Source organism: Eumetopias jubatus, unplaced genomic scaffold (genome assembly GCF_037043125.1).
Source record: "Eumetopias jubatus isolate StellerSeaLion01/CBP00866 unplaced genomic scaffold, mEumJub1_p1.0 scaffold_15, whole genome shotgun sequence".
NCBI lineage: Eukaryota > Metazoa > Chordata > Mammalia > Carnivora > Otariidae > Eumetopias > Eumetopias jubatus.
The window spans coordinates 59,703,476-59,847,654 of record NW_028274821.1 but is presented as its reverse complement, the minus strand read 5'-3'; the positions used below and the strand labels follow the sequence as shown (position 1 = coordinate 59,847,654).

Below are 144,179 nucleotides of genomic sequence, written 5' to 3'. Positions count from 1 at the left end.
TTCTCACCACCCACTCACCTCCCTAACAACCTACATACAAGTATTAGCAGAAAACAGAAATACACGTACAAATGTGGCCTTCATCCCCAATTCAGAGACGTTCGCCCTCCTGGGTCTTCACCAGAGACGTTGTGTGACAACACAGAACTTCATCCCATCATGGTCAGAGGCCTCCAGGCAGGGACGCTGCACAGCCGTCAGGATCATTCCCAACGCCCGGCCTTGCAAGAGAAGTCAAATGCCAACACCATGTGGAATGGCACGTGTGAAGGTGAGGAGTCTCGGCTCAGACCATTTTATTCTCCCTCAAAAGAAGGTCACCAAATGTCCTGGCATGAAGATAACACACAACAATAACAGGAAAGCTGTCTTATACTGAGAACTTGAGACTCTCAGCTCTATGCTCGCTAATCTGAGCATTTTATCATTTCATCCTATCACAACCCATGAATAGGAACTCCTCTTATCACTGAGTGTCCACACATCCTGGTTTGCTTTATGCCTGTTGCCCCAACCTAGTGTCCCAGTTTTATAGCTGAAGGTATGGAGGCTCAGAGAAGTTAGGTAACTGCCCCCAGGTCACACAGCTAGGATGTGGTGGGGCTGAGCACTGGATGCAGTCACTCTGACTCAGGAGATACGGGTTGTTAGTGAGCAATAGATTATCCCCCTTTTATAGCTGAAGGTATGGAGGCTCAGAGAAGTTAGGTAACTGCCCCCAGGTCACACAGCTAGGATGTGGTGGGGCTGAGCACTGGATGCAGTCAATCTGACTCAGGAGATACGGGTTGTTAGTGAGCAATAGAGAAGGTCAGGGTCAGTAGAAACAGGCAAGGAAAGGACCACCAGCCAGACAGGGGAGGCAAGGGTGAGATCACCCCTGTTCCGCCTTTATTTTCCCAATATTTCAAAATAAGCATGTATCCCTTTTACAAATCTTCCCATAAAAATAAAAAACCAATAAAGTTTGTGATGGGGCTGCCCTTGCAGACAAGGACAGGTCTCATTATAGGGACTCTTCCCCTCCCCTGGCCCTGCCCAAAGAGCATCTGGCCAGGTGCCCCAGAGCCCTGTGCATCTGGACGGCTCTTTCTGCACCTGCTGTTGGGGGTGAGGTGGGCAGAAATACAAAAGCAAAGGCCGTGCATGAGGGCCTGCAGCCCAGCTTCTGGTCCCCTCCGCACTCCCTCTCTGAGCTCCATCTCCATATCTGTGGAATGGGCTTGATAATCCAGGTCTTACCTGCTTCCCAGAGTTCTGCCAAGAGGACCTGCAGGAAAAGCTGGGTTTAAGGATATTTTCTAAAAGCCCAGGCCACAGGGGCCAGCCTGTTGGCATCCCTCTGCCCCGTGGACATTGCCCACCACCTGTGATGTGATCACAGAGCCTCCATGGCCAAAGCACCCATCCCCATCTCATGGTGGTGAGAGGAGCAGCAAGCAGGGCTCATTTGGCAAGTTCTCTTTCTAGTAGGAAGGTTGCCATTCTGTTCTTTATTTTTCATCCCCCTCATAGGACCTTCAAGTAAATTTAAACATAGTCCTCACCTGGGAGGAAGAGAAAACAGCACTCAGCTCAGGGTGCAATGATCATGTTTCAGGCCAGAAACCCCAGCATCCAATGTGAAAGGGGAAATGGGGCTGAAAGGGGGCCACTGACAAGGGACCCTATGGTGCAGAACAAGGGGATGACCTCACTTGCAGACCCCCTCATGGAAGCTGGCCCAGCTGAGCTGAGGCATTGCACACATGAGCAGCCAAACCTCCTCGGGGAGACAAGACCCTTTCCCAAGGGACGCCTTTCCCCCTTTTAAGAGAAGTCAGCCTGACAACTTCCCAAGGAACCCTTGCTCTAAAATGATAGAAGGACAGGAGGGTCTCTGAGCCTCTGCTAGGGAGGACCCCACGAGAATGCTTGTCCCACGATTTCTATGAACAGTGGGCAGGGCTGGGCAATGGATGGAGCACTGGTTTATTCAAAGGCTAAAGGCCCAGCTCTGGAGCATAGAAGCTGCTTGACATAACTTCTGAGGCTCAGTTTCATCATCCATGAAATGGGACTGTTAAAACATGCTCTGCCTCCATTCCAGAATGGGGAGGGCTCTCTAATCCAGGAACAGGTAGGGAAACTAAGGCCCACAGGAAGGGGTTGAGGGATTCATCTATTCACTAGCCCAGCTTTATCTCTTCTCCTTTATCTCTTGCCTTTTTCATGCTCTTAAAGAGATACTCTGTTACCCTGACCCCAAAACACTATTCCTATCATATCTAACATTTGATTCAAATTAACTCACACAGTAGGTCTTAGGAGACATTTTTGTCCTCAAAGAGGGATGCCTAATTCCTGCCCTCCCCATTTACAGATGCCATTCACAGGTCCCACACAGCCATTCGTGCACCAGTCCACCCTGGATCTCCCTTTCTTGTCCGGGGACCACCTAAGGTCAGACTTTGCAAGGATTCCAGGGCCACTGCGAGGGCATGGCTTGGAAGAAGCCCAGTGCTTGTCCCTGCCCAGCTCCTCACAGGTGCAACCTTCTCCCCTAAAAGAAGCCAAGAGAACAAGGGTACACCTCCAAGGGGACGCCATTTACAGACAACTCTTAACAGCAACAAGAGCAGGGCAATGACCTTCATAGGAATCCCTCGTAGTAACATTTCAGCCCCGGCCTGCGACAGGCTCCGCTGACTCTTGGACATAAATTACTTGTTCATTATCAGGCGGCGACATGGGGAAGGATGTCGGCAGCTTGATTGTGTCCGTGTCCTGTGGCAGGCGCTTGCATTCTGGGCTGCTACTGTCCGTGGTGCTGTTTTACTTGGGCCAGCTTCATGCCTCACAGAGGCAGCTCTAGTCTGGGCTGGGTGGCAGGGAGGAGACACACAAGTCCTCTTGACAAGGTGGCCAGAGGTAAGTGAGGATGGAAATTCAGCACCAGTGTCAAGCCACACAGAGCCTGACTTGAGTTAATTCTGAGAGCTGCCACTTACTGAGCTCTTGCTATAAGCCAGCTATTGGGCTAAGTATATTTATATGAATTGGGATCCTTTGGTGGCAAATGACAGAAAACCAGCTCCAAGCAGCTTAGTCCAAAAAGGAAATGTTATAGGCATTCATGCAAATGGTGAAACCACAGGACAGACAGGGATGATGCTGGACTGAGAGATTGTTGGGGCCAGGGATTCAAGTGCAAACAGGGCTCTCTCTCTCTCCCCCCACTTCTCTGCTTCTCTCCAGCTTGGTCTTTTCTGGTAAGTCCCTGTCTGCAAGGCCAGAACCATGTCTGCAGGCATCTTCAAGCTTACATCTTCTATCTTTACAACAGAGAGGAAAGAGGCCTTGTTTCCCCAGCTAGAGTATAAAAACCCAAGGATGGACTCTGATTAGTTCCACTTGGTCATATGCTCAGCCACAGAAGTAGAGTCCTAGGACCTGCGGCCCTGAGAACTCCAGGGAGCTCTTCTCAGGGAAGTGGGGGCGGGGGGGGGGTGTGGAGACTCGACTGGGCATAAACGCCATAAAGTTTTCTCAAACATCACATATGTTCTCTCATTATTCTTCACAACCACCCTATGAAATAGGCACTATTACATTCCCACTTTGCAGGGGAGGAAACCGAGACCCAGAAAGATCACATGATTGGCCAATGTCACCCAACTAGAAAGGGGCCAAGGCAGGGATCAGACTCAGGTCAGCTGGATCCCTAAGCCTGGGCTCTTTGAAACATGAAACATGAACCTGGCAAGTTGAAAAAGACTCAGTCTCAGAAGGACTTAAAGACGGAGACATGATGGGATGGGGTGGGCATGGGGGGAGTATGACCAGAGCTTCTCAGTCTGCATGCCTAGTCTGTGGCATCCGATTTGGGTCTGTTCTATTTGCCCTGAAGGAACAAAGATCTGCTCTGTTAGGGCAAAGATCAGGCAAGAAGAGAAGAAGGAGGTGAGAGCCCAAGTGAGCTTGTGGGCTTGATTCTGTGGGCTCCTCCGAGCTTGATGGGGACCCAGTCTGCAGTACTGTGAGTGGCCTGAGATAGAAACCAGCCCTGTCCTTGTGTGGTCATATGGGTCAAGGAAGGAAATGCTGCAAACCACTCCTCATACCACTTACAGAGTCTCAGATCATTACAGCCACCTGCAGCCAACAAGAAGGTAACAGAGCAGATCGGAGCCCCTTTGGCACGTTGGCCCCACGTCCCATCTTCCCCACCACACTTTCCTCCCCAGCTCTCCTCTTCTATCAGTTATTTCCTAGAATTGGCCCTTATCCAATCCCAGGGTGGGGGCCAGGCAGGACCGACACCCCCGTTTTACTGAGGAGCAAACTAAGGTCCAGAGAGAGTGTGACTTTCCCAAAGACACACAGCTAGTGAGTGATTTTAAAATTCTTGTCATCCTCACCCTCATCAAAATCTTCTCTTGCCCAGGCAAAATGACCATCACTTATTAAAGCACAGAAAAGTATTTATTCAGTATTTATGTGGGCGTAACCACGCTGAGCATCTTCCAAAGCAAGAGAAAAGGACTATGGCATGTATCCGGGGTGGGGGGACATGTCTGGGGTACAGAGGGAAGTCCCAAGCAAAGCTACTCCCAAGTTCGTGAAGAGGATAGAAGTTGGCTCCCCTGGGAGTAGACTCCAAGGGGAAAGTGAGGGAATGAACCTGTCTGTGCCGGGAGGGCCCTCAAACTCGGATGGCCTTCAAACTCGCAGAGGGCCTTCAATCCCTGTCACTGTGCAGACGGAGACACTGAGGCCCAGGGGAGGGGGCTTGCCCAGGAGGCGGCCGTCACTCTGCAAGGCGGGCACCTCCACCCAGCAGCCACCAAGTGGTGGTGAGGCCAAGGGACTGCCTCATTCCCTGAGCAGATTCAGATGTGAGCTGTTCATCTACAGAACCACATCTAATTCCCTGCGGTCAAGCCCAATCCCAGCACACCGGAAGTGCTCCACCCAGTTTGCTGAATGAATAAAGAAACACACCAGAGGACAAGGGGATCAGTGAAAGAGGAAAGCCAGCACTGAACACTTGTGACAAGCTGGGTGTTCTTTGTAGCTTACCGCACTGAAGCCCCAGCCACCATGCCCCAAAAGAAGTGATTGAACTGAAGCTCAAAGAGGAGCTTCATGGTCAATAACAGATGGGGCTGTCTGGTCCCAGGCCCTCCCTTCACTCAGCACAGAAAGTGCCAGCAAGCACGACTGTTGTCGCCCAGTGCCCAGCACACGGCCTGGCTCAGAGGAGATGCCCAGTTGGTTTGTGAGCTTGTGACTGTGACCATGTTGGGATCCCCTGGTCAGCAGCTGCAGGGGATTGAAGCAGGCAGGTCCCAGGCTCAGGGCCCAGGGCCATGAGGCCTCCTGAGACAGAGTCCCTCCCCACCAGCTGCTCCTGTCTCCCCAGTGTTGGCCCTCCTAGGAGGGCTGCCCACCCTGCGTCGCTGGCTGAGGGCTTCAGCAGACAGAGTCCCTGGGCCAAGCAAACCCCGAGGTCCCCAAACTTTCCACTTCTGTAAAGTGCTCTGATCTTGTCAAATTGCTACCAGAGGAGTCATAGCTGAGTGAACACTTGCCAGGTTCCCGTGGCTCTCCCGAGAGCTGTCACCGTCCTCATCCATCATAATTGAAGCAGTCCACCTGCTCCGGGCCCATCTTTCAACTGCAATGATGGCTGAGATGCGATAGATGTGTCTTGTCATCACCTTGACTTTTTGGAGAACACAAAGGTCAGAAGGGATCCTGGGATGGGGGAAGCCCTGATCTCAGGATGGAGGGCTGACCGTCTCTCCCACTGAGTGCCAGTCCTCACCATGACCATCTGCTATAGCCCTCTAGCCGCCTCTCTCTATCAGGTCTGGAGGAGAGCGGGAGACTCCCTTCACTGCAAGACCCCCAGCTTCCTGCACCTGCCTGCTATCTCTGATTCTCCAGAGAGACAAACTCCAGGGGGCCAGTGGGGTCTGGGAGACACTGACTTCCACGAGCCCCAGATTTGGGACAAACCTAAGATACTAATTTTTATATGCGCCTCCTCTCAGTCCATACCCATGGACACTGGCCTTGGACCTGTTTGGGAAGAGAAATGGTTATCATTGGTTATCTGCCCTCGAGTCCGTTAATTAATGCCGTGGGTATGAATGGGCGCAGAAACAAACATCAGGTTGCCTTGTCTCCAGCCCCAGCCCAGCCTGGGAAGTCATCTTCCTGTGTAAATCTCTGCCTGTTCACCGTCCTGCTCAGAGGCCTCCAGGGCTCCCTCTACATACAGAATAAAGACCAAACCCCTTGGCCTGGCACTCAAGGCCCTTGGCAATGTGACACCCAAGAAGCAGGCAGTTTAAGGAACAGTAGGGGCCCCTAAAGGAATCAATGCCCACTTAAAGAATTCATTTTTGTCATAGTCAGAGATGCTCAGAGAAACGTCAAGAGAAGAATGAGCTCCCTGCATCCAGAAGCATTCAAGTGCAGCAGAATATCTCCTGGAAGGCAGCTGCTGGGGTTCTAGAATGGGTTCAAGTGAAGAGGGACTCTGGACAAGGTGGCTCTTACGTGTCTCCGACCCTGAGTTCTCTGACCGTCGCTCTTCAGCCTCATCTCCCACTGTGAGCACCTCCAGGCCTCATGCAGATTCTTCTGTCTGGAGCGCCCTTCTCCTGCCCTGCTACCCGCAGTGCCCTCCTCAGCTGTTCTCCAAGCCAACGACACACTTGCTGAGCACCTACTCTGTGCACGGGATACCAAGGTGACTAAAATATTGTCCCTGCCCCTGAAGCCCCAACCAGCAGTCTCCCGGCTCCCACTGCCAGGGCTGCCGAGCGCAGCCAGCCCACACGACACAACTGCAGAGACCAGAGCGTTGCTCATTCTCCCCACTCGTCCCATTCCGAGCAACTGGCTCCTCTTCCAGCACCACTCGGGCTGTGAGCAGGCACGGAGGTCTGTCTGCCCCTCTTGCCCGAGCCCCTGGATGGGGGGGAGGGGTCCAGAGGGGCGGTAGGCAGCAGTTGAGATGGGCTCTGCACATGGAACCAAGGAGCCCCAAGAGTCCCCAGGATCACCTTGGACTCCTTCCAGGCCTCAGAATATTCAGGAGCCAGGCCCCTGGTCTCAAACGATGGTTCAGTGACTCAAGAAGAATCACAGTTTATTCTCCTCAGATCTGGGTCACAGCCCCTTACCTTATCTGGAGAAGTCAACCTCTAAGAGGCAGAGAAATTGGGACCTTGTGCTTCACAACACCCAATCTACATGATGCATGTAGCTCGAGCTTTAAAGCCATAATCATCTTGGAAACTTGCAGCGTTTCCCTCAACAATGGGATTTTTATCTGAGCAACATTATTTTCCTCTTTGGCATCACATCTTACCCACCCCTGCCTCTTGTCTCCAGAAGGGTTCTGGAGTCCCAAGGAAGTGCCCACAGGCTGGGCAGAGGGAGACCCAGAGTGGGAGGTGCTGGGACGTGTGGTCCTCTTCCCTCTTCCCAGCCCCAGTGAGAATTGTACAGTACCTGACTCATGCAAGTACTTAATATATTTTGGTTGTTATTATTATTATTATCCCCAGTTAAAACATAGGGACACTGAAGGTACATCCCTTGTTGGGGGTTCCATAGCCGGGAAGTGGCAAAGCCAGAACTTGGGCGAGATCTAACTCTGAGCCTACCTCCAAGGCTCTACGGATGGTTCTAGTCAGTAGCAGGCCCTGACCAGGTCCAAGGTGCTCTGAATCCCATTCCAGTGGTATATTCTGCCATGCCAAGATTACCAGGCATGTTTAGAAATCTGAAAAATATCAAGACATGAGAACATTGCCTGAAGACTGTGGCCTGGAAAATGCTTTTCTGGTTTTTTTTTTTTTCATTTTTTTTTTAAGGGAAGTACGGAAGATGGTCCAAACCACAGACAAGTGACTTTGACATTGACCCAGCAAGACTGGCGGGTTGTGAGTAGCCAGAAGAGGCAGACATCAGCAGGAGGTGGCAGGACTAGGGTGAAACCCCAGCATCCATATTCACCAAAGTGAAATGCTCGTTAGACAGTTACAACCAACCACAAAACTCTGTGATTCCACCAGGAAGTGGAAGTTGATGTACTTCCGGGTCGGTTACTTTTGGTCCCTACAAGTTCCCTGGGTTTTTCCCTTTCTGCCTGCTAGGTGTTCAGTGCTTGTCTTAGCTGACTTCTCTAAGCCGTGTGTGTGTGTGTGTGTGTGTGTGTGTGTGTGTGTGTGTGTGTGTGTGTCTCTCTCTCTCTCTCTCTCTCTAAAATCCTCTAAATTACCCAGTACCAGCCACCCCGTCCAAGGGCTCAGGTCCTGTTTCTTAATGATGATTGATGGCTTTGAAGATGAAGTGGATCAATAGGGTCTGAATTCCTAAACTCTTGACAAGAACTCACACACATCTCGATGCCTGCCACACGAAAGCAGATGGGAGCCCTGTCCCTCAACCTTTTGCTTCTTCCATGGTCAGATCAACCAGGATGGGGCCTCGTGGGGTCACTCAGAGAAATAGTTCCCAGTATTTGGTCTGCAGTGTGGCAGTGGTTCCTTTATTCACTCAACAAACACTTTGTCGTGTTATCTGTAAAGGATTGTACTTGGTGTTAGGGGCCGGCAGAGACGGGGGAGGGCGTGAGATGGTGAAAGCCTGGCTCCTACCCTAACGGACCTGGGAGCAGGGAAGGAGGTAATACCATCCAGCACTACCTGATGCAGGGTAAGACAGATGCTGAGCACAAAGCTCTGCTGCGCACCAGGCATCACGCCCAGCTTTCTACCATATCCTCTCACACAACCTATGTCCTCATGACAAACCCGTGAGGCACATATTGTTATTTATCATCCCTGTCTTCTTAGAGAAGGGGGGAAAGGCCAAGGTCACAGAGCTAGGAAGTGGTGGAGGCAGGACTGGGGGCTAGAGTCCTCACCCTGGCACAAAGTTTTACAGGAGGGAGAGATTACCTGGACATGGAGGGAGGAGAGATGTAATCAGGGAAGATGAGGCTTGTGAGCCAGATCTCCAAGGACAAGTTGGATCTGGAAAAAAAAGAGGGAGAGCATTCTAACTAGATCCCATAACTGGAGCAAGGGCCAGGGGAAGCAGGCAGAAGGATTCAGAGGAGGAGAGTAGATGGGTTTGCACAGACCAGAGGCCACCGGGGAGAGCCACTAGTGCCGGACGACGCTGGAAAGGAGGTTCGGGGCCAAATGAGGCAAGACCCAGGAGCAGGTATTTTCCTGAGTGGGGAAAAGGGAGCCACGGAAGATAAAGCTTCGGTGCAGGGGAGGAGCCCCACCAGGGCTGTGAATCCAGGAGTGCACCTGGAGGTGGCCTCAGCAGCAAGACCCGGTGAGAGAGCAGGGGCAAGGGAGAGATGCAGAGCCTCGCGCGGGTGTCGCCTCGGTGGGCCCAGGCCTGTGGCCCGCAGCTCCCGCTCGGGGGCGGGCAGGTAGCAGGGGCCCCCCGCGGGCGGCGGGCGACGGGCGGGGGGCGGGAGGCTCCCCCTCGACAGGTAAGTGATTGGATTAAGAGGCCTGTCTGACAGGATGTCCGTTCAGCCGCGGAGGCTAATCAACTTCCCCATCCTGTCTGCTAATAAATCCTGCTCCGGGGACCACTCTGCCTGATGATCTCTCCTCGGGGACCGCCGCAGACTTCTCCCGGAGAACACTCCCGCAGTCTATTAAGGAGCCGCCTCGCGCCTGTCAGGCCCGCAGGCCCGGGGAGTCTCGGGAGGTGCCCATCACCCAGGTGCGCCCGCTCCGAGGCGGCCCGCCGGGGGCCGCGCGTTCGCCACGGCTCGGCCATTGTTCTGCCGCCGCGGGCGCCGGGCCGCCCGGAAGGGGCCGCCCGCCGCGGGAGCCTCCGCCCGCTCCTGCCCGCTGCCCCGGACCCGCGCTCAGCCGCCTCCGCCGCGCTATCGGAGGCTCCGCGCGCATAAATTAGGAGGCGGCAGTTGTTGGATCTATAATATCTATAGCGAAGATGTATAAATAAATTAAAGCTTTGATTATTTTCTTGGATTCGCTGCAGCCCAAGAGAGCTCGCGGAAAGCTGTCGGGGAAGGCCTGACTCCAGAATCTGCTCTAGTTTGCTTAGCTGCAGTGATTTCTTTCCCCCACCCCCAAAAGGCACCAGGAGGGCTAGAGAAACAATTTGCTTTGTTGCTCACGATAAAAAGTACAGGCCTTTTGACTTGTAGACCCAGCTGCTTCCAAAATAGGATGGGTCCCCACCCCCAACACCACACACACACACACACACACACACACACACCCCTACCACCAGCGCTCTTTTCTGTGAACAGTGTCTATGGGCAGAGTTCAATCCCACATTTCATCAGATCTGGAAGAACCTCCAAGGGCGTTATTAAATATGTGAAATATGCCAGAAATATTCAAGCAATCCCCATCTGGCCCTGGGAGGGAGGAAGAAAGAACTGGGAAAGTAATAAAGTGTGTTTATTTTTTAATCTAGATGACATGTTTTACATCATTAAAAAGGACAATTATTTTTAAAATTCAGCCTGCACGCTTCAATGGTTCAGGAGGCTTGCCGCCTTGGAATCCATCAGAACCTCCTTCCACAGCCAGGCCTGGGTCCACCCTCAAGGCCAAGCTGCATTTTTAAACATTCAAAACCATGGAGGCGATTGTGAGTCCTTTAAAAAGCCGTCATCTCTAAATCACCTTTCTCCGGAAAAAGGGGGTTTTTGATCTCAAGGCTCAGAGAGTCATAAGCTCAGGGAAAGAGTTTTGAAGGTGGATGGAAGTCGGACAGTGTTCAGAATGCCCAAACCCTAGGCAAACCACCCATATCGATGACGGAACGCCAGCAGTCCCATTACAAAAACCCTGCTGATTGCTCTCCAGAGTAGGTCTCACCTCGGTGCTCTAACTGGTCCAGGGTCACTCCCTAGTGAGGGAAGCCGCTGACGCTTCTGCCCCATCATCTGAAGCCAAGCCCAAGCCCCTTTCCAGGACATCCAACAGCTGGCTCCTGAAACTCTTCCTCACCCTCATCCCTTGGTTCTCTTGGTCTGCTTTGGACACATGCCTGGAGGTCAGTGTATTAAAGTGTAGGTCTGCCTAAATGTATGCATCCTTTTTGATTCAGCAAACCCCTTTCTAGGAATGTCTAGGAATACAAGCAAGTCATTGAAACCATTATGCGAAGAGTAGTCTTAAGGATGTTCATCATAGTATTATTTACATCACATCAAACCAAATGAAATTGCCATTTCTTAGGTCAAAGACAACCAAATGTCAGAAATTTCATATTGTTCAGTTTAATAATATAAAAAAATTAGAAATACCTAAATGTCCAATAAAAGGGATGGTTGGCTACATTTCAGAGCCTACTGGAATACTATGTAGCTGTTGGAAATGATATCACAGAAGTATATTTTGTAGAATGTAAAGACTTCAAGATTATATTAAATAGGGCACCTGGGTGGTTCAGATTGTTAAGTGTCTGCCTTCGGCTCAGGTCATGATCCCAGGGTGCTGGGATCGGGCTCCCTGCTCCTTGGGAACCTGCTTCTCCCTCTGCTTCTCTCTCTCTCTCTCCCTCTGTCTCTCATGAATAAATAAGATAAAATAAAATAAAAAGATTATATTAAATAATAATGTATACAGTCTGATCGTTTTCTGTTACAATGAAAAATAAACACGCAGAGATAAGGATAGACCCCAAGGGGGCGCCTGGGTGGCTCAGTTGGTTAAGCTAAGTGTCATAACCTTCGGCTCAGGTCATGATCTCCGAGTTCTAGGATGGAGCCCAACATAGGGCTCCAAGCTCAGCAGGGAGCTTGTGCTCTCTGCTCTCTCTCTCTCTCAAATAAATAAATAAATAAATAAAATCTTAAAAAAAAATACAGACCCTAAGATGTTAGAAGGGTTTTCCCTTGATAAAGCGTTTTTAAAAACCACAATAACAAAGTATGAGGCCCAGAGCTGAATCGGAGATGCTGACTGAGCGAAGCTGAAAAGAGGAGACGTGCCTGGCGCAGCCGCACCTGCACACTTGCCTCCGCACTTTGTTGCTGGCTGGAGGCAGGCCGGGGAAGCGTGTCAGGACTCTGAGGAGCGCCAGTAGACTGGGGTGGTGCCCAATCTACCCTCTTGGGCCACATGATCTGGGCAGTTTCCAGGACTATGGGAACTGCCTGGCTGCCCCGGGTTTGGCTTTAGTTCAAAAGCAAGAGGAATAGGAAGCCCATGTACAAGGATGGTTTTCACATGAAGAAAAGCTGGATTTCTAGCATCTGAGCATGGCTCTGAGAAAGGCAGAGGGGTAAACCAAGGTCAGTCACAGATCTGTCGCCAGCTCAGTACAACCTCTCAGTACTCTGTCTCCATGCGGCCAAATAACATTCGGGCCTTTCAGTGGGGCGTTGGCTTCCATATTTCCTTATGACTTCTGCTCTTACCTCACTCACACTGCACCATGGGCAAGAAGGTGGTCAGAGAGCAATTAAAAAGGACAAGGAAAAAGTATAAGACAAAAGGATTGAGAATGATGCCTCATTTGTCAGAGTCATTTATTTCCCCCACCCCTAAGGACATTAAAAACTGCCTGGGCTGGGGGAGAGAAGAGGGTCAGAGGTCAGATGCTGGAGGGGTCCTTGAGAAGGGCCTGGAACCCAGCTAAGCCTGGGCTTAAGGGATAACAGAAATCTCAGGTGGATTTGCAGAGATCTGAAAGTGAGGGCAGCCTGAGCCTCTTCTCAGGGGACACCAGGGAAGCAGGAGCCTGGCAGAGGTCCTGCATGGGAGTGGGGGTGGAGGGACAGAGCAGACATGGCTATGTGGTGCGCCTGAGCAGAGGGGGCCTTGGGGAGCCTGGGGAGCTTCCTGCCTCATGAGAGAGCAGCTGGATTTTCCCAGGCCCCCCAGCAACTTCTAACGTAGCTGAGGTCACACCACTTCTGGAAAGATCTGCCCTGGGAGGGAGGGCTGGTGCGGCCACAGCCTGTGGGCATCAGCGCTGACACCTGTAGGACCATGTGTCTCAAAGGATGACATCTGGGATGGGTGTCTCTCAGAACACAGACAGCCACCAGCTCTCTTATGCCAAGGCACTAAGGGAGCCCCACCCCAAATTTAAACACAGTCTAATGGATGAAGAGTGGGGAGAGAAACCCCAGATCAATGAGATTGCTTGGAATTCACTGAGATTACCTTCTTTCGTGCAGCTGAATGACAGATCAAAAGAGAAAGTAAGCCCTGGAGATAAAGATAGTCACTTTTCTTACCAACCAAAGTTTGTTGCCGGAGATTGGGTGAGCGGAGGTCACTCACTGAGGTCCCACTTAGCACCCACTGAGTACAAGGTCCCACTGAGCACCATGTTTGTGTGTCTGCATCTTCTCAGGCATTCGGGAACCCAAGAAGCAGGAAAGGCCAGGCAACAGATGGACAGCACAGGCAGGCCTACAGACCTGGAGGGGCCCTTGGAAATTATTATGCCCAATATCCTGGCTGGTAAGTGGGGAAACTAAGGAAGAGAGAAACAGGGAGGTGCTTAAGGTCACAGGTAAACCCATGGCAGAGCCAGGTTTGGGACCCAGCTCTTCCTAACCTCAGGCACCACAAGTGGCCACAGTGCCAACAGGGGAGAGTGGGGTGGATGTACCGGCACTGCAGAGCCGCCCCCAGGGGGCACGGCTGGGTGGGTGAACAATCCCCCCCATCCAGTCGGCTCTCAAAGTCTAGCCCTGACTTGGGGTCTCCAGGAGCTCACATGCGTGCTGAGCCAGCTGTCTTCAGCCATGGTGTCCTGCTAATAATCGTGCTAACTGTCCCCACACCCGTCAGCACTAATCTCCCACACAGCCTTCCAGAACCTGATTTATCAGAATGGAGGGCACGCTCTTACAGGGTCACAGCCCACCGCAGATCTCCAGCTCCTTTAGCAGTAAGTGGCGGAACATATTTTCTCTGCTAACACTACTGTATGTTACAGGATAGATTATTTTAAGAATCAAGACTAAATTGAAACAAGGCATGCTTGATTTTTTCCCCCAGAACTATAGGAGAGGGTCATCTATCAGCAGACCCGGTGGGCACAGTGCTAGAGAGTGACTCAAAGCCCAGGATGGAGGTCTCAGCTTCCGGCACTTAGGTGCCCAAGTGACCTTGGGCAAGTCACTTATCCTCACTGACCCTCAGCTTCCTCACCAATAAAAGGTGTCACTAGTTCCTGTCCTGGTATATCAGATGGTCTTATAAATATATCAAAGAAACACAAACCAGACATTTTGCCAGGAAAGACACACAGATACACATATACACGTGGCCTATAAACCCAGGAAAAAAATGTTCAAAATCCCAATCATCTTAGAAATACAGATTAAACCAGCTGGGGGACATTTTTGATTATCAAATTGCAAAAATCAAAAGATGATAAAAGCCAGCATTGGTGAATGTGGGGAGAAACTCGTGCTTTCAAACACTGTTGCTGAGAATTTAAATCAGAACGACCTTTGTGGAGGGCAAATTTGGCTGTTACAATGAGGTTACCCTCTGACACAGCAACTCCAAACCCAGACATTTGTCCTGAGGAAATAATGAACTGAGTGAACAAAGAGGTAAGAATTTCAAGAATTTTATTCCAGAGTCTGCTTTTAATAGTTTTAAAAAAGGAAACAATGTATCTGATTGTTAGTAATTGGTTAAAGTATGAATTTTATATATCCAATTTAACATTTAGCTGTCCAAAACCATTACTGATACAAAATTATTCATTGTCTAGTTTGGTAAAAAGGCAGGCTACAAGACAGGAGGTAGCATGACATCTATGTAGAAAAAAAAACACTATGGGGCGCCTGAGTGGCTCAGTCATTAAGCGTCTGCCTTCAGCACAGGTCATGATCCCAGGGTCCTGGGATTGAGCCCCGCATCGGGCTCCCTGCTCTGCGGGAAGCCTGCTTCTCCCTCTCACACTCCCCCTGCCTGTGTTCCCTCTCTCGCTGTCTCTCTGTCAAATAAACAAATAAAATCTTAAAAAAGAAAAAAAACACTAGAAGAAACATACCAAATATTGACAATGGTGAGTCAGTGGGCAATGGGCTTGTAAGCCATTTTTTAGTTTCTTCTTTGTGCTTATTTGCATCTTTAACATGTTCTACAGTGGTCATTACATTCTTAATTTGAAAAGAATCAAAGTTATTTATGGTACTAATAACTATCCCTACTCTGTCTCCCCAGGTTGGGAGTGAGGTTCAAACTGCAGATGCAAGGGAAACTGGACCACATGGAGGATTTAGGAGCCCACTGTGCCCCCTGCGGCTCCTGCGCTGGGTCAGAGTTGATCCATTATTTCTCAGTGTCCCCCATTCACCTATTTGTCTATCTCCTGGTTCTGGACGCTCACTGCCTTCTCTTGCCTTATTCACATACCCATCCCTCCTCACGGCCCAGAGGTCACTGATGTATGGAACACTACGCCTTGCCATCACCGCCCAGTCAGAGCTTGTCCTAAAACCACTACCCGCAGTGAGCACCCTTTGAATTAATCTAAGTGACTATCAGGTAGAGCTAGTTCTCCTTGGATACACCTCCGTGCCTGCTGGCACCTTCCAGAGGGGTCAGTTGCCCTTATCTGATGTGTGCCAAGCCCAGAAAAGGCCCACGTGCAGCCCCTGTCCTCACCTTCATTCATCCCGAAGGCTGCCTCCAGCTTGCTGGCCCATTGAAATCTCACCTCCAGCCCCTCCTCTGTAGGCAGTGGGGGTAAAAGACATGATTTCCTTGGAACCTCATAACAACCCAGCAGCAGGGCTAAGGGTTCTCAGCTCCATTTTACAGACAAGGAAACAGAGGCTCTGAGAACTGTAATGACTTGCCCATAGAATTACTTAGAAAAGGAGCTTATGCTCCCAGACTCAAGTCCAGGGCTCTGACCTTGTGCTCAGAGCATGCTTTCTTAGATCAGGGCAGCAGAAACCCAGATCTGAATGGATATTCTAAAGCCTGTGGATAGATAATGTCTCAGAGGGTTGTGAGGGATTACATCACAGGGGGGAAGCTCCGCACACAGGATCGAGCTCATGCAATTCCCTCCAGACGCTGCTGCCCGGCTGGGCCTCCTTCTGTGTCTCTCCATGGGAATGGCCCTGCCTCCCATGTGCCTCAAGTTCAACAGGAAGCTGATGGCAGACAGCCTCTTCCTCCACCTGTCACCCAGAAAAGGGCTCCAAATTCCTTCTACCACTTCTTTACTGAGCAGAGAGGGAGGATGGGAATAATGAGAACGAGAGAGGAGGCGACTGACAGAGTGTGGCTCTGCCACTGACTCGCTGTGGACATGTCACTTCGATAGTGGGATGAGTAATGACCCCCCCAAATACCAGATCTAACCCTTGAATTAGATTGCAAATCTTACCTTGCATAGCAAAACAGACTTTGCAGATATGACTATATTAAGGATCTGGAGATGGAGAGATTGTCCTTGATTATCCAGGTGGGCCCTGAATGCATCTCGAGTGTCCTTATAAGAGAGATTTGACAGATAGGAGACAAGGCAAAGTGACTGCAGGTAGAGACGGCAGTGATGCAGCCACAAGCCAAGGAATGCTGGCAGCCACCAAGAACTGAAGTAGAAAGAACAGGTTCTCCCTTAGAGCCTCCAGAGGGACTGTGGCCCGGCCAACACCTTAACTATGGACCGGTGAAATTGATTTTGGACTTCTGGCTTCAAGAACCATGAGAGAATAAATGTTGTTTGGAGCCGCCAAGTTTGTGGAAATTTGTTACAGCAGCCACAAGAAACTAGTACACTTACCTTCTCTGAGCCCATGGGAAAGTTCTGGGATTCCAAGCTTTTAAACCCAAAGAGCTAAATGAACCTTCCTGTTAAATAATGGAGAAAGTGACTCACTTTCTGGATTGTTATCCATTTGACATCGAATGTACCCTTCTCAACACCAGAGGCCAGTACAGGAATAAGCAAAACCTCAGTGTCCTAGAGATGGGTTAGGAGTTCTCAAAAGTGCTCCACCCAGCCCCAGGACCCCATGACTGGCACAACTTACCCGCACTCTTTTATATGTGGGCTGCTACGTTTACTTTTGTTTAAGAAAAAGTTCTCATCTCAAAAAAACCCAAAACAAACAAACAAACAAACAAAAAACAGTTTTGGCATAGTCCGAGAAATGTAATCTTAGGAGATGAAACAGCAGTGGAATAAATGTAAAAGCCACTGGTCTACCCAATGCCTTCCTATACAGACCAACAAACCAACACCCAGAGATGTGAAGCAAGGGACTCACCCAGGGTCCCATGGCCAGTCAGCAGCCGCCTGGGGCTACAACTCGGACCTTCCAGCAATTCCCACTCACACACATTCATTCTTTCTCTCTCTCTCAGTCAGATTCCTAGTTCTTCTGGGCGTACCACCTGTCATCCTCAGGGAGTCACTGTAGTGTTAGTTTCCTGGGGCTGTTGTAACAAATTACCACAAACTGGGTGGTTTGAAACAACAGAAATGTATCCTCTCAGAGTTCTGGAGGCCTGGAGTCCCAAGTCAAGGGGTTGGCCAGGGCCATGCTCTCTCTGAAGGCTCCAGGGGAGAATCCTTCCTTGCTTCTCCCTGGCTTCTGGTGGCTCGTGGCAATCCTTGTCAGTCCTTGGCTTACAGATGCATCCTTCCAGTCTCTGCCTTCATTGTCACAGGGCCTTCTCCCATGTGTCCCTCTGTTTTCTGTTCTTGGAAGGACACCAGTTGCTGGATTAAGGCCCACTAACATGATGCCATCTTAACTTGAATACATCTGCAGAGTCCCTATATCCCATTCACAGGTTCTAGGAGGGACACTATTCAACCCAGAACAGCCATCCATTTGGGCTCTTTATCCAAACAAATGAATATCAGGGGCTTGAGAACGCAGCAATAGGCAAATAACTAAGCATCGGAAGCATTTCCTCCACATCTTTCTCTCTGCTCTGGATGGTAGTACCCTGTGGCCGGTTCTGCCCTTTCTAAACTGTGTGCTCTTCAAGGGCAACAGGAATTCCCAGCTCGGGCATAAAGGAGGACCTTGGGAACATTTGCTGAACAAACGAATGAAATGAGACATTTGGAAGCATAGCCCAAAGAATGTAATCTCCAATGAAACAGCAGCCACTTCGCAGCCTAACTTGCTGGGTTCTCAGTGGGCAGCTGACTTGCTGTGAGCCCTGCAAGATTCCAGGGCCTCTCCTGGCAAGTCAGGAACGGGACTGGCATCTGGTAACCGGCCAGCAGGGGGCAGTGTGGCCTAATGGATGGAGCCCCACAGGGTTGAGCTTGGCTCCACGCACACCCAGCAAGCAAAGGGTTGCAGAATCTCAGTGCTTCCGATTGCAAGGACTCTGGGGGGAAAAATCTAGTCCAACTTCTCTTTGTACAGATAAACAGGCCCAGACAGAAAGAACCTTGCCCAAGTTCACACAGTGAGAGAGGATCCAGAGCTCCAGACTCCATTCCCCAGGCTGATTCTCATGCTGTCGGTCTTCCTGTGACCCATCCTTAACACATGATAAAAGAGCTTATCAATTTAACATGTGACTTTTAAAGGGGCCCCTCCTGATTTAATTCTGTGTACACAATGTATGTCCCTTTGACCTAGTGATGCTTCCAGACATGTACCCCATATATGCATAAGGATGTTCATTGTGGTGTTGTTTATAAGAGAGAAAAATTGGAAAACAACATAAATTTCAACAGTAGGGGTCTGGTTAAGAAATGATGATAGATCTGTTGTATGGAATATTGCTAAAAATAAATACTTTCAGAAGAATATTTATAAAGAAAATGTTCATGACCAAAAATTGGGGAAATAAGACACACACTATTATATGTATATTATTATACATATATATCCTTGGACTTTATACCTGAGCAAGGGTGATCCCTGCCTTGGGTCCCACAATTGAGGGTGTTCTGCATCTCATAAACAGACACGTACACACAAATAGTTATTACAGAAGACATGGGCACTTCTGTTACTTACGATCTGGTGCCCAGCAACGCATACATAGCATAACCTGAAACATCAACTCTCCACTAACATCACTCAAGCCCCAGGAAATGTGTCTCCACCTCTTGCCCTCTGTCCTTGAAACAAAAGTGCCACAACACTGGGTGGACCGTGCTGCCACTGACATCAGAGACAGACACCACTGCAGAGTGCAGGGAACATGTGAGTGGTGGACGTGCTGAAGTAAGAGAAAAGACAAATGAATTTGTCAAACATTTTCTCTTAGATAGCATGAAATGCAAACCTTTCTTGCATAACCTAGTATCATCTCCCAGTAGTGCCAAGTGTCCATCTCCTTGCTTTTCTTCATGTTCTAATTCATGGTTCCAGACGTACTAATTATCACAAGACTTGCAACAGCTGTACATAATAGCTTAGGAATATTTTGCAATATCAAATAATTCATTTGACCCTTAAATTTGTATATATGTAGATTTAGACAAATATGGATGAAGCATAATACCAACCCTTTACATTGACAACTAGATGAATGTTGGCTATTAAAAGAGCAGAGTTTTGGGGCACCTGGGTGGCTCAGTCAGTTTAGTGTCCGACTCCTGATTTCAGTTCAGGTCATGATCTCAGGGTGGTGAGATGGAGCCCTGCACTGGGCTCCATGCTCAGTAGGGAGTCTGCTTGGGATTCTCTCCTGGTGCCTCTCCCTCTGCTCCTCCCCTGGCCCCCCTCACTCTCTAAAATATATAAATAAATCTTTAAAAAAAAAAGCACAGTTTTAATATTTTTAATATTTAACTTAATCAACTGTTTAAAAATTTAAAACCAGCTTTATTGAAATAATTTTGATCTAAATTTTTAATATTTACTAATTATAATTTGAATTTTGCCTTTTCATCCTAATAATTTTGCATATTTTTGAATTAAAATAACTTTTTAAGATTTTATTTACTTATTTGAGAGAGAGGGAGAGAGAACATGAGCAGGGGGAGTGGCAGGCAGAGGGACAAGCAGACTCCCCGCTGAGCAGGGAGCCCAACTCGGGGCTTGAGCCCCAGAACCCTGAGATCACGACCTGAGCTGAAGTCAGATGCTTAACAGACTGAGCCACCCAGGCGCCCAGGCCTGTGTTTAGAAGATCCTGACAGAAAATACACCAGAATTTTGAAGGATGGCTTTGGATTGTAGGGGTTGCCAGATTTTTATTTTATTCTTTTATTTTTCCATTGTATTTTTCCCAGATTTTCTATAGTAAAAACAAAACAAAACAAAAACAAGAAAACATCAGGGAAAAACCCCACAGTAAGTGTAGAGTTTCAAGGGTTGCCTCTTTACCAGGGCAGCTCTCCAGCCCTCCCCCCGCCCCAACCAGGAACGACTTTCCACCCTCCACCAGGATCCCAGGGTCCTGGGACGGGCTTCTGATTCTGTCCCTCCGCCCCCACAACCACCCCAGACTTCCAGCAGGAGAGACCCCAGGGTGGCTCCACTCTCAGGCCACGCTGAGCACTCTCCCTCTTTGCCGGCACCCGTGCCCGTTACTGAGACTACATAAAGCTGCCCCTGAACGCCTCGTGCTGCTCTCCTAGCAAACAGCATTCTCAGCCTGGGGCTCCCCCGACCCGCAAAGCATTTGACTCAGAGCTACAAGGTGAAACCCAGCACCCTCCCTGACCTCTTCCTCATGACAGGGCCAAACGCCCCAGCACCTGACCTTCCAGGAGCCTCTTCAGGAAGATGATCAGCACACAAGGGGGAGAGGGGTGCTGTTAGGGTTCTACGGATCAGTTCTGGAGGCCAGCTGATGCCATTTCCCCATAAAGAGACCAGACAAGGAAGGGAAACACCTGCGTTTCTCCAGAGACAACCGCAGTGGGAACAAAGAGATGGAGAAGGCAGGACATTCTCACTGGTTCCCATCCAATCCCAGAGGAGCTCTGACACCTGTCACTACCCTCCCAGTCTGGAGCTGGCAGTGAGTGCAGGCTGCACCCCCCCAGCCGGTCTCACTGGTAGAAAGCGCTTCCTGGAATTGGGAAGGAGGCTGCTGTGACCCTGTAACCCACGGGATCCCCGAAGGGCAAAGCCAGGAGGGCCTCATGAGGCTCAGAGGTCTACCCATGTTTTCTCTCCCGCACACCACACAGCCTGAAGCCTTGCCTCACACTGTGACGTTTTACACTGAACACAGGATACCGGCCATACTCTTCAGAGATGTACTTACACTTCAGGGTTGGTTTTGTGGCTGTGGTTTAGAAAACATCTCCACCTGGAAGCCACCACTGGGTAGGGCTTCTCTGGGGGACCCCAACCTGGGGCTCTCGTTACAATGCAGACTCCTGGGTCCTGGCCCAAACTTGATAAACCAGCCTCCAGGAATGGAGGCCAGACGTCTGCTTCTGAAGTCAATTCCCCTGGTGGTTCTGATACATGCTGAGTGATGAACCACAGCTGAGGACAGGGACAGAAAATCTCATGGCCCTGCTTCATGGCACCTCACGCCAAGCTCTCCTGCAGCTGGGCCCCCACTCAGGTGGGTCCAGACTCCGAGTGCCCCAGCCGGTGGGACACTTGACCCCAGCTCTTTCCTCCTGAGTCTATCAGCGCTTTCCCCACGGTTGGACAGGAGCATTAAATAGCTCCTTTCCCACTCAGGGGCCAACAGCTGTGGCCCCTGGGAAGCCTGCAGCCACAATTCAAGTACTCAGGAGAACAGCTACCTGAGCTGAGCGTTACTTTACTTGTGACAGGTAGGCCTCTTCAGTGCTCTGTCCCACCAGCTTCAATGGGACCTGGGCTCCCCGCACTGTCTGCCCCGCAGCCACACCTGCCTCTGCCTACCGTGCTCTCCCCTCTCCTCACCCGGTAAACCCCCAGGGTGCCCCGAAGCGCATCGTGGACTCTCTGTAGTCCTGGTAAATTTTACATGAATAATGAATATATTGATATATGTCACCCCACCCTGAGCCCAACTCCGTAAATACAAGGATGGGGCCTGGGGTTCGCTCCCTACTCTCTCCTCAGCTCTCAGTACAGAGTCTGCCACATTGCAGGAACCTAATAAATAACTGAATAAATGGATATATGAATAGATCCCCACATTAACCCACGAAGCAAGAACTATTATCCCCACTTTTACAGCTGAGGCACTGAGGCAGAGATTAAAGGAATGGACTCACACTGACGAGCTACTAATTGGCAGAACAGCTCTGGACCCCACTTTGCCGGCCCCAAGCTCTCAAGCCCTCAAGCTCTACCTCTGCCTCGGGGAGGCTTCGGGAACAGCCAGACCCGGGGCTGCTTTGGGAACTGGTTTGCTGCCTGTCCCGAATCCAGGCAGTGTCTTCACTTGCAAATTTTCTCTCTTGTTCTTGCTCCTAGAGTTCCATTTCTGCTTCTCTTTTTCTCCTCTCTCTCTTCTCTTCCCTCTCAGACGTCCCTTGCCCACGGTGTCTGCAGCCCGAGAGAGTTATAAAGAGCCGGTGAGCCCTTAATGGGGAACTTCTCAAAATAAAGGCAGAGTAGTGCTGGAGAGAGAAAAAGCCCACCATCACTCCCGGGTGATTTGCTAGCCCTGGTGAGTCAGGGAAATAGAGGCATAGAAATATTGAAAAGAATTAGTGCTTTTTTTGTTTAAAGTCTGTCTTTGGGATAAAAGAAAAATAAAATTTAAAAAAAAATTTAAAAGGGTGGGCACCTGGGTGGCTCAGTCGGTTAAGCGACTGCCTTTGGCTCAGGTCATGATCCTGGAGTCCCCGGATCAAGTCCCGCATCGGGCTCCCTGCTCAGCAGGGAGTCTGCTTCTCCCTCTGACCCTCCCCGTCTCATGTGCTCTCTCTCTCTCTCTCATTATCTCTCTCAAATAAATAAATAAAATCTTAAAAAAAATTTTTAAAGAGCTCCAAAAGTATATTTGGAAAACTTGGAGAAACAGATATAATAATAATTGGAAACTGGCTTCCACCCTTTATAGCAAATCCTGATGAGATGCATTCTGAAGTGTAAACAGATTTGAACAATAAACTTATTGAACCATATACAATTATTTCTGGAGAGAAATGGATGAGCGGTTGGTTAGACAAACGGAAGAGGTGTGAATGATTCTTAACACTCTGATCTGGCAAAATGGTCCTTGGAAATTAATGGAACAAAAAATTATACCGGGGAAGAGAAGCATCATCAGGAGAAAGCACTAAACATAGGAACCATGAAATGAAAATGCATTCTTATGAATAAGAGAATTAATGAAATGAATTTAAGAAAAGGTCAAGTTGGGGAGACTATCAGATGGGCTGCAGCTCCACAAAGCCCCTAAATTTACTGTGGCATTTGAAGCACAGGATTTTGGAAGTACAAAGTCCCCTGAGAAATCATCCATTCCTTGCTCTTTTTCTATAGTTGAGGAACCTCGGGTCCAGAGAGGGTGAGTGACTTGCCCAAGGCCACACAGCAAGGTGGCTACCAGTCTTTATGTTGCATTAATGCCACATGTGGATCTAATTGTGGTTCCATCTACTTTGAGCTGTGTTTAGTTATAGATGCTTTATTTTAGAGGGTGCTGGCAGGTAGGAGACAAGCCTAGTTCAAGACTCTCTGTGCAGAAAACATACTTTCTAGAGTTAGTCACTGTTTTAGGGTCAAATTCTCACCCTACCACTCACCAGCTGTGATCTTGTAAGTCATTCCATCTTTCTGAACTTCAGTCTCATCAGTGAAATGGGGCCAACATAGCCTACTTTGCAGAATGAAATGCGATATCCCAGGAAAAGTACCTAGTACTTGGTAGGAACTCAGTAAATGGCACTAATGTCATAGGCATGACCAAAATCCATTACCTTACAATTCCACAGTTACCCAAAAAGAAAAAAAAAAATTAATGGCAATAAAAGGGGAAAAAAATCATGACAGAACTAGAAGTTTGACAGAAAGAAGTTAAGAATGAAGTGTGGTCCAACACTTTATCTTTCCTCAGAGAAGTCAAATAACCCAGGATTGCAGAAAAAATACACTCAGACAGCGGGTCTTGCCTGAGGAAGTGCTAGCAACTCTTTCCCAGCTAGGTTCTTGAGATACTCCTGAGGACTAGGACCTCCACGAGGGTGCCTCTATAGAACACGGCCCCTGTAACTGGCCACTCCCACTCTGCAGGGGAGTGGAGCTCACTTGTCTGGGTGTGGTTCACAGAAAAGGGGCAGGAAGGGCCCTGGTGAGGAGGCTCCACTTCCCACCACAGGGGGCACCAGGGAGGCACTATCCTTCCAGGGCCGGCTCAGCAGCAGTGCTGGAGGGGCTGTCTGGCTAGGGCGTAGGATTTTGCGGAGGTCAAGTGAGGTAACACTCAGTGGGGCTCCTGAGGTCTGCAGAGCCCTGAAGTGACTCCACTCGGCAGAGGCCCCTAAGTAATCAGACTTGCAAGGGAAATGAGAAGAGAAGCCTAGTCAAGAACGAATTCTTGTCCTATTCCCGAGAGAAGCCAAAGTGTATTTAGCTGAAATTATTTTCACAAAATAATACCGTGAAGAGCTTCATAGTATACTGCTCGATGAGCTATTATGCTCAGCGCTCTGCACAGACATGAGCTAGGAACTCCCAGTCAGCACGTCAGACAGGCTCAGGCACTCCAGGCTAAGACCATATGGCCACATCTCTCTAGATTCTTCAGACCTTGTCGCCTGTTTTGATTGAATTAACTAGACAGCAGTGATACCCCAGCTCAAGTTCCGCCACGTTCATACAGTCTTCCCGATACCCCCATCACAATCAACTGCCTCCTCCACCTCCCGTGACCCCATGTTGACCACTGTCTTTATGGAATTTAAGACAAGACCGAGTGTCAAGTGGCAACAACTGAGGTCAGGGACCACTTTTCCCTTCGTGTCCAGTGTCTTCAGCAGCATCTAGTTGGGTACCTGGCACATGGCCAGGGTTCAGAAGTATTCTCAGCATTAAATTAAATAATTGTGGAAAATGTGGGGCTGGACCAGATGGACTCAGAGGCCAAATTTTCTAACAGTGGTTTTATTGTCTTTATATCCCTTATTCTTTGCAGGGAAATCCAAGGTAGTTCATACCAAGGAGCTTAGAGGAAAGGTAATGGGCTCTGTTCAGTCATGGGCTTGGCAAGTGGCTGGAGAGCTGGCATCCCAGCCCAGGAAGCTGCCTCCAGGAGGGGAAAGAGGCTATTCCTTTGGGATGGAAAGACCTAGAGTCAAACTCCAGCTCTCCTGCTTATTACCTTGGGCTTCATTTTCTTCGTCTGCAACAAAAAGATAACAGTATGTACCTTGCAGGATGGTAGTGAGATTTAAATGCGATAATGTGCAAAGCACCTGGCTCCTAGTAGGCTCCTCAGTACAATAGTTCCATTCTCTTCTCATGCTTTAAAGAGACACGGTGGGATAGGAAAAGGCTCAGGCTTCAGAACTTCGCTGACCTGGACTAGTCTGAAAGCTCCCTTCTCCGTGTGTATGTGTGTGACTTTGAGCAAGTTATTTCATAGATGTAAGCCTCTGTTCTCTTGTCTGTAGAATGAGAATAATAGAACTTACTTTATTAGGTTTGAGGGAAGATACAATGAGATTAGTAAAATGCAGAGAATACTGCCTGGAATTTACTCAGTTCTAAACAAGTGGGTACTATTTTTATGCTCTTCCTTAGGATGGTATGAGGCATCTACCAGGGCCACAGACAGGGTTGGGCTTTGTGGTGGGCTCAGTGGATTTGGGGATCCTGGCTGAGAGGGCCTGCCAAGACCAAGAGGCAGAGTTTCTGGTTAATGGCAGAATGCCTCCAGTCTGGCCAGCACGACAAAGAGCTCTGCAGGTACCATTGGCTGGACTGTGGAGATACCCCAGAGATTCACAGCCCCCTGAGGGGTATAAAAACTTTTCAGGGAATATCCAGCAGGGAATCAATTTCCTGGTTCCCAACTTCCATGTGAATTCTTTCCTGAAACTGATCTGCCTTTGGTGGAAACATCATGCCAGTTTTCCATTCCCATCCTCCCTTCTATAATCCTTCTTCTACTGTACAAACAGACTCATGTTATCTTTTCACCTGAATATTACTATGGTTATGTTGTCCTGTTGAGCCAAAAATTCTGGGGCATCAAATAAGGGGACAATTCAACAAATGGTGTTCTCAATGTCACCTTTAATCAAGGCACTATAACCACCACAGTCCAAATCCAGGCCCACCACATACGGTTGTGCAGGTTGTTCACTGCATAATTCCAGGGGTTGCCATCTACATCACAGTCTATGTGAACATCTCACCCTGGAGTTTTGTAGTGCACAGAAAACATGGCTATATGCCCCCACCCATCTCATTAAGAGAAGCTTTTCTGGTAATTTTTAAGTCTTTAATAATTATCAAAATTTGCAGTACATTCATGTTATTTTTATCAGGTTTGTATTACTGATAGTTGAAATGATAACTCAATCCAAAAGAATCTTTTTTTTATTCTTAGAGGCTTATGGCCATAGGAAATAAAAAAATTCAATTTATATACATCTTTTTGTTGCAGAAAAGTATGATAGGAAAATCAATAAAAGACTTTCAAGCATAAAAATACATTACATTAGAATAAAATTCTGTGGGGGAAGTGGATTGGAAATACAATTTCCTACTGTTAAATAAGAGCTCATTCATGTATTTTTTAAAAGGATGGTGGTGGGTATCAAATTGCTATGATATGTGTATTTTATTGGACACATTTAAACAGCAATGTGAGAGTTTTATCTCACAATTTATATATTTATAATATACCAGACATGATATCCTTTGTAATTATTTAAAACTCTTTATTTAAAATGGTTTATTATATTCTAGATGTCAACATTAAAATGTTCAAGTAGGGACATAGATTATTTTAGGGAACACTGAGCAAAAATGGTTAACCCCACTGATGCCAACCCCATTTTATTTTATTTTTTTTTAAAGATTTTATTTATTTATTTGAGAGAGAGAGAGAGTGCACAAGCAGCAGGAGGGACAGAGGGAGAAGGAGAAGCAGACTCCTTGCTGAGCATGGAGCCTGATGCAGGGCTTGATCCCAGGACCCCGTGATCACAACCTGAGTCAAAGTCAGACGCTTGGGCGCCTGGGTGGCTCAGTCGGTTGAGCGACTGCCTTCAGCTCAGGTCATGATCCTGGAGTCCCGGGATCGAGTCCCGCATCGGACTCCCCGCTCAGCGGGGAGTCTGCTTCTCCCTCTGACTCTCCTCCCTCTCATGCTCTCTGTCTCTCATTCTCTCTCTCAAATAAGTAAATAAAATCTTAAAAAAAAAAAAGTCAGACGCTCGATAGACTGAGCCACCCAGGCGCCCCTCAACCCCGTTTTAGACACCAGCCTGCTCCAGCAAGTGGATGCATCCTCTCCACAGCAGAACACATATCACCTTTTGGGAGGGTGAAGATGAAGGGGTTCCATCAGGCCTCTTCCCACACAGACCCTCAGGACTCAGATGGTGGTTTAGAACTCCGGTTTCTCCTCCACACCATGCCTGGCACATAGTAGGCCCAAACCCCAAGTATAGAGAGATCTGCCTTTTGCCAACAGAAAGTTCCAAAACAAAGCTTTGACCAACTTGCATGTATCAACTTTTAGGAATATAGATGGGATAGTCAAAGGTCTGCCTATTTAATAAATTTAAAACTTTAATTTCACACAAAGTAATTTATATAAAATATATTAATATACCAATGTAGTAATTATAAGTAATATATTAATTGAAACTTAACATACTAATATAAAGTCTCATATTAATTGGAAGGATATTTAGAAACATTGCTTTTTTTCAAGCTCACATTGAATCCATGAAACAATGATATTCATTCTCTTCACATGCCTCTTTGACATTGGTATCTTTGTCACCACTAGAGCCACTTCGCAAGTCACCCAACACCACTTTCCAGAGCACATCACCTTCACTTCCATCCAAATCATTTAAGTTACAGGATGTTTTGCATCCGTGGATGATGCTGTCACTGGAAATTACACTCCTAGCCCCAAGTACGCATTCTCTATTCATGAGCTCTGCAAAGGAAACACTTAGTGTATTGTTTTTTAAAGTGATCTTTAAGAGGCTTGTTTATAACACCCAACACTTGCAATTATATGGAAAAATGACTAAATCTCTGCTTAGTGTTTCTGTCTCCAGTTTTACTCCATAAGTGACCTTTATAAGCGTTGGAAGCCTAGCACTGATTGAAGTTATTGGGGATGAATATGTCATCCCCAAATAGTGCTTTTGGGTCAAAATTAAATGAGAACAAGCCCCATAACATGAGAAACTTAGGAAGGACTTGAACAGAAAGTAAATCTCCCTCTTCTGAGAGATGATAATGGGTGACTGGCTGGGTGGATGAACAGTGCGATACTGGAGTCTTTAGAATTCAAGACACCGCCCCCCCAAGGTTGGGACTCAATAGGGGCTACCCTCCAGGTCCCTAGTTTCTTTCATTGGAATCTCCTCCAACTAACCCACCAGCATGATGGGTTCCAGTTTGGGCCGAGGGAGATGGGTGGCAGGGCTGTAATTCCAACACTGCCCAAAGCCAGAGAAAGGAAATCATGTTAACCACGTCCTTCCTCTGTACACACAGAGGACTGCAGCCTTCTCCTACAATACCCTACTGTCTCCCAGCCAGGTTGTGAGGTGGGCGTTTACCAACATTTAGCCAATAGAAAATAGAAGCTCTAGGCATTTTTCAACTGCATATATAGAGACACAGAAACTTGTCTTGCCAATAGTTACTCTCCCAAGTGGTTACAAATGTCTGCCCAGTGGCTCAGAACTAGAAATCCCAGGTTGAAAACTTTGTCCTTCCACTTAGAAGATATATGACAAGTGGTGATTCATTTAATCTGGTCTTACTTTTGGACCTATAAAATGGAGGTGATAATATCTACCTCATAGTTATTATGAGGATTCAAATAATAGTACCCAGCCCAGAATCTGGGACATCATCATAAGCTCTGACTATAAGAACCTGGAGCTGCCTGACTCAAGCTCTGAGGGTAGAGAGGATAATACAAAAAGAGAACCAGTTGCTCCTGGGAAGGACACAGCTTTCCCTGGACAGCAAGCAGCCGCAATGCTTCTCTCTTGTGAAATGCCAAGAAAGACAGTACCCTGGCCCCCCAGCCAGACACAGCACCAGTGATTCTAGCATGGGTCTTGGTGTGTGACAAGCATCTTAAAATCCAAATTTGTGGCTTGGTTCTCTTATTACAAAAATGATACAGTTCATTATACAGTGGAGCAAAAAGAAAATTACAATCAACTCTAATTCCCAGAGATAACATCAGTTAGTACTTTGGTATACATCCTTCCAATTCTTTTTTTGTTTGTTGGTTGGTTGTTTTGTTTGCTTGCTCTTCCTCTTCTGATTGCAAAGGAGCATACTCTCCGTATCATTTTGTCACTTGCTTTCTCACCCTGTGGACATCTTTCTACACATTAACTATTATTTCACAACATTTTAATGATTACATAATGCTTTCTTAAGTGATTTGCCATGCCTTTGTTTCCAGTCCCCTTTCTTTGGAGGTTTTTGAGTAGTTTCTAACGTTTCCTATCGCAGATTAAAACCTGTTCAAATTTTATGGTGTACAAAGCACTTGCTCCCATCACTTTGGATCTTCTCATTAACTTGGAAAGAGGGCAATGAGATCATCACTCTTTCCATTTGACAGGTGAGAAAACTGAGGCTCATGAAGAAAAAAGTGGCTTGCCCAAGGTCGCTCAGTAACTGGTAGAGCATCTCCCAACCTGGGTCTTCTGGGCCTCCGGCCAGACCAATTTCCTGACACTCTTTTCCCCACTGCTGCCTTCATGGAGTAATGAATCCTCCAAAGGATGATTGTATCTCTTCTCCCTCTTGCCCCCCAGGAACATCTGGCCTTAGAGGGACCCCTTAACTCAAACCAGAAACCCTGGCGTCCCAATCTGAGTAGTCCTCAAATACTCTCTAACCCATCACCCTGTTTCATTTTGATTGTTGTTATCACAATTTATTATTTTCTTGTTTATTTACTTGTCTTTTATATAGTCCAGTGATTCTCAGTGGGGCAGAACCAACCCCCAGTGAGGAAAGGCATAGGTTGTCTTGCAAACTTACAACATCCGAATTATAACCAGACATCTGTGTGGGTCAAAAAACATTTATAGTACTCTAAATCTAGACTCAAACTCACAAAGGACAGCATGCTTGGTTTAATTTACACTGACTTTCCCAGGAATGCAACCATTATTGAAACACAAAGATTATTTTACTTCCTTCAATTTGGAGTTTTCTCATTTCAGAAAATGACACCACCCACGGTGGCACCGTTCATGGTATCTGAGTCTTGTATCAGTCTGCACTTAGAGCTTTCACATCCCAAGCGATTCTAAGTATATTGACCAATATCTTTTTTTTTTTAGCCCTATTTCAAATTGTCAACAAGAAAGAGAAAAAGTCATCAACATTCAGTTGGGCATTATCTCTTTTTTCTTAAATTCAAACATTCATCATAAGTATGAGCATCCGAATGTTTCATGATGTTTTCTCGTGTACTTATGACCAAACATTTGAATAATGAAATACATATTATTTTATTACAATTACTTTCATTTATTCATTAAATTACAGTGAAGATGCTATACTGATTTTTTTAATTATGCAAATAAGTGTTATGTATTATCTGTGAATTTAATTTCAGGATGATAAAGGAGCCATTCAAAAGATTTGAGCTACAAAGGGGCCTTTGGGTCTGATTGTATTGAGAATTGTATTGTATTGGTGTGGTCTGTCTCCCTCACTGACTCCCCCTCTGACAGATCAGCTCCATGAAGGCAGGGTCTGGTCCGACTGAATCTCCACTCTGGCCCCCAGCCCCCAGACCAGTTGAGTAAAGCAACGATAGAGGCATTCTGGGCATTGTAAAAAAAAAAAAAAAAAACAAAAACTGGGGTAAGGGAGAAATTTATGGGGCAGAGTTCAGCCTTCAACAAGTTGATTAGGTAACATTTCCGAAATTCCTTTTCTCCAAGTACCAACTGGGGTAGGAACACTGACCTGCCTGGATACTAAGAAGGTTCAAAGAGATCAAAGATCTGAAGACTCCTCGCACAGTGCCTGGCCCAAAGGAGGGCTAAGTAATTGATTGCTGTTATTGTTTTTGTCGTCCTTAGATTTCTCAGGCAGTAATCCATAACTCTCTGGCCCCGTTCTCTGTTCAAAATCTGGCAGTTATTAATACATTTTCCTAAGAACCTCCTATTCCCTCCCACCTTCCCCACCCCAGGCCGAGCTCCCTTCAATAATCTCAGTCTAATTGGAATTGGGACTGTCAGGATGACTTTCCCGTCCCCTCCCCAATTCTCACCTTGGTCCCGTCTCTGACAGATGCCACCATCCCCATGGCTCCAGGCAGAAGCCACAGGAGCAGGAAGGTGCCGTGCTGGCCAGACTCCCTGCAGGTGCCATGGCGGGGCAGGTCCAGTGCCCCAGACTTCAGCTGCCACTCGGGCAGTGGACCTGGCACCCCTGCCAATTCTCCATGATGAAATGCCGCTGCCCCGGGGGAGCCATCTCCAGCCTTCCACGGTGGCTCGGCGGCAGGTTTATCACACTCGCTGAGAGAAGACATAATCAATTCCCCAGCTGGCACTTTGTGCTGAATACCCACTTTTTCAGCTTGATAGCAGGACTAAATTAGTTATTTAGCAACTAGGCCCTAATTTAGAGCGAGCGAGAGCCTTGACAAGGATCATTGTTCAAGGCCATCCCCCCTTTGCCTTCAGATAGGAGGCCCACAAATCCCCAGAAGGTGATAAATAGACAATTAGAAAATAGATATATTTGGTTAGATCTACAAGGCTCCCCGGCGCTGTCAGGCTCACAATGAAGGGGGCTGGGGTAAATTGGTGGCCAATGAACGCCAGCTGCATGGCCATCCGTCCTGCAGACACTGAGCCATATGTGGCCATTTACAGGCCGTCCTAAAGAATAGATCGGACCAATAAGACCAGAGGGAACTAAAAATACTTGACAAAGTTGGCTGCTCTTCATTTAACAAGAATAAAATATCTAATGGGGTGTAATGGAGGCCATCAATCACCTACTGCCAGACCCGGCGTAATACCACACTTTTAACTATTAATGCAACTTTTTTTTCCCTCTAATAAGTGGGACAGGCACATCCGCTTTGTACACAGGGTGGATGTTTGGGGAGTGGAGATGAATGGGAGATGCTGGAGGCAGAGGATGAATTTCGGCTTAAAAATAGAAAAGGATGATGGGAATGTAAAATGGGACAGCCACTAAGGAAACAGTATGGCAGGTCCTCAAAAAGTTAAACAGAATTACCACACGATCTAGCAATTCCCCTTCTGGGCATATACCCAAAAGAACTGAAAGCTGGGACTCTTAACAGGATGTACACATGTTCACAGCAGCATTATTCACAATAGCCAAAAGATGGAAGCAACCCAACGGTCCATCAATGGCTGAACGGATAAACAAAATGTGGTGTGTACATACAATGGAATATTATTCAGCCTTAAAAAGGAAAGATATCCTGATACATGTTATAACATGGATGGACCTTGAGAACATGATGCTAAGTGAAATAAGCCAGATACAAAAAGATAAATATTGTATGATTCCTCTTATATGAGGTACCTAGAATAGGTAAATTCATAGAAAAAGAAAGTAGAATGATGGTTGCCAAGGGCTGGAGGGAGGGGAGGTTGGGGAGTTAATGTTTAATGTACAGAGTTTCTGTGTGACATGATGAAAAAGTTCTGGAATTAGAAGTGATGGTTGTACAACACTGTGAATGTACTTAATGCTACTGAATCATAAACATAAAAATGGTTAAGATGATAAATTTGTTATGTTTTTATTTTATTTTAAAGAGTTTATTTATTTGACAGGGAGAGAAAGAGAGCGAGAGAGAACACAAGCAGGCAGAATGGCAGAGGGAGAAGGAGAAGCAGGCTCCCCACTGAGCAGGGAGCCTAATGAGGGGCTCGGTCCCAGGACCCTGAGAGCATGATCTGAGCCGAAGGCAGACACTTAACCAACTGAGCCACCCAGGTGCTCCATGTTTTTATTTTATTTTTTTTAAAGATTTTTATTTATTAATTGACAGAGAGAGACACAGCAAGAGAGGGAACACAAGCAGGGACGGGTGGGAGAGGGAGAAGCAGGCTTTCCGCTGAGCAGGGAGCCTGATGTGGGGCTCCTGGGATCATGACCTGAGGCGAAGGCAGACGCTTAACCAGCTGAGCCACCCAGGCGCCCCCCATGTTTTTATTTTAAATAGGAATAGGAGAGCAGGCAAAACGTTCCAATTTGGCTTAAGAACAGAAAAATACTGTGGATTCAGTTAATCTAGGAACATTAAAAAAATAATAATAATAAGTCACCCAGAAGACTGATCTTCTCTTAGGCAAATCATGCTTTCTTGGGGTCTCGGTTTCCCTGTCAATAGATGATAGATAACAACCCTTGACCCCTCTTACCTCCCAGAGCATTTGTGAGGCCCCAGTGAAATGAATGGGAAGGACATGGGCATCCTTTGTAAACCATTAAGCACTGTTGTCTAATTTGTCAGTCCATACCTGTTTCCAGTTAATAAACATTTAAAGAAACCTACTAAAGGAACCTCATCCATATGGACTGAGCCATCAATCTGAAAGACCCCATGGATAGGAAAGTCGGGTCCCCACAGATGGAGACCAGACCCTGTCCTCAACCTACCACCCACTTGGGAAGGCTCCTCCTTGGCCACTGCTGGTTTCATGCATTATTCAGTCACCAGAGTCACCCTACAGTGGCCCTGATGGTGTCCTTCACACAGTCTGAGAGTGTCTCCAGGTAGGGCAGATAAGGAACAAGGAGCAAAATGACTTTGAACACACCTGCAGAGTGCAGATGAGCCAGGTGCTGTGGCAGCGTGGGGCTGAGCGCTCTTTGCAGGGAAGGCAGAGGTCTGGGTGTTCGAGGGGATGATGATGGCTGCAGAATGATGGCCATCAGGTTTCATGGTAATGCCTGTGGTTTGGCTTCTTTGTAGGCTTTTACCTCCCCCCATCTCCAACTGCATATTTTGGGTTTATTGAAAAGATTCCTTCTATTTCAGTTTTTAAAGCACATTTACGCCTCCTGACTCATTTGATCCTCAAAACCACCTTGTACATAAATACAAGTCCATTGGCAAGACAGATCATATATACTCATGATAACAAATTACAAGTTTTTGCAATTGAGGTATCTATACATTATAGGAGGAGGATAGGATATATTTATACAGGATACATGCCAAAATAGGTCAGGAAATATACATGTGTATCTTCTGACCTAGTTTGGATGGATGAGATGTCTTCCCTGAGGAAGTGAAGTTAAAGCCTTGATGAAGGATGAGCAGTGTGTATCTGGAAACTCTGCTGAGTACTCTGAGAAATTTAAAGATGAAGACCCTATCTTTAAGAAACTTCAATCTAACAGGGCAGTGTTTCCTGGAGAGTTCCACAGAATACTGGATGCACAAGTTCCTGGTTTATATAAAAGGTTCTATGGTCAAATACATCTTGGGAACACTGGGTTGGATAGGTAAACTGTTCTCTTTGCTGTAGAACTTGTTAGCAATTTTTCTATGCCAAGGTGCCCTGGCAATCTCCAAAGACATTCTCTTTTCCAACCAAGACAAACCTTTATAAGTGACATCTTAAAATGCAAGCAGAAGTGCTCTGTCAGAAAACCCTATCAATTTATGGAGGGCAAGAGACCTGCCCAAGGACACACAGCTCATTAATGATAGAATCTGGACTCTATTGACCTTCCCACCGGCCTTTCTTCTCCCCCATCTTTCCCGCATGACGGAGGTTGTAGATGCAAGATAACCATTCTCCCAGCCTCCTTTATAGCTATGGATGGCCATATAGCCCATTTCTGCTAATGAGATGTTAGAATTCGGCTTGAAGGCTTGTAAGAAGGATTTTGCTCCTGATATCAAGAGAGACTGAATAAGAGGAGTTCTCTCACTGCCGTCCCTTCCTACTTCCGGACTCTGTTGACAGAAGGCATGGTATCTGGGCTGCTGCAGTCATCTTGTGACCACGAGGGGAGACATCACCAACACCGTGAGTTGAGTAAAGCATCAAGCAGGTGGGAATAGCTATAGCCCTTGATTACAACATTACGCTGCTGGACCAACTCTGTGACCATCCATCTCTGGACTTCTTGCCATGAATACCCACTTTAATGAGGGAGGAGGGTATTGTGTTACTTGCAGCCAAAAAATATCCTTACTAATTCAATTCTCAAGCCTGGTTATCCACCTTGGACTTTTTGAATGCATTTTTACTTTTTATTTTTATTCTTTTAAGATTTTATTTGAGAGAGCAAGAGCAAGCAGGGAGGGCCAGAGAGAGGAGAAAGAATCTGAAGCAGACTCCGCACTGAGTGCAGAGCCAGACGCAGGGCTTGATCATGACCTGAGCCAAAACCAAGAGTCGGATACTTAAGCGACTGAGCCACCCAGGTGACCCTAAATGCATTTTTAATTTTTTAAAGATTTTATTTATTTATTTGAGAGAGGGAGAATGAGAGAGAGAGAGAGCATGAGGGGGGAGGGTCAGAGGGAGAAGCAGACTCCCCGCTGAGCAGGGAGGCCAACGCGGGATCCTGGGACTCCAGGATCATGACTTGAGCCAAAGGCAGTCGCTTAACCAACTTAGCCAACCAGGCACCCCATAAATGCATTTTTAAGTAGAATATCTCCCTGTTTAGCATTTCCCTGATAGAATGCCCCTCAGAATAGGAATGACCAAATATCATAGAATATACATATCTTTCAATATAATATTTAAGCCAATATTCACAAAGGAAAAATTTTTCATTCATTAAAAAATATATCACAAAAACTGTGACATTGTGTTTGAGAAAAGCCTCAAGTTTCTTCCAACTATAATTGGCAGACCAACAGAATCAAACAAAATTTTGAACGGCGCATCAGGAAACAATAAAAAGGGTGTGTCTCAGATGGGGCTAGTCCTAAAAGAAGCTTTGTCACTGCGCACAAATGACCGTTAAAAACCTATGTAACATTTAATGACAGGAAGGAATGTTGTAAGCCTTTCTACATCTTAATGTGGTAATTTGGTAACTTAAGTTTATAAAGGAATTTGACTGTTTCAGTAAAATTTAGTTGAGGGATTTGGGTTGCATTTAATACATTGTAATTTTTTCCTATTTAAAATAATAAAAATTGGGGGCACCTGGGTGGCTCAGTCCTTAAGCATCTGCCTTCGGCTCAGGTCATGATCCCAGGGTCCTGGGATCGAGCCTCGCATCGGGCTCCCTGCTCCGCGGGAAGCCTGCTTCTTCCTCTCCCACTCCCCCTGCTTGTGTTCCCTCTCTCACTGTCTCTCTCTCTCTCTGTCAAAAAATAAATAAAATCTTTAAAAATAAATATAAATAAAATAATAAAAATTGGCTCCCAGCTAGCATGTGTATGCAAAATGTCTGGTTTTTCAGGAATGGATTACTCAAAGTACAGATGCCTGTAATTTTATGTGGCAGGAAAACTGGATTTGAATTGTTTTGGAAATGCCTTCACTGAACTACAAATCAATACTCCTCTTATATTAAGAATCAATATGATAATTGGTTGTATAAAGAGTTTCTGTATCTTCTGCTGAACAGTGATTAGTCATTTGTTTTCTGTAAGGTTCTACACCACTAACACACAAGCCTGGCTGTGCATCAAACCCACCTGAGGAGCTTTTAAAAAAAAATATTGATGCACACGTCCCATCCTAGACAAGTTAAACAGAATCTCCAGAGGCCAGATAATTCTTAAGTGTACTCAAGTCTGAGAACTACTGCTTCAAACAACAGATTCCTCCAAGAACTTAGGAACGGGAAGACATTGATAATGACAACAAGATGTATGAAACCTACTGATTTCCTTTTTATCCTGGCTACCTGGAAGCTCAACCAAACTTAGTTATAGTAACTCTCTTGCAACTGGTTCTTACCTAAGTTAACTCTCTCCATTAACCAGATGTCCAGATACCACTTCTTTTATCTATAATTCACATGTATTACAATAAAATCCCAAATCTTCTGTGTTCTACCAACCACTCTGACCAGCCATTCTAGCATACATGACCACACACACACACACACACACACACACACACACACACCAGGATTTAGCCTACTCCGGGTAGCTACATCTCCTGCTTTTGACTTTAATCTTTTTTTCCCCTCCAGAAGTTTTTGATCGCCTTAAACATGTTCTACAGTGGTTAAAACCTTGACTAATCCAATTTTCTATGAATCAGGGCTATCAAATATTAATATCAACCTACTTCCTGTGGCTAAATTTTTTTTTACGTTGGGAACAAAATATATGGCCTCATTTATGCCTGAGTTCATCAACCAGTTAAGATTTTTTGTGTTGTTCTTTTCATCAGCTCTGACAAAGTGATATGGACTGAGACACCCTAGGAACTGTTTCTTTGCTCTAATGTGTGAGCTGCGCTTCACTAGAGGGAATAAAATAATCCACTGTCATTTCTGTTTTTATCATATTCATTTTTGGCAGAGAATTTATTCACTCTTCTCTACATAGTTATTTATGTGCTACAAGCTTGCATTTTTGCATTCCCCAGAGAACGCACCATTAAAACTCTTAATGTGACACCTCATATTTTTAGTAGACTAGAAAATAGTTACAATTTTAATTTAAATTGAAATGACTATGTAATAGCTGGACAAATCAGTTTGCGATCCCCAGAGCTCTTAATTGTAATTCTCCATTGTTTTCTATGCATAAATTTCCTTTCCAAAGTGCTCATTCTGAAATACTCACTCATTTTTTTTTCAGCTGTTCCATGCTCATTCCAAACTCACTTATTTAATAATTTTCTATGGTTAACAACTTCATGATTAAACTTTAATGTTAAATATAAATGGTTGAAATAATAAGCATATTAGAGTGTTTTAAAAAGAAAGAGGACTGGACATTTAAGGAATGATGAATTTAAGTATCATGTAAAGAGAGATTCAGTCTGGCCAAGAACAAAGCAGAGACCCGGATTTTGATAGCGTAAATGTATCTATATTAGAAATACCTATGGTAGACATGAATGTCCAAGTCTGCTCCAAGCAATGGGCAGAGGACCCTTAACATGATGGGATGCAGGGCTAGACACAGCATGAGTCTCTAGTCTAGCCTACTTATTTCACAAATAAGGAACACAAAGATCGGAAAAAGGGATCATTTTTTCAAAATCAAATGATTTCTTCGCCAAGACCAGGCTCAGAGAAGAATTGGAGGTGAACTAAAAGAAGGAGGAAAGACTCCACTGAAGGCAGGCGGCCTCTTTTTTAGAATCCCCATGTCCAGCAACGAGGTGTCAGATCGGGCAGTAAACGATATGCTAGCCTTCCATTACCCGCTTGCTGAGGCTGTGTTTCACAGCATCTGATTCTCATCTTGATTTAAAAACAATGACAAAAGACACCACCTGAGCTACTGTCAGATCAGATTTTATTTTAACCTGGTCTGGCAATGTTAAGAAGGTGAAAATATCTCCAAGAGAAAAGTGGTATAATGCCTCTCAAATAAGCCTTGATGGGTCTCCTCAGCTTCTTTGAACACTGTTGGAAGCAAGAATATCAATTATTCCCCTCCATACCACATCCCCAAACCCTCAGGACACACACACACACACACACACACACACACACACACACACACACACACACACAAAGGGTCTAATGAAGGCAGACTGTTGAGTTGTCCCTCTACTTAATGAAGAAGATTTAAAACACCTAGAAAAGAGCCTTTGATAGGTTTTGGCAGATCTGGGGTCCAGTACTGACCTGCCACTAACTGGTCATGACTTTGGTCAAGTCCATGCACCATACTGGGCCTCAATTTCCTTATCTATAAAACGAGAGGATAGGCCTAAGGGCCCACCCTTTCCAGCTCTAATATTCTATGGCTTCTAATTCCATCCCTTAACTCCATCTTCATATCCTTTACTTGACATTTATTGAGCATTTTCTATAGACCAGGTTCTGTGCTTGGCACTAGAATATCACAGTGGATAAGACTCTGTCCCTGCTGCCCAGGGGCTCAGTCCTCTGGAATAAGACAAACAATACAGAATGTGGGAGTTAAGCAAATTTATCCTAAGTGTAGGATAAATATGAAGTTTCTGGCATGGGCATTTAAGTGACTGGTCATGCTACTATCCAAAATGGATAAAGTGAGGGCGCCTGGGTGGCTCAGTCGTTAAGCGTCTGCCTTCGGCTCAGGTCATGATCCCGGGGTCCTGGGATCGAGCCCCACATCGGGCTCCCTGCTCTGCGGGAAGCCTGCTTCTCCCTCTCCCACTCCCCCTGCTTGTGTTCCCTCTCTCGCTGTGTCTCTCTGTCAAATAAATGAATAAAATCTTTTTAAAAAAATGGATAAAGTTACCTTATAATGTATCATTCAAACCAGAACATTTCTGAGAGGAAAAGGGAGATTATTAATAATTATGTTGGGACAACAGGCTTAAACTGAGACTATTTCAGCAACCAGGGATGTATGGTCACCCTAAAGATAGGAACAGTGGGGAAAAAACAGTCTGAGGGGGTATAAGTTTGGGTCTAGATATGTTGCCTTTTGGGTGCCTATGGGTCATCCAAATGGAGCTGTACAGTGAAAGTGGACTGAGTAGAAGGGACTTAGAGCTGAGGAGAGGTCTGGGCCAGAGATGCAGATTTGGGAGCCATCATGAGCCACAGGATAGATGAGAACATCTAGACAAATGTGAAGAGCAGGAAGAGAAGTGGGCTAGAGTCAGAAGCCTGGAATTAACATCTAAGGGGCAGACAGAGGAAGAAGCTGAGGCATGGTTGGAAAACCGGAAGGGAACAAAATCAAAAGCAGAGAGAGTTCCAAATGGAGGAAATGGATAACAGTGTCAGGGGCCAGGAAGCACTAACACAGTCATTGAGTTCAGCTACAAGCATGACAATGGTACCCTCAGAGACTTGACCTCTGGGCAGTTCCCTCTACAGCCACACTTCAATATCCCTTGTAAACCAAAGGATTTCTCACCTTCTCTTTAAACCTAGTCCCATCTGCCTGGAGTCTATTTGTGGATCTGAGAAACAGAGATGCGCTCTCTCTCTCTCTCCCCCTCTCCCTCTCCCCTACCCAACATCCTTTCTTCCTCCAACATCAACTATTTCTCCTCATCTTTATTCCCCTCCCCACCTGCCTTCGACCTTCATCTTCATAGGTCTTATGAAGACCTGGCTAGCCTCCATCCCATCACTCTTGCAGCTAAATCCATGAGTATGGAATCTGAACTTTTTGCCTCTACTTCTCAGCAATTCTCTTGTGTTCCTGAGGTCAAGCTTCTGCCCCAGCACACTCTTGCGTTCCTACTTAAAAGATCCAATGCCCCCTCTCATTCCTTAGCCTCCTTGACCTCTCAACAGCCTCCAGTACTGCTGTCTATGTCTCTTTCAAAGGCTTCCTCTCTTAACTTTGATGACTAATTGTTTCCTCTCCGGTCTCCAGCTCCTTCACCTATTCCTCAGATGTATAGTTGACAATGGCTGAAGTTTGCCTGGGGCTTAGAGCCACTCATATAGCCCTGGGCCCAGCTGGAGATGCTGGGCCATTGGAAAAGGCCATTTTCCCCTTCCTAAAGCCAGATCCTAGACTTGAGCTTTCTATCAAGAAACCCCTGGGACTCCCACTCTACAATGTAGAAATGGGATCAAGGATTCTCATATCAAGAACCTCATAGAATTATTGCCCCTTGAGAAGGGGCAATAGAAAGGAGCCTCAAGTGATTCATTTCAGACATCACTTAATCTTTACAATCCCTCCTCAACAGTCCCAGTTGGGGGACTCCCCTGCTGCTGCTGGAGCACTCCAGGGTTAGGGGATTGGCCACTTCCTGGGCAAGCATGTTTCCTTCTTAGACAGCTAAGAAGGCCTACCTCATATCAAACCAAATCCAGCTTATTATACCCATGAATTTGGTCTTCTTTATACCCGATAGGACTACCCAGAAAAGTTCAAGTCCCTCTTCCACGTATCTTCAGATTTGTGAACATGCCTGTCACATCTCCTCCTCAGTCTCATCTACATAAAGTCTCATCTCCTCCTGCCATTCCTCACATCACACAGCTTCAAATCTCCTCATGATCCTGACTCACTTATCCAGGTGTAACCACTTCCAATAGTGAAGGGGTGTGTGTGTGTGTGTGTGTGTGTGTATGTGTGTGTGTGTGTAAGTGAACAAAGGGAATTTCTTCTGGTTTTCCTTTAAGTAGTTCATTTTTGCAAACATCAGGGAACAATTTCTGAGAGGCAGCATGACATATGGTGACATAGGAACAAGGTTATCCAGAGCCCAGCACATCAGACAGTCTGGAAAACCCTTAAGTGAAGAATGCTTGTCTCCATGAAACCTTGATAATTTAAAAGGGACAATGACTATCTGAAGCAGTCAAGGTCTCCGTTAAATCCAGCAAAGCTAGGCGACTGGAAGGGGGGCGCTTCTCTGCAAGGGGACCCTTTGGTCTTTAGCGACATCATTATCTGTGGGTTATTATCATTACTACAAATACTAATACACTTTTATTAAGCACTGGCAATGACCCAGGGCAAGTGAGTTTAAGTTCATATTATATCCATTTTCATTATCGAGAGAAAAGAGGAGAATGAACAAAGGACTATAATGTGAAATTCTAAAGTAGGAAAAATGAAAAAAGGTTAATTAAAAAAAAAAAAAACCACAGAGTAAAGAGAAAGGCTCCAACTGTTCGTGGTCAGGAGCCATGATGGATGGTGGATCTTGTCACCCTGGACTTGTCCCCTATGATTTCTTTCTATCTCTCTCTCTAAAAAAAGATCCTCCTCTCAGCTAAGGACATGGCAGGGACAGGGTGGGGTGGAGAGAGGGGCAGTCGTCTTTTATCTCAAGGGCCCTTTTCAGCTCTGAAATTGTATAAATCAATATTTCCTCATTCTAATATCTAGCCCAAAACAGAATCAAATTTAACATTAAAAATACATTAAAATATAAAAATAAAAATATTAAATCCTGAGAGATATCCTCTTCCTCAAAGGTCTTTTTTTGCACCTCTGACGCGAAAATATCAAAGTGTATCACTCTCACCTCTGACTACACCCTGGCCTTCTGGATGGTTTAGGTCTTTTAAGACAAATGCAAGAAATTTCCCATTAACCACCAAACTTCACTGAAAATCTCCCTTGGAATTAAATCTTTCTGCTCTGTAACTCTGTGCTTGGTAATTCTAAATATTTTTCTGTGCAAGTTATTTCTCCCCATCAAGTGAATGCCTGAGGCTTCTCAGAGTGTATAAACCAGATTGGGAATCCAGAACACCAAGCAGATCAGCAGATCAGCAGAATGAACACCTAAATATAGAGGAGGAAGTGTTGTCCAGGCCAGTGTCCTTTGTAAAGAGTGTTGTATTTTGGGTATATACTTACGTCACATGGTGAGGTGTTTGTAGCTACTCTGTTGGAGCTAATTACCTTAGCCAAAACTTGAAACCATCACTCCTAACTACACATCAAACCTCGACGTCATTTGTGGTATCAGCTAGGAGAGACCCTAAAAGAGGTTTGTATATGTTTGCATGTGTGTGTCATGTTTATAGAAACAAACCCAGAGATGGCCAGTAACTTACTCAAGGTCATAAACAGAATCAGCTCGGGAGTCCAAAGGCCTGAGTCCCAGAATCCAGCACTCTTCCTACTCAAGTGCACAGTCTTTCTGATAGTGGTACAAAAAGCTACAGCTGGACTTAGAGAAGTCTTCACAGTGCATTAATGTAGGAATAAGAGGTCATACCCTAGACCCTTTTTCTCATATGCTATGAGAAACAGTTGCCTCTTGGAAAGCTGGCTTAGAGGATCATGTGGAAAAGTGACTCCCCAAACTCCACGTGTGAACTTCAATGCATCTTATTGCTGCCCAACAGATTTCTCATTGAGACCCTAAGCACCCTGATGGCAGGAAAATACATGTATTCTTTCCCATATCTCACCTAGCACCAACATGAAGTTCTAATTCAACAAATGTTGACTGAGTAACTGAACTAAATGAAGTTAAAAGTAAGTCAAGAATGAACACATATTCAACAAATAGCCTTGTGTCAACTGGCTAATCATTTGGGGGCATTAGGTTTAGTAGTGGAAGGACTGGGCATACATACCAGATTTGTGTCTTGACAAGACCACTCGACATAAGAGCCCAGTTAGAAGGATACTATGAAGCTCATCTTCTGGGCTGACTTTGGACAGACCCAGTATCATGAGTGCACACATATTCTGACAATTCTTACAACTTCCCCCTGAAGAGGGCACTGTTTTTTCTGTTTAACAGCTGAGAACCTGAAGCTTTCAAAGGCCAAGCAAGCGCCCAAACACTCTCTGCTCAGACATAACGAAGCTTTTACGGTAACTACTATTTCAAACAACTTAGATTTTAAAAAAATCTGCCAACAACTCCAAGTTCTCTCCACTTGATGACATATTCCCATCAATGTGAGTGTGCCTGTTGTTAGCACTTCCTTACTTCCTGGCACTATGCTCCAGACTCATCTTGCATATTTCCTGTCCCAGTCCTAGATAGAACCAGCTATTTCTCCAAGGAGTCCTGGTTCCTTTTACTGGAGAATGGTAATGGTATTAGAAACAAGATCTGGGCACTGGGTCCGCTTATTGCTACCAGGGTATCTTTCAGACCTTCTCAGCTGACAAAAAAAAAAAAAGAAATATATGTGCTAAGTTGTATATATATACATATCTATAAACATCTCTATATGTAACCATCTGTATCTATATTAAGGTAAATGAGTTCTGGGAAACCTGGGTGGCTCTGTCTGTTAAAGGGTCTAATTCTTGATTTCAGCTCAGGTTATAATCTCAGGGCTGTGAGACTGAGCCCGGTGTTGGGTTCCTCGCTGGGCGTGGAGTCGGCTTCAGATTATTTCTCCCTCTGCCCCTCCCCCACTCTCCCTCTCTTAAAAGAAAAAAGTAAATGAGTTCTTACTGATGTCTCCTTCCCTAATCCATCACCACATGGATATGGATCATTCTAGACTCCTTCCCCTGCTTATCTGTAAATTCCCACTCCAACAGTTAGAGATCTAGCTTCTACCATCTACCATCCATTTACTTCAATTCCAGTATACAAGCTCCAGAATTGTTAACTTGTCCTCTCAAGGGAAACAATTGTATTACCTAGAGTACAATGCTTATGTGTGGTTCCTTTTGTCTTGAGTCTTACGCACTCTCTTTATTTCCAAAGTTACTCAGGTCAGCAACTTTCCCCTCTCCCCCTTCAGTGAGGTTATTTCATACATTTTTTAATAGCTAGATTCTCTTGTCACAGTATACATTCCTCTCTGAGATATCCCAACTTCTTTTTTTTTTTTTAAAGATTTTATTTATTTATTTGAGAAAGAGAGAGAATGAGAGATAGAGAGCACAAGAGGGAAGAGGGTCAGAGGGAGAAGCAGACTCCCCGCTGAGCGGGGAACCCGATGTGGGACTCGATCCTGGGACTCCAGGATCATGACCTGAGCCAAAGGCAGTCGCTTAACCAACTGAGCCACCCAGGCGCCCTGAGATATCCCAACTTCTTAAATGATTTAATTCACGTACAATAATACTGCAGAATGAATGTTTGTGTCTGCCCCCCATCCCCAATTCATATGCTGAAACCTAATCTCCAATGTGATGGTACTTGGAGGTGGGGCTTTGGGAGGTGATCAGGTGGAGGGTTGGAGCCTTCATGAATGGGATTCATGCCCTTACAAGAGAGACCAGAGAGCTCCCTCACTTCTTCCACCATGTTAAATCACAGTGGGAAGACAGCTGCCTGAACCAGGAGGCAGGCATCTGCCAGTCCCTTGATCTTGGGGAGTTCTCAGCCTCCAGAACTGTGAGAAATAAGTGCTATTTAAGCCACCCAGTCTGTGGTACTTTGCTATCGCAGCCTGAACGGATTCAGACAACTAGAGTTTATGCTTTGTGCTATCAAGTTCTATAGGCTTTCACAAATGCATAATATTATGTACCCACCATTACTGTATCATAGAGAATAGTTTTACCACCCTAAAAATTCCCAAGGGCCATTTATTCAACACTCCTTCCCATCCCACTGGCAACCACTGATTTTTTCAATGTCTCTTTAGTTTTGCCCCTTCCAGAATGCCATATTAATTATAACTGTACAGTGAGTAGTCTCTTCAGACTGGCTTCTTTCACTTAGTAATATGCAGTTAATGTTCCTCTAGGTCTTCTCAAGGCTTGATAGCTCATTTCTTTTTATTGTTGAAAAATATTCAACTGTATGGATGTACCACAGTTTAACCATTCACATATTGAAGAATATTTTTGTTGCTTCCAATCTTTGGCAATTATGAATAAACATTCACACAAAAGTTTTTGTGTGGACCTAAGTTTTCAAATCCACTGGGCAAAGACCTAGGAACACAATTACTGAATTATATGGTGAGATTATGTTTAGCTTTGTAAGAAATTATCAAACTGTCATCCAAAGTGGATGTGCTATTTTGCATTTCTACCAGCAATGAATGAGAGTTCCTGTTGTTCCACATCCTTGTCAGCATTTGGTATTGTCAGTTTCTTGGATTTTAGCCATTCTAATAGGTATGTAGTGGTATCTTGTTTTAATTTCAAATTCTTTAATGACAAATGATGTTGAGCATCTTGTCATACATTTATTTGCCATCGGTGTATCTTCTTTGGTGAAGAATATGTTCAGATCTTTTGCCAATTTTTTAAATTGTGTTGTTTTCTTCTGGTTGAGTTTTAAGAACTCTTTTTATATTTTGGTTACAAGTCATTTATCAGATATATTTAGCAAATATCTTCTCCCATTCTGTAGGTTGTCTTTTCATTTTTTCGTGATGGTATCCTCTGAAGCACAGAAGTTTTTAACTTTGGTGAAGTCCAGTATATCTATTTTTCCACTTGTTGCTTGTGCTTTTCATGTCATGTCTAAGTAACCATTACCTAATCCAAGACTGCATTTACTCCCACACTTTTTTTAAATGAATTTTATCATTTTAGCTTTTATATTTAGGTTCTGATCCATTTTAAGTTAATTTTTTATATGGTATGAGGGAGGGGTCCAACTTCCATTTTTTGCTTGTGGATATCCAATTATCTGAACATCATTTGTTGTTTGTTTTTTTTTTTTAAGATTTTATTTTTAAGCAATCTCCACACCCAACATGGGGCTCAAACTCACAACTCTAAGATCAAGAGTCACATGCTCTACCGACTGAGCTGGCCAGGTGCCCCTGAACACCATTTGTTGAAAAGACTATTCTTTCCCACACTGAATTGTCCTGGTATCTGTCAAAAATCAGTTGACCATTGTGATAGGCAGAATGCCCCTACACCACAGACATCACATCCTAATTCCTGGAACCTATGAATACGGTATGTTACATGTCAAAGGAGAATTAAACTTACAGATGGAATTAAAGTTGCCCAACAGCTAACTCTAAGACAGGGTTAGGTTGCTGCATGACGTGAGTGGGCCCAATGTAATCATTACAGTCTTTAAAAGTGGAAGAGGGAGGGAGAAGAGTTCAGAGTCAGAGGGAAATGTGACTGTGGAAAGAGTAATATGATGTGAAAAGGACTCAACTTGCCTTTGTGTGAAGATGGGAGGAAGAGGGCCATGAGCTGAGAAATGTGGGCAGCCTCCAGAAATTAGAAAAAGCAAGGAAATGGACCCTAACCCAGAGCCTACAGAAAGGCTTTTTAATATATAATTCTATAGGCCTATATTACCTAATAATCATAGACATAAAAATAAGCTCTTTAAAATGTACAAAATCACTGTGGAACCAAGAAGCTGATAGTCTTTCAATTCCTATTTCCTTGGTAGACTATATTCTTCTTATGCAGAGGAAGACACTTTGAATTTCTTATTTTCATTAGGAATCACACAATAAATTCAACTGTAATAAGGTCTGGATTAGTGAAGTTTTCCTACATCTTAACCAGTTTGTGTAAGATTGCTGCTTTAAAAAAGCAATCTTTTGATGAGTATAATATGTAATCATGCTTTTCTATATGGCACAATTCAGGAGAGAGGTACTACACCTATTTCTAGTACAGGAAAGAACATGCACTTTGGAGCCTGTCATGCCTGATTCAAAGCCAATACACTTACAAGACTTATAACCTTGAGAGAGTTATTACTTTGCCTCTCTGATACTCAGCTTTCTCCTCTGTAAAAAGGGATACCACCAACCTTGCAGAGTTAGTACAAAGACTGAGTTAATATGTATATGATTTGAAAACATTTATTTAAATATGGGGTCAGCAAACTTTTTCTGTAAATACTTTACAGTAGTAAATACTTTATAATAGTAAATACTTTATGCTTTGCAGGTCATACAGTCTCTGTCAAATTTACTCAACTCTGCCACTCTAACACAAAAGCAGTCATAGATAACATGAGCACAGCTGTGTTCCAATAAAACTACCAAAAAAGGCTACAGGGCTACAGGGTGGTCCACAGGCCATAGTTTGCTGATGCCTGATATAAATCATCCAGTGCAGTGTCTGGCACATGGTGGGTGTTCAATCCTAGGTAGTTACTATGATCATTGCTTTATTTCTCCCTATCACAGCCAAGAAACACAACCTTTTATTGCTCCTTCAACTCACTCACCATTCTATCATCCCCAATTTGCAAAATATTCAAAATTACCTAAAATGCTGCTGCTAAAGCTTCTGTGGTCACTCTACTCCCAATATCCAAACAACTGATTATCTTCCACACTGTTACTGGACAGATAGGAGCTTTAGGACTATTGGTTTCAGTTCAGTACTTAAATCCCTTCTGTGACCTTTCTTATGAATGGCTGTCCAACATGTCTGAACACCTCCAGTGACAGGGAAGCTACTATATTCCTAGGCACCCTCTCTTGTCAGGTAGCTTGGAGTTTTTCTGAAAGCTCTTTATTGTGAGCTTAACTTCAATATGGTTCAACTTTATAAGTATACACTGAGTCCCTGCTGTATTCTAGGCACTACTAAAATGCTAGGAACACAAAGATGAATAAGATATGACCTCTACTTCCAACTTCTCACTGGACTTTCTTTGCCTGCTACTATTACCAAAACAAGTCTCCTATTTTCCCCTCATGATAGACCTTCAGGTATTTGAGGCTTAACGCCTTAAGAGTTCTCCAGGTTCCAAACTTTCAATTCCTTCAACCATTCTTCACAAGTTCCTTCATCACTTCTTCACACTGCCATCCTCTGGACATAAAATTCACACACACCCTCCAAAGAAGTCCACGTGTGGCTGCACAATGGAAAGGGAAGCCAACTTAAAACTATGCAGATTTAGTGTCAACAATCTAAACCATATTTGCCTCTTAGGAACTACCCCAGCCTCATTTACAACTCCCTACTATACCCCTTTAATTTTCCAAATGGCTCTATAAAATTAGAGCTAGTGATAGATTTTAGATGCTATAGCAACCATTAACATTTATTTGTCCTTAAAGGAAAGCAAGATTTAGGGGCACCTGGGTGGCTCAGTCGTTAAGCATCTACCTTTAGCTCAGGTCTTGATCCCAGAGTCCTGGGATTGAGCCCCACGTCAGGTTCCCTGCTCAGTGGGAAGCCTGCTTCTCCCTCTCCCACTCCCCCTGCTTGTGTTCCCTCTCTCGCTGTATCTGTCAAATAAATAAATAAAATCTTAAAAAAAAAAAAAAGGAAAGAAAGAAAAAAGAAAAGCAAGATTTAGTTTAAATAGCAGTCAGGGTACCTATTTTTTACTTGATCCAGTCTGATGGGTAGTAGAGTCAATAATAACATTTCTAGGCTGAATTAATCCCCAAAAAAGAGATTTAAATTTTTTTAATTTTTAAAGTATACTAAAAACTCCAATGTAAAGACTGCAATTGTCAGACTAGATGTTTACAAAAGAAAATAGAAAATAGTATCACATTTATAGTAAGGCTAAGCAGTGTTTTATATTTATGTGTGATGCATCCCAAAGTAAAACGGACTTCTTACTGTGGTTCATGGTTGAAAGTTTTTGTTCCAGACTGTGCCATCTGACACAGGAATACAAGAGTGATTCTTCTCTTATGTTTTATAAAAATAGCTGGATTGGACTTTAGAAAATCTAAAGCTTTTGTTTTTCAAAAGACACCATCAAGAAAGTAAAAAGACTACCTACAGAATGAGAGAAAATATTTGCAAATCATATATTTGGTAAGGGACTTACAGCTAGGACTATAGAATTCTTGCAACTCAACAATAAAAAGACAAACAACCAGATTCAATATGGGCAAAGGGTCTGAATAGATATTTCTCCAAAAAGATGTATGACCAATAAGCACATGAAAAGATGCTCAACATCATTAGTCATTAGGGAAAAGCAAATCAAAACCATAATGAGATACTACTTCATAGAGCTAAAATAAAAAAGACAGACAATAACAAATGTTATAGAGAATGTAGAAATATTAGAACCCTCATAAATCACTGGTGGGATCATAAAATGGTAAGCAGTTTGTCAGTTCCTCAAAATGTTAAATGACTCAGCAATTCCACTCCAAGATACACATAAGAGAACTGAAAACATGTCCACACAAAAATTTGTATGGAAATGTTAATAGCAACGTTATTCAAAATAACCAAGAAGGGTAAACAACCTAAATGTCTATCAACTGATAAATGGATAAATAAAATGTGGTATATCCATACAATGGAATATTATTCAGCTGTAACAATGGAATGAAGTGCTGACACATGTTACAACATAATGAATCTTGAAAACATTATGTTAAGTGAAAGAAGCCAGACCCAACAGGCCACAAAATTGTATGAGTCCCTCTACATGAAATGTCCAGAATACTCAGATCCAGAGACAGGAAGTAGATTAGTGGGAACCAGGAACTGTGAGGTGGGCAAATAGGGAGTACCACTAATGGATGCAGGGTTTCTCTTTGAGGTGATGAAAATGTTCTAAAATTAGATTGTGGTGAGAGCTGCACAAATGTGAATAAAACCCACTGAATTATACACATTAAAGAGGTGAATTTTATAGTATGTGAATTATATTTCACTAAGCTGTTCTAAAAAAATTTAAAACCCTTTGAGAGCTTCCCTTTGCCAAAACAGTTTAGTGGAGGATTTGAGTTCCTTCAAGTTCTTCTGTCACTTATTTCCAGCTAAATGTTCAGCCCTCAACTCCAGCTATTTCCCCCTTGCACCACCTTCTGCCTCCACCCTAAACAAGGCATGCCATTTCATAATTCCACGCCTTAGCACATACTCTTCTTGCTGCCAAGAATATCATATTCCCTCTTCTCTTTCTGATGAATACCCATAAATCCTTTAAGAACAAATACTGTTCCCTCCAAGAAATTATCCCTTACTCCTCCAAAGTTGGTCATCCCCTCTACGCTATAAATACAAGTTTCTGCATCTGCCCCTAATAGATTCTGAGCTCCCTGAGTTTACTAGACAGTATCATCTTCAGCCCCTGAACCTAATGTTTGTAAGCACTTAGTAAATGTTTACTGAATAAATGAGTGACAAAATACTCCCTCACTACTGACTAGAAGTAGTGCTATTTTTCTCCAACTAGTTTAATTGGTAAAATCCATACAAATAAAACTTGAAGGCTAGCCTTTAGAGACCAATAAAATGAAATAAAAATACAAATTTGGGGCCAACATTGAGACTTAAGGAAAATTACCATAAAGTAACATTTCATGGGGGTTCATAGTTCAGATACTTATCCTTGTTGACCGAACACACTTACTGAAGTCAATAGTCTTTTATTCAACATATTAAATGTGTTGTTTAACTCTGGTAACCACAGCTGTGACTTAGTTAACGATCTCAATAAATCCTACTTAAATCAGAGACGGAGGAAAAAATTATGCAAATGAATTCTTATCTGTTTTTCTGCCCAAGGCATATTTGATAACAGATAAAACATCTCCAAATAGTCTCTACTTAATAGTCAGGAAGCCATTTGAGGTTTTATTTGGATCAAAATCAAATACAAAGAAGAGGAGAAGCCTGCTATATTCACAAATGATTTTATTTCAGAAAGAAATTACACATTTAAAAGGAGACATAGTTAAGAGCTTACTTTCACATATGGAAGTGAATCTAGGAAAGTCAACAGTTATTAATATACAAAACCACATGATTGAAGAAGACAGTAATAGATAATGACAGATTGGGCACACCTTAGATTCATCTGCAAAACATCTTTTGTTTAAAAACAAAAAGATATTGGTCTTTAAGACAGCTCTTCAGAAACAAGTCTGTAGTTCCAAAGAACTTTAAAAATCAAACCAGTCACACCAGTCTCCACATAGGCTGTGTCACACCCATATTCATCCAGCGAGGGGGGAAACCATCCAACAATTATACCTTGCAGCTAGACAGGATGTCTTCCACTAATCTCTTGTAAACCCAGGCATCACCCTTTAGCCGCTGCCTCCTGATACCCACCACATCGGGCTTTTGAAGCTGGCATACTTCTAGTTCAAACTGCATTGTGACTTTACCAAAATCTGACTGTGTTTGACACTTCAGTGTATAGCTATGAAAAACAAGATAAGATACCAGTTAGTAGGAGCATCATGAATATTCTGTATAATATAAGAGATTTCTAAGCCTCCAGGAGGCCAGTGGAGAGAATGAACCATTATTTCACATTAAGCAATCTATTACTGCTTACAGTTTCCAAATGACTTAGCTATACCTTAGTCATGGAGCATGACTGGTGTTTTCCCAGAAGCTGAACTAGGATCTCAAGAAAGAATAAAGATGAAAGGCTTTATCATTTTCCCTTGTCCAAAGAAAAGCCCTTCGTTTAATAGCTACCCATGCCATCCATGCTCAGGAAATCTTCTGGCCTTCTTTGTGCATCTCTTTCAACAGTGTAATCTTTGAACATTAGGCCATTTCCACAATGTTCACAACAAAGGAAAGTGCAGGGAAGATTAAGGTATATTTTTGTGTGCACCTCATCAGAAAATTCTGTCTTTCATATAAATAAAGCTGAAGCTACCAACCTGTCAGAAGGGCATATGTTTTTGAGATTTTTCTAATAGTACTAAGAGGTTATGATGGTCATACTTTATGGCAGAATTATAACAGAAAGCCCATGGAGATGGTATATTCCCATGGTTGAAACACGTGGTAAATATAACTAGAACTGCAACATAACAACTCTGATGATGGAAGGGCCCAGTCCAAATGAAGCCTTAAACACATCTTAAGAAATAGGTACGTACCTGCAAAGTTAGATAAATTGAATTCATGTAAATCAATTTTTAATTAGTTTGCATATTTTAGTTTGTCTTACTAATCTCCAATAAATAATAAACAATAAGATCAATTTTAAATTTTAGTTCCCTAAATATTTATGATTAGGCAGTGTTCCACAGAAGTGTGGACAAATTACTTGTATCTGTTATGAGGTTTCACAACACATCATCCTTTTTCTTATTAATTTAGATCTGTGTTTGGGGTCTTGATCTCTTAAAAATGAGCAATCATTATCAGAAATAGGAGTACTAAAAGGAGTACCCTATAGTTAAGGTTCCAGATGGGAAGATGAAGCATAGAGCAATTCAGTCTATGGAAGAGAAAAACCAATTCTTCTGGCTTGGAAAAAGATCATAAAGGAATATACCCGAGATTAGTAACATCACACCACCAAGAAACTTAGCTTTTATTGCTCTGCTTTTTCACAAAGTAGTTAAAAACAAACAGAAAAGTTAAAAAGGAAAAAAAAAGGATCAAGGCAGAGACTTTGCAGCTGATCAGGAAGTTAGAGGAATAAATTATTGGTTAGCAGCTAGTTGGTGATCGGAAAGAGAGATTATACGCTGAGGGAAAGATTATTGAAAGCTTTCTGATATAGATTTGGCTAGAGGTTCTGGAAGCATTGCTAAAGCCCAAGCATGTGAAGAATGAGCCAGAATGAGTTATATGTGTTCTGATGACACCAAAAGAAGAAAGCCAGGGTTCAGGTAAGGAATGCTTGCCAACATTCACAGATAATGAAAAATAAAATTACTTTTGCAAAAGATTGTTTCTTAAAATCTTACTCTACATTGAATATTCTAGTTAAATATTTTGTTATATCTATTAGTGGCTCTTTTTATCTGCCTTAATAATGAAATTTTAAAGAGACATAACTGGAAATGCTTAGAAATATGAACATCTTAGGTAACGAGAAGAGGTCTTGCCATTCAGACCATGAGATCACAGCCACGGAGGCTTTGCTGGCAGCTCACTCAACAGTGGGAGAGAGTTCAGGTGAAAAAGTTTGATATTTTTTCACTGAAAACCCAGTCCTGTCCAATAGCAAGTCATAAAGGAAAGGGTTCTACATAAATCCCTAATTGGTTTGAGGTATCCCATAAATTTAGATTGCAGTTTATAAATATTATTGAAAACATCAGAGGAAAATAGAGGATTGAAAAGAAAACTGGAAGAAGTTCGGATTTTTCCTATTTTGAAAAGTTTAACTTTGGAAGTGGTGACAATATGGCGCTAGCTCATATAACACCAACGAGACTAAATTATGAACAATGACACTAGCATAAAAGCTTTTTTGATGAAAATGAGGTGGGAGAAATATTTTTTAAAAAGAGAAGTGAAGAATCAATACATGTCTTCTCAAAGTTCAAAAGACATCAAGCAATAAATGCAACAGCTTCTAAGCGTGCTTCTTACCCCTTTTGTACAAAGTCAACGTGCTTCTTTGGAAGAATAGACATTATTTCATTCAAGAGTTGATCTGGATTCACTAATCTGGTTGTAGTCACATTATAGTGAAGCTTAAAAAAGAAAAAGAAGGGGTAAGAAGTAAATCTTTACATCAACACAAAGACCATTCTACCTAATTGAGAGATCCCAAACTCATTATAGTACCAGTTCAAAGGGAAACATTTCCAGAAAAATACAGAAACAATTTCCAACAACTCTTGGTAAGCTGAAGTAAGATGGCACTGAAGAGCTTGGAGAAATAATATTCACTAGTAACTCCATCCATATCAACCTTTTTAACCTTCCATCCTCCTCTCCTACCAATCTTTTTAAAGAAATACATAAATATTAATTATTATATCTGTATGAGCTTTGCTCGTTTCTCCCTTCCCACGCTATGCTAGAGATAGTAATAGTCCTAAAATGTAAACTGTGGGAAATGAAACAAATGGCCTAGGAAATGTGGTTTGTATATATAATTGACCCTTGAACAACACAAGGGTTAGGGGCACTGACCCTCTACAATGTCAAAACTCCACATATAACTTTGGACTCCCCCAAAACTTAATAGCCTACTGCTGACCGAAAGCCTTACAGATATCATAACAGTCAATTAACACATATTCTGTATGTTATACGTATTCTTTTGTTGTTTTGTTTGGTTTTGTTTTTTAGAAAGAGGTAAGAGTGTGTGAGCATGGGCTTGGGGGAGAGAAGGGGTAGAGGGAGAGAGAGGAGAGAATCCCAGGCAGGCTCCTGCTCAGCCTGATGCGGGACTAAATCTCACGACCCCTGAGGTTCATGACCTGAGCCGAAATCAAGAGTTGGACACTTAACCAACTGAGCCACCCAGGAACCCCTATATGCATTATATATTATACCCTTACAATAAAGTAAGCTAGAGAAAAGAAAATGTTATTAAGAAAATAAGGAAGAGAAAATATATTTACAGTACTGTACTACATTTATCAATATTGTAAGTTTACATTGTATGTTTACAAGATGAATCTTCTATCATCTGTTAGTACCTACATCAACAGTCTTATATGACACAAAACACTATAGATATTATATGTATTACTAACACTAGATATCAAAAATGAAAGATGTGAAAAACAAAGTTGTATTTATTTACAGGTATAGTGATTCATGCCTTGATAACAAAGAAGCAGCAACAGGATTGCTTCATGGTAGCCTAGTATAATCAAAATGATTGCTTCACAGTAGCTTAGCCTATACACTAATGAATAAATGGTTTTACAAATTTTATAGGATACAGTAATACAGTCATATTCATAATACAGTATTAGAAACTTGTTAGATATTTTTTTAAACTACCTGCTGGTGATGATAGGCTGATAAGCAGTTTCTCCAATCTCAAGAGAAGCATACTGAACAGTAACATTCTTTGAAAGCAAAGTTATACAACAGTAAGAAAACAAATACATTATTAATTTTATATTAAGTATCACTCACCTTATGTCTAAGTAAAGACAGACAATCCACCTCTGAGTCCTGCACACGATGTTCTACATGATGAATACTTAGATAATAATGGTGACAAAAAATGTCTCATGATCCTTCTATAGCTATTAGATGTTCACACAAAGACACACACACACACAATATGTAAGTTTATTAACTGTACGGCATGATGTTGTTTACTGTTCATTAAGTGAAAATGGATCATCATAAAGGCCTTCATCCTCATCTTCATGTTGAGTAGGCTGAGAAGGAGGAGGAGGGGGAGGAGGAAGGGTTGGTCTTGCTGTCTCAGGGGTGGCAGAGGTGGAAGAGGTAGAAGGGGAGGCAGGAGGGGCAGACACACTTGGTGGAACTTTTAGAAATACATCGTAATTTCTGTCTGACTTTATGCTTTTTCATTTCTCTAAAAATGTTTCTGTACGGTGCCAATCCTCCTTCTACTATTTGCTTTAGTTTCAGTGTTCATATCATAAAAGGGTCCATGTCATAGAAGAAATCCAAAGTAGTCTTGAATAATGGAAACCCTTCGGCCAGATTGCCTAATGTCAGTGTGTTTTCTGGCGCTGCTGCTTCTACATCTTCTTCCTCATTATCTGCCACTGGTTCAGAAGCACTTACCTCCATCAACTCATCTTCTGCTCATTCTTCTGGTGTAGTGTCTATCAGCTCTTGAATTTCTCCAAGGCCCATATCTTGAAATCCTCCCCACACATATCTTTTTTTGCCATATCCACAAACTCTTTCATGATTTCCTTGCTTGGCCCTGTCGTAAATCCTGTGAAGTCATGCACAATATGTGGACCGTTTTCTCCAGCAGAAATTTATTGTTTCAGGCTTCATGGCTTTCATGATTTTTTCTGTTAAAACAATGGCATCTTCAATGATGAAATCCTTCCAGACTTTCATGACGTTCTCTTCCATAACACTGACAATCCTTTCCAGAGAGTACTGGGTGTAATGAACCTTAAAGGTCCTTATGATCCCCTTTTCCTGAGGCTGAATTAGAGACATTGTGTTTGGGGACAAGCAGACCACTTGGACACCTTCGGTGTTGAACTCATGGGGTTCCGGGTGACTCAGCAGCATTGTCCAATATCAAAAGAACTTTAAAAGGTACTCCTTTCCGGGCGCCTGGGTGGCTCAGTTGGTTAAGTGGATGCCTTCGGCTCAGGTCATGATCCCAGGGTCCTGGGATTGAGTCCTGTATTGGGCTCCCTGCTCAGCGGAGAGCCTGCTTCTCCCTCTCCCTCTGCCTGCTGCTCACCCTGCTTGTGCTCTCTCTCTCTCTCTATCTCTCTCTCTGTGTCAAATAAATAAATAAAATCTTTAAAAAAAAAAAAAAAAGGTACTCCTTTCCTGGCAAGGTACTTCTTGACTTCAGGGACAAAGCACTGATGGAATCAATCCAGAAAAAGGGTTCTCGTCCAGACCTTCTTGTACAGGCAATCTGGTGGGCATCTTTTCCCTTCAAGACTTGGGAGTTAGCAGCTATATAAAAAAGGGCAGTCCTGATCATAATCCTGACTGCATTGCACGAAACAATAGAGCTAGCCTATCCCTCCCTGCCTTAAATTCTGGTGCTCGTTTTTCTTCCTTACTAGTAAATATCTTTCGTGGCATTTTTTTCTCCCCAGAATAGGGTATTTTTGTCTGCATTAAAAACCTGTTCAGGAAGATATCCTTTTTCCTCAATGACTTCTTAATGGCATCTGGGAACCAGTATCTACTGCCTCTTGGTCGACAGAAGTTGCTTCTCCTGTGATCTTGACTTTTTTTAAACCAAGCCTCTTTCTAAAATTATCAAACCATCCTTTGCTGGCATTAAATTCTCCAACTTTAGATACTTCACCTTCCTTTTGCTTTAGGTTGTCATAATAGGACCTCATCTTTTCTCAAATCATATTAAAGTTTAGAGGTATGGCTTTCTATCTGCCTTTCAATCCTGCACCCACATAAAAGCTGCGTTTTCAATATGAGAGTAAAAAAAAAAAAGCATTTTGCAAAAAGTGCAAGATTTTTGTGCCTGTTGGCATAACTGCAGCAAGGGCTTCACGAATTTCCCCTTTTTTTTTAAACAATGGTCCTTTTACTGGATTTATTTATCTTGAAATGGTGGGTAACCGTAGCTGCAGACCTCAATCTATAGTATGACTTTTCCTTGTAATGTCATGACTTTTCTGTGCTTCTTGGGGGCACTTCCAGCATCACTAGCAGCATTTCATATGGGTCCCCTAGCGTTATTCAAGGTTTATGGCATTACACTAAAATGATGAAAAAATATGCAAGAACCGCCAGAGATCATTTTTTATTGTGATACGCAATTTACTGAAGAGACGAACTGCTCACATGGAAATGATTAGCATCACACAGTGTTTTTCATGGGATTTTATTTAACTTTATTTTTTTTAAGATTTTTTTATTTATCTGAGAGAGACAGCACAGGCGGGGGGGGGGGGCAGAGGGAGAGGAACAATCAGACTCCACCCTGAGCAGGGAGCCCAACGCAGGGCTCAATCCCAGGACCCTAAGATCACAACCTAAGCCGAAATCAAGAGATGGACATTTAACCCACCAAGCCACCCAGGTGCCCCACATCACACAGTGTTTTAAGCAGATACTCGAAACACAAGCTCACAGCAAGAGCAACAGAAGGTAGTTATGAAATTATTATAGTAATACGATATGTATTACAGGTGATTTTAATGCAATTATGATTTAATACTGCACCTTTAAGTTTGTTCACATTTCTCTCAACTGCGAATGGTGCCATGTACGGTATGTTTGTGTCCATAAGTTTTGATAAATTTTACTTTTTATAATATATTTGTTTATATCTTACAGCAGTAAATGATAAGATAGACTAATATCTACATATATCTTATGCATTCATGACATACCTTTTTCTTAATTTTTTTGATATTTCTAGGCTACGTGGTTTTTTATTTTTCCAAATTGTCGCAAATCACCCCCCAAATTTTCCTATATATTTGTTGAAAAAAATATACATATAAGTGACCCACACAGTTCAGACCCATGTTGTTCAAAGGGTCAACTGTATTTTTATTTTAGTACTTATGTATTTGTTCCAATCTGATTTGGAAAAACGTAATTAGCAGACACTAATAATATATAGTTTCTTTAAAGATAAATTCAAGGGGTGCCTGGGTGACTCAGTCGGTTGAGCGTCCGACTCTTGATTTCGGCTCAGGTCACGATCTCAAGGTTGTGAGATAGAGCCCCGCATCTGACTCCCCACTCAGCGGGGAGTCTGCTTGAAAATTCTCTCTCCTTTCTCTCTCCCTGTGCCCCCCTCAACTCACACAAATGTTCTCTCTCTACAATAAATAAATCTTTAAATAAATAATAAAAAATAAATAAACTCAAGTTTTTAAAAAGTTAGCCATCTTGGGGGCGCTTGGGTGGCTCAGTTGTTAAGCATCTGCCTTTGACTCGGGTCATGATCCCAGGGTCCTGGGATCGAGCCCCACATTGGGCTCCCTGCTCCGTGGGGAGCCTGCCTCTGCCTCTCCCTCTCCCACTCCCTCTGCCTTTTTTTTTTTTTTAAGATTTATTTATTTATTTATTTATTTATTTATTTATTTATTTATTTGACAGAGAGAGACACAGCAAGAGAGGGAACACAAGCAGGGGGAGTGGGAGAGGGAGAGGCAGGCTCCCCAGGAGCAGGGAGCCCGATGCGGGCTCCCAGGACCCTGGGATCATGACCCAAGCCGAAGGCTTAATCAACTGAGCAACCCAGGCACACCAAATCTGTTTTTTTTTTTTAAAGAGTCAGTATAAAGAAAATGCCAGATAAATAACACTGCAGATGATATGCCAATATGAAGGTGAGTTAAATGACTGGAGTTTAGGAACCCAGCTTCAAGTTATAGGACCCTCTGGGGTGCCTGGGTGGCTCAGTTGGTTAAGCGACTGCCTTCGGCTCAGGTCATGATCCTGGAGTCCCAGGATCGAGTCCCACATCAGGCTCCCTGTTCAGCAGGGAGTCTGCTTCTCCCTCTGACCCTCTTCCCTCTTGTGCTCTCTATCTCTCATTCTCTCTCTCTCAAATAAATAAATAAAATCTTTAAAAAAAAAAAAGTTATAGGACCCTCCATCTGCTGGATTCCCACCCAGGGCTGTTTCACCAAACTAAGTTGGCTTTGTCAAGATAATAAGCAGAACGCTTATAAATCACAATTTTAGTGATTCCTTTTATAAAATAAAGAATTAATCCTAATCTATTTAAATTTCAGATTTTTACAGATTGCTTCCTACAAAGAGGGCTTAACTACATATGATTTGCTCTCTTAACAACCTAGTGTTCTTTGTACCATGTACCATCATTTTAAATTTTCTGTAAGTTTATAATTTTTTAATACAAGAGGTAGGAAGAAAAAAATGAAACTAATTTCCTAAAGCAAGCTCTGCAGTTCTGCAAAAACTTAAAGCATTATAAAGAGTCAAAGATCCAAAGTTAGTCAAGTTTCCAATGTTAGGTGTATGCTAATTAGGACTGTGGTTCTACTCCACTGGGGTTAAAGTGCTCAACATGGATAGAAACAATGCTACTCAACACTGGAGCGCCTTTTATAATAGAGCATTTCATGTTCATCTCACAGAGACAGCTTTGTTTACACACCCCAGCTCTGTGAAATTGCCAGGGTAGAAATTATCTCGTTTTTACAAATAAGGAAATTGAGGCAGTCAAGGATAAAATGACTTATCCAAGCTACACAGTATGAAGCTGAGGCTAGAACCCAGGTCTTTTCATTCCCAACCTATATCCTGAAAGTATTAGAGAATACATGGAAAGCCAACTAACATGGTAGTTCCTACTGGAAAATGCATTCAGTTTCCAAACAATTTACATAGGTGAACACTTTTAGCATATTATCCATCAGTATTTGATACTGCTTAGTCTCTCAATAATGTATATGATTGGACATGTTTCCTTAATTTTATCTAATGTTTTTCAGAGAAATGACACTATGGTTTTCTTAATCCCAATGTCAGGGTTTGAAATATTTCATAACTGTCTCCATCTAGAGAAATCTTAGAACAAAAGGACAGTGCAAAACTTCTCAGTGCATTATACAAGTTCAACAAGGCAACAAATATTAATGGAGAAATCCTATCTTCTTCCACTTTAACCAGGACATAAATGAACATTCTCCCCTGAAACACGCTTCTGCCCAACAGCTCATCATTTTCCTTCCCTAAACCTGCCCAGATTTGCTCTCAATGAGAGTCTCAGTGCAAAAACTAAACACAGACCCACTCCCCAAACCACAGGGAACATTGCCATCTTCTCTGCCCTCCTTCACGCCCCACACCTCTTGGGACATGTTCTTCTTACAGCACAGAGCAACATCCCTGCCTGTCTTCACTGCCACTATATGAGATCCTCAATGACATGGGCTGTGTCTTATTCATATCTTTACCTCTTACTTCCCCCAAACAAACATGTTATTCATTAGATGTCTGAAGGAATGCTGAGAGAATCCAAGAGAGTAAGAAGTATTTTATATCCACTAATAACTTCTTTTTCCTTTCCTTTACCAATATTTACCATATTGTCCACACCACTGACACATTAAGCCTTTTAAAGCATAACAGGACTATCAAATAAGGTCCAAATCTCTTAGGCCTGTGAGGACCTCTCGGCCTACCTTCCCAGTCTGCTGCTCACTATTTTCTTCACATACACCACATTCAAAGTTCAAATTCACTTCCCATGCATTGAAATATTTTTTGAGGGCCTACAAAGGTATCCATGTGTCAGGGACTCTCCTACTGCCAGAGATATGACAATTAAGCTCAAGTCCCCATCCTCAAGGCAGCTCTCAGTTCCTCATCTCTGCCCCATGCTTCCCCACCTCCATGTTGCCTCTGTGATTAATCGCTCTGAGTATTTTAATTATAGTTATTTGCTCCTTAAAAGGAGCAAGTATATATAATTTACCTCTGCACTCTCAAACCCCATTGCATCAAAATGCATAAAATAAAAAATAATCAATTCATTCATTCAGTACTTCTCTTAGAAAAAAAAAAGTCCAGTTAGCAGTCAGCTTCAGAAATCCATATTAAAGAATTCCAGTCCACTTACCTTTAGTCTTCTTGGCCCATCTTTGGCAGAGCCCTTCCTTTTGCTCCTGGTAAGCACAGTGATAACCTTATCCAATCCCCTTTCAAGGCTCCCAAACACTTTGGTTCCTTTTCTCTTTGGAGTATCCTCTACATGTGCTTGGTTGAGATCCAGTTCCACAGAGCGACATCTTAAAAAAAAAAAAAAATCCATGAGTAAAGCTGGGCCTCCTGCCAGTTGGGGCCCTCAAAGGCCACTCGAGCATGCCAAGGCCGGACCACCTCACTCCCCAGGGAGTACAAAAGCCATCTCCCACTGGAACGTAGTCATCACTCCTCCCCTCGGCCAACTGCCACTTGGCAAAATTATTTTTCCCCTAGCCTTTTTTTTTAAAGTCAATATACAGAAAAGTTGAGTGAATAGTATAGCAAACAACCATATATCCTCTTAGATTCAATAGTTGTTAATATCTTGCCACATTTGCTTTCTCTACGTATATAGATAAGTAAATAACATTAAATATATGTGCATCTTTGCTGAACCATCTGAAAGTAACCTGCCTGAAGATATCATGAGACTTCACTCTGAAACACTTCAGCATACATAATCAATGAATAAGGACCTTTTCTATATAACCAAAACACCAACATGACATCAAGAAAATTAATAATAATGCCATAGTACTGTCTAATATCTAGTTTATGGTCTAATTTCCCCATCTGTCCTCAAAATGGATACTGCTTTAAAAAAAAAATAGCTATAAAAGACAAGGAAGGGTCACCAATGCTGCAGAACTGTCCATACAAGAGGAATGAGTTTTCTCTGAAACACTCGTTGGTATCTTTACTATTTGAGTAACTGCTCTCTGTTAGTGGATATCTATATTCTACTGGCAGAAGCATAGGAAGAGATGGGCCTCAGAAAGGGTACTATGTGGCTGGGGCCAGCGCCACTGTCTTCCCTGCCTGCCATATGGTAAGGTGCCAGTCCTACTCCCGAGGAGTTTCAGAATTCTACCCTATGAGGAAGGCAGCAGCAATGGCTCCAGGAATGGACACAGACCATCGTCATTCAGCTAGACATTCCTACAGTCTCCAACATAATTTATACAATGGTTTGTTACCTTAATGGGGTTTATCATACATGAAAAAAGGAAATCAGGTTACATATACTGAAGATCAAAGAACCTAAAAAACAGAACACTTACCGCCTCTCAGGGCTAATGACACCTATCATTAACTTCTCTGTTCCTGCTGAATTTGTTGGCATTTTAATTGGGGTTTCTTTCAGGCATTGGTTTCTGGCTATTAGAAAAACAAGAAACACAAACCACATGCAGGTGACATACTACAGTTTCAAAACTTCTATCAATAACACATACATCACTTATTCATTGACTCAGAAATACTGTAATCACTTGGCCAGTGCTGTTAAGGCTCTAATTATTTAAAGAAATGTTTCCATGTGATTTATAATAAAAACAAAATCATTTTACTTTGCATGTGTAGCTCCTTTTTCCTTCACTGCAAAACTGAGGCCATCCTTAAAATTATTATTATAAATATTATATGACAAATTTAAATAGATCATATAAATACAGATTTTATGACTACTGATTCTCCTTTCTATAAATAAGTCGATCTGTATTTATACAAGAATCCAATTTATGCTTTTAAGTGAAACAGTATTGAGAGGTGTTAATTCAATTCCTAGTCCTACTCAACTCCTGTTAGGCAAAGAGAACAGTCCCTGTGAAGTCTTGACAAAAGTTATTAAACAGCTGTGAGCTTTGGTTATTTTTATATTCCCTATTCTAGAATTTTGTGTTTGATTCTACTAGGGTGTTTGTATCCAGTTCGTGACAAATTCGCAATAACAAATCTGGCTACCACTGATTAGTTAACTTTTTGTTCATGATCTAAAAGTTACATGCCCTTTAGAAGTAATAACTTTATAATACGTATAGGATATCAAGTTTTTAAAAAGACATTAGAGGTGTTGTTTTGTTTATGACTTATTCAGCACTGTTTTTACTGGTTCTACAAGAATAAGAAAATAAGATCACTCATGGATATCTCTGAAAATAGTTTTCATCTTTGTACACAAAGAGTATCTACTACTACACACATTCTTTGACAAATTGTCACTAACTGGATTGTACAAGATTCAGTAAAGTGATTACTGCTAATATCAAAAATGACTCAGAGTCAAAGTCAAATGCAAAGCACGAATGGAAGCTACCAATTGGGGCTTCAACCACTAGCTTCCACAGGTGGCTCTTATGTTTAAAGAAAAATAACCAGGGGCGCCTAGGTGGCTCAGTCGGTTAAGCATTTGCCTTGGGCTATGGTGAGGATCCCAGGGTCCTTGGGATCAAGCCCCACACCCTACTCCCTGCTCAGCGGGAAGTCTGCTTCTCCCTCTGTCCCTCCCCCTGCTCATGCTCTCACTCTCTCAAATAAATAAATTCTTTAAAAATAAAATAAAGAGGGGCGCCTGGGTGGCTCAGTTGGTTAAGCAACTGCCTTGGGCTCAGGTCATGATCCTGGAGTCCCGGGACCGAGTCCCACATCAGGCTCCTTGCTCAGCAGGGAGTCTGCTTCTCCCTCTGACCCTCCCCCCTCTCATGTACTCTCTCTCTCTCTCTCTCATTCTGTCTCAAATAAATAAATAAAAAATCTTTAAAAAAAATAAATAAAAAAAATAAAAATAAAATAAAGAAAAAGAGCCAATAATTCCTTTTGACCAACACAATCTTTCTCACAGGGGCAAGATACGCAAACTGATGACACTTTAACACTATAAATTCCAAACTATCCATATGTCAAAACCTTCAGAATTACATAAAAAGTTAAAAAACACAGAGGCTCCTGGGTGGCTCAGTCAGTTGGGCAGCCAACTTGATTTCAGCTCAGGTCATGATCTCGGGGTCCTGGGATTGAGCCCCATGTCAAGCTCGGTGCTCAGCAAGGAGTCTATTGAGGATTCTCTCTCGCCCTCTGCCCCTTCCCCCACCACACGCGTGTGCATACACACACACACGCACACTCACACTCTCTCTCTAAAAAATAAATGAATAAATCCTTAAAAATTTTTTTGAAGTTAAAACACACACACACACAGTAACAGAAGGGATTATAAGCATCAAAGTCTTAAAAAAAAAAAAAAAAGCCCTCAATGAGCCGAAGTCCACTTATCTCCCTACCCAACTCCCTGACTCACATAGGATGTTGTAGCTATATTAACAAATAACAGAAGAGAAATAACCCCATTAAGAAAAACTGCAGTAGCAGCTACAACAAGGTGCCACTATATCCAGACTTATCTCCCCTCATAACAACCCCAGGCAGCCACAAAGGCTTATCACACCAAACTAGCCTCACAATTCTGGGGAAAGTATTGTTTGAGTTGATGAACGAGAGAATGCCATTAACATAAAAATAGAACTTCCAGTAAATATTCTGACAAAGTTTTTCATACTATCTGTATAAGAAATAGAGCTCTGGAACTGGCTATCAGGCCCACTAGTAAACGGGAAGCACAATGGCAGGATGTGATTTAGCAGCAGTTCACATGGCAATGTTTCAGAATTTCGGTTCATGAGGCTCTTAACATAAAGGCTCCTAGGTGGCTCAGTAAGTTAAGCCTCTGACTCTTGATTTCAGCCCAGGTCATGATCTCAGGCTAAGCGTGGAGCCTGCTTGAGAGTCTCTCTCTCCTTCTCCCTCTGCCTCTCCCCACTCACCCGTGGGCTCAAGCTCTTTCTCTCAAAAAAAAAAAAAAAAAAAAAAAAGTATATCACAATTGCTGGAAAAAAAGCCAAAAATGTTTAGGGGTCATTTTAAAAAGTGACATAGACTATATATCTTGGTAAATAAAACCCCTCAGGCTCTGGGGGACCTGAGTGGCTCAGTCCTTAAGCGTCTGCCTTCAGTTCAGGTCATGATCCTGGTGTCCTGTGATCGAGCACCGCATCGGGCTCCCTGCTCGGCGGGAAGCCTGCTTCTCCCTCTCCCACTCCCCCTGCTTGTGTTCCCGCTCTCGCTGTGTCTGTCTCTGTCAAATAAATAAATAAGATCTTGAAAAAAATAAAATAAAATAAAATAAAAAATAAAACCCCTCTAATTTATTAATTCCTTCATTCAACAGATATGACCCTACCATACACAATGCATTGGGCACCTACGATATACCAGACAATAAACATGGCCCCTACTACGTACTATACAATGTTGCAATGAACATGGCAGACAGAATTTCTACTCTCATAACACTTACTGCCTTATCCAGATGAGACCCAGTACTAGAAAAAGGGGTTCAGTTCTAAGCACTGTGTTTTAAGAGGCATGTTAACAAAATAGAATGTGCTCAAATGAGGCCAGCAAGAAAACACTGAGGTGTCATAAAGGAAACAGCTTACATAATTGGAGCTGACAAGGAAACCAAGGGCAATGAGAAAGTTGTAATATCCGGACACAGATCTAGATATCCAGAAGGACATCACAGGTCTCGCCTGTCTGCTGGGATATGGGCATGAGCAGGATCAGATACCAGAACTGGAGATCTATATGAGTAAGAAGGGCTTAGCAGAGACTTTAGCTTTAGCCATGATAAGTGGGGGCAAAGGAGAAAGCAAAGTCTAAACCTGGATATATGACCTTGGGCAAATCACTTGTCTGAGTCTCAGGTTCTTCGGCTGTGAAAAAGGCAGGTGGATGAAATGAGCTCTAACTTGCCTTTTGGCTTTGATATTCTATGATGCTAAAATTCAACTCTATATATGTGAAAAAGAGAAAAAAATATCACTTAAGAAAAATTAGAAATTGACTAATATGCTTTCATTTCAGCCAATGCAAATAACATACGATAAAAAAGCAGAAATTTCTGAGAGCAATGCTAATCATTTCTGACCTGTTATGTTTATTTAGATGGTAAGAAGAATGGAATTTAAAGTATTTTACCACTGATTAGTCCACATAGCAAATACCTTTTGAGGGTGCAGTGTAATGATTTGGTGTAGAGAGTATTTCTCTCTTATACTGGTTCTTATTAACTGGAGTCTTTGGCTCAGGAAATACAAAGCAGTCATCATCCTTTACAGCTGACTTAGGCGTATATACATTCTCTTTGTTCTTTAATTTATTAGCAGATGCTCTGCATAATACTGGAGTTAATGATTTAGATTCCAGACCATTTGATTCTGTCCAATGCTTGGCAAACTGGAAAAAAAAGTTCCTGGATAAAGCACACTGACGAAGAAGAAAAGTCAATTTCTCTACAACATGCTTTAATCATTTGCAAATTACCTTGCACCATTTTTATTAAAATGAAATACTCTCAAAAGGATATTATTGGCAATATCAGGAAATTTGAAAATGGAATATTCAGTTCTCTTTAGTACATGTAGATCACTTTAGTCTGTTCTATTGACAGATCATTTCAACATGTTTCAGGTTAAATGTTAAACATACCCAGATCTCAGGCAATACTGAGAATGGCCACAAATAAATCCTAAAAATTGTTTCCCATGTTTAGATTGCCATGGTTTGTCTCAAGATGTACCAAAAAATAAAAGCTTAGTCAATGATTAGAGCAGAAAAAGCATGTTAAAATACTCTAAAAGAAATGTCGGATACTGGGGCGCCTGGGTGGCTCAGTCGTTAAGCGTCTGCCTTCGGCTCAGGTCATGATCCCAGGGTTCTGGGATTGAGCCCTGCATCGGGCTCCCTGCTTGACGGGAAGCCTGCTTCTCCCTCTCTACTCTCCCCGCTTGTGTTCCCTCTCTCACTGTCTCTCTCTCTGTCAAATAAATAAATAAAATCTTTAAAAAAAAAAAAAGAAATGTTGGGTACAAAATATTTATTAATCCTTTTGAATTTATGGTTGAACTTGCCATAAAAGTAAGGAAAATGCTCAGAGTCCGAATAGAAAAGAGGAGCAGGAATCCAGAGATGTAATGAAGGCTGAAACTGTCCACTGCTCTAAGGGCATCTACCTACTATCTTGGAAAACTGACAGCATGGGTTTCAACAACCATGGAAGCCCTAGACCTAGAACCAAAGCTCTCAAGAAGAGCCAGAAGGGGCTTTCACTAAAAATGAAAGGGTGAATTAAATATAAATCTGCCTTGGAAAGGAGTTTGGTGCAAAAATGTGTCTGTCCTGACCTTAGCTCTAGAGAAGCAAAAGTCTCCTTTAATAATTTGTAATTTCATATAGGTTTGGTAACAAAATTCATACTACCTGCATGGTCCTACCTGCATTCAAGGAAAATATAATCCCTAGCTCTTAAAAAACCATTCCAGGGAATAAAAAAGGAACACATCCCAATTCATTTTAAAAGACTAATATAATCACAATATCAAAATCAGATAAGATTAATACAAAATGGGATGGAATGCAAGAAAAGGAGAAGAAAGGGCGCCTGGGTGGCTCAGCTGGTTAAGCAACTGCCTTCGGCTCAGGTCATGATCTTGGAGTCCCGGGATCGAGTCCCGCATCGAGTCCCGCATCGGGCTCCCTGCTCAGCAGGGAGTCTGCTTCTCCCTCTGACCCTCTTCCCTCTCATGCTCTCTATCTCTCATTCTCTAATAAATAAATAAAATCTTAAAAAAAAAAAAGAAAAGGAGAAGAAAGCCTTTCACTCATTATTCTACATTGTTCTATGTTGTTTGAATGTTTTGCAGGATGAATGTATCCATGTATTACTTTTGTAATAATAAAATTAAAATTTTCAGAAGAAAAAAAGTTATAGGACAATTTCATCTAAGAACATAAAAGCAAAAATCCTAAACAAATTTTAGCAAACTAAGCCCAGCAATGTGTTAAAAAAATAGTAAACTGGGCTTATCTAAAGAACAAGACAGATCAGTTGCTTCTTTGAGTTGGGGGGATAAGGAGTTGCCTGCAAAGAAGCATGAGGGAATTTGGGAGGGGCAATAGAACTGTTCTTGATTTTGATGGTGGTTACATGACTGTATGTATTTGTCAAAACACACAGAATTGTACACTAAAATGGTGAATAATTAACTACATGCAAGCTATACCTCATTTTTGGAATGGGAGGGTGGGAAGGAAAGGGCGGGGAAGGAGGGGAAGACAGGGAAGGGGAAGAGTGGAAGGAGGGGAAGGTGGGGAAGGAGGGGAAGGTGGGGAAGGAGGGGAAGGAGGAGAAGGGGAAGAGGGGAAGGCGGGGAAGGAGGGGAAGGAGGGGAAGGGGAAGAGGAGAAGGAGGGGAAGGCGGGGAAGGAGGGGAAGGAGGGGAAGGTGGGGAAGGAGGGGAAGGGGAAGGAGGGGAAGGGCAAGAGGGGAAGGAGGGGAAGGCGGGGAAGGAGGGGAAGGAGGAGAAGGAAGAGGGGAAGGAGGGGAAGGCAGGGAAGGAGGGGAAGGGGAAGAGGGGAAGGCGGGGAAGGAGGGGAAGGAGGGGAAGGTAGGGAAGGAGGGGAAGGGGAAGAGGGGAAGGCGGGGAAGGAGGGGAAGGAGGGGAAGGTAGGGAAGGAGGGGAAGGGGAAGAGGGGAAGGCGGGGAAGGAGGGGAAGGGGAAGAGGGGAAGGAGGGGAAGGAGGGGAAGGCAGGGAAGGAGGGGAAGGAGGGGAAGGAGGGGAAGGAGGGGAAGGAAGGGAAGGCGTGGAAGGAGGGGAAGGGGAAGAGGGGAAGAGAAAAAGGACAAGAAAAGTGAAACGAGGAGGAGTAAAGTGCTCCAAAATGGAATCTTGGCTTTCTTCAACTTGGAAATAACTGGCTTCTCTTTCATTCATATTCCAACAATCTCTCATTAATGTTTTCAATGGAATTAGGAATTCAGTAGATTTGCAAGCACATACACAATACTGCATATTACATGGAGCTACTACACATACTCACATTAGAGTCTAGATGTTTTTAAAACTAAGACAACATACACTGCTTTAAATAGTAATACAAATAGGGGCGCCTGGGCAGCTCAGTCGTTAAGCGTCTGCCTTCAGCTCAGGTCATGGTCCCAGGGTCCTGGGATCGAGCCCCGCATCGGGCTTCCATCGGGCTTCCTGCTCGGCGGGAAGCCTGCTTCTCCCTCTCCCACTCCCCCTGCTTGTGTGCCCTCTCTCACTGTGTCTCTCTCTGTCAAATAAATAAAAATAAAATCTTTAAAAAATAATAATAATAATACAAATAACCAACCTGTGGTGTTTGAGGAGTGGCCACACCTGTTGATGAACTGTCTCCACACCAGTCATAGTCTATCAACCCAGCCACATAGTTTTCATCACTTGTTGTCATATCTTCTAGACTCAGATTCTTTGACTATTGAAAAATAGAAAAACTTAGAGACAACACCATCATGATTTAATTTTTAAAAGAGTATGTTTGAAGCACAGGCAAGGTCCTGGAAGCAGAAACAAAGCAGAAATAGTATATTGAAGGAGCTCACCATCCAGGACAGAAAATAGGAAGTCCAAAATGCTAATACAAATTACTACATAGGAGAATCTCTTGACTCTCAAACAACGTGTCTTGGAACATTTTTACATTATATGCCATACTATTTAGCTTATTATTATCAGATAATCACTATAACACCAGACAACAAATAAAAAGCTCTGACGGGGCGCCTGGGTGGCTCAGTCTGTTAAGCATCTGACTCTTGATTTCGGCTCAGGTCCTGATCTCAGGATCCTGGGATCAAGACCTGCACTGGGCTCCTCACTCAGCGGGAGTCTGCTCTGGGATTCTCTCTCTCTCCCTTTTCCTCTGCCCCTCCCCACTTCAAATAAAAAAATCTTTAAAAAAAAAAAAAGCTCTGACAAAGTAGAAAACAGAAGGGAAACCTGACTTCGAAATATAGGTTTCTTCATTGTAAGTACATACAGAATACGCAGCAATTTCTCCTAAGAATAAACTAGCTTTATGAAACATCTCCTGGGGACAGGATATTTGGGGTCCTGTGCTAACAATACCACTAGAGTTAGTTATCTTCCCTCATTCTTCCCCCTCTACAAACTAAGGGTATACTAGACACACCCTAAATCCTAAGTCTATGGAGTATAATCGGATGTTTTTATTTCTCCCTCCTTCCGTTCCCCTCAACATCGAGTTTAGCTGGCCAATTTTACTTGAATTCTTCATCTCTCATCATTTACTTTCCAGCCCCACTGCTGTTGCTCTAATTCATGAACACATCTTCTCAGACCTGAACTATTCAAACAGACGGTATGGTCTGTGCCACCAATGTTTCCACCCTCTCAGCCAGAAATGACAGAGTTCTCCAATTATCATGAACTAGAACTACCTACATGCAGTGCTAGGTGGAGAAAAATTACTAAAGTTAAATCTAGGTTCAGTGAGGAAAAGAACAGTGTTGTATGAATGATGGCTGTCATGGGCACTGCAGAAGGGAGTAACAGCACACACATCCCTAACTGAACAAATCTGGATAAATTTTCCTAAATTACAATCATGTAAGTGACTTATCCTATCTTGTTCAAAAATCAATGGCTCCCATATCTATAGCATAAAGTCTAACCCTTCTGACATGACATTTCAAGGTTCTCTACAATCTAGATCTCACCTACCCCCAGCTCACTGCCTCCCTCTCTTCCTCTCACTTTTTCCCTACTTGACCTCTCCATCTTAACCAAAGTCTAATGACTGCCAACAGAATGTATCAAACACATTTAGGTGCCTGAGATTTTGCTAATTCATTTATCCTGCCCTGAATAATGTGTTCCTTCTTTTCCATTTTTTTCTAGACTTGACTATAGATCCAGTTTGGGTCACCTATGGTGATCACTCCCTTCCTAAAGCCACTAGAGCACACCTCTAGCCCCTTGTTGGCACCAATCATCTATTATTCCAATGTAGTGCTATCGTTATGTATGTCTTGCCTCAACTTAACTGTTATAGAGCAAGCATGGGCCTGAAAATGCTAATGATATGTTGTTGATGTAGTCTTTTTGTTTTTTTTAAGATTTTATTTATTTATTTGACAGAGAGACAGTGAGAGAGGGAACACAAGCAGGGGGAGTGGGCGAGGGAGAAGCAGGATTCCCGCCGAGCAGGGAGCCCGATGTGGGACTCGATTCCAGGACGCTGGGATAATGACCTGAGCCGAAGGCAGACGCTTAACGACTGAGCAACTCAGGCACCCGATGATGTAGTCTTTTATGATTCTTGGATCAGACTATATTATTGTTTCACTGAAAATGTCATCTATTGATTAATAATAGTTCAGGATTACCTACCTTCTCATAAACAACACCCCAGAGAAAAGGGATGATTCTATCAAGGGGGAGAAGAGTACAAAGGAACCTTGTTTCAAGCTTCATTGATTAGCACAAAATCAGAAAACAATCCCAAATTTTATTTCTGCTCCATTTTTTGTCATTAAAATGTCTACCTATCATAAAAATTGATTAAATAACATAAATACCCAAATAATTACAAGATCAGGGTCAAAGTTCATTAGTTGAAAAGAAGAATAAGGGGTGCCTGGGTGGCTCAGTCAGTTAAGTGTCTGCCTTCAGCTCAGGTCATGATCCCAGGGTCCTGGGATCGAGCCCCGCATTGGGCTCCCCACTCAGCGGGAATCTGCTTCTCCCTCTCCCTCTGCCCCTCACCCTGCTTGTACTTTCTCTCTCTCTCACTTGCACTCTCTCTAATAAATAAAATCTTAAAAAAAAAAGAGAGAGAGAAGATTAAGTATCTTCCCAGATCTTTTCCATTTCAATACTTCATAAATGTTATAAAAGCAGATAAATTGAGATCAGGCCAGTCCAAATATAAGAAAATTCAATGGCTCAAGAAAATGTCTCAGGCCTGTTAACTAAGGTATCATAAATGTAAAAATTTAGCCAAAGTTTATTAATAAAGTTTATTATAATTTAATGTGCATAATTTATATAATTTAAGATTAAAATTTATTATAAATACAGACATCTAATTCCTTTCTGAAACCACCTTGATCAGAAAAAGAGTTCATGATTTTGTGTCCTCCTGGACCTAAAGGTATTCACTTCAGTTTAGGGTCTGGCAATGTGGGCAGGACGAGTGACAGGACAACTCATGAAGTCCATGGGTAAAAGATCTGTCGGGGTATGGGGTATTCACCAATCCAATAAAACTCTCCAAGAACAGGCTAGAAAACCAACTCAGGAATGACATTATCTCACTTCCAAGATTCCTTTCCATGACAGCTACTGACACTTTTAGTGCTTAGTTTGATCAAGAGATCAACTAGGGAGGGAAGAAGCGACTGGCAGGGTCTTGGAAGAACATAAAATCCCCTATATCTGCAGCACGATTGACAAGTGCCAAAAAGAGATCTAAATGAAGTAGTAAAGGTATTCAGGGGGGTCGGAGGGAGATTCAAAACAAGATCATGAAAAAGATGGCTTTTTTTTTTTTAAGATTTTATTTATTTATATTTAACTGACAGAGAGAGAGCTAGAGAAAGAACACAAGCAGGGGGCGTGGGAGAGGGAAAAGCAGGCTTCCCGCCAAGCAGGAAGCCCGATGCGGAGCTCGATCCCAGAACCCTGGGATCATGACCTGCGCCGAAGGCAGCCGTTTAACCAACTGAGCCACCCAGGCGCCCCAAGATGGCTTTTTTTAACAGAGGTTTGAGACCTAAAGAAATAAAATCACCTCATCTACATAGTCATTTGGGCTGTACTGGATTCTGTAAAGACAGCTAACTACCTCTCTCTGAGAATAATAAAAGGACAATTTCCTAGTGCTAGAATAACTTAAATTGCAACCTAAATTAATCAAAGGGAAGACTTATTGCATTACAAAGTTCCACACCCAGCCAGCAAAGGATTCGGAAGGCAGAATTTTAGATAACAAAGAATCAGACAGAAGACAGAGACTGATGTGAACTCTTAGGAATGACATGGTGCTTCCAAAAATGTAAAGCTTCTCTACCATTCTAAATGTTCAAGACAAAGAAAAATGAGACAAAGAAGACAAAAATAGAAAAAAATTATATGGTCACAACAAACTCATACAGGGAATTTGAGTTACATGAGCTCAAAACAAACCTAAACAATCAACATAAATGAGTATCAAAATATTCATTAAAATATTTCATGTTGGGGTGCCTGGGTGGCTCAGTCAGTTAAGCGTCTGCCTCCAGCTCAGGTCATGATCCCAGGGTCCTGGGATCGAGCCCTGCATCAGGCTCCCTGCTCCGAGGGAAGCCTGCTTCTCCCTCTCCCTCTGCCTGTTGCTCCCCCCGCTTGTGCTCTCTCTCTGTCAAATAAATAAAATCATTAAAAAAAATAAAATATTTCATGTCATATAAAGTATAATATATCCTCTTTCAGAAATCTGAGTCCTAACAATATTTAAAATTTTTATCCACAACCCAAAAATATGGTATCTTTTAAAAGTACTTGAATATACGTAAATTATATAAATAAGCATACTAAAAAAGACTGGAAAGACACAGTCAAAAAAAACCCATAAGCAGTAGGTTCATAGATAAGTTCTATTTTCCTTTGGCTTACCTGTGGCTTAAAATTTTTCTGCAACAATCAGAAATTACTTTTGTGAAAAACAGAGGGGAGGAGAGGATTATTTCAATGCCATGTTTACATTCAAATTTTTAGAGTTCAAGTTCAGAATTTCCCATTTTCCTCACCAAAAATATTTTATTTATTTATTTATTTAAATTTTATCTCCCCCTCCAAAAAATTTAAATCATAAAATGTCTTGCCTCTGGCTCCTTGATACCAGTGGTGTATCCACTCATGAATGGAGCAGCACAAGGCAAGAGCCGTAGGTGTTTGGGGCGCCTGCATGGCTCAGTCCATTTAGTGTATGACTCTTGGTTTCAGCTCAGGTCATGATCTCATGGGCTGTGAGATGGATCCCTGTGTTGGGCTCCATGCTCAGCAGGGAGTCTGCTTAAGGATTCTCTCCCTCTGCCCCTCCCACCATGCGTTCTCTCTCACTCTCTCTATATATATACAATAAATAAATTTAAGAAAAGATCCTCCCTCTCCCTCTGCACCCCCTCTTAAAAAAAAAAAAAAGAGTAGTAGGTGTTCACACAAAAAGTCCTAACATTTCTCTCCCGCTGTCTGCAGCTTCCCCTGCTTGTGCTTTCTCTGTCTCTATCAAATAAATAAATAAAATCTTTAAAAAAAAAAAAATTTTTAAATTTACCTTGATGTTTGTGAATGGGGTGGTATTGGCTAGTCCACAGGAAAAAGAAGTAAGTCTTAAACGAGCTGGTTTTCCCCGAGCCTTCTTGGCTAGAAGCAGAAGATAGGTAGCAGTAAGGTGATCATACTGCCACTGGAAAAAAGAAAATCAAGTTGTTTAGAAGACTAAAGTTGTTTTTAGAAATAACGTTTTATTTTACATTAATTTTTTTCCATTCAGGAAAAAAAAAAGCAATCCCCTGTACCAACTCTCTCTCTCTCTCTCTCACACACAGTTTCTACTCCTCAGAGGGGACCACTTTTAAATACTTTTAGCTATTTCTTCTATGTTTCTCCATTGCTTATACAGCTTTAAATTTTTTTTCAGCTTCAGATAATATCTATGAATTTCCTAGTATGGAAAATAAGGATTTAGCTCTACTACAACTCCTTCCTGCCCCACACATTCTTCCTCTCCCCCACACATACTATACTTTTATCACAATTTTTAGCTAAATCAGTATTTACACTATTATGATTATGTAAATTAGTTCACAACTCAATAGGGGTAATGTTCAAAATATTTCATTGGTGCCCTGATTCTATGCAATTAGAACAGAGGCTGAGAGGTGAGTAGGGTCCTGGGGCATCCCTACCATGAAAATTATTCCACTTTTAATCACTGGGTCCCAGGGGAGACTGGAGGAAGGTGCCCAGGGGACCTAAGGGAGGTAATGGACAACAGGGAGGGCACTCAGAGTAGGCGTTCTTTACTAATGAGTAGATAAATATTCTAATATCTTTTTTTTAAGACATTTATTTATTTGAGAGAGAGAATGAGATACAGAGAGCATGAGAGGGGGGAGGGTCAGAAGGAGAAGCAGACTCCCTGCTGAGCAGGGAGCCGATGCGGGACTCGATCCCGGAACTCCAGGATCATGACCTGAGCCGAAGGCAGTCGCTTAACCAACTGAGCCACCCAGGCACCCCATAAATATTCTAATATCTTAACAACCAGTATGGAACTGCAGCTAAACCACGTGGGATACTACCCTTGCATTTCCTTCTTTTGTATCTTGGTTTTTCCTGAAGTTAAAAATAAAAAAGAGGCAGTTGCTCATCTTACTAATTCAACTCCACACTCCCCAGCACTCTTCACCTCCCCTCAGCATGTCCACACACCAGCTAATCTGTTCCCTCTTCCATTGCCCTTTTGGAGACATTCTACCTGATGTCTGCATTCCACGCTCCACTCTGGACTGGCTTCTTTCTCAACCTACAATTCAACTGCTGGTCTAGGGATTCCCTTCACCTCTATTCTACAATGTATCCCCAGTTTCCCAGATCCTAAATATTCCTCTTTCTTGGTTACTTTCTTGTTTGGGTGGAATATATCCTCCAGTAACTTCTGAGGGTGGATGAATGGGAGGTAAATTTTGTGAGATCCTGCATGTCTGATAAATGACTGCATTCCCGTCTCACACTTGATTCTGGCTGGGCCGAGTACAGAATTCTAGGATGACAATAATTTTCACAGTTTTGAAAAAATTGTTCCATGGTCTTCTCACTTCTAGTATAGCTACTGAAAAATCCAGAGTCTTTCTGACTCCAAACCTTTCTTTATGATCTTTTGGGGGCTTTTTTTTTGTCCCTGGAAACTTTTTGGATATTCTCTCTCCCCCGGTTTTCTGAAATTTCACCTTGTGTAAACCTTTTTTCATCCATATTTCCAAACCCTGGCTAAGCCCCTTCTTTCTTAAAAACTCAGTTCTACTAACTTAGAAACCATCAGTTCTGGATTATTCTTGTATTATTTCTTTGATGCTTTCTTCCCTTCTTTCTTCTATTTTATCTTCCTGCAACTTCTATTATTTGTATGTTGGACCTTTCTTACCCATTCTCTCCTATTTGTGCATCTCTTTGTCCTTAGATTCTACTTTTGAGAGATTTTCTTTTAATTTTACTTTCAATCATTTTTACTAAGCTCTTTATTTCTGTGGTCATATCTTAAATTTTCAAGAGCTATCTCTTGAAATGTTCCTTTTTAGTCATCTTATTCCTATTTCAAAAAAGAAACAGCTTCTCTTATCTCTGGGAATATTAATTATCACTTCTAGCCATTTTCTTCCACTCCCTGCATTATCTTTTATTCCTCAGTATCTTTACTTTTCTTCCTTCTCCCCCACCTCACCACCCCCACCATTTGTTTTGATCTCTGATTTTCATGTTAGAGGCTTTCCTCAAATGTCTGATAAGCTTTGGCTGCCTATCCCTAAAGACGGGGAATTATAAAGCACAGTTAATTAAAGGCTCTGTGTGTAGTTTGAGACTGCTCATCACCTTGGGGGCTTCTCTCTATGGTGAACAGACAGGAGGCTGAACTCCCAACCATTGGTATAGTAGGTCCTCTCTCTTGGCTTTTCCCTAGAATTTAATCTTCCAACATTTTCCCCATCCCCACTGCAAACAGGATAAAATCCTGGTTCCAGGATTCTCAGAGTTGAATAGGGAATGTGGTTAGAGATAGTGGTTCACTACTGAATATGAAGACTGCAGGTGGCCATTCATCCATTTCAGAATGGCTCATCACCCCTACCCGAGCTGCGTATGGTACACGAGTTCCCCTTGTCCAGTGTCTCCCATCTCCTGCTGGGGTAAGGAAAAGGTGGCTATCATACAGCACAAAGTAGAGAAAGGAACCTGGGATCCAACTGCTTCTAGTACAGACTTTCAACCAATCTTCCTGTTTTCCACCCTACTTACTTCCCTAACTTCAGAGGCTCCTAGTACCTCTGATTCCTAAGCCTTTCTGGAGCCTAGGGCTCTAAACAATTTGCTTATTTTCTTTTCCCACTGCAGGCACTTAGCTTTCAGCTTTCTCTAAAGTGCTATGTCAGATGCCACTTAACCTATTTTATAATTCCTCAAATCTTACTGACATTACTTTTGTCTCCTCTTATATCCTCAACATCCTTGTGAATTTTATCTTTTTATTCCTTTATTATTTTAGTGAGGTTTTAGGGAAGGGTTGGATGTAAACATACCTGTTTAATCCACTATGTATAACTGAAAGTTTCTAAATAATGGACTCATAAGACTAGGTGACTCTCTATCCTACAAGGGTGTTAAATTTTAATAATGTTAAATAATATTTAATGCATGTATCTCCTCACAAGGCACATAATCCAAAGAGGCCTACAACCAAAAAGGTGTAAATAAAAACTGTTTTTATTAATAAATTTTATGTTAATATTTTAGATGGCCACAATCATCATGTGTGCTTTTAAATCTATGTAATGGACCTATCAATCTAGTGGAAGAAGTATAAAACACTGTGATAAATTATTACAGAACGTTGCCTTTAATCCAGACAGGATGGGTCGGAAGGAAGGGCAGAAAAATTTTCATAGAGAAGGTACTCGGGAACTGGGTAAAAACTAAGCAGTCACAATCACTCTCCATTATGACAGTCCTACCTTTTTGAAAGAGATGCCATAAATTGAGTACAGACAATGGTTCTGAAACAAGTTGCCACTTGTTTATCAACAACAGTATGGCACAATCCAGGCATTATAAGCAATACCTGGACAGTTTTAGATGGAGTCCTCTAAACCTGCATAGGAGTTTTATAAACTCTAAGCCCTCTTTATCCCTAAGCAAAAAACATCCTTTTAATAACTTTTTTGCAATAGCCACTTCACACTACTCATTACAATTAGATACATGGGGGAGTTGTGTGTTCAATAACAGACGAATCAGCACATTAGTTACACTTTCAGGTGACGTCAATCCCAAGTCTAACACAGCCCATGTCTCCCTCATCTTTTAAGCAGCTCCCTGTTTTGAAAGTCAAATGTCTGAAAGTAAAGCAATAGGTTTACCTATCATAAAGAAGACTCCATTTCTTAAAAAAAAAAAAAAAAATTTAATCCCCAGTTATTGTTCACACAGGCTGCCCAGGCACCTGGGCTGAGGGCAGGCAGTTACTGGTAGAGAGCGTTTGAGAAATTGAAGAATGGCTCACTATCCTTCCCCTGACCTTGGTTGTGAGGCCCTCAATCGTTAAACTTCTGCCACCAGAATATAGGGAGATTTGTACTGCAGTGGCGGGGGGAGGGATTGGTCTGAATAGGTTCTCATATGCACATGTAACCCTCAATGAAGTCCCCCTACCAGATGACTGTCTGCTCCCACAATTCATAGCCACTCACAGCTGGAAAAATAGGAAGAAAGTAAGGAAAGCAATCAGGTGGAAGGAAGCTCTAGCATCACTACTGGGAGTCTCAAGAGGGCTACGGTGAGATATCTTAAAATCATAACACATATGAAACTCTAACTTCTGCATATAAAAAGCAGTTTAGAATTGCTCATGTTTAGGGGCACATGGGTGGCTCAGTCGGTTAAGTGTCTGACTTTGGCTCCGGTCATGATCTCAGGGTCCTGGGATCCAGGCCTGGGTCTGGCTCTGAGTCAGGCTCCACACTCAGTGGGAGTCTGCTTCTCCCTCTCCCTCTGCCCCTAACCCCACTCATTCTAGCTCTCTTTGTCTCTGCCTCGGATAAATAAATAAGATCTAAAAAAAAAAAAAAAAGAGTGCTCATGTATATGATATACAAGTGGGAGTTCTAGGAGTCAAACATTTGAAAATAATATTGCTTCTCTCTCTGCACAAAGATCAGCAGCACCATACCAGCAAAGATCTCACTAAACTGATCTCTCCCTGTCCAGTCTAACCAGCCCCCAAAATAAAGGCAAAGCTCCCAAAGTGCCAGAGAAAGTGTGACAGACCATAGATGACCTCAAATCTGGGTCCCCTGAGGCTATTTAAACTGGAAAGTACCAAGTAATTTACAAATAATACATTATATGTTAATAAAAAAAATCACACTAGCTATTTTAATTAATTAATTAAATTAAAAAATAATAAACTGGAGAGTACCTAGGACCAACGTGAATTCTCTGGGACTTCCTAAACCAAGATTTCTCAACCTCAACACTACTCATCTCTGGCCTGGATAATTCTTTCTTTCTTTCTTTCTTTCTTTCTTTTTTTAAGATTTTATTTATTTATTTGACAGAGAGAGACACAGCGAGAGAGGGAACACAAGCAGGGGGAATGGGAGAGGGAGAAGCAAGCTTCCCGTGGAGCAGGGAGCCTGATGCGGGGCTCGATCCCAGGACCCCGGGATCATGACCTGAGCTGAAGGCAGATGCTTAACGACTGAGCCACCCAGGCACCCCATGGATAATTCTTTCTTGTGAGGGGCTGTGCTGTTGTGGAATATTTAGCAGAATCCTGGCCTCTAACCACTAGATTCCATTAGCATGTATACACACCCCAGTTGTGACAACCAAAAATGTCCCGAGAGGCAAAATCACTCCCAGTTGGAAACCACTGACTTAGACCAATCCTTCTCAAACTTTAATGTACATGTGAATCACTTAGGGATTTTACTAAGATGCAGATTCTGATTCAGTAGGTCTGAAGTGGGGCCTGTGAGTCTGCATTTCTGACAAGCACCAACTGACACTAATGCTCCTGGTCAGAACATACTTTGAATAGCAAGAATTTAGAGTAGTACTTCTCAACTCCTGGCTACATATTGCAATCATTTGGGGAGCTTTTAAAAATTCTGATATTCAGGCCACACACCAAACCAATTAGATCATAAGCTCTGGGGGTAGGACCTAGGCATCAGGATTAGTTTAAAGTACCCAGGGGACTCTGGTGTTCAGATAAGGTTGACAAGCTCACATTTAGAATGCATAGCCTGTATACTACTCATCCCTAGGACTGGAAACTAAGTATAAACAGGTATATAAGAATGAGCGAAGAGTACAAAAGAAAAAAAATTATTACTTTCTTCACAGCACTCTTGATATTGTTCATGTCTAGCTTTTAGAATCACTGAGCTCTTTAGAAAGATTAACACCAGAAAACAATCTCTATCATGCTTCATTATCTACTTTTTCTGTATCAGAAGTAAACAATTCCTATTTCCATTTCACTTTTAAGTTTGAAAACTGTATGTAAAGACAACATAAAGGATATTATTTTAAGAACTTTTTTTCAATAGTTGTTGAAATTCCAACTGGGGCTTGAACTCACAACCGCAAAATCAAGACCTGAGCTGAGAACAAGAGCCAGATGTCCAACCAAGCCATCTGGGTGCCCCACCAAGTATATTACTTTTAAGATTCAGATTTTAAGTCTGTGGATTTCACACCAAATTTTTTCTCAATAAAATGACAGGATGTCTAGGACTAGCTCTGAAATATCCTAGTTTAAAAGGGCAGATGGGAGAGGGTGCTGGGATACAGATAAAACTGGAAAAATGTCATTAACTGTTGATACTAGATGATGATTACATGGAAGATCACTGTTAAACTATTCTACTTTTTTTTAAAGATTTTATTTATTTATTTGAGAGAGAGAGAGATAAAGAGCACATGAGAGGGGAGGGTCAGAGGGAGAAGCAGACTCCCTGCTGAGCAAGGAGCCCAATGTAGGACTTGATCTTGGGACTCCAGGATCATGACCTGAGCCAAAGGCAGTTGCTTAACCAACTGAGCCACCCAGGCGCCCTAAACTATTCTACTTTTGAAGGTGTTTGAAAACTTGTAAAGTAAAAATTTTAAAAGAAATCTTATGTATCTGAAATATAGTCTATTAAAGATCGTCCTAAAGAAAAAGTCATTCTTTTTTTTTTTTTTAAGTTACTTCAATGGAAACTTCAGATTTTCATCATAAAAGACCCTGCAACAATTCCCAATTCTTGCCATGTCTTTAAAGGCATTATCTGGGGCATCTGGGTGGCTCAGTCAGTTAAGCATCTGCCTTTGGCTTGGGTCATGATCTCAGGGTCCTGGGATTGAGCCCCGCATTGGGCTCCTTGCTCAGTGGGGAGTCTACTTCTCTTTCTCCCTCTACCCCTCCCCCCACTCATGCTCTCTCTCTCTCTCTCAAATAAATAAATAAAATCTTTAATAAAATAAAATAAAGGCATTACCCATGAAAAACTAAATTATCATTCTGTTTTCCAGACACATTCTAGAAACTTGGTTATTATGTCATTCAAAAAAATCCTTTATACCTCCTCACTAAAAAGAATTATGGCTTAGCAAAGCTTTGTTTAGTAAAAAAAATTTTGCTTAAGGCCCTTATCTTGCAAATTAGAAAAGAAAAAAAAATACAAATCATAGATGATAAAAGACACAGTACTGAATCAGGAGCAAAGTTAGGCACAATCCCTATCAGGTTAGATTATACTCAGAGTCAGCTGTGAGTGCCTCCATCCCTACGAAAAAATCTAGAGATTAAGCAACTGAAAGAGCTAAAATGATCCAACACAGAAATCATGATAATGATATTTGTATTTGTTTCATAAGCTTACGGGTGATGTGATGCCATGGGATTGCTTTTAGGTAAGAAGAAAAGTGCTTTGTGTTTACCTATTCCTACAAACAGAATCATGTTAGAGAATTTCAAGGAGTAAAATCAGAACTCTATCAGTTCTCTGTGGACTAGTTTCTTCTGTTTCTTCATTTTTTCCCCACTATACTTTTCTTTAATCAATGTCATTTTTAAGAGGATATCCAGCAGACATGAGAAAAGAATTGAGTGAAAATCATACATAATTATAATATTTACACCCATGATAAAATCCTACGTCTGAAAAATGCTATACTATTTTTAATGTACTTTACCAGTACATTTATTGTATCAATAAAGAAAAATAAAACAAAAGATATTAGTCTCAAATTCACATTGTATTTCTTACCGATGAAATTAAATCCTCCATTGTTTGCCTGTTATTTCTGTAATGTACAGAAAGTTCTGTTACACAATCTTCATCAAGGTGAATAAGCTACAAAAAAATATAAACTTTATTAACAAAAAATTACAAATATATTCAGTGTTTTCCAATCTTAAAGTTAGCATAATTACTTTGTAAAATCAGTACCAATGTGTAAAAACAACATGAGTTCATCAAATTCTTAAGTGAGAATAAACATTCTCCATAAGTTTTAAAGATGTCAGCAGGTGACAATAAGCAGTTCACGAAGAGGAGCTCTTGCCTAGCCCTTCACATCCCATCATCACCTGATTGTTAAAATTATGTAGCCAAGGCACTCTGTCCTCCTTCCCACCGTAAGACCTGCATGGCATCTTCATCAAGGAACAGTCACTAGGCACTAACATCAGTGGCTCTACAACAGGCTGGCAAAAGAGTGGCTCAGACTTGTAGTGCAGCGCACCTCAAGCTACATTAGGGTTTAGCACCAATCCAGCGAGTCCTCACAATGCTGAGGGTACTGGCAAAGCACAATTTTAAAAAGTGAGATAGTCTCTATACAAGCTTTATTTTGCTTAAGGAGAGAAATCATCCAAGTATTCAGACCCATGCATGAGGGGCCAGAAATAGGTTCTGAGAACCAAATCCAAATCAGTGAGAACCAAAAGGCCGCAGAGGCCTAGTCTGGACCTGGAACAGAAGTTCAGAAGACCACAGTGGAAGAGATTCATAAGGAATGTGATTTTAAACTCATCTTTGCCATGTATGAATTCTCTTCACAACAACCCCAATCAGTGATCTTTCACTTTCTGCCCTAAGTCCTCCTTTCCCAGGAACAGAACAACTGGGACGGCTAGCTTCTCCCACCTGTCCCCTACGGTCTGCCTGCCTATGATCTCCATTCAGTGTCAGTACAATCTGACAGCTAACAGGCTTTGGAATTAGGAAGCCCGTGGTTTGAGTTGTGAAATCACTAAATAACTATATGACCTTGAGTAGGTTATTATACCTCTCGGGGCCTCAGTTCCATCATCTGTAAAACAGAAATAGAACCTGCCTTGCAATACATGTAACATATGTGGAGAGCCTCGTACAACATCTAAACAGAGTAGACCCTCAAAAAATGGTTAACTATTTTTACTAACAGTCATAATTTTACTTCCTCTTTGGTATAAGAGCTTTTCAGAAATTTGAATATCCCTATTATAGACAACCTGTCCTCTCCAAATTTTCTCTTTTCCAGTTCCTTTAACCAGCATTTCAATGATTACCGCCCCTTATCATTCTGACCCTTTCTTTAGATCGCACATTTTAGGTTGTCACTGGTCCTCAGCGTGAAGTGTTCAGAACCAAACATAATACACCAGGAGAGGTTTGCCCGCCACAAAACAGAGCAATATCATGAACCTTCCCTTGTTCTGGACACCACCCTTATAGTAATGGATTCAAGAGAAAGTCATGCTGCCATCATGAACACAGAGGAACACTAGAAACAATGACCTGCATCACTGGCTGGTGTAAGCACAACTTCATGGGTTATGGAGAATGTGGAGACCACAGAGACTTATACCAATGGTACTATATAAAAGTCCAAAATGCTAAGATAAGTTTTCATTATGTTGCTTTGACCTTAGCAGTTCCCCCTATTGTAGATTCCCCCTTCAGGAAGGTCCCAACCTTAGAAGCTCATACACTTTACCACCAGTTGGGCATCTTCTTTGACACCAATTAAGTGACTACTGCTCAAGTGAGAAGATTTCTGGGGTTCCCTCCATAATCTTAATGTTACTCTCCTAAAAACAGGGGTGTTTGGGTGGCTCAGTCAGTTAAGTGTCCAACTCTTGATTTTGGCTCAGGTCATGATCTCAGGGTCATGAGATTGAGCCCCGCATCAGGCTTCGCACTTGTAGAGCCTGCTTAAGATTCTCACTCTCCCTCTCCCTCTGCCCTTCCCCCTGATCTGCTCTTACTCTCTCTCTCAATCTCAAAAAAAGTTACTCTCCTAAAAACAAACAAAAAAACCCTTTCTCTCTCTCCCTAGCCTCCTGCTTTGTGCCTTTACCACAAGGTGTGTGTGGGAAAAGAGGGAAGGGTAGGAAGAAGGTGCTAGCTTCTTTGCTGGACTCCTGAACTGGCAAGAATAAAGAGTGAGGTGGACAAGACACCAAAGTCTGAACCACATGGCTTATCACAAGCTGGGTTTTCCAAAGGGACTCAATATTCTAAGTATAGATGGTCCCAGACTTAAAACGGTTCAACTTACAATTTTTCAACTTTACCATGGTGCAAAAGCAATACGCATTCAGTAAAAACCATACTACAAATTTTGAATTTCGATCTTTTCCCTGGCTGATAATATACAGTATAATACTCTTTTGTGATGCTGGGCAGAGCAACAAGCTGCAGCTCCCTGTCAGCCACAAGATGATGAGACTAAAGAGCCAATACACTTAGAACCATTCTGTACCCATACGATCATTCCATTTTTCACTTTCAGTACAGTAATCAATAAGTTACATGAGATATTCAACACTTTACTATGAAATAGGTGTGTGTTAGATGAGTTTGCCCAACTGTAGGCTAATGTAAGTGTTCCAAGCATGTTTAAGGGAGGCGAGGCTAAGCTATGCCATTCAGCAGATTAGATGCATTAAATGTATTTTCGACTTACGATATTTTCAATGTACGATGGGTTTATTGGGATGTAACCCCTTAAGTCAAGGAAGATCTGTACTCTGAATTCTCAGCCACACATACTCAAGTTAAATTAAGTACAAAAATGAATACCAAAAGCTAACCAATTATTTTGGATTATCCGTGCCTACTACATTTCCTGTTCAGTAGGGCAGAAAATAGAACTGAATATAACTTCTATTTGATACAATACTTGGGTACTAGAGCTATGTGTGAAAATGACAGAAGGAGATCATGCACAGAGTTATAGAATAGCACCTATACATTAAATATCCAAGTAAATCTGAATTATTTTTTATAATTCACTCTTGAAGAAACAGAAAACCGAGGGGAGAAAAGCAAATACTTTGAAAAGCAACAATCATTGCTTATAGTTCTCCTGTATATTACTCATTTGATCCCCAAAGCAGTACCGTAAGGCAGGCAAGACAGATGAACGACATAACACATAAAGGCACTTTATAAATGGCAAACATAACCCAAACATACATAAGAGGCTGACAGCAGAATACCCATATTAGAGATAAGAAAATGAAGACTCGGAAAAATTCCTGCAATGTGCCCAAGACTGGCATTTTTCATTACTAGCACAGAGTTTGTTCTACTGAACCACAATGCCACCTCTTCACAACTCTGTTCCATTAGCTATTTTAATAGAGACAAGACAAGCAACCCTCATCCCAAAGGTCACAGCTACATAGGATGCAGGCCCTAGATTTGAATAATTTGACCTGTCAGATCCATCACATTCTGGAGCCCTTATGTCTAGGTTCAAATCCTGGTTCTACACTTACTAGTTGTTTGATCTTGGGGAAATTACTTTACAACCTGTGTCTCAGTTGCTTCATCTGCAAAATGGAGACAACAACAGTATCTACTTCAGAGGGTTGGTATGAAGATTAAATGAGTGAAAAGAATTAAAAACACAAAGCCCATAGAATAGCACCTGACTCTCAGATGCCTGGGTGGCTCAGTCGGGTGAGCATCTGCCTTCAGCTTGGGTCATGATCCCAGAGTCCTAGGATGGAGTCCCGCATCAGGCTCCCTGCTTAGCGGGGAGTCTGCTTCTCCCTTTACCCCTCCCCCCTGCTTGTGATCTCTCTCTAATAAATGAATAAAATCTTTAAAAAAAAAAAAAGAATAGCACCTGACTCTTAAAGGTAATATCCTCAGTGCTCTATATTATACTCTAGTATAATATAGAGTTCTTACTGTAATAGCACACTATTCAATTATAGTAAGTATTCAGTAAATATTAGCAATTATTACACTAAGATATAAGGAAAATTATCTACTTTTTTTGAACACTCAAAACCATATATTTTACTTTATACTGCACCCAAATTTAAACTAATTTTTGTGTTGGTAAAATCAGAGACCTTCTTCATGTTGGCATCTGTTCTCCTACAAGCAGTAGTGTATCCTATCCTATTAGGATCATGGCTGAGAAGACATGCAAAGCCCTCCCACACATGGAGAAATGATGACCCCCAATGGTTGAACACAGGCATCTGCACCACCCAGTCCCCCCGCTCACAAGGGACACATACCCGCTTGCCTGGCCCTGCTAATGCACTGCTCACATACCTGCACACTCTGCTGTTCTGAGGCTCAGCACTGATAGTTGCTAGAATGAAGCTGCTGCTCAACAACCTAACCTTACAGCTAAAGCAGCTACAGAAAAAACAATAGGGGAAGACTAGAGGCATCAGAAGGAAGGAAATAAAGATAAGAACAAAAATAAATGATACAGAAACTAAAGAAAAAAAAACACACAATAGATCAATGAAACCAGGAGCTGGTTCTTTAACAACGATTAATAAAACTGATAAACCTCTAGCCAGATTTATCAAAAAGAAAAGAGAAAGGACCCAAATAAACAAAATCACAAATGAGAAAGGAGAAATAACCAACAACACAGAAATACAATTATAAGAGATTATTTATGAAAAACTATATGCCAACAAATTGGACAACCTATAAGAAATAGATAAATTCCTAGAAACATATAAACTACCTAAACTGAAACAGGAAGAAATAGAAAACTTGAACAGACCAATAACCAGCAAAGAAATTGAATCAGTAATCAAAAAACTTCCAACAAACAAAAGTCCAGGACTAGATGAGATGGCTTCAGAGGTGAATTCTACCAAACATTTAAAGAAGAGTTAGGGGCGCTTGGGTGGCTCAGTCAGTTAAGCATATGACTCTTCATCTCAGCTCAGGTCTTGATCTCAGGGTTGTAAGTTCAAGAGACTGACATCTTGAACGTTGGGCTCCATGCCGGGCGTGGAGCATACTTTTGTTGTTGTTGTTGTTGTTGTTATGTTAATCACCATACATTATATCATTAGTTTTTGATGTAGGGTTCCATGATTCATTGTTTGTGCATAACACCCAGTGCTCCACGCAGAATGTGCCCTCTTTAATACCCATCACCAGGCTAACCCATCCCCCCACCCTCCTCCCCTCCAGAACCCTCAGTTTGTTTTTCAGAGTCCATCGTCTGCGTGGAGCATACTTAAAAAAAAAAAAAAAGAAGAAGAGTTAATACCTGTTCTTCTCAAACTATTCCAAAAAATAAGAGAAGGAAGGAAAACTTCCAAATTCATTCTATGAGGTCAGCATTACCCTGATACCAAAACCAGATAAAGGCACCACTAAAAAAAAAGAACTACAGGCCAACATCCCTGATGAACATAGACACAAAAGTTCTCAATAAAATACTAGCAAACCAAATCCAACAATACATTAAAGAAATCATTCACCACAATCAAGTAGGATTTATTCCTGGGTTGCAAGGCTGGTTCAATATTCGCAAATCAATCAACATGTTATATCACATCACTAAGAGAAAGAATAAGAACCATATGATCATTTCAAGAGATGCAGAAAAGGCATTTGACAAAGTACAACATTCATTCATGATAAAAACCCTCAACAAAGTAAGTTTTGAGGGAATATACCTCAACATAATAAAGGCCATATATGAAAATCCACAGCTAACATCATCCTAAATGGGGAAAAACTGACAGCTTTTCCTCTATGGTCAGGAACAAGACAGGGATGTTGACTCTCATCACTTTTATTCAACATAACACTAGAAGTCTTAGCCACAGCAACTGGACAACAAAAAGAAATAAAAGGCATCCAAATTGTCAAGAAAGAAGTAAAACTTTCACTATTTGCAAGTAACATGATACTCTATGTGGAAAACCCGAAAGACTCCACCAAAAAACTGCTAGACCTAAGACACACATTCAGTAAATTTGTAGGATATAAATTCAATGTACACAAATCTGCTGCATTTCTATTCATCAATAATGAAGCAGCAGAAAGAGAAATTAAGGGGCACCTGGGTGGCTCAGTCAGTTGAGTGTCTGCCTTCAGCTCAGGTCATGGTCCTAGGGTCCTGGGATCAAACCCCACGTAAGGCTCCCTGCTCAGCTTTGGTATCAGGGTAATGCTCACCTCCCTCTCCCTTTGCTGCTCCCCCTGTTTGTGCTCTTTTGCTCTCTCTCAAATAAATAAATAAAATCATTTCTAAAAAAAGAGAAATTAAGTACCCAATTACAGTTGTACCAAAAACAGTAAGATACCTAGGAATAAACCTAACCAAAGAAGTAAAAGACTTGTACTCTGAAAACTATAAAACACTGATTAAAGAAATCAAAAATGACACAAAGAAATGGAAAGACATTCCATGTTCATGGATTGGAAGAACAAATATTGTTAAATGTCTATACCACTTAAAGCAATCTACACATTTAATGCAATTCCTATCAAAATACCAATAGCATTTTTTTTCTAAAGATTTTATTTATTTATCAGAGAGAGAGAGAATGAGAGATAGAGAGCATGAGAGCAAAGAGGGTCAGAGGGAGAAGCAGACTCCCTGCCGAGCAGGGAGCCCAATGCGGGATTCAATCCAGGGACTCCAGGATCATGACCTGAGCTGAAGGCAGTCGCTTAACCAACTGAGCCACCCAGGCACCCCCAACAGCATTTTTCACAGAGCTAGAACAAACAATCCCAAAAATCTGTATGGAACCACAAAAGACCCCAAGTAGCCAAGAAGTCATGATTCTGGACTTCAAGTTATATTACAAAGCTGTAGTAATCGAAACAGTATTGTACTGGCACAGAAATAGACACATAGATCAACAGAACAGAATAGAAAACCCAGAAATGAATCCACAATTATATAGTCAATTAATCTTCAAGAAAGCTGGAAAGAATATCCAATGGGAAAAAGAATGCCTCTTCAACAAATGGTGTTGGGAAATCTGGACAGCAACATACAAAAGAATAAAACTGGACCATTTTCTTACACCATAAACAAAAATAAATTCAATAATGCATTAAAGACCTAAATGTGAGACCTGAAACCATAAAAATCCTAGAAGAGAACACAGGCAGTAACTTTTCTGACATAGCAACTTCTTTCTAGATGTCTCCTGAGGCAAGGGAAACAAAATAAAAAATAAATCATTGGAACTACATCAAAATAAAAAGCTTCTGCACAGTGAAGGAGACAATCAACAAAACTAAAAGGCAACCTATGGAATGGGAGAATATATTTATTTGCAAATGATATATCTGATAAAGGGTTAGTATCCAAAATATATAAAGAACATCCTACTCAACACCCAAAGATGAATAATCCAATTAAAAATGAGCAGAAGACATGTATAGACATTTTTCCAAAGAAGACATACAGATGGCCAACAGACACCTGAAAAGATGCTCAACATAACTCATCATCGGAAATGTAAATCAAAACTACAACAATGACCTATCACCTCACACCTTTCAGTATGGCTAAAATCAACAACATAAACAACAGGTGTTGGTGAGGATGTAGAAAAAGGCAAATGAATGCTCTTGCACTGTTGGTGGGAATGCAAACTAGTGCAGCCACTCTGGAAAACAATATGGAGGTTTCTCAAATAATTAAAAATAAGGGGCACCTGGGTGCCTCAGCCGATTAAGCATCTGACTCTTGGTTTTGGCTCAGGTCATGATCTCAGGGTCCTGAGATCAAGCCCTGCACCAGGCTCCACGATCAGCAGGGAGTCTGCTTGAAATTCTTTCTCTCTCCCCCTCCCCCTGCTCACGTGTTCTCTCTCTCTCTCAGATAAATAAATCTTAAAAAAAAAAACCTTAAAAATAGAACTTCCTTACCATCCGGAATCACACTATTTAGCCAAAGAATACAAAAATACTAATTCAAAAAGGGGGCTGGCTGGCTCAGTCAGTGAAGCATACAACTCTTGATCTCAGGGTTGTGAGTTTAAGCACCCACATTGTGTGTGGAGATTACTTAAAAATAAAATATTTTTTTAAAAAGGGGGGAATAGGGGCGCCTGGGTGGCTCAGTCATTAAGCGTCTGCCTTCGGCTCAGGTCATGATCCCAGGGTCCTTGGATCGAGCCCCACATCGGGTTCCCTGCTCCGCGGGAAGCCTGCTTCTCCCTCTCCCACTCCCCCTGCTTGTGTTCCCTCTTTCACTGTCTCTCTCTCGCGCTGTCAAATGAATAAATAAAATCTTAAAAAAATTTTTTAAGGGAGTAATACATGCACCCTATGTTTATATCAGCATTATCTACAATAGCGAAATTATAGAAACAGCCCAAGTATCCATCGATGGATGGATAAAGAAGATGTGGTGTATGTGTATATATATGTGTGTGTGTGTATACACACACACACACACACACACTGAAATATTACTCAGCCATAAAAAAGAATGAAATCTTGCCATTTGAACATAAATGGAGCTAGAGAGTATTATGCTAAATGAAATAAGTCAGTCAGAGAAAAACAAATACCATATGATTTCACTCATATGTGGAATTTAAGAAATAAAACAAACAAGCAAAGGGGGAAAAGAGAGAGAAAGAGAAGCAAACCAAGAAACAGACTCTTAGAGAACAAACTGATGGTTAGCAGAACTGATGAGAACAAACTATTGGCTAGCAGAAGGGAAGTTGGCGGGAGGGTGGATGAAATAGGTGATGGGGATGAAGGAGTACATTTGTTTTGATGAGCACCAGGTGATGTACAGAAGTCCTGAATCTATATTGTACACCTGAAACTAATATTACACTATATGTTAACTGTAATTTAAATAAAAACTTTAAAAAAAATCAAGTTGCTGCTCTAACTGCATTTGCTTAGTAGATACTAAAGATGTCATGGAGGACCAAAGGGAATATGGAAAAGAGAAATTTTAGGAGCCGGCAGTCAAAGGAGAATTAGAAGGGATTTCATAACAGTGGGCAGACTAATGAGAAGGAGCTAAAAACAAGCTTACTCTGTTTTTCCAAGACTAGTTGGCTATTGGGAAGAGTATTTATATTTATTAGTGTGATTATTCCAGAAAGCAAATACTTCACAACTCTACTAAGTGGCATGTCCGTGGCATTGTGGCATGTCTGTGGCATTGTGGCATGTCTGAAAAACCTCCAAGCTATTCTGTTGACCCATGCACATAACCCCTCCACTGCAGAAATTTTAGTGGATTATCAGAGAACGTACTCAATTATCTGAAAAGGGCATTAAAATACTTCTCCTTTAAAGTATTAAATTACTTTTCTAACCACATATCTATGTGAGGCTACATTTTCTTCATATGCTTTGATCAAAACAACATAGCAAAACAGACTGAATGCAAAAACAGGTAAGTATCTAAGTGTCTTCTATTAAGCCAGGTTTAAAAGTAATCTGCAAAGATGTAAAGTGATGCCACTCTTCAAAATTTATTTTTTTAATTGTTATTTTTAATTTCTTGATTTCCTTATCTATATTTTAGGGATATGAATTGTACTAACTTAGACGGAGACACCTTTCACAGTGGCTCCAGGCTCTGCCATGTGGTTTGCTTTGGTGAATGGGCTATTAGCAAACATGATGCAAGCAGAGGCTTGAAAAATGCTTGAAAAATGAAGGATTAGAGTTTGCCCACTTTCTTGCCTCTTTTGGAATCCAGGCAGGATTTCAAGAAGCCCAGACTAGCCTGCGGCAATGTAGCCCAACAGACAGACGGTACAAACAACTACATCCCGCTACGATCAAGTCACCACATGACAACTCCAGGTAAGGCCTGCACAAGAACTGCCCAGTTGAGCCAGCCCAAACTGCTGGTCCACAGAATTATAAGTTATTATTGTTTTAAGTCACTAAATTCTGACATTTCATTTTACACAGTAATAGTTAACTAATATCAAAACATACATATCCTTTAGTAATATTCACACTTTTGCTAAGTTCAAGTTGCCATTTGTTAAAAAAGGAGAGATTTAAACATTAATGCAAGAATAAGTATTTAAAGAACTGCTTAAACTCGAATAAGACTGTTAACGGTTTTTTCATATATATATATATATATATATATATATATATATATATATATATATATTAGACCAGTTCTCGGGGTATAGTCCACAGAGCCCTGAGGATCCCCAAGATCAAACCTATTTTTATAATACTGTTTCTCATTTTTCACAGTGTTAACATTTGTGGTGATGGTGCAAACGCAATGATGAGTAACACTGCTGGTGCCTTAGTATGAATCAAAGCAGTGACACAAAACTATATTAGGATACCATATTCTTGGTCATGCACTTACAGTTCAAAGAAAAATTTTTAAGCCAGTTTCAATTAAGAATATCATTGATGAAGTAGGAAAAAGTACTAATTTGGCCACTCAGAACACTTTTTTTTTTTTAAGATTTTATTTATTTATTTGACAGAGAGAGACACAGAGAGAGAAGGAACACAAGCAGGAGGAGAGGGAGAAGCAGGCTCCCCGCCAAGCAGGGAACACAATGCGGGGCTCCATCCCAGGACCCTGGGATCATGACCTGAGCCAAAGGCAGACGCTTAACGACTGAGACACCCAGGTGCCCCAGGACACGTGTTTTTGATATTCTGTGTGACAAAGTGGGAAGCATGCAGAAAGCACTTCTGCAAGCACCAAAATATGGTGGCCATTTAGAGGAGAAGCACCTGTGCAACTGAGTTATTAGTTGAATCACCTGTTCTCTTCCTGGAATGCCATTTTCACTTGAAAGACAAAATATATTTACACTTGGATATTTAGCGTTTCTCAAAAATGAACAAAAGGAACTTGTCACTTAAAGGAAAACAAACGACTGACAGTATTTGTTGCTAATAATATAATTTGGGCTTTCAATCAAAAATTAGGACTTGGGGAGGCACCTGGGTGACTCAGTCAAAGTATCTGACTCCTGGTTTCAGCTCAGGTCGTGATCTCAGGGTCATGAGATCGAGCCCTGCGTTGGGCTCTGTGCTCAGCGTGGTCTGCTTAAGACCCTCTCTCCTTCTCCCTCTGCCCCTCCCCACCTAAAGAAATAAATCTTTAAAAAGAAAATTAGGATTTTGGAAAATTTGTACTTGCCACCATTAGTTTAACAGCTTTCCAATTCTTTTTTTACAGTTTTCCAATGCTTAAAGACTCTTCTAATGAGATCAATAGTGACTTTAAGGAATGTGAGGGTTTTTTTCTAATGTATAATGAAAGGTGTTAACTTTTGGAACATCTGAATAACTCAGTGAAACAATATTTTCCAAATGGCCAATTCATAATGTTACGTGGGGAAGAGATCCAATGGAAAGGCCAATGGATTTTAATGTAATAGAGTACAATAACTTCACTGATTCCACAAGCAACTAACCCTTAAGAAACCACTATTTGTCAAGTATTAATGGACTATCAAGGAATATCCCTAATTATCTTAAAAAGCTTTTAAAGTGTTGGGCGCCTGGGTGGCTCAGTTGGTTAAGCGACTGCCTTCGGCTCAGGTCATGATCCTGGAGTCCCGGGATCGAGTCCCACATCGGGCTCCCTGCTCAGCGGGGAGTCTGCTTCTCCCTCTGACCCTCTTCCCTCTCGTGCTGTCTCTCACTCTCTCTCTCTCAAATAAATAAATAAAATCTTTAAAAAAAATAAAAATAAAAAATATTTAAAAAAAAAGCTTTTAAAGTGTTAATCCATTTTCCTAGTACATATCTGTGTGAGGCTGCTTTTTTTTAATATGCTTTAATCAAAACAACATATCAAAACAGACAGAATACAGATCCTAGTGTCTTCTATCAAGCTAGACTTTAAAGGAATTTGAAAAGATGCTACTCCTCTCATTAAATTTATTTTTAAAGTTATTTTTCATGAAAAAATTAACTTGAGATAAAATGTAATAGGTTTACTACTGTTACTTTTAAATGAATCAATCAATAAATATTAAGAGTGTAAAGGAGTCCTCAGACTTAAAAGTTTGAGAACCACTATAACCTCATAACTCCTCTGGGAAGTAGACAGAACTGTTAATCTACTTCTTACAGACGAACAAATAGATTTGGCAGAGTTAAGCGACTTGCCTGTGATTTCCAGAGCACTGTTCACAATCCTGACTACATGTAAGGAATACCTGGAAACTTTTTAAATTAACCACTAATTGTTCTGGGATCAGCACAGGCATTTTTTTTTTTAAGGTCCCAATGATTCTCATGTGCAGCCCAAATTAAGAGCCACTGTCCTAGAGATTAACAGGCAAATGTATATGTATAATTAATTAGGTTACAAGCCTCACAAACCCCAATCTGATAAACAAGTCTACAAAATACATTTTCTTTTATATTTAAACCATCACTGTAGGTCCTGAATCCACACAAAGATCAAACAAAGTTTTTGTGAAATATTCTCCTGGACTTCATTTTACTTACAGATTTCTTGCTTTGCCACTCAACAGGACAGTTGTAATCGTGCATGATCCAGGGATGGCTCAGTAGATTTTTCACAGAAATCCGTTTCTTTGGGTCCACCTAGTGGCCATTGAGAAGTAGCTAGAGATTAACATTTCAAATAGGGAACACAGAACTCCTTTCCTCCTGAGAACTCAAAATTCATCAGAACAGATATAAACTTTATCATCACAATAATGCTGTCAAAGACCTTAAAATGGCCTTGGAATAAATTCTTTAAAGAAGGCAACAGAGGTAAGAAACTACAGGAACCAACATGTGCTTAGAAGATAAATGTTTAACAAACATGAACTTCATTGGTATGGACATTATTCATGAAGTTCAGTCAATCTATTGTATGATGTAATAGTCTTTGCTGGAAAACCTATTCACAGGAAATATTCACCAATTTAATATTCAAGCAGCCACAATGCAGGGCCTTCATAGTGAATATGCAATCTCTACCTCCGATGAGCTTACAATCACATAGAACAAGTCGAAAAGCACACCTTTCTTTTCCATTTGTAATTTTCAAATGTGAGGAGAGGAAAATTAATCAACAAAGATTAAGTTTTTTGGAGTTTAGAAGAAAGGATGAGGTGTTTTCAATCTCATTATGGAGATTTGGTGGTCTGGCCCTACTTAATCAAGGTGGGTGAGCCTGAGGTAAATTCTGAATAAAAAGTGGAGATGGCTTAATAGATAGGAAAACTGGAAGATCCTCTGAATACATAATAATGAAAAAAATTGCACTAATAAGGTACTCATATTTTCAAAATGTTTCCTATTTATCTCATTTTATCCTCATAACACTACACAGCAGTGAGGCCAGGTTCAGAATCCCCATTTGACAAATCAGAACCGGGTTAGGTGGCATGCCTACTGATTGGCAGGGTGGATACCTAGATTTCAGCACTCCTACCTTTAGCCCTCAGAGGCCATTCCCCTAAATCAGTGGTTCTCAAAGTGTGTACCAAGACCAGCAGCATCAGCAACATCCGGAAGCTTGTTAGAAAGGGAAATCCCCTAGTCCTGCCCCAGATCTACTGAATCGGGAAATCTCAGGGTAGCACCCAGCAATCTGTGTTTTAACAAGCCCATCTGGCAATCTTGATACATGCTACAGTTTGAGAACCATTGCATGAGGTCATGGGGTCCACTCGATTATCCATCAGCTCATTCAAGCATGTACTCCCTGTCTACTCTACACCTAACGTGCAAGAGTGGGAGCAAGAAAGGGGAAGAGTGTAGAGCAAGAGCTAGTCAGAGAAAACAGACGATGCTCAAGAAAAAATGAAGGAAAATCACATCCGCAAAGACACGGTAGAGGTATGAAAGAAAATGCATTTGCAACACAATTAAGACAGCATCTAGAGAAGGGCGGTAGATATAATGAATGGAATTTTGTTAAGGTAATGGAAAAACAGCACTGTCCTCCAAATGTAGCAGGACCACAGAATTCTTACAGTTGGATCAAACAAGTGCAGTAGACTTATATCATTTAAAAAATAAGTAACAAAGTTTACCTGTAGCATTTGTTGAAGAAGCACAATGCTACTGGAAGAGAGCCACTTAGGAACCTCATATTTCCCTCTCTACAAAAAACAAAGAAACATTTAAGAGATTGAGGTTCAATCAGCCTTGGCATCAATTTCTAAGATGACAAAATCCTGGAGGTTTACTTCCAAGCTTGAAGACTTAACCCAAATATAAGATTTGGTAAACATTATTAACAACATAAGAAACATATTTTTTGCCCTAAAGAAGAAAATCCAACAAATTACATATCGTCACGTCACCTCCACATTATCCACATATCAGAGAAGGACTAGAGCACAGAGAATATAACTGGAATACATAAATGTGGAGGGCTTTGGGATCTGTAATGTGATTAAATGGACAGCCAGTACACACTGTAGTCAATTTTCGTATTGCTAAAGGAAATTTTAGTTTATTCTCTCAGAACAATTATCAGTTGACAAAATGAAGTAGCAGAAAACACATTTGGTGGCAGGACATAGGCTGTGGTTAAAAACAGGTCACATATCATCCATAGGACAGAATTCACAATCATTGAGGGAAACTGATGCAGGCCATTTTCTAAGTCAAGTACATGTTTTGGGAATGGAAGAGGTTCAGGAGACGAATGTTTACAATCTAGGATACTCAGAAATTAAAGTCACCGAGTCATCAACCAAAGACAAAACCAGGGGTTTTGTGCTAAACACTAATATGTAATAGCATATCTTTTTACACAACCTGCCACATACCCCTCTTTCACAATTCAGAGGAAATGATACAACCATTTCTCTTAACAAAGAACAAATTGTTTAATGGTGCTAGGATAACAGGTTAATTATTGAAAGTTCAATCAATTAAGATTGAACTTAAATTCACAGTTTATACCAAAATTAATTTCATCCAGATTAAAGAGGGAATGGAAATACAAAACCATAGAGTACTTAAGTAAAGAAGAGGTGATTATTTTTAGAATTTTTCTAAACATGACAGCAAACCCAAAAACTATAAAGACTAGTTGACATTTCTATATAGCAAAACAGCACTAACAAAGTTAACTAAAAAGAGAGGAAAGAAAATTTTTCCACCTAAATGACTAAATATTAATAAACTTCATCACATAAAAAGCTCTTACAAATCACTAAGATTTCACAACCAGCCAACCTGTGCTGCCCACATTTTTCCCCATTTCTACTAATGGCCAGAAAATAGAGTCATCTTTAATTCCTCTCTCTCTCAAACCTCACATCTGATCCATCTGCAAAATCTATTGGTTCTATGTTAAAAATCTACCCAGAACCACTTGTCACTATTTCCACCATGCCACTAGCATCTCCCATCTGGCATATTGCAAGAGACTCCTAACTGATGTTCCAGATTCCACTACTGCCCCTCCCCGGCCCCCAGGCTAGTCTCCAATCACCACCACCCACGTTCTCTTAAAACATAGGTTCAGGTCATGCCCCTTCACCACTCAAAACTCTCCAATGCTTCCCCAGATCACTCAGAATAATGTCCAAATACCTTATTCTGGTTCCAAAGCCCTGCATGCATGTTCCATATCCCCACATCCACCCAACTCCTTGCTACCTCTCAGACACCTCCTAGCTCTTCCCCTCATTCACCAAACTACAGTCACATGTCAAACACAGTCCAACCTCAGGGCCTTTGCACTGTTTGTTTCTTCTGCCTTATAATGCTTTCCCCAAACACCAGCAGAGCTTTGGCCTTAATCTTCAGGTCTCCACTATACACTAGTGGTATCAGTGAGGCCTCTTTTATAACATAGCATCCCCCACAATCATTCTTTACCTCCCTTTCATACCTTATCCCCACTCATCATATTACATATTTACTTATTTATTCTCTGCCTTACTACAATAGAACATAAGCTCCTTAATCACAGGGATTTTGTCAGTACTGTTTTCCAAGAACAGTGTCCGGCCCTAGCATATAAAAGGTATTCAATTAATATTTGTGTAGTAAATAAAGGAATGGGATGAAAAGCAAACACTCCAAAAGAAAATGAACAAAGAATATTCATGGATAATTTCCAAAAAAAGAACTTTCAAATGGCCATAAACATGAAAGTATGTCCAACTAATCTAGTAATAAAAAAGTAATTCATTTAAACAAAAATACGATACCATCTGTTGTCTATCAAACTGACAAACTTAAGAAAAACATTATCCAGTGTTAATAAGAGTTCAGGGACAAGAGTGCTTATATATACAACTAGAGAATATAAGCTTTCCTGGAGAATGATTTAGAAATACATATAAAAAACATTCAAAATCGCATATCTTTGATCCAGCAATTTCACTTTAGCAATTTATCCTAAGCAAATAATTTGGCATATAAAAATATATGAACAGTAACATTCATCAGAGAACTGTTTGTGATAACTGTGGGAACAAAGGAACACAGTCTGCTGGCAAATTCCAGAGGGTCCCCAAAACTAATGACGGAAGACAAAAGGCACTGAATAAGGCTCCTGAGTCAGAAATACAATATAGGTCCAGGGAGACAAGGGTAAGCACACATGGACACATGTGTGCATGCATAAAACCTACAGCAGTTAAAGAAGGCTAGAAGGGTGGAGACAGGTAGATGGAGAAGCCATCGACTAGCCCAAGCATTGGGGTTCTCTGTTCTTATAAACTGTCTAGGACATTATCCTCACAGAAATCAGCCCAGTTCCAAGGCAAGGAGAAAAACAGACACATATGGGTTGCTCAGAGTCCTAGGACTACATGGCAGTTTGGATTTTGATTATGTTAAAGAAATAAGCAGAATGCCAAAGAAGCGTTATCAAGCAATAAATTTAAAAAGAAAAGGTGTCAATGTCAAAACAATTCAATCTCTGACTCAGCCTCTCTGATGAGAGCAGAGAGGCTGGCCTACAAAGTGTTTCCCAGAAAGGGCAAGAGCTTTCTTCCATTTACAAATGACATTTAATGTTATTAAATTTTTCAATGTCCTTTATCCAGAGCACTCAATATCATCCAGAGAACCCGCTCTTATTTACACCTTGCCAGTGCACCTTAACACTAGCCAGTGCTGGAAACTGAATTACAGTGATAAAGCCTTTAATTCACTTCTCCTTGCTCTGTGCAGGCCTATCCCTAGAAAGGGGGCATTTTTAGATGCTTCAACCAACTCTCTGGGCCTGAGCAGTAAGTCACAGTTGCTGTTTGACTGGCCCTGACCTAGCTCGCCCCACCCTCCTATCTGAGCTTCTCCTTACTCCTGAGATCAAGGCCTCTCATGATTCAAATCCTGGGTCTCTTAACTTCTTCTCTTCCTTAGCAACCTGACCATTGGCCCGCGCTCTCAAACAGTTTGGCTTGCTTTTGCCAGGGTCCCAGAGAAAGGAGAGACCAGCCTGGGGTAAGGACTCTCCTATCTGCTTACACTGATCAAATGGTTACGACCTACCAGATCTCCAACCACAACCTATACCTACAGTGTCCTCTGTCATGTTTCATTCACTGGTCAGAATCCCCATGAACTCTGGGAGTCTCCCCTCATGCTGATAGTGGAGCCTTTTGCTGCTTACTCTGTGGACACCATCTGCACTGGGTGCAGTCCCAAATGCATGTCCACCCAGAACGTGTGAATGCACTCTTATTTGGAAATAGAGTCTTTTGCAGATGTAATCAAGTTAAGATGAGGTCATACTGAGTAGGGGTGGGCCCTAAATTCAATATGACTGGTGTCCTTTAAAAGGAGGGAAACTGGGACACAGGGACACAAACACAGGGAAGTAGGCCATGTGAAGACAGAAGCAGAGACTGGAGTGATGCATCTACAATTCAACGCTTTCCAAGAATTGCCAGCAAACACCAGAAGCTAGAAAGAGGCAAAGAATGATTCTCCCCTAGAGCCTTCAGAGAGAACATGACCCGACTGACACCTGACTTGGACTTCTGGCCTCGAGAAATGTGAGAATGAATTTTTGTTGTTTTAAGGCACTGCTTTGTAGTACTTTGTTACAACAACCCTAGGAAACTAATATACCATCTATAAGGGTTTAACTCCTCACATACCTCTCTCCCACCAGCACCTGCCTACCCCAAGGATAAGTCTGGTTCTAGGTTCTAGCCCTTTCTGGTCTGCTCCAACACAGATAATAGGCCCATCACCAGATCTATCAAAATAAAAGAGGGCGCCTGGGTGGCTCAGATGGGTAAGCTTCTGCCTTCGGCTCAGGTCATGATCCCAGAGTCCTGGGATTGAGTCCCGCATGGGGCTCCCTGCTCCTTGGGAGCCTGCTTCTCCCTCTGCCTCTCTATCTCATGAATAAATAAAATCTTAATAAATAAATAAACAAATGTTATGCCTTTAAATTCAGAAAGTACCACCCAAGACAAAAGTACTCTTAACTAAAAGAAGCAGTATTCCACAGAAACCAGATGTAAAAAGAAATATTCAGAACAAAGTACTAAATAAGAAAAGCTCCACCAGACTGATTCCAAGTTCCTCTTTGCCTCATTTTATCACCCCTTTTATCATCCCATCTCGAATCCATGACGTATCTTCTAATAGATCCCCCTACTGGGCTATCCTAAGTTCCCCCACTAAGTTAGCACCACCGAAGCTATCCTAGCCAGAAAGAAGCAAGAATGGGGCAATGAGAAGCATGGTGCTTGGCACACTGGAAAGAGTGATGGACTGGAGTCAACATTACGTGTGAATCCCAGCCTGCTTCTTAGGAGCTCCATGAACTAGTACAAGTTATTTAATTACTCTGGACCTGTTTCCTAAGACAGCAGTCTCTGGAGACAAATTTCCTAGATTCAAATCCAGAATCTACCACTTCCTAGTCATGTGGATGAGCTACTGAATCACACTGTGCCTCAGTTTCCTCATCTGTACAAAGAAGCAACATAATAGTACCTACTCCAAAAAATGTTGCTAGGATTCAGTGATTTAATACATATAAAGCACTGAGCACAGCGCCAGGCACACAGTAAGAACTCCACATGTTAGTTCTCTTACTGCTGCCTCTACGACTAATGCTACTATTACTATCGCTGCTATCCGTAAAACAAGTAATTCCACCGAGAGGATTCTAAAAGGAATAAAAGTGAATACGTGAAAGCACTCAATACAATGCCCTGCACATAAGAGACAACAAATGTTTGTTGTATCTGAAAGAAACAGGAGGGAGAGAGGGATGCCCAAAATAGTAACAGACCAGAGATGGGTATGTTAGCCAAAACCATGCATGCCAGAATGCTAAATGCTCAGTACTGTAAGAAAAGTTAGAGTCATTCTGAGGAATGCCACATGTCCTCCCAATGGAGGTATGCCCCCATTGCAGCTGCCTCAGGACTGCCTGGTAAGGAACATTTCATCTAGTCAAGCCCTGCTCCCATTACATCCTGAAGTATACCCACCCACTTTCCCTGTTTGGACAGAACAGCCCTGTAGAATACCATCTACAGTAAGTCATGAGGCCTGTGACCCATCACCAAGACCTGACATCCTCAGCTTCATTCTCTGCACTGAGATACTGACAGTAATAGAATTCAGAGCTGAGTTCTACTGCCAGGCTTAACCCAACCTCTTACTTGTACATAATACTTTAAAAAAACACTTGCACAAATATTTTATCCTGTGCCGTAAGCAAGGATTTTTTTTTTTTAAGATTTTATTTATTTGACAGAGAAAGACACAGCGAGAGAGGGAACACAAGCAGGGGGAGTGGGAGAGGGAGAAGCAGGCTTCTGCCGAGCAGGGAGCCTGATGTGGGGCTCGATCCCAGGACCCTGGGATCATGACCTGAGCTGAAGGCAGATGCTTAACGACTGAGCCACCCAGGCACCCCATAAGCAAGGATTATTAACCACATTACAGAGATGAGGAAACTAAGTCTCAGCCAGGGAAATCAAGCACTTGCTCAATATTATACAGCATTGGTTCTCAGCTGGGAGTGATTTTGTTTCCCAGTACACATCTAGCAGTGTCTGGAGACCTTTTCACGTGTGCAACATAAGGATTTATTATATGTATATATTATGAAATGATTACCAAAGTTTAGAGCATATCCATCACTACACATATTTACAAGTTTTGTTCGCTTAGTGTTTTTCTTGCAATGAAAACTTTTACGATCTACTCTCTTAGCAACTGGAGACATTTTTTATTGTCATGACTTGGGAGCTACTATGGCATCTAGTGGGTAGATGCCAGGGATGCTGCTAAACATCCTACAATGCATAGGACAGCTCCCATAACATAGAATTATCTAGTCCAAAATGTCAACAGTGCCGAAGTTGAAAAACATTGTTACAGAGCAAAAAAGGGGTGGACATGGGACTAGAAGAGATATACGGTTCTTTTTCTGTTGTACTGTGCTGGAAAGTCTAAGAAAGCCTAGAGGTAAACGGGGAGAAAGGCTCCTTATTTCAATATTGGAAGTATACCCAAATATCTAATCGAAAAGACCTTGAAACAAGCAATTCTGTTGGGGAAGAGCATCTCCATAAAAGGCCCTCTGTCAACCAGGGCTGTGAAACTTAACCCTGGTTTCTGCTCAGTCTTTAGAGAATTCTTGTTTATTTAAGGGACGATTACCTTGCAAATGAGAGCAAGAAATGGGTAATAGAAGACAGAAACCAAGCAGGAGGGGGGAAAAAAACCCTGTGGGCTAAGCAAAACAATCCTAGGAATTCTAGAGAGCTTGAAAGCTAAGAAAGGCAGGCGATCTCTCCAACACATAATTACAGTATATAGTCAACTCAATAATTGTAAAATATAATCTCATAAAAAGATAATGTGCCAATTTTCTTTAAAATTATAAATTATACTTGTTAGAAAGCAATTTTACTTGCAAGCTATTCAACTTTCATTTACTAAATTATTTATACTTTCCTAATATGTGTGTACCCAGAACTGGAGTACAGTCATGCTTGTCTTTGAATGAAATGATGGTAAATGAATATAGGTGACATTAATAAGATTAATACCCAATCTGTTGGTAATCATGCTAGAAACTGCGATTGAGCATTTTGGTTAAAATAAGTCAACAAATGCAAAAGATAAACACAGTCTGCCTCTTAAACAAGAGTTACATACAGTGTGTCAAATATTGCTGGGTTTTTCAATCAGACCAAGAAGAACTGAAGGAAGTGTTATTCCCAAGTGAGGAATTTTAGGACATTCTAGGCAACGATACATACTGCATGCAAGTGATACAACACCTTAATTAGATTCAACCAGCAGACTGTATTACACTGCGCCTCGGAACAATAGTTCTGAGCCAAGATTACAATAAATTTCAAAATCTATAATGTGTGAAATTAAATTCCACAATAATGCATAAAAGTCCTAATTTGAATCAATTTTCAACTTGCAAATACATGAAAAACTAAAAAATGAAATTCAGAGTAGGAGAAACAAAGAATCTACAGTATTAGTAAATAATATTAATTAGGAAGGTTAAATCTCTACTGAACAAGAATTAGATATTTTCTACCATATTCATTCCACTGCATAAATATCTGATTTACCAAAAATATCAAAATACCCCCACAAAGGATACAAACAAATAAATGTAGAGAACACTGAAGATTGTATGTTGGTACATTCACCTTGTATTGGAGAAATAATATATTAATAATCAAGGGCATTGATTCCATGGCTGCCATATGAATGTGAACTTGAAGTAACAGCAAGTGAAGTCAAACAGACAGTATGGTAACCTAGGTCCAGACAGGTTAAAAAAAAAAAAAGAGAGAGAGAGAAAGAAAGAAAAAGCAAAGCTTAAAGTTAAGCCAGTAAATGAGGAACACCAAGGATCTAATGTAGTTCAATTTCCATAAGGCATTAACAGTCACTCAGTTTATCTTTGTGGATAAGACCACAAAACCTTGGTTAAGTGTACCTGATAGAAACCAAAACCCAATTCTCAAAACACCTATTCTATTCAGTTTTTTAATTGACAACTTGGATTAGAGATATTTAAGAAATGAGCAAAATGGCACAATGCTGGGAGAGACAGCTGATATTTCATGAGAGCAGAATCAAGATTCAAAATTTCAACAGAAATGCTAGGCTGAAACAAACAAGAGAACCCAAATGTGAACAAAGAGAAGTCAGACTACTTACAGCTACTCAGAGCTGGAATGGACCTTGAAATGACTGATGACTGCAAGGCTCTAACACTACTGAAGAAAACAAGGACCCACCTAAGTTGCTCTGCCAGGAGTGACACCTAAAGTGAGTAAAAAAGCTGACGAACAATAACATGAATTAGAAGAATTAACCTGTAGTCTTGGTAAATCTGACAAGTTGGGGTGTCTGAAAATATTCCCAAATGAATGGACACAAAAAGAAATTTGGGATAGGGGTCACTTTCCCACCGAGGAGTCTATGATTCTCTTGAGACTAGTAACTACAAAGTTGAGAAACAGTATTTCAGGATGGTTATGAGAACTAGCTCTGAGCTTGACAAGCTGAGTTCAAATCTCTCTGCCACTTACTAGCCAAAAGACTCTGAGTAAGTTATTTAAGGTCTCTGCCCCTTAGATTCCTCATCTATAAGAGGGGTACCATAATAGTAACTACGCCACTTAGAATCTGACAAGAGAAGCTCATGAATGTTAAGTACTACTTTTGTAACAGAATAAGAATATCCGTGCCAGCAAACATTTTATTTTTTTCTGAGAATCCACATGAAAGAGTCATGAAAATACAAAGCATACACATTTCAGAATGCTCTATCTCCTTGGAAGGAAAAGAAAAAGGGGAGGAGTAGGGGGAAAAAAAGCACAAAAAATCAACAAGGGGCACCTGGCTGGCTCAGTCAGTGAAGCTCGTGACTCTTGATCTCAGGGTTGTGAGTTCAAGCTCCACGTTGGGTATAAAGATAACCTAAAAAAACAAAATCTTTAAAAAAAAATCAACAACAAAAAGATTGATGCGGATACTCTAGACAGAAGAGACTTCAGCATACATACATACATACACACATACATACAACTCCACTGTTACCAACAGACTCAGACTTCACTGGAGAAGGCATCTCCCCCACTTCCCACAGCAGTTTTAGGGGTTCAAAACTCACACAGAACTTCAACCTTCCACTTTTTAAAAACTTATTACTAGTGGGGTGCCTGGGTGGCTCAGTCGTTAAGCGTCTGCCTTCGGCTCAGGTCATGATCCCAGCGTCCTGGGATCGAGCCGCAAATTGGGCTCCCTGCTCAGCGGGAAGCCTGCTTCTCCCTCTCCCACTCCCCCAGCTTGTGTTCCCTCTCTCGCTGTGTCTCTCTCTGTCAAATAAATAAATAAAATCTTTAAAAAAATAAATAAAAACTTATTACTAGCAAACCAAATTCAACAGCCTACTAAAAGAATTATACACCATCACCAAGTCAGATTTGTCCCTGGAATGCAAGAAAGGTTCAACATACACAAATGAATATATGTGATATACCACATTAACAGAATGAAGGAGCAAAAAACACATGACCATGTCAGCTGATGCAGAAAAGGCATTTGACAGAAATCAAAACCCTTTCACGATAAAAACACTCAATAAACTAGAAATAAGAGGAAACTACCTCAATATAATAAAACCCGTAAATGAAAAACCCATAGCTAACACCACACTCAATGGGAAAAGACTGAAAGCTTTTCCTGCAAGATCAGGAACACGACAAGAATGCCCACTCTCACCACTTCCATTCAACATAGTACTGGAAGTCCTAGCTAGAACAATTAGGCAATAAGTAAAAACTTTACATGATTCAAAATTTAAAAGAGCGTAGAATGAAAAGTCTTCCCTTCCATTCCTCTCCCAATTTCTCTCCCCAAAAGGAACAGCAACTATTAACTACTCGTGTCCCTTTCAATGTGTGAGTAAATAATACAAATATGCCTCCCTTTCTTTCATTTTTACAAAAATAACAGAACACTATACATACTGTTCTAACCTTGCTTTTTCCCCCAACAATCTATCTTGGATATCATTCATATCAGTATTTAAAGAGCTTCCTCGTTTATTTGTATGGCTGTAGAATATTCTATTACAAAGATGTACTATAATTTAATACTAGTGTTTTTCTTTTTTTTTTAAAGATTTTATTTATTTATTTGAGACAGAGAGAATGAGAAAGAGAGAGCACATGAGAGGGGGGAGGGTCAGAGGGAGAAGCAGACTCCCTGCCGAGCAGGGAGCCCGATGCAGGACTCAACCCAGGGACTCCAGGATCATGACCTGAGCCGAAGGCAGTTGCCCAACCAACTGAGCCACCCAGGCACCCAATATTAGTGTTTTTCAAAAGAAAAAGAAAGCACTAATAACAGTCACAAACACACAAAGAATTAAATAAAAACATGGGGGCGCCTGGGTGGCTGTCGTTAAGCGTCTGCCTTCGGCTCAGGTCATGATCCTGGGGTCCTGGGATCAAGCCCTGCATCAGGCTCCCTGCTCAGCGGCAAGCCCGCTTCTCCCATTTTCACTCCCCCTGCTTGTATTCCCTCTCTCGCTGTGTCTCTCTCTGTCAAATAAATAAATAAAATCTTAAAAAATAAAAAAAAGAAATAAAAACATGGACAAGCGGTAAACAAGTGTGTTTCTAGGCTATGAAAATAAAGACCCTCTGAAAGGACTGGAATTTCATACAACTGAAAGAACACCCAAGGCCAGGTCAGCAATCCTGGCTCATTCATTTTCCATTATTAATAGCACAGATATGTTACCAAATCATCCCTTTTTAAAATGTAATAGACTTTATTCCATCAAATTATGGACCCATTAGCTTTCCAAACATTCCATTGAAACAGTACACCAGGGGAAAAAGTCATAGCAGAATAGCCAGAAAAATTCTATAGGAAAAACAGAATAATAAGAAAAGGCTAATTCTACCAGACATAAATGATATAAGATACAGCAACTAAAACAATTATGTATCAGACAAAAATAGACAAAAGTACAATAAAATAAAAAGCCCAGAAAAAGAAAAATGTAAATGTAGAAATTTAATATATAATAAAAACATCCTTTCAAATCAATGGGAAAATGAAGGATTATTGAATAAGCAGTCCTGGGACAACCAATTACTTATTTTAGAATAAATAATTATTTATTTAAAAATAAAAGATCCCTAGAAATTATCACAGATCAGAGAGGGTTAAGAAGATATGACAACTAAATACAATATGGTATACTGAAAGAATCCTAGAATAGAAAAGGACATTAAAGAAAAACTAATGAAACAGGAATAAAGTACAGAATTTAGTTAATATCAATGTACCAATGATGGTTCAGTTGTAACAAACTACCATAGTAATGTGAGATGTTAATAATAGGAAAAACTGTGCGAGGGATATATGGGAATGCTGTACTATCTTTGCAACTTTCCTGTAAATCTGAAACTATTTTAAAATAAAAATTGTAGGGCGCCTGGGTGGCTCCGTCGGTTAAGCGACTGCCTTCGGCTCAGGTCATGATCCCGGAGTTCCAGGATCAAGTCCCGCATCAGGCTCCCTGCTCAGCAGGGAGTCTGCTTCTCCCTCTGACCCTCCCTCCTCTCATGTGCTCTCTCTCTCTCTCATTCTCTCTCTCAAATAAATAAATAAAATCTTTAAAAATAAATAAATAAAATAAAATAAAATAAAAATTGTACTGGGGTGCCTGGGTGCCTCAGTTGGTTAAGCAACTGCCTTTGGCTCAGGTCATGATCCCAGAGTCCTGGGATCGAGCCCCACATCGGGCTCCTTGCTCAGCAGGAAGTCTGCTTCTCCCTCTCCCTCTGCCTGCCACTCCCCCTGCTTGTGCTCTGTCAAATAAATAAAAATTTAAAAAATCTTTAAAAATAAATAAAAATAAAAATTGTACTGAAAAAGAAAAAAGCTGGGTCTCTATTACTTCTTACACCAATATTAATTTCTAGTAGATAAAAAAATTAGTATTTAAAAAATTTTAAAGTATTGAGGTACCTGGCTGGCTCAGTTGGTGGAATGTGCAACTCCTCACACTCGGGGTTGTGAGTTCAAGCCCCATGTTGGGTGTAGATTACTTAACAATAAAATCTTTAAAAAAAAAGTTAACAATACTAGAAAAAAGCATGAAGGAAAAAAACTGAGATATATAGGGGCACCTGGGTGGCTCAGTCAGTTAAGCGGCTTCCTTTAGCTCAGGTCATGATCCCAGGGTCCTGGGATCGAGTCCCGCTGAGCAAGGGAGCCTGCCTCTCCCTCTACCCCTCAACACTGCTTGTGCTCTCTCTCTCTCTTTCTGACAAACAGATAAATAAAATCTTTAAAAAAAAAAAAACAAAAACCCTGAAATATACAGATTTTTACACACAAGACAAAACGTTAATTTCCTTGGGATGCTCTATGACATGGTAGTTAGGAATACAGCGTCTGGATACATACCACCTGAGTTCAAATCCCAATTCTGTCAATAATTAGTTGAATAACTTCAGGCAAATTATTTTCCCTCTCTCTGCTTCACTTTCCTCATCTTTAAAAAGGGTATGATAACAGTACCTGCCTCAGTGGACTACTGTGTGGATTCAATGAGCTAATCCATGTAGAATGCATAGAGCAACACTGGGCACACAGTAAATACTCAATGAATGATAGTAATTATTATTATTCCTTATTGTAGAAGCATTCTTATAATTTGATAAGAAAAAGATTTTTTTAATGAGCAAATGCCATGAACAGGCAGTTTGCAGAATAAACTTTATATATAATATATACACACACACATACACACACATTTAAAGTAAGTTCAAACTCTAATTATTAAAGACACATGAAGAACACATCAGATGCCATAAATTTTTAAAAAATCAGATCCCATTTTCACCCATTCAATTGACCAAGATCCAAAATTTTTGTAAATAACAATGTTAAAGACAGTGTGGGGAAACAGCCACTCTCTTGGAGTGTAATGTGGAAAAAAATGCTGGAGCACATTTTGACAGTATCTGTTAATTTTTCAAATATTATACCCTAGGATCCAGCAATTCCACTACTTGGTACATATGTCCAAGAAGATATGCACAGGGATGCTCAACGAGCATCACTTAAATATTAGTGAAAAAATTAGAAGATAACCTAAAATATTCAACAAGAAAATGGCTATATAATTTGCAACAACATGGATGGAACTGGAGGGTGTTATGCTGAGTGAAATAAGTCAATCAGAGAAAGACATGTATCATATGACCTCACTGATATGAGGAATTCTTAATCTCAGGAACAAACTGAGGGTTGCTGGAGTGGTCGGGGGTGGGAGGGATGGGGTGGCTGGGTGATAGACATTGGGGAGCGTATGTGCTACGGTGAGCGCTGTGAATTGTGTAAGACTGTTGAATCACAGATCTGTACTTCTGAAACAAATAACACAACATAGTTTAAGAAAAAAGAAAAAGAAGACAGCAGGAGAGGAAGAATGAAGGGGAGTAAGTCAGAGGGGGAGACGAACCAGGAGAGATGATGGACTCTGAAAAACAAACTGAGGGTTCTAGAGGGGAGGAGGGTAGGGGGATGGGTTAGCCTGGTGATGGGTATTAAAGAGGGCACATTCTGCATGGAGCACTGGGTGTTATGAACAAACTATGAATCATGGAACACTACACCAAAACAAATGATGTAATATATGGTGATTAACATAACAATAAAAAATTAAAAAAATAAATAAATAAAAGAATTTAAAAAAAAAGAAAATGGCTATATAAACTATTTGTAAAAATAACCTAATGTTATATGTACAATGGCACATACTGTTGAGTAAAGAAAGATACAGAATTATATTAGTATGATACCATTTATGTTAAGAAAAAATACAAAATACTACAAATAAAATAAAAGTTCCAAAAGAATCAAAGTGATAATAGTAATTACCTATGTGAGAGGTCAAGAGAACTCCAGTTATCTATAGTGTTTTAATTCTTTATACAGAGAATATTTTTATGCACTACTTGTGTAACTGTGTAATTAAAAATTAATTTTTAAAAATGATGTACACAAACTTGGAATACAAGAAATTTCACAATAAATACTATGCAGCCATTTAAAAAAACAATGAAAATCTATACATGTTGCTATGTACTGATATGAAACAATATTCAAAGTAAAGCATTAAATTTAAAAAGGTGGGGTACCTGGGTGGCTTAGCCAGTTAAGTGTCTGCCTTCAGCTCAGGTCATGATCCCAGGGACCTGGGATCGAGTCCCACATCAGGCTCCTTGCTCAGCGGGAGCATGTTTCTACCTCTCCTCCCAGATCCTGCTCTCTCTCTCACTATCTCTGTCGCTATCTCTCTCTCTCTCAAATAAATAAAAGCTTTAAAAATTAATTAATTAATTTTAAAAGGAGGGGGGGTGAGCCTGGGTGGCTCAGTCATATGGGTGTCAGACTCTTGGTTTCAGCTCAAGTCATGATCTCAGGATTGTGAGATCGAGCCCCACATCAGGCTCCGTGCTCAGTGCAGAGTCTGCTTGAGATTCTCCCTCTCCCTCTGCCCACCCCTGCTCGCTCGTTCTCTAAAATAAATAAATAAATAAAATCTTTAAAAATAAATAAAAAGGAGGAAAGGAGAAGGGGGCGAAGTCCATTCACTGTGTGGATTATACAATCCCAAAGGATATATACAGATATATAAAGGTTTGTATTAAGTACAGGTAATTCCTACAAATACATAAAAGAAATTTCTAAATAGTTGTCTCTATGGAAGAAAACAGAGGGTTAGGTAAGCAGGAAGTTTTTTTGTTTGGGGGTTTTCTTTTTTTTTATATACTCCTTAGTAATGTTTTAGCTTTTCACCATACATTCTCTGTTTTTCATTATAAAAACAATTAACTGAATGTCAGTTTCTTGATAAACTACAAGCCTGGGTATTTTAGACCAATATTCTAGAAAGAGAGCAGGCAGGCTCTGGGGAGGATCATTCTACTACAGATCACGAACACTAAGCCAGGAGTTAGCAAACTTTTTCTGAAAAGGAACAGATAGTAAATATTTTTGGTTTTGTGGGCCATACAATCTCTGTCACAGCTACTCAACTCCACCAACTGTTGTGCAAAAGCAGCCACAGACGATACATAAACAAACAGGTATGGCTATGTTCCAATAAAATTTTATTTAAACAACAGGTGGTAGGCCAGATTTGGCTGGTAGGCCACAGTTTGCCAACCTCTATATCACCTGGCCAAGAAGACTGAAGTTTTAACCTCAGCACAGATTCCTAGCGATTCACACATCTGTAAGAACTGTGTATCATGCTACTAACTCATGAGTCAGAGTTGGTAGGAACAATTTCCTTACAGATCAACTACTATTTCCAATAGGATAAGACAACAACATATCTCGCCCTCAACCCCTGGTCCACCTACCCCTTCTGTTTAACTTGTCCCTACTGCTTCGGTATTACTTGGGAGAGCTGAATGCACGTCCTCCTGCCAAGTAGTCTTCTTACATGTGGATTACATTTTAACACTGCAAATGAAAGATTACAGCCTATCTAATCATCACTATAAAAAAGAGATATAATTATTCTAAAATAGAAGTTTATAGTTGGTAAATGCATACAGTACCTCATTTTGTTTTACCAGGTGGATATCCATGGGGTATATGGAAGTTAGACTCTTCAAAGTCAGACATCTTTACTGAGCCTTTGCATGGCCAAGGTGAATATTCAAAACTTTTCCTGGATACAATTATTATAGTGATCTTTTATGGCATAATGTCTTACTAAGACTCCCATACACTCATCATCAAGAAGTCAAGTATCTCAGAAGTCTCCATGTTCACAAAAGAATGTCAATCCTAGCTCCAGGTATACTGACAGTCATTTTGACCCTAGCATAGCCATAACTTCAGGAAATTTCCACTCATGTGTTGTGAAAATATTGGAAAGGGAAAGCATAAAGAGATACAATATAAAATTCCTTAATATGTATAATCTGAAAAAATACATAAAAATCTGATATTATACTTTGACACCGGTAAATAATCTTATACCAATAACTTTGAGAAATTAGACAAAATGGGCACATTCTTTGTGTCCAAAAGTGAAACTCCTGAAACTCATTTGGGATGATCAGGAGTTCAGTTTAACGAAACAGCAAAAGGAAGAATACCCTTCAATTAACTTTATGTGACTAGTAAAATCCTGAAGCCAAAAACAAACTAATAAAACAGTTTAAGAAAAGAAAGTACATAATAATCTCTGAACAAATTTTAAGTCCTGGAGAAAATACTGGCAAACCAAATTTAGACATGTGTATGAATAATAACAGCAAACATTTATTGAGCACACAGCTTAACTCACTTAATCCTAACAACCCTGTATTGTAAAAACTATCATTCCATCCATTTTACAGAGGAAGAAACTAAGACTCAGAAAGGCTCAGTAATTTGCCATATTCTGTCCACAGACAGAAAGCAGAGATCCTGGGATTTTAAAAATACCAATGAGATTCTGATTTAATTGCTCTGGGGGCTGCACCCAATATATTTTAAAGCACTCCAAATGATGCTGATATGCAGAGAAATTACATGGACATAGCCAAGGCAGATGTTTTAGTCAAGATTTAAATATGAAACAAGAAGCAGAGGTGAGAAAACATGATTTGTAAGATCCTTTCCAACAGCGAATTTTTATGATTATGTGTCCCCACGTTGTCTTTCTAGAATTCTAAATGGTATAAGATTTCGTGCTATACCACCTAACAGATCTAATTCTAGTTCATCTTAGGAGAAATTTGTCTGTCAGTTTATTTCTCTGGCATGGAATTCCGAAAAAAAGAGGGGGGTAAAATATACTAGGAGCTTACAGTACTAAAATTACTCTCAGAACGAGAAACATAGCTCAACTACTTTACAGAAAAGAGTAGCAAAAAGAGTGAATTACTGAGGAGTCCAACCTAATTCTTTTTTTAAAAAGCATAGCTAGAAAAGTGTTGCTGAGCTGCCCAAGACCAGCCTCCATCCCACTCCACTTGAGTTTTAAGCAAAGCTGAAGCTATAAAGCGATCCTAACACTATTCTCTCCTGTATGACAGAGTAGGGTGTGGCTCTATGTAGTCAGAAACTGCGGCCACAGTGAGCTAGCAGAACCAAAGCAAACACTGCTACCCTGCAAAGCTTAGGGAAAGCTTCCTGAGAAGGGAGAGGAGGAAATACAGGCTGTTGGCTACCTCCACAGCCAGTCTCAGGAAGCCGGCTGCCAGTCTACTGCCCCATCTATCTCCGCTTCCCAAGGAGAAGCACGGGCCCACACGGTTCCCCAAAGCAGTGTGAACAGCTACTGTGAACCGACTTCCATTTGACTGCAGAATCAGAGCTCCTTAGCCTTCAAAGAGTTGGAACTACTACGATTCCATCTCTTCCCAAAACTACTCTTTGTCATTTGCGCATGGATTATAAAGGTTTCTCCAAGGTGGGATATAGGAAATGAGTATTAAGTCAAATAAATTTAAAAATTGAAGATTGAACTCAGTGCCCTTAATCTACAGAGCAAAAAATCAGCCAACTGGGATTACCACTTTCAACTCGGTGTACCACGCCCCAAGAATGAGAGCTGATTTAGGTAGTCTCCCTCCCAAAAGGGTGCTAGCGACCCAGTGGTCCAGCCACAGAAAACGTCCGACCATCTTCCCCCATGCTTCTCCCATCTATCTTTGCTCATACTAACAGCATGCTCTCTCCCACATCCCTTTCTGAAGCACTTCACCCCTTTTTTGAAAGCCTTGTATCTGCTCCAACAAGAAAGCAGGCCCTGGTGGACAATGATGAAGTTCCACAGATCCTTGTCCATGCCTTCCAGTATCTCATACAAAGACGACCTTTGGAAATATTTGCTCAACAGAACTGAATTCAAACTACATGGAGAGAAGCTGCCCTGCTGGTCTGACTGGTTTGCCAGGGACACAAAGTGGTGCTCCTTCTTCCTCTTTACATATCTTCTTGTGTTAACTTGCTTTGAACATGGAATCTTTAAAAAGAATTTTACTGTTTTCCTTGCTATATGTGATTTTGAGGATTTTTTTAATTGAATATAATTCATATAACCTAAAATTCACCCTTTTAAAGTGTACAGTTCAGTAGTTTTTAGTATATTCACAAAGTTGTGCAATCATTACCACTATATAATTCCACAATGCTCTCAGCACCCCAAAAATAAACCGTATATCCACTAGCAGTCACTCCCTCACTGCCACTCCATCCCCAACCCCTACAACCACAAATCTGCTTCCTGTCTCTGAAAGGATTTTAACAAAGCTAACAGTACTCTTAACTGTAGTTTTATTATACCTTAAAGCCAAATGTTACCTTCAAAAAGAAACAGTTTCTCTTATTTTCCCAGAATTCAATAGGAAAATGTGATTTAACCCAGTAAATTACTAAGGCATCATTTCAGGATACAAAATAAAAACTCTCAGCCGAAAAATCATCTCACATGTTTAGTTCCCCATTTGTTATTGTCTCGCTGAGCTATTTACTGAAGCAGTATAATATACACACAGAACAGTATACATAGTATGAGGGTACACCTGGACAAGTTTTCAAAAAATGAATACACAAGTATAACTAGCACCCAGATCAAGAAACAGAACAGAACCACCCCACACTCCTCTTCCATTCATTCCCTCCTCCAAAGCATAACCACTATCTTCACTTCTAAAAGCACATATTACTTTTGCCTATTTTTGTACTTTTATGGATAGAAGCAAATAGTATGTAGTATAGAACTTTTACACTGAAATTCTACGCCTTGTAATACTCACCATAATCTTCTTGTACAAAGCCATGACATTATCATCATCAAATGGTAGAAAGCCACACATAAGTACATATAAGAGTATGCCCATACTCCAAACATCTGCCTGAGAGGGAAGAAAAAATAATTAAAAAAAAATTTAGAACACAGAATGAGTACACTTAACAGAATCACAGAATCTTCACAGCTGAAAAAGAGCACAGAGACAATCCAATTCAGCGTGCTCATTCCACAGACAGTGAACCTAAAGCCCAGAAAGGAAGACTTGTTCAAAGTCACCCAGTCAATGGCAGGCCACCCGGCTGGGTCTCCTGACTTTCAGTTCAGTGCACTCTCTTCCAATGTTGGATTCTAACACTTAAGAGAAAATAATTCCCAGCTGGCTAGGCTGGATTGGACATGAAGGAAGGAGATAAAGCCAGGTCTGATTCTGAAAGACAATTCTGTAGTACTACTGAGGGCTTATTACATGTAAGGATTATATAAACATGCATGAGGACGTCAAAACAAGCCTTAAAATTTACTCTTGATAATCTGCAAATGTGACTAAACTGTGCTGTAAAGTCCTCTCTATGTAAAGAAACCTTAATAAAGTTCAACGATTGACTTCTCAAATACAGAGGCTAGAAATTAGCCTGCCAGCACAAACACCCCTACAAATCTCAAAATCCCAGAAAGGAGCTTAACCTTTAGATAAGATATCCGTGTGTCCCGTGAGTCCTAAGCACTAACTACTTATTCAAGCGGTATTTGGCCTTAGTCAATAATGACACCACTGTTGGCTGAGGACAAGTCACAGCTCCCACCCTCGTTTGAGCCTTAGGAAAATTTTAAGAAGTAAAAAGGGTAGCTTTTTTTTTTTAAGGCAGGAGAGGTTGGGCAGAGGAGAGAAACAGTTAAACTAACTCAAGCAGCATCACATCTAGGTAGTGCCTGTACTAAGTAACCCAAATCTAACTCAGTGCTGTCTACCAAATCACATCAAATTATTAAGATGTCCCAAGTAAATAATCTACTTTCAGGCAAACACCTGATTTTTTTCTTCCAAGTTGCAGGTGGTCAGAAATTAACCATTTATGCCTCAGAGATGTCAAATAATCTATAAATTAAGCCTTGATAGCATAGCACTCCTGACCAGGGTGTTAAATTCAAAGCAAAGAGGCTGCACAGGAACAAGTGGGCTAGCATGGCTTCATCAAATGCCGTAAGAGGTCAACAGAGATTATGTCTGAGGTTAAATAAAAAGATAAGGAAAATAAAAGTAACATCCCCATAGAAATCTACCAAAGCCTACTAGAGAGAAAAAAGCAGAAAAAGTATTCCTCAGTTAACTCATCCAAACACCTTCCCCTCACTGATGTAACTGGATATGAGAATAAATTAATCAAGTAAAATCATAAACCAAAGCAAATGCAAGTAAATCCATAAGCTACTAATTGCCAAATAAGAAAAAAAAAATAATCAGAGGGAGGAGGGGTTTGAAACCATTTCCTGTGAGAAATCCCTGAAGGAATTAGAGATCTTTACTATGTATGGGACTTTCCTTAAAGCATGATCTGGACCATGAACAACAGAATTACCTAAAGTACTTATTTTAGAATGAAGATTCTTTTTCTTTTTTTTTCTTTTGTAAGCCCCACCTTAGGAAACAGAACCAAATCTGTTAAGCATACAGGACTGAGCTCTACCTCTTTTAACAAGTGCCTCAGACAATTCCTTGGGACACTGTCCTAGAAGGATGGAAAGTCAAACTAAAACAAAAGGGGTGCCTGGGTGGCTCAGTTAGTTAATCGTCCAACTCTTGATTTCATCTCAGGTCATGGTCTCAGGATTGAGAGAATGAGCCCCACTTTGGTCTCTGCACAGGATGTGGAGCCTGCTTAAGGTTTCCTCTCTCCCTCTTCCTCTGCCCCTCCCCCCAATCTGCTTTCTCTCTCTCTCTCTCTCTCTCTCTAAAATAAAATAAAGTAGACAAGAAAACACCTGAAAATCCTACAGGAAACTCTCATAGGCATTCAAACCAGCAAGGCCTCATCACTAGTCCCCTAGGAATCTTGTGAGCATTAGGCATATGATTACCACTCCTCCTGGGAGACTGGATGGAACAGTGGAAAACATACAGGTATATGGTGAGTGGAGGGATGGGTGAAATAGGTGAAGGGGGTTAAAGAGTACACTTATGATGAGCACTGAGTAATGTATAGAATCGCTGAATTACAATACTGTACACCTGGAATTAATATAACACCATATGTTAACTATACTGGAATTAAAATTAAAAACTTTTTAAAAATGGGGAAAAAAAGTCTATTAAAATATTATTATGGGGAACTGGGTGGCTCAGGCGGTTAAGCATCCACCTTACACTCAGGTCGTGATGCCAGGGTCCTGAGATCAAGCCCCCCATCGGGCTCCCTGCTCAGCGGAGAGTCTGCTTCTCCCTCTCCTTCTGCCCCTGACTCGTACTCGCTCTCTCAAATAAATAAATAAAATATTTTTTAAAAGTTACTATATACTAAAAGAGAGAGAGAGTAGGGGTACGCAGTAAAGCCTCACTCGGTTCAAATCTTGACGTGTAGTTACCAGCTGTGTGACCCTGAGAAGGCACTTAATTTCTGATCCTCAATTTCTTTAACTTTTTTTTTAAAGATTTTATTTATTTATTTTGACAGAGAGAGAGAAAGAGAGAGCGAGAGAGGGAACACAAGCAGGGGGAGTGGGAGAGGAGGAAGAAGACTCCCTGCTGAGTGGGGAGCCCAATGTGGGGCTCAATCCCAGGACGCTGGGATCAAGACCTGAGCATAAGGCAGATGCTTAAACGACTAAGCCACCCTGATGCCCCTATTTCAACTTCTTTATCTCAATGAAATGAGTAACACTATTCATTCCAAAGGATTTTTGTGGACTTAAGAGATTTTATCTATCTATCTATCTATCTATCTATCTATCTGAGAGAGAGAGAGAACATGTGTCCTGAACGTAAGCAGGGAGGAGCAGAGCAGGAAAGGGAGAGGGAGGGGCGCCTGGGTGGCTCAGTTGGTTAAGCGACTACCTTCGGCTCAGGTCATGATCCTGGAGTCCCGGGATCGAGTCCCACATCGGGCTCCCTGCTCAGCGAGGTGTGTGCTTCTCCCTCTGACCCTCTTCCCTCTTGTGCTCTCTATCTCTCATCTCTCTCTATCAAATAAATAAATAAAATCTTTAAAAAAAAAAAAAAAAGGAAAGGGAGAGGGAAAAAGAATCTGAAGCAGATTCTGCGCTGAGTGCAGAGCCCAGACATAGGGCTGGACCCTTCTACCAAGAGATCATGACCTAACCCAAAACCAAGAGTAGGAAGCTCAACCGACTGTGCCACCCAGGTACCCCAGAATTTTTGTGGATATAAACGAAAATTATAAAAAGTATCTAGCATAAGGAACCCTGTAGACTGTTGTAGGAATGTAAAATGTTGCTGCCACTATGTTAAAACAGTATGGCAGTTCCTCAAAAAATTAAAAATAGAATTACCAGGGCACCTGGGTGGCTTAGTCGGTTAAGTATCTGACTTCAGCTCAGGTCATGATCTCAGGGTCCTGGGATTGAGTCCCATGATGGGCTCCCGGCTCAGAGGGGAGTCTGCTTGTTCCACTCCTTCTGCCCCTCCCCAGTTTGTGCACACACTCTCTCTAATAAATAAATAAAATCTTAAAAAAATAAAAAACTAAAAATAGAATTACCAGATAATCCAGCAATTCCACTTTTGGGTATATATCTAAAAATATTGAAAGCAAGGACTCAAAGAAATATTTGTTCCTCTGAGCATTATTCATAATAACCAAAAGGTGGAAGCAATCCCAGTGTCCAACCATGGATGAATGAATAAACAAAATGGGGTATATATACACAATGGTATATTATTCAGCCTTAGAAAGGAAAAAAAAATCTTTTTATAAAAGATTTTATTTATTTGAGAGAGAGAGAGAGTGAGTGAGTGAGTGAAAGAGCAGGAGCAGAGAGGAGGCAGAGGGAAAGGGAGAAGCAGACTCCCCGCTGAACGGCTTGATCCTGGAACTCCGGGATCATGACCTGAGCTGAAGGCAGATGCTTAACCAAACGAGTCACCCAGGCGCCCCTAAAAAGAAAAACAATTCTGACACATGCTACAACATGGATAAGCCTTGAAGACATTATGCTAAGTGAAATAAGTCAGTCACAAAAAGACAAATATTGTATGCCCCCACTATGTAAGGTAGCTAGAGTAGTCAAATTCACATAGACAGAAAGTAAAAGGGTAGTTGCCAGTGATGAGAGGAGGGAGGAATAGAGAGTAATTATTTAATGGATGTAGAGTTTCATTTTGCAAAATGAAAAGAGTTCTGGAGATTGCACAACGATATGAACATGCCTAACACTATCAACTATACACTTAAAAATGGTTAAGATAGTTTAAAAAAAAAAAGTTAAGATGGTAAATTTTATGTTATATGTATTTTTACCACAACTGAAAAAGAAAAGGACCTAGCATGATTCAGAACTATGTTAAATGCTCAGTAAAAGTTTGTTCCTTTTCCTACAACTCACTAAGAAGGCCACAACATCCCCTTTGTGGTGTATCTACCAAAAATGCATAACCTGAATCTAATCATACACAAATTCAAAATGAGGGACTTTCTACAAAATAACAGGCTTCCTCAAAAACGTCAAGGTCAAAGAAGATGGAGAAAGGCTAAAGAACTCTTCTAGATTAAAGATCAAAGAAACACAACAACTAAATGCAAGACATGATCCTGAACTGAATCCTGGATTGGAGGGAAAATATAGCTAAGGACATCAGTGGTACAATTAGCAGCATGGGAATATGAATTATGGATTAAATAAGATGCATCAATGTTACATTTCCTGATTTTGAGAACTAAAGTATGGATATAAAAGAGAAGGTCCTCGCTTTTAGGAAATATATATAGTACTTAATGATAAAGGGGTATGAGGTCTAACACTTTCATTTGGTTCAAAAAAAGAATATGCATATATACAAACATAGAGAATGATCAAATAGGGAAAAATGTAAACAACTGTGAATATGACTAAACGTATACAGAAGTTCCTCATTCCACATCTGCAACTATTCTCAAAGTTTGAGATTATATCCAAATAAAAAGTCACCAAAACAAGTCAGTTCCCATCTTCTCGTTATAAATTAAGTAAATGGACACATGTCAAAGTTTCTCTGACATAACACTAGCTCCAAAAGATGCTCCACATAAAAAGGGGACTCTGTAGGCAAGGCAAATCATGACCAGCTGCTCTCTGTGATGTTCCCCAAAGGACAACATTGTACAAGAACGTACTGAAGATTTGGAGATGTCCAGGGGCCCCTGGGTGGCTCAGTTCGTTAAGGGTCTGCCTTCAGCTCAGGTTATGATCCCAGGGTCCTGGGATTGGGTCCCGCATCCCTTCTCCCTCTCCCTCCGCCCAGCGCACCCCCGCCTCTTATCCTCTATGTTCTCTCTCTCTCTCTCAAATAAATAAATAAAAACTTAAAAAAAAAAATTTGGAGATATCCTGAACTGAAGAAAACTGTTCAATCCAGCATTTCCCGAGCTTTTGATAACTAAACCTTGTTTGCCTTATGATATTAATATCAGCAAAATTAGTACTCCAGAGACTGGAAAGGACTGCCTAGCTTGTAGTAGCAAATGGTAAGTAAAAGAGGCAATTCCCAAGCCTTTGAGCCTGGGCCTCCTACACAGGACTGTGGCCTCAGATAGTTGGTTATGAACAAAGTACAAGTTTTCTCAGGGCTAGCCAGCATCTCTGAAAACTGAGCCTACAACCCTGGCCTCGTGCTCTACCTGGCTGGACTAACCAGTCTAAACTATGGTACAGTTTAACACAAAAGCAACCACAAAAAGGACACCAGAAATGTATCCTTTCTTCATAAGTATACTATGTATTATTATATACTGCAAGGTATTCATTTCATATGTTACTTTACATCTTACTCTCTGAATAAACTGAACCCTTTGATGAACAAGATTATTTCTTACCTTATTGTAATATCCCCAATGCACAATGCCTGACTTACTATAGGTCACCAATAAATGTATATAGATTATATACTGAATTAATCAATGAATGATTACCTCTGACCCCAAATAGGATTTGCCTTGTATTAATTCAGGTGCTGCATAAGCAAGACTCCCACAGCATGTCTGCAGATGGTAATCCTTGTTACCCTGCCAATAAGAAAAAAATGAAAGACTCATTAATTACAGCACTTAAGAAATTAAAACCTTGATAAACATTCTTTCAGCACAAAGAGAAGCTAGATGAAGAATTAACCCCAAAGAATAAGAGACTCTGCAGCCAACCCAAAACTCTGCCTATATGCACGCACACACATGTAGTTCCCTCTTCTCTGGATTTCCAATACCACTGCAACCTGGCATGAACAAAATCCTTTTCTCCTTAGCTCAATCAAGTCAGGTTCATACTTTCCTAGACGTCCATTCACATAGTAATTAGCTTAGCAGACATCCAAGCACCCATGTCTTCTCACCTCCCAAGTACTCAAAGAAAAGGGACTATTTTTTTCCTGGACCCTATCTCAAATACCAAATCTTTACAAATACAGAAGCTTCTCCTCCCTGAGAGGGGAGAGAGGAATCTGCTGCATAGAATAGTGTCTTAGAAGTCTGTTTTCTAGACCCAGTTATAACGCAAATCACAGCCTGAGCTTCCAGACCTGTGAAAATGAGGAATCTGCTCAACATCCTCTGCTCTCCCACAGAAATATCGAGACATAATGAAAATGATACAACTACCCAACGCTTGTGTAATTTTACAACTTGCAAACGACTTGGGAAGTTGCAAAATTTCATTTACAACTGCAAACACATGCCCAAAAGTGAACTCCTCGGCAGAAAGTGGAGGCAATCCTCTCCCAGCCAACCCTGCTTTTTTTAGATGGTGTCTGTGTGGGTCGAATCTGTGGCAGCCACAAATAACAGCTAATGGAGTCTGTCACAAACCTTCTCCACTGCCTCCTGTGGAGAACATGACTTAAACCAGTTTATCTGCTTAAAGTATGTTTTATCTTTATATGGCTGCCGATCAAAAAAATGCCTTACAGCATTTGGCTCCCAGACACAAGGCTCCACTGACAATCTCTGAAGAGCCAAGGGAAGGAGAGGAAAATCAGAAAGAATCAAACATTCAGCTGAAGGGGCAAAATCTGCTTCCTTTTGCATTTAGCTAATTCTGAATAATCATGGGACTGCAAAGGGCTGAGACAGGTCTGCAATTTCAACATTCTTAATGAGTGTAGACAGCTCATTTTAGAGACTGTGAGTGCCATCATTAGAGAACTCAGGAGGAAGCCTCCAACAGGCAGCCACACAGGAGCTCTGCAGACAGCACAGCTGGAAAGTTCAAAGTCACCTCAAAGAGAAGATACACTGGAGAACACCAGTGCTTAACTGTGGAGTGCAAATTAAGGAAATATATAACAGTATAAATTAAAAGTGCACATGCACTTCTTCCTTCTTCTTTTATAAAGAAAGCGGATTGTCTCTCAAAATGTAACTGTTAGTATATAACCATTTGGATAACAAAGAAAGATTTGCACTAAATTCCCAAAACTCCTATTTAAATGAACAAAAGCATCATCTAGTGGCAACATACTCAAACTGCAAACACATGATCAATTCAGAATTCATGTTGTAATGACCTCCTGTCACCTCGGCACTGCAAATTCTCTCACAGCACACCCATGGGATCTCCAGCAGGACCCACCCTGCACCTAGAGCAGTGGTTCTCAATCCTGGCTACATATTAGAATCATCTAGAGAACTTCTAAAAGGGATGAAATTTAACATTTTTAATGGATGCAACCAGGCTCAATAAAGGCTAAGTGGAAGTCATTGCAAGATAACATCCTAAGAGATGTATTTACAAAGGAAATAAATGCATTTTGATTTCTGTAATTACCTTGGGTTTCGCACAGAGACCAAAGTCAATCAGCTTTACTTTATGATATTCATCAAACAACAAATTTTCCTGGGAAAACAAAGATATTTTCATTAACTGTGTATTGACTTCCTTATATCACATCCTATCTCTAGCCATTTCTAAAAACGATTTCTAAATAAATAAGATTTTTTTCCACATATAAGACATTTATTTCCACAGTATTTCCTATAGTAAGCTTTTAAAAATAGAAAGGAAATTTAGGTATTCTGGGGGACCTTATTCAAGGATTGACAGATTTTGGGGGGAGAAACACTTTATATACTATATAGTATATATATTCGGAACAAAAACAAACATTATAAAAAGTATAAAAATAAAAAGATGAAACACAATATATTTTGGTTGGAAATTCAGAGATTTTTTTTTCTTCTCTTTCCCCTTTACTTCAAGAGTTATAAATACTTTTGAAGCAGCATATTTTGCACTTATCGTTTTTTATTATGCAGTTAATGAACTTGAGAATCTGGACGAGTGGGGTGTCATCCATTTAGCCTTCCCATTCTTTTGTTTCTTCTTTGAGGAATAAAGGTTTTCCTAGAGTTTGGCCAACAAGGTTACAGACTTTTTGAGCTTTACACCACACAGGTGTAAAGCTTCACAACCAGACAGGCTTGCCATCTGAGATTCTCAACAGAACTGGAGTGGGTTGATGAGAGCAGAGCTATCTAGCTCTTCAACAAGAAAGTTACAAATACTTTGCATTTTTCCAAATTCAGTAAATGTAATGCAGGCCTCTGCTTCCATATAAGCATTTTCCACTCTTCCAAAACCCTTTGTCACAGTTACATTTCTGCCTGCAGACCCTGCCACTGAAGGTTCTGTGTGATATATGTACCAGACAGCAGCAAAACCAATAAATAAGATTAAAGATTGTTTATATTACACAGCCAGGGAACAACAGAATGAAAATCATTTAAAAAGAATGAAATGACAGGAAGTATAGAGGGGGAAAGAAGAGGAATGTTGGTAACTGTCCTGCTTCCCCTCAAGACACTTTAGCATAAACCATTTTCTCCTTGGTGCTCTCAGGTTCAACTACAAGCAAACACAACATGTGCCAAACCAAAAGAATGAACTCAAATCAAAGGGTTGGGTATAAACAGAGGGAAAAGGATAGTAACATTGCCATATTTTGCCAACCAATTCTAGGTCCCTGACCCTAATATCAAGTAACATAAAATCCACATTCACCATCATCTGTATTAGTCAGAGCCTGCAGACTTAAGACTTCACATTTTTAGTCTGTTCCCGAAAATTAGAGTCTGTCCATTCCATTGGACTGTTCCCTTCTGAGGCATAATGGAATTAAAATTAAAGGAAAATGAGGAGAGGAAAAGAGTATGGAAGGGAAAATATTCAATGACAATATTCTCGAAGAAAATACTCAAAACTCTTCTTTCCGAGAGATAAAATCCTGAGGTTTATATTCCCCAGCTGATTACAAAGACATTCATAATGTTGCCCACAACTGACAAATATCTAGAATGCCAATAATCGAGTACATCCAAAAAAGCCTACCAGCAGTCAAAACAAAAAAAGGAAAAAAAAGTGATCCATTATGAGTGGAAGAAAAAAAAAGCCAAGATAGATTATAAAAAGAAGAACATTTGGAAAACTAGTAATTACTAGTAAATGGTGTTGAACTCTCAGGAGAGCATGTGTGACAGTCACTTACTGGTTTGAGGTCCCTGTGAGCATAGCCCTGGCTGTGCACGTAAGCAACTGCAGAAACTATCTGACGGAAGACAACTCGGGTCTCCTCCTCAGACAGGCGATCCTGGGAAATTATGTAGTCAAACAGCTCTCCTCCAGGGCAATACTTCAGTAACAACAGAGACACACAGATATTGTTACTACCTAGAAAAATCACTTCAGGGGAATTAAAACAAAAAATTATACTTAACTCAGAGATATTATTAATTCAACTTAAAGGCAAGGAAAACAAGTGAGGCATATTCAAAAATACCCTCTCAAAATCAAACAAGTCAACAATTATTCGAGGAAAGAGATCAATAGCTATTGGTCTCAAGCAGTTTTATGACCAGTAAGTAGAAGTAGAACCAACCAACACTGTGATTTTTTTTTTTTGAAAGATTTCCTCATTTGAGAGAGAGTGAGTGAGAGCGCAAGAGCAGGGGAGGGGAGACAGAGAGAGAGAATCTCTAGCAGACTCCCCACGGGGTGTGAGGTCCAACACAGGGCTCCATCCAGAGACCCTGAGATCGTGACCTGAGCTGAAATCAAGAATCAGATACTCAAGGGGCGCCTGGGTGGCTCAGATGGTTAAGCGTCTGCCTTCGGCTCAGGTCATGATCCCAGGGTCCTGGGAGCCTGTTTCTCCCTCTGCCTCTCTCTCTCTCTCTCTTTCTCTCATGAATAAATAAATAAAAATCTTTAAAAAAAAAAAAAAGAGAGAAGAATCAGATACTCAAATGACTGAGCCACCCAGGCACTCCAACACTGTGATTTTTAAATCCATTCTGGGTTTTATATTTCTATAGCAAAGTACTAAAACCCATTCTCATCTTTTTATTTATTTTTTTATTTTTTGAGAGAGAGAGAGCATGCAAGCAGAGGAAGGGGCAGAGGGAGAGAGAGAGAATCCTCAAGCAGACTCCCTGCTGAACACGGAGCCTGATGCAGGGCTCAATCCCAGGACCCCAAGATCATGACCTGAGCTGAAATCAAGAGTTGGCTGCTTAACCAACTGAGCCACCCAGGTGCCCCAACATTATGAATTTTAAAATGTGCTTTTGAAATGGAACTAATCTATGAAAATGATATGCAGTTACAAATTATTTGGGTGAGACTAAAGAAAATGAAATGAGATAAACGATGGAAGTTCTAAAGACTTTACGTTTCAGGCCCCAAAAGGGCAGTTGAAACTTGAAAAGAGTCTGATTCATACAACACATGTGTTGAAAGCTACCTATAGGCTATGAGTTGAACTATGTCCCCCAAAAAGATATGTGCAAGTCCTAACATCTGGTACCAATGAAGATGACCTTATTTAGGTCTTTGTAGATGTAATCAAGTCCAAATGAAGTCATACTGGGTCAGGGTGAACCCTAATCCAATGACTGTGTTGTTACATGAAGAGGGAAATTTGGACAAAGACATAGACACACAGATAAGAAAATGCGATTTAGAGGGGCGCCTGGGTGGCTTAGTCGTTAAGCGTCTGCCTTTGGCTCGGGTCATGATCCCAGGGTCCTGGGATCGAGCCCTGCATCAGGCTCCCTACTCCATGGGAAGCCTGCTTCTCCCTCTCCCACTCCCCCTGCTTGTGTTCCCTCTCTCGCTGTGTCTCTCTCTGTCAAATAAATAAATAAAATCTTAAAAAAAAAAAAAAAGAAAATGCGATTTAGAGACAGGCAGAGATTGGAGTGGTACAAGCTAAGAAATGCCAGAGATTGTCAGTAACCATCAGAAACTAGGTAAGAAGCACAGAACAGATTCTCCAGAAGAAACCAACGTTTCCCACACCTTGATTTCAGACTCCTAGCTTCTAGAACTGTGAGACAATAAATTTCTGTCATTTTAAACCACCAACTTTGTGGTAGTTTGCTATGGCAGCCTAGACTAATATGTCATATAAAACTGAAATGGATCCTTCCCTCTAGGAACAAATTCTAACATATTCTGTTCATTAATCCTAACTCCATTAGGAGTATATTGGAAAGCGGGCATTTACAATGAATCTCCAACTTATTAGATATGTCTACTTAATCTAAATTGTTACAGACGGTGCCTGGGTGGTTCAGTTGGTTAAGCGTCTGCCTTTGGCTCAGGTCATAATCCTGGAGTCCTGGGATCGAGTCCCATGTCGGGCTCCCTACTCCGCAGGGAGTCTGCTTCTCCCTCTGCCCTTCACTCTGCTTGTGCTCTCTCTCGCTCACTCTCTCTCTCAAATAAATTTTTAAAATCTTTAAAATAAATAAAGAAATAAATTGTTATAGACAGAACTCAAACAGGTAAGCTGCTTAACATTTATTTTAATCTTTTAGGTGAAACATAGTTTTCCCTTAACTATTGATAAAGTGAATGGAAATGGTCTGAATATTTGATTTCCCTCCAAAATTGGTATGTCAAAATCCTAACCCCCAAAAGATGATGGTTCTAGGAGGTAGAGCCTTTGGGAAGTGATTAGGACATGAGGGTGGAGCCCTCATGAGTGGAATTAATTCTCTTATAAATGAGATTCCAGAAAGATCCCTTGGCCCCTCTACTGGTAAAGACACAGCAAGAAGGCATCAGCTAGGAATCAGGGAGAGGGCCATCACCTGATCATGCCAGCGCCTTGATCTTGGAATTCCCAGCCTCCAGAACTGTGAGAAAAAAACTACCCAATCTGTGATATCTGTTGTAGCAGCCCAAACAGACTAAGACAGTGATCAAATACCTTTAGATCTCTAGACCATACTACTAACCTCAAGAACCATGAATATTTTGTTGGCTGTCTCTAGCACATGGTAGAGTTGACATATATGCTGATGTCTCAGGTTCTTCAAGGCCTCAATCTCTGTTTTGACCCGGGGCAAATCACTCTGTGACAAAACACATTACATGAGCAATAAACCGATTTGGGAAGTACACCAAGCATTAATATCAACAGCTTTAATACTGAGTAGCAAAAACAACCAACAGCCTCAAAACGAACTGTTCAAAGCATAGAAAAATATAACAAAAGTTATTTTATGTACACATACACACACACAAAAAAAAGCCTTGAGGGTTTTATGAAAGACTAGTTTGATGTGGGTCAATAGTACAACATCCAGAAAAATCAAGAGAGTCTCAGACTCCCTTAGAAGGTTAGCATTCTAAACAAGGAAAATAACAGAGACATGCCTGCACTACCATTTTCAGTCTTAGCAGCATCCCTTAAGAAGCATGCTGAGCTAAAAACTGGTGACGTAGGTGAAAGACACACAGGTCTTCACTGTTTCAATCTTCCACCTTTTCTATGGGCTTCAAAATTTTCAAAACAAAAAGTTAGTTGGAAAGGAGGAAGAGCCAAGTTGAAAAAATTTCCAAGTCCATATTAAAGACAGAAATCTAGATATCCATGAAATAATAAGTAAAACTTTATTGTAAAAAGAGGCTCAATCTAATGATCAGTGGCTTAACGTCCAATTAGGTAGGACCTGACAGATGTCAGGTTTTTTTTTTTTTTAAAGATTTTATTTATTTATTTGACAGAGAGAGAGACAGCAAGAGAGGGAACACAAGCAGGGGGAGTATGAGAGGGAGAAGCAGGCTTCCCGCCGAGCAGGGAGCCCGATGCAGGGCTCGATCCCAGGACCCTGGGATCATGACCTGAGCTGAAGGCAGATGCCTAACGAATGAGCCACTCAGGCGCCCCACAGATGTCAGGTCTTGACCAGGATCAATTGTAACTTTGACTATTTCAAAATGACAATCTTTTTGTCTTTTTTGGGAGGAGTGGGAGTCTGATGACTAAAACCCTGGGAGTAATAAAAACATTATTAAAGTCCCAGGAAGCAATTAAAATAAGCATACGAACAACAAAAAATACAAAAACAAGTAGGAATAATGAATTAACATCATTATATTGATGCTTTAGAATAAGTTTTGAGTATCAGTGTGGTAATACATTTTGTAACAAACAGTTCATATTCTGTTTGCTATTAAAGCATTTGTAGTGTTCACATGAATAAGGCATACTAAAGTTATAACTGAAGTTTAAATTGCTTAAAGGAATTAATCAGATTTGTAATCTGCTTTAAATGCTCAAGAAAAATGGTTTTAAATGCCTTTTTATCTATCCAATTTATTTATACAATATTGAACAATGAAAAACAAAAATACTGAAGGAGAACCTGAATTGTTGGTTGATAGATTATTAAAAATAGGTTCTGATTAGGTCGCTGTGTGATTCTGGCATTTATCTTGGAAGGAGTTCAAAGAATTGAGTGACACTGCTATGATAAAACTCCTCACGTTCCCTCTGACTTATTTACGTTATGTTAATCAGCACTTATATGTTGAAAAATAAATAAAAATAAATAAGGTAATAATTAATGTTAAATTGTCTCATTTCAACAAGGGAGACCAAAAGAAGTTCAATGTGACTAATTTTAAAATGTATTTTCAGTAAATTGTTATTTTTTATGTTTGATAATTATCAACATTTATAAAATGTTTGTGCTGTTTTACTCAGATGTACACTACTAATAATTATAATGCTAACTTAATCCACAAGAAAAAACATTTTAACACTCAGAGATTTTTGGTTAGAGAAAAAAATGATTTTTAAAGTTTTCTAATTCACCGTTGAAAAAAGAAACGGCCACAGATCCATACCACGAGACTAGTGAATTCCAAACAGAAGGAGACCAGAATAAAGAAAAACAAAGAAACCAAACCATATGTGGGATGGTAAAAGAATTAGAAACAAAAGACCACTCAGGGTGACTTCAAACACTAGAAAGGGTAAAACAGGCCCAAAAAGACCATCCAAAGAGACACGTCTTCCCTTAATACAAAAACAAAAAAAACTTTAGGTACTTTAGGTACATTAAAACCAAGACCACATACTGATTGAATGGGCTGCTTTTGGAGGTAATGAGCAGCTCAATCCTGGAAGCATCCATGTAGAAGAGAAAAAGGCTGATTACAAAAAGGATTTCATGAGATAACTTCTAAGGTCACTTTGAATAAAATTCTAGGACAAGACCTATCCACAGTAAAAAGAGATCAATGTTTAGTACGGGGGTCATGGGGAGATATTAATATCCAGAAACACATGTATGACTATGAAACAACTGCAGGAAAATGGATCCTACCAACTCCAGATGTGTACCACTGCCCAGCATTAAAATTAAATTGCCCTTCCCCCAGATTACTTTATACATAACTGGCAATTTTTTAAAAAGCCAAAAAAAGAAAAGCTATAGAAAGATGATTCTCATAAAAGTAGTAACCAGGACATTTGAGCAAATTCAGGTGTTAATTTACAAAACTGATCTATACATATTTTTTAAATAATCTTAAACTTACCCCTAGTGCATTTTTATCCATGATTTTTATAGCTACCATTTCTCCGGTGAGGATATGGCAGGCAAGTTTGACCTTTGCAAAGCCACCTAAGTATAGGAAAATGTATTATAAAGAGATAAGCAAGAGTAACCTAAAATCATCATCAGAGCAACCAGAGGACTCAGGCACAAATTTCTTTCCATATGCTTTTATTTTCTTTCTTTTAACATTTTATGTTTAAGTAACCTCTATACCCAATGAGGGCCTCAAACTCACAACCCCAAGATCAAGAGTGGCACACTCCAACTAAGCCAGCCAGGCACCCCTCCATACGCTTTTAAAAGGCTCTATCAATCCAGATTTTCCTGGAAATTTGTGGCTCTTTCTTCCTGTTGCTTCCAAAGTGTTAGCCATGACCCTAACGTCTCCTCATCCAATGCCTAGCTGAAGATTGTTTTTTACCATGATAGTATCTTTAACTTTGGGTTGAAGAAAACAGGAAAACAGAATTCGCTGCTTAGAAATTTGCTTAACAATTAACATTGCAATTAAATTCGTTTTATAATTAACACTAATAGAACACAATATAAAGTTGCTGAGAAAAAAGACAACAGGAAACAGCCTCTCAGTTTTAAAACTGGATCAAAAGCAGGATATTATGTTTCAAAACTGGATCAAAAGCTGGATAAATGTCTATACATCAGTATCTAAAAGAAATTGCCAACTTGGGGCACCTGGGTGGCTCAGTCGATTAAACGTCTGCCTTCAGCTCAGGTCATGACCCCAGGGTCCTGGGATGGAGCCCCACATCCATCCCTATGCAGGGAGCCTGCTTCTCCCTCTCCCTCAACCCCTCCCCCTCTGCTTGTGCACTTTCTCTCTCAAATAAATAAATAAAATCTTTAAAAAAAAAAAGGTGTCTGGGTGGCTCAGTTGGTTAAGTGACTGCCTTCAGCTCAGGTCATGATCCCAGGATCCTGGGATCGAGTCCCACATCAGACTCCCTGCTCAACGGGGAACCTGCTTCTCCCTCTGCCTCCGTCTGCCAACTCCCCCTGCTTGTGCTCTCTCTCCCTCTGTCAAATAAATAAATAAAATCTTAAAAAAAAAATTGCCAATGTAACATTTCTAAAAAGAAGCTCCTGGTGGTCCCTCTTATGGTCTTCCCCATCTCAGTAAATGGCAACTCAACATTTTCCAAAAACCCAGGAGCCATCCTTAGCCCTTCTCTTTTGTCACGCACTCCGTATCCAACCCATCAACAAATCCCATTGGCTCTGTCTTCAAAACACATCAGTGTTACCTTGGGGGAAAGAGGGAGGTACTGACTGGAAACTTTCTGTCTTAATCTGAACAGGGAACATGTAGGTGGATGTGTACATAAAACTCCATCAAGACGAATTTATTTTGTATATTTTGTTACACACCAATAAATTAAAATACACACACACACACACACACACACACAGTGTAAAGAATCCCACCCTTTCACTACCTTTACTGCTATCACCCTCATTCAAGTCCCCATCATCTCCAGCATCACTCACCTGAATTATTGCAATAAACTCCTAACAACTCTCTGCTTCTGCCCCTGCCTTTCCCAGCCCAAACTTTTCACAGCCAAGCAGCCAGAGTGACCCTTAAAAACAAAGGTCAGGGGGCACCTGGGTGGCTCAGTCGTTAAGCATCTGCCTTCCACTCAGGTCATGGTCCCAGGGTCCTGGGATCAAGCCCCACATCGGGCTCTCTGCTCAGCGGGAAGCCTGCTTCTCCCTCTCCCAACCCTGCTTGTATTCCCTCTCTCACTGTCTCTCTCTCTCTCTGTCAAAATAAATAATAAAATATTTAAAAAAAAAAAAGCATCTGCCTTCGGCTCAGCTCATGATCCTGCTTAGCAGGGAGCCTGCTTCTCCCTTTCCCTCCCTTCTCCCACTGGTGCACGTGCTCTCTCTCTCTCTCTCTCAAATAAATAAATAAAATCTTAAAAAAAAACAAAGGTCAGATAGATCACTCCTTGGCTCAAAACTCTCCAGTGACCTTTATTCTAAATAAAAGGACCCACAAGACCTCTCCTACTACTCTCCTCTCTATTGCTCTACTTTTTCTTTCTAAAGTAGGTTTAAGAATTTTAAAATTAAACTGAAAAGTTCATGACTGCCCAAATGCACTATAATCTCAAATAGTTGATCTGTCCTCTGCCTCCAGGGAAAAAAATAACAATTACCTGTCCCAATAGTTTCATATAATTCATAGTATTTGAGAAGTTCATCATAATCTTTCATAGTCTTCCTGGAGGTTTATACAATATTACAAAAAGAACCTGCAAGATAGAAATAGTACATGATGAAAAAAGGAACTACTATGAGATTATCTCCTCCACTCTTATAAGTGTACATATAAATACATCATAGGCATATAAATGATACCAGAAAAACTGATTGGCTATATGGTTAAGAAAAAAAAAGACACAACAACTGGCTTCCTATCTCATACCATATATAAAAATCAACTTCAGATCAAGGAAAGACTTATATATGAAAGATAAACCTTTAAAAATTTTTAAAGAATATTGTGTGATTTTAAGACAGAAGAGAAACTTTTAAATATAGAAAGTACTAATCATAAAAAAATCATACATTAAACATTAAAGTTCAGAACTTTTTTTTTTAAGATTTTATTTATTTATTTGACAGAGAGAGACATAGCAAGAGAGGAAACACAAGCAGAGGGAGAGGGAGGGAGAGAGGGAGAAGCAGACTTCCCACTGAGCAAGGAGCCCGATGTGGGGCTCGATCCCAGGACCCCGGGATCATGACCTGAGCCAAAGGCAGACGCTTAACGACTGCGCCACCCAGGTGCCCCTAAAATTCAGAACTTTTGCATGTCTAAAGATAACCTTAAAAAAAAGAAAGCCATAAATGTGAGAAAATATTTGTTAACACTTATAAACAATGGATTTTTATCCAGAATATACTATATATAATATAGAAAAAGACAACCCAAAAGAAAAAAGCATATAAAACAAAAAGGCATATCATAAAAAAACACAAATGACCAATAAAAACATGAAAAAACATTCAGTTTTATTAGTCATTGGGAAAATGCAAATTAAGATTCCAATGATAAACAATTTTAAGAAACATATAATGAGATAGATACATATTTTATTACTATGCTCCACAATTTACATGTGTTACATATACAGTTGGTCCTCGAACAATACAGGGGTTAAGGGCAAGGACTTCCTTGCACCGTCAAAAATCCACATATAACTTTTGACTCCCCCAAAACTTAACTACTAACAGCCTACTGTTGACAGGAAGCCTTATCAATAGCATAAACAGTCAATTAACACATATGTTGTATGCCATATGTATTATATACTAAATTCTTACAATAAGGTAAATTAGAGAAAAGAAAATGTTATTAAGAAAATCATAAGACGAGTGCCTGGGTGGCTCAGTCGGTTAAGCATCTGACTCTTGGTTTTGGTTCAGGTCATGATCTCGGGGTCCTGGGACTGAGTCCCCCATCAGGCTCCTTGCTCAGTGGGGAGCCTGCTTCTTCTCCCTCTGCCTCCCACTCTCCCTGCTTGTGCTCTCTCTTTGAAAAATAAATAAATAAAATCTTTAAAAAAAAAATCCATGTATAAGTGGACCCGCACATTTCAAAACCATGTTGATACATACTTTTAAGTATGTATCAAAAAGTATATATAGGGGCACCTGGGTGGCTCAGTCTTAAGCGTCTGCCTTCTGCTCAGGTCATGATCCCAGGGTCCTGGGATCCAGCCCCACATTAGGCTCCCTGCTCCCCTGGAAGCCTGCTTCTCCCTCTCCCACTCCCCCTGCTTGAGTTCCCTCTCTCGCTGTGTCTCTGTCAAATAAATAAATAAAATCTTTAAAAAAAAAAAGTAGATATAAATTAGCTGTAAAAAAAGTCTTAGGTAGATATTATTTTTTTCTGTTTTAAAATTAAGTAGAATTACAAAAAATCATGGGGATGAGTAGGGCCCTATTGTGTACATGAATATCTAAGGTCACAGTCATACCAGCTTTGTCCCATTTGTGGAGGATATGCTGTTAGTTGACTTTAACTAGAGATTAGCAGTATATCAGGCAGAAGTGCTACTGCAATCAGACTATCAACCCTGCATTTTCTTTTTTTCATTTATCATACAGATGTGCTTACTGAGCACCTATGCTGTGTCAGACCTGTGTTTTACACTAACTCTGTAATGGAGAAGAAAAGAAATGTGGTCCCTGCCCTCATGAATCTTGCATTCCAGCAGAGAAGACAAAAAGCAAATAGATAATAAATAATTAAAAGTTGTCATAAATACTGGGAAAGAAATAGGCAATAGTGGTCAGAATGGGTTGCTGAGAAGGTAATATTTAAGCCAAGATCCAATTCAAAGAATGAAAAGTGAGAAAAAGAAAATCAGCCCTCAGGTAACCAAATTGGAGGGATGATAATGATCCTGGGGCACCTGGGTGGCTCAGGTGGTTAAGCATCTGCCTTCAACTCAGGTCATGAGCCCCTCTCCCACTCCCCCTCTTGTGTTCCCTCTCTCTGTGTCAAATAAATAAAATCTTTAAAAAATAATAATAAAAATTAAAATGATAATGATCCTTTCTTAGACTGACTGGTGTTTTCTGACCGATGTTGTCCTCCCACATCCTGCTTTGTTAAGATACCCACCTGCTGAAACGCCACAGCTCTTTGACAATATCCATTCTAAAACTGGTCCTTGCTTCTCTAATCCTTTCTTAAAATCACCAGCACAGCTCAAATCCTGTAAGCCCCTTTTCGGTTCCTAGGGAGTATGGTTTCTCTTGCTGCAGCAAGCTAAGAAAACCTAATGTTTTTGTTTTGTTTGTTTTTTCAAAAATCAGGTAAGCTAATATATATCAATAAATCTATGGGAAAAAAAAAAAACACAAAAATCAGGTAAGCTTCCTAATGTTTTTAGTCCAGATGTGTTTAGTGGTCTTTGGTCAGTAGGCCTCAACAGGAGTTGTGAGCCCAAAAAGGAGAGAAAGAGTATTCCAAAAAGAGGGAATTTAAGTGCAAAGATTCCAAGAGTTAAAATAAACAACAACAAAAAAAAATCTACATGTACTGAACTGAAACTGCTTTTAGGAGTACCAGCAAATGGAAATGCAGATTTGGAGCTGGGACAATTGGTTAGCCACATGGAAAAAAAGAATACTGGATCTCTCATACCACACACAAAATCAATTACAGTTAGTGTAAAGACTTAAAAGTGAAAGACAAATCTTTAAAATGTAGACAGCTAAGATCTTACCCATACCAGTCCCATAGCTAAGAGTGGGAAAAGGCAAAAAGGAAAAAGAAAAGAATTAGAAGAATATAGTTTCATGGAAGCCAAGAAGGAAGAAAAAAGTAAAATGAGTAAAAGAAAGTTTCGAGGAAGTAGATTTCTAAAATTTTCTAAAAGTGTTCATATATAGGTCAAGTCCTAGAACATGAGTCTCAGTACTGCAAAGTGGAGATTTCTTTATGGGTAGACATGGGGTGAAAGATCTCTGAACCTATACAGAAATGGCTTCTCTAAGGGGCTCTCCTTCTCAGAGGCTGGTGCGGAACGACAGGGTTAGGGATTTCAACCATGGGAAGAGATGTCCCAACACCCCTTAGAAAGCCAAGCAGGAATCAGGAAGCCCAGGGAAGTAGAGGTCACTGAGTCAGGCACAAAGAATCTCCCATTTAATCCAGCACAGCACCCCAGGACTCTAGAGTTCACAAAGGGGTTTGAGGCCAATACCCAGCTAGTAATGAAATCCTCCTTTGCTGGCCTGACCCCTGTGCAAAAATCTTCCTTGGTCACCTGCAGCGGACTACCTATGGCAGAATAGGGTTCTGGATCCTCAGACCCCATTCTCTCTAACATCTCGAAAAATTAAGTGAGTACATGCATATCCAACTCGGACTTGGGAAGTTAAGTTCCACCTGGAAAGGGCAAAGCTTATCCATCTTGATTGCTGCCTCTCAGTAGTGGAAACCTGGTGTTAATGCTCATTTCTAGGGCCAGATAGTCTCCCTTCACCAACAGGCAGAGCTCTAACAACCCTGCCAAAGGCTTGGGATTGATGAGTGGCCAGCACCATGTTGACTACCTTCATATTCTCTGTTCCTCTTCCTCGCTCATGCAGAGCTAAGTGGCCAGCATGTTACTAAGCCTTAAAAATGGTCATGACTTTGGAAGATCTAGAATGCAAGTTCTACCTCAGGAGTGTGGTGAGTTTATTTAAAAAAAAAAAAAAAAAAAAACAGTAAAAGGGGAAATCCTTACTACGGTGAGGATGGGGCACCTTCTTAAATTGAGGTAGAGAAAAAACTGTCAATGAAATAATCAAAAGCCCAAGAGCTGCAAAAGATATTTTTTTCAAAATATCCTTTTAAATCTCCTTTTAAAATGCCTAAAGCACTCTGATTCCATGAATCATTTTACTTAGAGATAAAATATAAATTACTGTCAGCAAGTAAAAATCCTTCAAAAATTTGGTCGGTGAACAGAACACTAGAGCAGAAGCTTTGGAAGGAAAACTAAAACTCAAGGAAAATATCAGCCTTAAAAAAAACTAAACAGTTTCAATCTCAACGCCAAAGCTATTATAGCAAGAAAGATAAAGATCATGGACAAAAGACATTCTGATCCAATAAATAGTAGCTATTTCCTAGGAAGAGATGGCATTGGGCCAACTTAATTAGGCTGAACTTTTAATCTAGCTGAACCTGCATGAATGGGGGAAGGCAACGGAAGAAGCAAAGTCAGGTCACAGAAAGCTGGGATATAAAATATTCTGCTTCTGCTGCAGTGGCAAAAGTTACTCCAGGCAAGGAGACATCACAGAGGTCATATTTATTCTCACCGGCACCTGAGGCATAGGATTAAAAATATCCTTAACAGCAGTACTAATTCAGAAATCTTTTAAAGAGTATTTGTCAGGGGCGCCTGGGTGGCTCAGTCGTTAGGCGTCTGCCTTCGGCTCAGGTCGTGATCCCGGGGTCCTGGGATCGAGCCCCGCGTCGGGCTCCCTGCTGTGTGGGAAGCCTGCTTCTCCCTCTCCCACTCCCCCTGCTTGTGTTCCCTCTCTCTCTGTGTCTCTCTCTGTCAAATAAATAAATAAATAATAAAAAATAAAGAGTATTTGTCAGTGGGCCAAAGGTGGGAATGAAGTGGAATCACACCCCAAAAAGACAGGGCTCATATGACTAAGAAATTTCAAAACAGACAACAACAGCAGTAAAAGTACAAGTCAACACAAGAAATCTTTGGGATTCTGGGGCTCCTAGATGGCTCAGTAGTTGGGGCATGCAACTCTTCATCTCGTGGTTGTGAGTTTGAGCCCCACATTGGGTGTAGAGATTACTTAAAAGTAAAATCTCTTTTTAAAAAAGGGGGGGCACTTGGGTGACTCAGTCAGTTAAGCATCCAACTCTTGGTTTCAGATCAGGTCATGATTTCAGGGTCATGGGATCTAGCCCCACATCTGGCTCCGTGCTGGGCGTGGAGCCTGCTTAGGATTCTCTCTCTCCCCTCTGCTCCTCCCCACTGCTCCCGTACACTCTCTCTCTAAAAGAAAGGAAAAAAAGAAAAAGAAATCTTTGGGATCCTGATGAGGAAGAAGAGAAAGAGCAAGATATTAGAAATGGGGGAATGTAAGGCTATAAATCTGTTCAAAGCCCAACTAAGGCAGTATTGGGGTATTCAGAACACAGGGGCTAAAAAGGAAACACAAAAGGACATTTCAAAGCTTAAAAACCATGAGATGGAAATGGACAAAGGCCTCACAAAATATAAGAATCCTAATTGCCAACCGTATGTGTCTAAATTCCATACAAAGGACTGGACTTTGTTGCCATACTCAAAAGGAGACAACCATTTGTATGACGTTGGAATTCACTTCCCCAGATCAGAGATATAAGAATTCACAATTAACTTGACAGATTTCTCCCAGATGAGTTTTGAACTTCCAGGTCATGGCCTCAAGTCAACTAGCAGAGATCAACTTGTGCCAGTGTAAGACAAAACCAAGCACCTTCTCTTTCTCTTTCTTCCTTTTTCTTTATCTACCGCCTGCCCCCTCAAATTATACCATGTTTTTGGTTGAGTAATACAAATGTGGGCCTCAATTATATCTACTGAATCCAGGGAACATCATTATTGCTACTGTAGAAGGAAACTGGTGTTTGCATCGCAAACTGCTATAATGACAGCAGAGTTTACTTGGTTTTTAAATTTTGTAGAGCTGGTCTAAATATTCTTAACTGCCCTGTTTATCCTCTAGAGTTTAGAAATATAGAACACAGGAAGGATGGGACTGGAGTAATCCAACTTTGTAGCTGCTTAAAGGAGGTATATGATCAATGTGGAAGGCAGTCTCTCAACTGTGGATAATGAAGAAGAAAACTAGACCCCAATCAGATACCTGAATGTCCTTCTCAGTGTGACTAAACAGAATTGTGGGCATGTACATTTGGGATCTTGAACTTCTCTGAGGCAACAAGGAAGTGCTTAGATAATGGAAGATTTATCATTAAGTTTTATAGAAGAGCAATAAATTGGGGGCAATTTCTTACTAATGGTATCTGCGGGGCTATGCTATTACCTGCTGGGTAATACATTTACCTCATCTATGAGCTTGGTTAAGATACTGACGTCGAGGATATTTCAAATAAGAAGTAGAATACAGAATGGCTTGTAAGGTGGCCTTGTAATTGATACATTTAATTAACATCCTCTCCTGCTCCTTTACAGAGGATGCTGGGAGCACCAACGAAGAGGCATTCCTTAACGCACCCTAAAGGCGTTAAGGGACTCATCTGCCTATCTGGTTGGTCCACAGTAGATACATAAGAAAGTAAGATCCGCTGGTGAAAGAAGTCCATGATGGTGCAGTAAGGGAGTTTCCGATTTCTCCCAAACATAGTAAACAGAAACCATATTATGAACAAAAAAGTTAAGGAACACTGGCTTCTAAGCAAAACTCCAGGTACCTCTGAAACCCGCCGCCACTTTCCCCCATTCCACTACCAAAGAGAAATACCAAAGGTGAGGCTCAAGAACAATTACTCAGGCTGGCTGCTACAGGTCTGATCGCTTTCTTGAGATGCTCTCCTTTGGGAGTTTCTTTTTCCCACCAGTTTCTTGGTGGTGCTGCTTCTTTTACTGCTTTGGCAGGCTGGATATATCCCTTTTAGTGTGAGCCTCTTAAGCCACTACTTTAGGAAGGCGAAGGAAGAGTAAGGATTTGGACTCTGAAGAGGGAGGGGTAACACATAACGTGCAATGGGAATTCACACCTCTCGCAGCCTACTTAGTGGCAAACGCTTTGCCTGCCCCTCACCAATAACCCTGAGGTAGGTACGATCATTATCCCCACTTACAGAGGAGAAAACCGGGGGTCGGAAAGCCTGACTATGTCATCCGAGAAGTGGGCTCATAAGGTGGGGCTCCGGGTAAATTCTCCAGTCTCCTGCGAGCCAGGAGCAAGCTGAGCTCACGCTGCCGGTCCCCCGCGCGGCGCACAGCCCGGACCCCGGTCCTACCCGGGGAGACACTGACCTGAGGGGCGGAGGGCCGGGCGGGGCGGGGCGGGGTAGAAGAACACTGGAGCCGGCCAGCCGTCCCGAGCGAAGCGGCGAGTGCCCGAAGCCCCGAGGAGGCCTTGGAATCGTCGGGTTCTGGCCGCTTCCGCCCGCCAAGGAAATCAAACCTCCCGGGCCGGAAGGGGCGGGGCGCTGCGGGGGCGCGCGTGGCGCCGGTCTGGGTGAAGCGGGGGCGCGCGGTTGCGTTCGGACCAGCAGCCGGAAGGCCTGGACAGGGAGTGGGTCTGCAGAGTGGTCCTGGGGCTGCCAGGGCCGGTGACGTAAGGCGTTAGTCTTCCGTGTGGGTCTGCCTTCACCCGAGGGCATGTGAAGGTTCTCCAGGAGGCGTGGACGTACAAAGTTTCCACATAATTCAGCCTTCTTACGCCCCGCTTCCTAAAACTGATCTGCAGAAAAGTTGCTAGCCTTCACGGTTCTCATTTTGTCCTCTCCGTGCCCAGTGGCCCTTCTTTCACCCATCAAATACAAGTATACCTCTCCTCTCGCCAAATCTTACTAAAATGTGCTGCCACCTGGAATAAAACCCCCAGGGGCCAAATTAATTGTCCATTCGGTAACTCAAGGTACCATAAACACCAACCCTGCCTCACAGTGGAAGTCTTTCTAATACAGTTCACTGTCTGATCATTATGTGATTTTCATCTCTGTATGAATTACAATTGTAACGGTAACTCTATCTGGAAGAAAAAATAAAAAATTATAGCCACAGGAAAGAAAACCTTAAGCATAAATTTGCATATGTATTTTTAAAATAGACATTACTTTTTGGGGCACCTGGATGTCTCAGTCAGTTTGGTGTGGGAAACAAAGGCAGAAGAAAAATTATTAAATTTCCTTACTCCCTACAGCCCATTGACAAGTCCTTGAAACAGGCAGAGTGACATTTCTCTAGGGACTCAACTGCCTCCATGTTAATATTCTGCTAAAGAGCAAAAGGCAATCCTAGTCTGCTCCCCTCCATCCCGTAAATCTCCTTTAATGTATAAAACTTCCTTTGGAAACTTCCTTTATCTCTAAACCCCCCCAAGATATGTGTTGCTCGGGCGCCTGGGTGGCTCAGTCGGTTAGGCGACTGCCTTCGGCTCAGGTCATGGTCCCAGGGTCCTGGGATCCAGCCCCGCATCAGGCTCCTGCTCAGCCAGGAGCCTGCTTCTCCCTCTCCCTCTCCCGCTCCCGCTGCTTGTGTTCCCTCTCTAGCTGTCTCTCTCTCTGTGTCAAAAGATAAATAAAATCTTAAAGAAAAAGAAAATACAAGTCTCTTCAGAGCAAGGCATGTTGGGTTGAGCACAAGGAGACGGGGTGTGGCAAGAAAGGAAGAGCAGGTAAGTGGAGACCCACCTCGTCAGGCCTTGTGTGCTCGGCTAGAATTGGGTGGGGTACTGACCAGGAGAGGGGGATGAGCAGATGTACCTTTCAGAGAAAGACCCACCCTGCCAGCACAGGAGTATCTGGCCTCGGCAAGGCCCGGTAAGAACTGTGCTTAGGATGTCAGCACTATATGTGGCTAAGTCATCAGTGGAGACAGGAAGCAGTCTTCAGTCCATTCACAGCAATGCTGCTTCCCTTACTAAGTCCAGGTTATAAGCCATGTCTTGATTCCTATATACAATCCAAGAGAAATTGGGAAGCCATACAAAATTAAGTTTTTGGCCATAGTCCTGCTAGAAAAGGGGATAGCTCTAAAAAAAAAAAAAAAAAGCCTATTAAAAATACTTCACAGGTGCCTGGTAGCTCAGTCGGACTCTTGGTTTCAGCTCAGGTCATGATCTCATGGGTCATGAGATAAAGCCCCATGTCGGACTCTGCACCCAGCGTAGAGTCTGCTTGGGATTCTCTCTCTCCCTCTCAAAATAAATAATAATAAATCTTTATTTTTTTAAAGATTTTATTTATTTATTCGACAGAGAGAGACACAGCAAGAGAGGGAACACAAGCAGAGGGAGTGGGAGAGAGAGAGGCAGGTTTCCTGCAGAGCAGGGAGCCGGATGCGGGGCTCCACCCCAGGACCCCGGGATCATGACCTGAGCTGAAGGCAGACGCTTAACGACTGAGCCACTCAGGCGCCCCAATAAATAAATCTTTAAAAAAAATACTTCAGGGCCCCTGGGTGGCTCAGTCGTTGAGCGTCTGCCTTCAGCTCAGGTCATGATCCCGGGGTCCTGGGATCGAGCCCCACATCAGGCTCCCTGCTCGGTGGGAAGCCTGCCTCTCCCTCTCCCACTCCCCCTGCTTGTGTTCCCTCTCTCGCTGTGTCTCTCTCTGTCGAATAAATAAATAAAATAGTAAAAAAATAAATAAATAAAAAATAAAAAAATACTTCAGAAATTTGAATTTGAAAACTACCTTGGAAATTTGTTAAATTTCCTAATTTTGATCATTGAACCTGTAGTTATGTAAGAGAGTGTCCTTGTTCTGGGGAAAACAGAGATAGGGAGGAGAGAATGACGACGATGATGATGATGACAGTGACGATGATGATAGGGCAAAATGTGGAATTAGTGAATCTGAGTAAAAGATATGTGAGAGTTCCTTGTTCTGTTCTATTCTTGCAACTTTCCAATAATGTTGAAATTGTATCAAAATAAAAAGTAAACAAAAAATGTCAGGAATACATTTCTTATTTTTTAAGATTTATTTACTGATTTTAGAGGGGGGTAGGGGCAGAGGGAGAGAGAATCTCAAGCCGACTCGCACTACGTGGGGAGCTCATCATGGGGCTCAATCTCATGACCCTGAGATCAGGGCCCAAGCTGAAACCAAGAGTCAGACGCTTAATTGAGTGTGCCACCCAGGTGCCTGAGGAATACATTTCTTAATTCTGTTTACTCTTAGCACCTACCACAGGATCTTAACATCACTATAAATAAACAATGGCTTATCTCTTAGGTTTCCATTCTCTGCTAGACACTGTACTAGGGGCTGTAGATACGTTATTTCTAATCCTGCAGAGTAGATATTCCTATTCCCATTTTACAGATGAGGAAACTGAGGCTCAAGAAGTTTAGTTACCCGGCAAGAAACAGAGCCAGGGATCTGAAGCTCAGGCTTTTTCTGCTGTAGTTCTGTTAATGTTTGCTGAATTGAACATGAGAGAAGTTTGAACAATTGAAGTTTAAGGTACATACAAATTTAAGAGACTTTGTGAATTAATAAGAATGATAATGAACACTGATCAAAAAGAGTACCCTCATCAATAGGCAAAGGCTAAATATTACACATTAGAATATTATGCAACCAATTTTTCAAAAGAAGTAGATAAATATACTGCCATTAGGGTTTCCAAGTAAGAAAAGCAACATATACGGACATATTTATACTAAAAAATCATCCAGTATTTATCCAAAATTCAAATTTCACTGGGCATCTTATATTTTAAATTGCTATATCTGGCAAATTTAAATGCCATGGAAGGATGTCTGCTTTTTAGGTGAAAAAATATAGCTACTTATACAGATAAATAGTACAGCCCCATTTTTGTTTAGAAAACTGTATAAGTATAGGAAAATGTCTGGAAGGATGTATTTTGTAGTGTTAAAATTCCCTCTAGAAAATGGAATTAGGTTGTGGACAGGAGACTCTTAGTTTTTACTTTCTACGCTACTATATTGCATGTATTTTTAATTGAAATTTTTATTGAGGTAATTATAGATTCACATGCAGTAGTAATAAGAGATAATGCAGAAAGATCCCTTATATGCTTTGCTCAGTTTCCCTCTAAATAAGGGGAAAAAAAACCTCTTTTTTTCCTCTTTACTACTCACGCTAAACACTCTGACACCAGCTTAATGTTCACAATTCAATTCAATTCTGACACTATCTACCTAGAGTTAGCATTAGACAACACATTAGACACACACTAAGGGTTTGGTCCACAAAATTGCACCCACTTCAGATGCCCATCTGGAGTCTGGGCCTCCTGCGCTTCAGACCAACCAGCTATAAATCAGGAGTTCCCATGACCCCCTCCTCGAGTTTGATAATTTGTTAGAGCAGCTCACAGAACTCAGGAAAACAGTTTACTTACTACATTACTGGTTTATTCTAAATGGATACAACTCAGGAACAACCAAACGGAAGAGATGCATAGGGCAAGGTATGTGGAAAAGGGCTCGGAGCTTCCATGCTCTCTCCAGGCGAGTCACCCTCCCAGCACTTCAATGTGTTCAGTGACCTGGAAGCTCTCTGAATGCTTGGCTTAGGGTTTTCTATGGGGGCTTCACTATGTGGGTATGATTGATTAAATCACCAGCCACTGATCATTAACTTCCAACCTCTCTGCCCTCCCTGGAGGTTGGGGGATGGGGCTAAAAGTTCCAATTCTCTAATCACGATGTTGATTCCTCTGGCAAAAATCAACCCCTCCATCCTTAGGGGCTTTCCAGAGGCTCCAGCCAATAGTCATCTCATTAACATATAGAAATACACTTACCGCTTCAGAGATTCCAAGGGTTTTAGGAGCTGTGTGCCAGGAAAG

The 144,179-nt window shown here is 41.5% G+C and overlaps 1 protein-coding gene and 1 pseudogene across 1 annotated transcript; both read right to left on the bottom strand.

Moving 5' to 3' along the window:
- Positions 1 to 51,181: 51,181 nt before the first annotated feature.
- Positions 51,182 to 139,764, bottom strand: MELK (maternal embryonic leucine zipper kinase). The gene is made up of 18 exons (XM_028108745.2): positions 139,662 to 139,764; positions 132,294 to 132,389; positions 130,091 to 130,176; positions 127,498 to 127,614; positions 124,743 to 124,886; positions 123,026 to 123,094; positions 121,180 to 121,272; positions 115,065 to 115,163; positions 96,318 to 96,386; positions 94,774 to 94,872; positions 82,321 to 82,407; positions 74,562 to 74,693; positions 69,576 to 69,698; positions 66,404 to 66,635; positions 62,624 to 62,720; positions 61,438 to 61,606; positions 53,811 to 53,914; positions 51,182 to 51,663 (listed from the first exon to the last, which is right to left on the bottom strand). The coding sequence occupies exons 2-18, from the start codon at positions 132,349 to 132,351 to the stop codon at positions 51,486 to 51,488; spliced, it is 1,956 nt and encodes a 651-aa protein (XP_027964546.1). The 5' UTR covers positions 132,352 to 132,389; positions 139,662 to 139,764; the 3' UTR covers positions 51,182 to 51,485.
- Positions 123,329 to 123,915, bottom strand: LOC148162434 (interleukin-1 receptor-associated kinase 1-binding protein 1 pseudogene; annotated as a pseudogene).
- Positions 139,765 to 144,179: the final 4,415 nt, after the last annotated feature.

Bases quoted from the DNA above. Each gene is read 5' to 3' on its own strand.
- MELK (XM_028108745.2), bottom strand. From the start codon at position 132,351: ATGAAAGATTATGATGAACTTCTCAAATACTATGAATTATATGAAACT. The intron at 124,887-127,497 runs GTTAGTAGTATG...TTGTTACTGAAG, and splicing joins AAATATTCATGGTTCTTGAG to TATTGCCCTGGAGGAGAGCT. The intron at 115,164-121,179 runs GTAATCATTCAT...CTTCCCTCTCAG, and splicing joins AATCCTATTTGGGGTCAGAG to GCAGATGTTTGGAGTATGGG.